Here is a 121,896-nt window from a genome sequence, read left to right on the forward strand (position 1 = left end):
TCTACAATGTGATTTCTTTGTAGCTGAACTCTCTACATGGCGGTTTCTTTGTAGCTGAACTCTCTACAAGGTAACTTCTTCTAGCTGATCCCTCTACAGGGCAATTTGTTTGTACGTAGCTGAATTCTCTACACGGTGATTTGTTTGAGGCTGAACTCTCTACATGGCCGTTTTTTTTGTAGCTGCACTCTCTACAAGGTGACCTCTTCTAGCTGAACTCTCTACAGGGTGATTTGTTTCTAGCTGAACTCTCTACAGGTTATTTTTTTGTAGCTAATCTCTCTACATGGTGGTTTCTTTGTAGCTGAACTCTCTACATGATGGTTTCTTTGTAGCTGAACTCTCTACAATGTGATTTGTTTGCAGCTGAACTCTCTACATGATGGTTTCTTTGTAGCTGGACTCTCTACAAGGTAACCTCTTCTAGCTGATCTCTCTACCAGGGTGATCTTTTTATAGCTGAACGCTCTACAGGGTGATTTGTTTGCAACTGAACTCTCTACATGATGGTTTCTTTGTAGCTGAACCATAGATCAAGACACACGGTAGTGTGTCGTGCGGCCCAAGAAGCCGGCGCGTAACACCCGTGAGTATATTGACAGGAAGAAAGAAAACGCAATTTTCGCACCTCCGTAGCTCTGTGCTTCCTTGATGAAACAAGACGATTTTTGCTGTGGACATTTCTTCCAACTGCAGCACTCCACATTCCAAATTTGAGCGAAATCGCTTTGCGCGTTCCCGAGATATGCGACTTCAAAAATTGGCTCAGTTTCTTCGTTTTTTCTTCTTCTTCTTATTTTTCTTTTTCTTGTCGCACACTTACAAAAACTGCTATAAAACTCGAACGCCATATCCGATTGCCTTGGAACTTGGCACACAGAAGGAGGGTATAAAGGCGCATCTCGGTACCAACTTTGGCTGGAATACGATAAACAGGCAAAGAGTTATGAGCGATTATTCACGAAAAATAACACCAATATGTTGTCACGCCTACAGGGTAAACTGCGTATGGAAAGAAGCTGAAAATCGGTGGGTGAATAGGTTAACTATTGAACCTCAAACCTTTTGTGGTTTGAAAGAAATCGAGCTAAAAACCAGGAAGATACAACGAAAAAACCAACAGTGTGTAACAATTACGCAATCGAGATCAGCTAATAAAAAAAACGACTGCTTGCCACGCCTACCAGATAAACTGCTTGGGGTAATGCTTTGAAAATCGTTGTACAGATGGAGTAATCATCTTAGAAAGGCTCATCAATGGTGTAGAAGAATCAGACTTAAAGCCACGGAGTTATAACACGAAATCCAACTTGGTGCAGCAAGTGCGAGATCGAGATACTCTAATAGAGCAGTCATCCTAATAGAGCAGTCACTCTGAAGAGAATTCAAGAGATCAGCTAGAAACAAGAAACCTGTATAGAGATCAGCTACACACAAGTCACCCTGTAGAGAGATCAGCTAGAAGAAGTTACCTTGTAGGGAGTTCATGCAACTATGGAAAGGGATAGTTCAGCTAGAAAAAATCACCTTGTAGAATTCAGCTACAAAGAAACCACCATGTAGAGAGTTCAGCTACAACCAAATCGCCCTGTGGAGAGATCAATAGAAGAAGTTACCTTGCAGAGAGTTCAGCTACAAAGAAACCATCATGTAGAGAGTTCAGCTACAAACAAATCTCCCTGTAGAGAGATTAGCTAGAAGAAGTTACCTTGCAGAGAGTTCAGCTACAAAGAAACCATCATGTATAGAGAGTTCAGCTACAAACAAATCTCCCTGTAGAGAGATTAGCTAGAAGAAGTTACCTTGTAGAGAGTTCAGCTACAAAGAAACCATCATGTAGAGAGTTCAGCTACAAACAAATCTCCCTGTAGAGAGATCAGCTAGAAGAAGTTACCTTGTAGAGAGTTCAGCTTCAAACAAATCACCCTGTAGAAAGATCAGCTAGAAGAAGTCACCTTGTACAGAGTTCAGTTACAAAGAAACCACCATGTAGAGAGCTCAGCTAAAAATTAGTGACTTTGTAGAGACATCTGCTAGAAGAAGTTACCTTGTAGAGAGTTCAGCTACAAAGAAACCATTCTTTAAAGAGCTCAGCTGCAAACAAATCACCTGTACAGAATTCAGCTACAAATAAATCACTCTGTAGAAAGATTAGCTAGAAAAAGTTACCTTGTAGAGAGTTCAGTTACAAAGAAACCACCATGTAGAGAATTCAGCTACAAACTAGTGACCCTGTAAAGACATCAGCTAGAAGAAGTTACCTTGAGAGAGTTCAGCTACAAAGAAACCATTATTTAAAGAGCTCAGCTGCAAACAAATCACCTGTACAGAATTCAGCTACAAACATATCACCTGTAGAGAGTTCAGCTACAAACAAATCTCCCTGTAGAGAGATCAGCTAGAAGAAGTTACCTTGTAGAGAGTGAAGCTACAAACAAATCACCCTATTGAAAGATCAGCTAGAAGAAGTCACCTTGTAGAAAGTTCAGTTACAAAGAAACCACCATGTAGAGAGTTCAGCTACAAACTAGCCACCTTGTAGAGACATCAGCTAGAAAAGTTACCTTGTAGAGAGTTCAGCTACAAAGAAACCATTCTGTAAAGAGCTCAGCTGCAAACAAATCACCTGTACAGAATTCAGCTAAAAACAAATCACCCTGTAGAGAGATCAGCTAGAAGAAATTACCTTGTAGATAGTTCAGCTACAAACAAATCACCCTGTAGAAAGATCAGTTAGAAGAAGTTACTTTGTAGAGAGTTCAGCTACAAAGAAACCATTTTGTAAAGAGCACAGCTGCAAACAAATCACCTGTTACACAGTAGCTAAACTCTTGATCTACAAGGTGACTTGTTTGTAGCTAGAACTCTCTACATGTTGGTTCCTTTGTAGCTGAACTCTCTACAAGGTAACTAACTTCTTCTAGCTGATCTTTCTACAGGGCGATTTGTTTGTAGCTGAATTCTCTACAGGGTAATTTGTTTGCAGCTGAACTCTCTACTTGGTGATTTCTTTGTAGCTGAACTCTCTACAAGGTGACTTCTTCTAGCTGAACTCTCTACAGGGTGATTTTTTCGTAGCTGAACTCTCTTCAAGGTAATTTGTTTGCTGCTGAACTCTCTATATTATGATTTCTTTGTAGCCTAACTCTCTGCAGGGTGATTTGGTTGTAGCTGAACTCTCTACAGGGTGATTTGTTTGTAGATGAATTCTCTACAGGATGGTTTCTTTGTAGCTGAACTCTCTGCAAGGTGATTTCTTCTAGCTGATCTCTCTACAATGTGACTTCTTCTAGCTGTTCTCTCTACTGGTTGACTTGTGTCCAGCTGAACTCCTTACAGGGTGATTTGTTTGTAGTTCAATTCTCTGCAAGGTGACTTGTTTCTAACTGAACTCTCTACAGGGTGCATGACTTGTTGATAGCTGAACTCTCTTCAGTGTGACTTGTAATAATTATACAATGATATATTTAAGCTGAACTCTCTACAGGGTGACTTGCTTGTAGCTGAACTGTCTACAATATTAACTGGTTGCTGCTGAACTCCCTACAGCATAACTTGCAATATCTATATATAATGGAGTAAGTCATGAACTAGCTGAATGCTCTATTAGGGTGACTGTTCTATTAGAGTATCTCGATCTCGCATTTGCTACACGGAGTTGGCTTTGGAATCATAACTCAATGGTTTGTGATCCGATTGTTCTGTACTACTGCAAGGACTTTCTACGATGAGTATTCCAGCTACATACCCATTTTCAGCTCACTGCTCTAAGCGGTTTGCCTGGTAGGCGTGAAAATTATTGGTATTTTTATTCACGAATCTTGATCGCGCAATTGTTACACACCTCCGGTTTCGTGTCATATCTCCATGATCTTTATTTCGATTGCTTTCAAACACCAAAAGGCACTCCTACAGTGGTTGATCTATCCACAAACCGATTTTCAACTCATTCCATGAAGCGGTTTACCCTGTAGGCGTGACAACAAATCGATCTTGTTTTACGCGAATAATCGGTCATATATCCTTGACCGTTAATCGGATTTTATTTATTTATTTATTTAAAACTTTACAGTGTAAACAACAATGATGTACAGAGGAATTGACATGTTGACATAGATAACTTAAGAGTTGTTACACTGATGGAATACTGGCATCCTGTGCACCACATTTGATACTATGATTCGCCTTAGGACTCTCTTTTTGTGTGCCAAATTTCAAGGCGATCGGAGCACGGTTTTGCGTTTTATACCGGGAATTTCAGTTCCGTTTGAAAATTATACTGTTTGCGTGATGACGTCAACCGGTTCAAAACAACGTGATTACATCATCACGCAAAACGCCTGTTTTCAAACGGAACTGAAATCCCCGGTAGCTAGCAATTTTTGCAAGTGTGCGAAAACACGAAGAAAAAACCGAAACTTTGGCTGCTCGTAGCTAACTCGGAAATGGCTTGAGCGATTTCCTTCAAATTGGGAATGTGGACTCCCCTATAGCTGGTGGGCAACTCTGCAGCAAGTTCGGTTCCAATCGGATAAGGTATCACCGAGATACAAAGGTATGAAAATGACGTTTTCTTTCTTCCTGTCAATATACCCACGGTGTGGCGCGCCGGATTCTTGGGCCGCACGACACACTATCGTGTGTCTTGATAATAGAAATTCATTATTATTATTGTTATTATTATTATTGTTTACTGAGCAGTCAGCCCTGCTGGTGTGCTCAGGAATCACATAACATTAGGTATAATAATATGATTGGAGTCTAATCATAAATAGATCAGTATCTGCAATTTCAATTGTATCAGTTGGTAGTATGTTCCAGTCGTTTATTGTTCTTGAGAAATAGCTGTTTTGGTATGCCGTGTTGGATGAGGTAGGTAAGATATAGTAAAGATGGTGGTATTGTCTTGTTGGTCGTGTTTTTGGTAAGTAATAATGAGGAATTTGGAGTGATAACTGTATCTTATGCAATATTTGTAACCTAGATAATTTCCGATGAACTTGTAATGTAGGCCATTTTAGCTGATCCAACATTAGAGAAGCTGAATTGAATCTGCCATAGTCATTCAACAACCAGCATGCTGCTCTTCGTTATACTTTCTCCTACTCTGAAATATCTCCAATGTGGTAGGGATCCCAGACAGCAGATGCATACTCTAGTTGCGGTCTCACCATTGTTAAGTAAGCTGATTCTTTAACTTGCCTTGAACATTTGTTTAGATTGCGCTTTAAGAAATTGAGTGTTCTAGATGCTTTATTGACAACATTTGATATGTGAGGTGACCAAGACAGTGATTTATGAATTAAGACTCCTAGGTACATATGTTGATCAGATATATCTAGGATGTGACTGTGAAGTGTGTAGTCATGAGTGAGTGGTGATAAGGATCTTGTGCAACATATATTACTGTACATTTACTAACATTGAACTTAAGTTGCCAAGTATCGGCCCATTCTGACAGTTTATTTAAATCTTCTTGAAGTCTGTTGATGTCTTCTACACTTATTGATAACTCTATAAAGCAAGCAATCATCAGCGAACAGGCGGAGTGTGAGTTGATGTCTTTAGTTATGTCATTTATATACAATAGGAAGATTAGAGGTCCAAGAACTGTGCCTTGTGGTACCCCAGACATTACCAAGACTGGACTAGAGGATTCACTATTCACACTGAGTACGTTGGGTAAGCCAGGTTTGGATCCAGTTATAAGTACTGCCATTAATTCCATAATATCTTAGTTTGGTCAATAAGCGTTGGTGTGGTACTGTATCGAATGCTTTAGAAAAATCCAATAGGATGATATCTATCTGTTTCTGATGGTCTAGAGCAAAGGATATGTCTTCTGTAAGAGCAATTAGTTGAGTTATGCAGGAATGATTAGATCTGAACCCATGTTGATTTTCAATTAATATGTTGTTTTCGTTTAGATGGTTGATGATGGAATGATATATAATGTGTTCCATAACTTTTGCACAAATGGAGGTCAAAGATATGGGACGATAATTACTAACACTACTGTGGTTACCTTTCTTGAATACTGGACATATATTGGCTTTTAACCAATCAGATGGCAATGAGTTAGTTGACAGAGAATGATTGAAAATTACGTGTAATATTGGTGTTATTTCATCTGCGCAATGCTTCAAGATGTAAAGGGATATACTGTCTGGACCACTAGCTTTATTTGTATCAAGTGTTACAAGTAACTTATGTATTCCAGATTGTGAGATAGATATATTAGGCATGTTGGGTACTTCAATATTACTATCCATAGTAGGCATTGTTAACAAGTTTTCCTTTGTAAACACAGATTTAAAGTGATTATTCAAAGCATTTGCTTTGTCTTTTGCATGATGGATTGTTTGGTCACCTATAAGTAATGTCGGAATATCATGTTTATCTTGTTTTTGGCTCTGATGTACTTCCAAAATTGTCGGCGATTTCCACTGAAGGAGTTATTTAATAATCTGCTGTAATAGCTATTGTGTGCTGCTCTCACTTTCAAATTTATAGAATTCTTTAATTTACGATAAGCATCCCAGTAAAGCGGTTCTTTTAGCTTTGTTGTACAAACATTTTCGAACTTTCATATCCTTTTTCATTTGTCTATTTATCCATGGTAGTCTATTACTTGATTTATTTACATTGTGTGGAACATGATCAAGAACAGCCTTGTGAACTGTTTGCTTAAACTCTTGCCATAGCTGATCAACAGATCTAGACTGAGGATTACTGAGCAGGAAAGCATTTCTAAAGGTTATGAGATCATCTTTTATTGATTGAATATCTCCTTTATGATATAAAGCAACTTTGTGTTGGTTTCTACTTGATGAATTATGTCACAATTAAATATTATAGCATCATGATCAGAAATACCAGGTACAATGTCAAGATCAGAAATTCTTGGGTGAGAAGAAAATACTAAGTCCAATACACTATTTTGACGTGTTGGAAACCGTACAAACTGCTCAAGACCAGTGTCATTAATTACATCTATGAACAAGTTATTCAGTCCACTTCCATAAGTTGGTACACTAATTTGGCCATAACCCCAGCACTCCAGGAAATACCTGGAAAATTAAAATCTCCTATTAGTAGGATGTTGAGTGGAGAGTTTGATCGGTTCAGTAAGTTGGTTATAGATAAACAGAGTTGTTCTATGGGATATGAATCAGTAGTTGGTGGGCGATAGAATATACATACATGAATAGGACATCGGTTCAACAGTGTAATTTTGACCCAAATTAGTTCAGCTTCTACATCCAGTGATGGTTCTTCTACAACATTTAAACATTTCTTTATACACAAAAAGACACCACCACCACCCATAGTACGATCTTTCCTAAACACATTATAATAATGAAATATCTCAGGTGTGAAAAAAGATTGATCAAGATGAGATTCACTTCCTCCTAATACATCTGGATTATGTTCATCCACTAATGCCAAGAACATTACCTTTTTGGTGTCACTTCTCAAACTGCAACAATTAAGACTTAAAGGTTTTAGCTGGAATCACTTGTTCGAGTAGTATGGACATCTGGGGTAGTTAAAGTGTCAGTATTTTCACAAGAATGATGATCTTATCTTTACCATCAGGAACTCTGTAATGCTTCCGTAGAGGGAGCATTTACTTGCAGCACCTTGGCTATTGGTACAATTTCACCATTTAATATCATCAGACCCTTCTCACCATTTCCTCTCCTTTGTTTTAGTTCTTGTACCAATTTCCTATGTTTGTCTCGTTGGTATTTAGTCATGTCTGTGGTGATATAAACATCCTTATACTCAGAGTGACGTCGAAGGTAATGATTATGATTATGATTATGATGTGATTTAGGTTGAGGCTTAGAAGCCTGTACACCCATTCAATTACATACATATACATACATAAATTAGATGCAATAAACAAAAATTAACTATGAATATAATTATTACATTAACATAAATCTATAGTCATAAAAGTAATTATCTATAGCTGATTTAGAATTATTTAATGAAGAATTACCTACAATATCACTTGTAAGATTGTTCCAGTCATTAATTACCCTAGTACCAAAATAGTTGACCAGACATGAATGGTGGGCAGGGGGCTTAAGTAATTTATATACATGACCTCTAGTTTGTGTATTGTGGGAGAAAGTAAAAAAGTTGGAGTGATCCAGATTGAAGCAATCATTCAACATCTTGAAAAGAAATATTAAGTCACCACGTCTGTGCCTGTACAAAAGAGATGGTAAATTCATTGATGTCAGTCGATCTATGTAAGACTTGTCTCTTAAAGATGGTACTAGTTTTGTAGCACGCCGTTGCACACCCTCAAGTTTACGTTGATCTAATACATAATGGGGTCCCCAAATTACATTTCCGTATTCTAATATTGGTCGAACCATTGATTTGTACAATCGTGATAGTACAAATTCATTCAAATCGATAAAGCTTCTTTTCATACAAGCCAATACCCTGTTCGCTTTCATAGCTACTTCAGAAGCGTGTTGGTGGAACTTTAAATTCGCATCAAATATTATAATACCCAAGTCCTTATGACAATTAACTGAGTCCAATGAGACACCATTTAGATAGTAGCCTCCAAAGCTGTGTGTGGCTCGACCAAAGTGAATCACTTTACATTTAGTAACATTGAACTTCAGTTGCCACACATCACACCATTTGGCTAGATTATCTAAATCAGTTTGGAGTTGTACATGGTCTGCCAATGTAGAAATGGTTCGTATAAGCTTGGTATCATCTGCAAATAAAAACACATGACTTGAGATGGATTTTGGCATATCATTAGCATAAATAAGGAAGAGAAGAGGTCCTAGAATTGATCCTTGTGGAACACCACTCTTCACATCTTGCCAACATGATTTTTCCCCATTTAAAAGAACACGCTGTCTCCTATTGGATAGAAATCCATCAATACATCTAAGAAGGTTGCCTGTAATTCCATAGTGTTCAATCTTATACAATAAACGTTTATGTGGCACACTATCAAAAGCTTTCTGCAGATCCATGTAAATAACATCAACAGGTACTCCTCGATCAAGTGTTTTTGTTACAATATCCATAACATGGAGTAATTGGGTATCCATAACATGAAGTAATAGGGTAATTGGGTAACAAAAGCAATTTTCCATTCCGATGGCAGAACACCAGACTGGAAAGACTTATTAAATAAAATGGACAGTGGAACTGATAGTTGGTCAGAAAATTCTTTGAATATATGTGGAGGCCAACCCTCTGGACCTGGAGATTTATCTGTTTTTAGCCTATTCAATTCATCAAATACTAATGAAGCAGTTATTGTTATGTTTTCCAACTTTGGTACCGAAGCCCCTGGATCTAGGGCTGGAAAATTGGTTAAATTTTCATTAGTGAAAACACTTGCAAAATATGAATTCAATAATTCAGCCTTCTCTGGATCAGAAGTAGATGCAGAACCATCAGGACGTTGGATACTATCAATACCAGATCTTGTTTTCATATTAGAGTTTACATAACGTCAAAAACTTTTAGGGCTTCCTCCAATGTTAGAGACTAGATGTTGTTCGTGATTAATCCTTAAACTTCTTGTTAGACATCGAAGCTTATTTCTAGTTTCCTTAAAAGCTTTGTAGTCATGGTCAGCTTTAGACAAGGTATAAAGCTGACCATGACTACAAAGAATGAGACACTAAGAATTCTTTATGTGACAAATCCTCAACTACAACAACGAGTAGTGGCCTAGCCCTGTTTTCAACATGTTTACCCAATCGTAGAATTTTGGTAACATTAGCATTGATGTCAAAGATCCTTTTACAGAGGTCGATAAACCATGTCTTGTCTCGTGAAGGATCAGTTTCTGGTAAATTGTAGATGATAACATTATTCTTTCTACGTTCTCTGTCATCTAATTAATTCTTCAGCAACAGTTAGGAATGTTGAAGCAGGTAATTAAGCACCTTGCATGTATAGAACTGTACTGTGAACTTGATATCAAGGATATTTTCGTTGTTGCACTGCATTTTTAGCTCATACATCAAAGAAGTGAAAAAATGATGTAAGGAGAATCAACCTCCTGACCATCCCTATTATGTAGTCTGGCGGCGCCCGCCCCTTCGCATAGAGTAAGGGTCTGGTATGTTTAGTATAGTGGAGTTGTACCGGATTACCAAAAACTGGTGCAACCAATCAGAATGCTCCACGTTTAATCAGCGCATTTTTGTTTATGTTACGTCAGAAGAATAAATCAAATGCCCTAACAGTGCTGAAAGAAACAAAAGGAGTTAGCTATAAATAAAGAACAAAGAGAACACGAGAAAGTGTTATTTCGGGAAGGGCTTTTCGCCTTGTTTGATACGCGAAAAACTCGAGTTACGCTCTGATTTCCTAGGTAGGGAGACATGTCAAAGTAGACCAATCCACTTTCGCCTGTGTAAAGACGAAGGAAGATCACTGCCACAACTTTGAGTGAGGCACTTCCGTTTCCGATAAGACCATTTTCGTTACGTCATTACATTCAAATTAAATTCCTCCAGAACAACTCTATGATACTAAGCAAACCAGACCCTTACTCCATGCGAAGGGGCGGGCGCCGCCAGACTACCCTATATGTTAGTCTAGGTGGCCCAGTACAAATATCATCATAAAAAATGAGGGGCTTTCCTTTTTCTACCTTATATGGGCACATAGAGATGCAAAATTTTGCTACTTTATGCACCCATATAAGGTAAATAAAGCAACACCCTTTAAATTTTATGGTTGTATTTGTGGTGGGCCACCTATACTAACATATAGGGATGGTCAGGAGGTTGGTTCTCCTCACTTCATTTTTTCACTTTTTTGCATCTCCTTCATGTAGGAGCTAAAAATGCATTGCAACAACGAAAATATCCTTGATATCAAGTTCACAATTACCACCACCAGACTTTTTCTAATGTCTTCGTACAAATCGGGCATACAGCCTCGCATACGGCACATTAGCTAAGTACAAAATTAGTAATCTTGACCTTTCGCGCACGTGATACCACGTGCGTGCGTGCTCCACCCATTTTGAAAGTCGTTGAATCTCTCCGAGAAATGGCCATAAGGAAAATTTCTACAAATGAATACGAGTTTCTTGATGGTGCTTCTAAAGATTTCACCTGTCTGGTATGTTTTGATATTTTCAAGATTCCTTTTCTGACAGCTTGTTGTGGTAACCATTTTTGCTTGTCTTGTGTCAAAACGACAAAAGAAAACAAAGACCAGTGTCCCCTTTGTCAAACCAGTCCTATTAATGGTATCAAGAGTTAATAATAGTGTGTAGGGTTTTATTAACTCTTGATGGTATTATAGACAAGAGTCTACAAAGGAAAATTAATGAACTGAAAATTTACTGCAAGCACAGGAAGGAAGGCTGCCAGTGGATTGGAGAAATAAATGAACTAAACAAACACTTGGATACTGATAACATTGAAGGTGATTGTGCAAGTATATCTTAGTTTCCTGTCCTTACTCATGTGGGGAGCAAGCTTCTCGTCTAACACTACAACAACATATGGATAAGAAATGTCAGTTACGTCCATACACTTGCATGTTCTGTGACTATTCATCAACATACAGAGCTGTTACCAGTGCAAAGTTTTCTGCAAATGAGGTATCATGTCCTAACTCTTGTACATGTGGTGAAGAATTTATTAAAAATTGCAACTTAGAACAACATCTTCAGATGTGTCCATGTGAAGTGGTGTCTTGTACTTTTGCTGATGTTGGCTGCAAGGAAAAAGTGAAGCGTCAACATTTACAACTCCACATTGAGACTAGTGTATTGGAGCACCAAATGATGATGTGTGCCACTTTTGAAGAGGTCAAGAGGGAAAATGAAAAACTGAAACAGGCACAAAAAAGTGCAGATTATTGGAGTGATGGTTTCAAAATAATGGCTCAAGAAATAAAAAAAACAAATTGGACATTGTATCTTTCGTCTTTAGCTGTTACAGTAGTTGCTACTAGCATTCCAGTACCTTTGTCACCTGTTGTTTTAGAGTTTAACAACTATAGCACAAAATTAGAGGGAGCAAAAACTACATGTAACAATAGACATTACTTTGGTAGACCATTCTACACACATGCTGGAGGATACAAAATGCAGTTGTGCATTTATCCTGATGGGACAGAAATGGAAAGAGTTCACATATCTCTGCCTTTATCTATATCATGAAAGGAGAAAATGATGACCATTTGACCTGGCCTTTTACCGGATATGTCAAGATCACCCTTCTTAACCAGAAAAAAGATGATGAACACTTTCAAAAGCCTGGCATTGTAGCCACAATGCACCAAATAAGATCTTAGGAAGACCATCATTAGATAAGATAAGAAATGATTTAGGCTGGGGACTAGACAGATTCATTTCTCACATTGAATTCAACAGCCACACTGAGCATCGACAGTTTCTCATTAATGATACTAAAAGTATTTGTTGCCATGGAAGATGGTGATGACTTATTTTCATAGCTGACAATGAGTATATGCACAGCAAAAAGCTATGCTAAACATTTTTTTATAGACACCTATTCTGTCAGTATGGATCCTTTCAAGTACATATGTGGCTGTTGCTTTTTAAGCATTTTCAAACAATCAGTTGTAACCATAAATCATTTTAAAAGCTCTGTTTTTTATTGTACTATAGGTGGACACATTAAATGTTGCAAATGTTAAGTATAATGTTAAGCATTGCTGCGAGTGCTATACGAAAAATAAAGCATGATATGCTAATAAAGCACTTGGCAAAGCCGAGTGCTTTATTTTTCATATAGCATGAGCAAGGCAATGCTTTTATGGAACTTTCTAGTGGTAGCTTGCAGCCATACATTAGGACTCATAATTAACAAGCATTGCACAAATTATTAGCATCCTGAATGCACACAAACTAGTTTAACAAAGTAGCTCATGCATAGTTCACCATAGTTTGGCATGGTAGACGTTCATTGCATATTTTGGCAGGTTTTGGTCACAACCCACAATCGATTCTATTGTGACATATGGTAAAATATTTCGATAATATCTCCAGGACTTGTCTGTTTACATTCACAAATGTAACAGCAATGTTACCTCCTCCCACTCATTATCGAAGTATTTAGATATGACTATAAAAGCAATCCAGCAGTAGAACTCGTGTTGGCTGGGGTGATTTACAACTCAGCATGGTGTGGGCTATCAGCCTGCACCAGCTTGGGTGATTAGTCGTACTGGCATGAGTGCCACAGGCTATTAGCCTGCACTAGAGTAAGTGCACGACTGCATGTAGACTGTGCTTTATTGGCCACAAAGAGTGCTTTATTCCACCGCAAGAGTGCTTTAATCGTACAATAAAGTACTCTTTGGGCAATAAAGCACTGTTTGCCCTAAAGTGTGCTTGATGAAATTTAAAGTACACTTTTCCTTTTGATCTCACCCACACAAAGTTCTAGCTATAATACAGTTTGATGTGTTTTGTGTTAAAGCAATAGGACAGTCATCATATTTATATAACTGAAATTTAGTATCAAATTACTACACGAACATTTTGTAATAATATAGCACTTTCATCACTGAGTTACAGGATTTTAAAAACTGGGAGTGGATTTTTGATGTTTATACCTTGGTGCACTATACATTGCTAACAAGGGTATCGGAATAAAAGAGAAAGTGGTAAGGCTCAGTCCATATGAACTGCCAAAGGCAGCTAATCTAGGGATTTGAGGCCATGGGGACACGTTTCTCCAGAAATTTCACATTTTGAGATACTATTTGAAGGCAATATTACTAGGGACCCGCCGATTATGCTGGCATCATAATAGGTACCTGAAAGCATTGAGCATAAAGCTAGCATAATAGGCAGAAAAGTTGTGTAATACTATAAATTTTTGCTTATCAAAATACATATCCCACAAAAAGATTGATATACTCTAATAGAACAGTCAGTAACTCCAATAAAATTATCAGGTAGCTGACTGTTCTATTAGAGTATATAGATCTTTTCTGTGACATGCATTTTGACAAGCAAGGATTTACAGTCTGTGCTTCAACCACTTACTGCTTTCCCATAAAGTGCAAAGTTATTAGAAAAACATGGGAACTGAGGTAAACATATTGAGCATAATTTGAGCATAATAGGTAAATATTGAGCATTAATTTAAGCATAATAGGTAAATTTTTGGGCAGTGCAGCATAGCATAATAGGTAAATTAATGAGCATAATCGGCGGGTCCCTAAATATTACTTTATGCAAGGTGCTAGTTAGCTAGCTGGCTACCTGGAAAGTGTTCAATATGGGATAAAACTGGACACTGGCCAATAAGCACTGTGTGACTCTTAAACCTCACCATAAGAGCTTATTAATTAAGATAATTATAAACTGTAAGGAATGTTTCCAGAGTAAGAAACAAAGCCAGATGTACGGTATTTATTTACGTTTAACACAGTTGAAGTGGACACTCAATTGAACATGTATTGAGTGAAAGACCAGTTAGAAAAGTGCTAAATTGTTGCCATTAATCAAGTACACTGTTAAAATGAAGAGTAACCACAACTCTCAAGGAGTTCCCAGTGTAGGGAGGATTTAACACCCCTGGAGAGTAACCATTACTCTAAAGGAGTAACTGGGGAGTAACACATGCTCTGAAGGTGGTGTCGTTTACTCTTCAGAGTAATGGTTATTCTCTTCAGAGTGTTGGTTACTCTCCATGGGGTGTTAAATCCTCCCTACACTGGGAACTCTCAGAGTGGTGGTTACTCTTTATTTTTAACAGTGTACATGCTATAAGTATTACATGCTCACTACTTTTAAATTTTTGCTTCATCAAGTTTAAAATTCTGCCAAAAAGTGGTAAGGCCAAGGGCGAGGCTCTAGCTGGCCTCACTGGTCACACCTACTCTGACACCCTTGATTGTTAAAGATATGCATGCATGTCTTGACTCTCATATCTGTTTAACTGATAAAAGAATGCCATTTTGGTTTAGACTTTAGGTTGCGAATATTATTTGCATTGTGATGAATTAGTGCTGTAAATATGGGGGTTTCAGATTTGCAGTACCAAACGTTACAAAATAGCGGCCGGGCCGCAGGGCCGGAGCCCACGATCCGGCCGGTCGGGCATTAATTTTCCCAGGTAAAAAAAACTTGCAAGAATCTTGCTAATTAACCTACGTAGCTTGCATAAAATTCTTGCACAAATCTTGCAGCACACTTGCAAGATTCTTTCCCAATCTTGCAAGATTTTTGACAAGAGTACTGTGTCCTTGCAAGATCTTGTACGGGCTTGTTAAATCTTGCAAGTTTTTTTTACCTGGGTTGGCCGGACCACTTTTCAGCTACTTGAATTGTAAAAAAGATGGACGTACTCTAATAGAGTATAGTCATCATGACATACTCTAATAGAACAGTCATCGCAACACTCTAATATATAGCATTTGGTATACAATATAGCCACTGTTCTACTTAGTCTAAGCCATTATACATGTATGTTAATTGTCTTAAAATCACTCAAAAGTTCCAGTGAGTCATCTACATGGCATTGCATTGGGCTAATTGCATGCATGCATTAGCAATTACAATCTCAATGGCTTTTATATCTCAAAGAACTAACTTAAGCTTTCACTAAAATTGTGAAAGTAAAAGTTTAGATATGAAATTGAATTAATTGGTATTGTAGCACAAAATTACCAGGATATATCCTTGATGTTAACAAAAAGGAGAAAGAGGCCTTGCAAGTAAATAGCTTCTAGATGCCATTTCAGATCATCTATTTCAAAATTTTCCCTGGGGGAGCATACCCCCAGACTCCCTAGCTTGGCATGCTGTGTGTACTTATCACATGCACATGCAGTTAAATTGAGTATCACATGAAAAGCAGATAATCTAAAAATCACATCCGACCAATAATGTCCATGGATGGCCGGACCACTCAAAATCCCTGGGCTCCGGCCCTGATGGAGCTCACAGTGAACACATAATTACTTTACTGCTATCTATTTAGTCAAAGTTAATCATATACATGTAAGGCATGTTGGTCTGTTTATAATTGGCCAGAATGTGCCAATTAGTTATTAATTTACTATAGAAGCAGATCATTGCAAATTAGATCATGAGGTAGTAAGTTCCATCATTAGCATACACTTAGGAAGAAGCTAATACTTGCAATAATTCAGTATACATAAATGTATACAGTATACAGTATGTAGCTTTTTGCATGGTAAGCAATCATGAACTCTACATAATATGCAGATAGATACACCATAATGACATAAATGTTTATGGGTATAAATTATTGCTACATATAGCTACACTTGCTATACTTTAAACAAATATCAGATGCTTATACATGCTTACTGTATAATACAATGCCAACATTCTGTATTGTTGTACTGTAACTATGAAAATAGCATTCAACATCAGGAATGGTTTAAGAAAAGTGAATCATTTATGAAACATCTGGCCTTTGCTTTCTTTTAGACCTTGTAGTGTATGGTAAATAAACTGATCTATTCCCTACCCCATGCAACTTGTTCCTATCTTTACTTAAGGATGGATGTATCCATTTACTGGATTACTGAACTAGACTACTGCATTCACATGAAGTTTGCTCAAGCACTTTTTTCAACCACTGAAAGTAACTATATAGCTATATGATCATTACTTTACATACTGTACTACACACTCATGATCAGGATTCATTATATTGAATATCTTGTATTTTAGAGGCACATACAGCTAACTGTAGTCTCGTTTTGTGATCTATTTAATGGTATGATATTAAGTTCATAGTTTGAATTCTTCTTGTGTATACACTAAATGTAGTTTTTCACAAAGATGCAGCCTTATCTACTTGTTAGATAGTGAGTGCATTGGAATGCATTATATTTCTCTCGCTAACAGAACCATAGATAACACCTACTGTGTCTATTGGTGTATTATCTATGACTGAATACTGTGCACAAGTTGTTGCATTATAAACCAAGGAGTTGGTAAATCTAGAGTGAATAGCTATATTATGCAAACTACTTGATGCTATATCATTTCAATATAATTGCATGGTGGAATTTTATGTCAATGTTTGCTCTTTTGCAAAAGAAGGCTAGAAAGGATGGATAAATGCATTAGCAGTGTTTACAGTGCACATGTACGGTGCTTGTACCATTGTTAGTGGTAGGCGAATTATTTTTGATAACAAACTACTGTAACACAAACTACAATGAGGTTTTAATATAGTTCTTTTGTTAACTCAATGTGCAGGTTTTACATCATATGTCTTGTGTGCAAGTTTTGTCTAGTGGTGAATGGTCACTGTGTAAGTGGTTAAGTCTGGGAAGGCAATTTAAAGTTTTAGTCCCGTAGTCCAGTCCAGTGAATGGATAGACCCCTTAGGGATAGTCTTCCTGAAACATGTACTGTATTCTCTTTGCAGTATTGCGATCAAAATTAATACTATGCACAAGCACCCCCCCCCCCCCCCCCCCCCAAAAAAATACTATGGAAAGCTCAGCACAAGTGCAATTGCATCTTAAACATGCATGGACAATGAAAAGATGGAACGAGCAAGAAGGGAAGAGCTAATCTCTTCTAGGAATGAACAAGAGGGAATATTTTAAGCGTTAGCTAATTAGCTAAAGGCTGCTAAAATTAACAGTCAAGTGAGTCAACCATTTTGAGAACGACCATCAGTGCACAGGCTGAACAGTTACAGCGCTATAGCTATCTTTCGAATTGGCTCTCAATCAGTGAACTCATGATTAACGCTGATCATGATGCAGAATGCGGTTGCATCATATCCTGAGCTGAGTGCTGCCTACTTAGTATTAAATATTAAATAAATAAATAAATCTGCAAGATCAGGGCGTGGCATGCAATTCCCGTAACCATCACGTGACATCGAGAGTATGGCATCTTCTAGGTCTACTCCTTATGGTGAACATGAATTTGTCGAGCCAATTCCTAAAGAATTTATATGTCCGGTATGTTATGAGGTGTTTGCGACGCCTTTCCTTACTTCATGTTGTGGCAATCACTTTTGTGAAGCTTGTGTTAGGAGGACGAAGACAAACAAAGATCAATGTCCACTTTGTCAGACAAAACCTATTGCTGGAATTATTGACAAACACTTTCAACGTAGAATTAACGAACGAAATGTTTTTTGTATCAGGAAAGCAGAAGGTTGCGCGTGGATTGGACCATTCTGCGAAGTCGACAAACACTGCAATGAAACCACTGGCAGCTGCAACTATGCCTTGGTACCCTGTCCATTTTCATGCCAGGAAAAGGTTACAAAACTTTCACTAGATCGACATGTAAATGAAGAATGTCTACTGCGGCCATACGCTTGTATGTATAAATGTGGCTATGTGTCTACCTATATTAGTGTGTCCACATCACACCACCCAAAGTGTCCTGATTGTTTGTTACCATGTCCTAATTCTTGTAGTGATGAACTGATTAAGCGGTCACACTTGGAGCAGCATCTTCTGAACTGTCCTTGTGCTACTGTAGCATGCTGTTACAGTGAAATTGGTTGTGAAGTGAGACTAAAAGTCTCTGCCATGCAGAAACATATTGAAACTAACTTGATACAACACCAGTTGATGATGTGTGCTTCGCTATCAGAGTTAAAAAAGGATACTGAAGAATTGAAACATGCAGCGAAACGGCCAAACCACTGGATCAATGGATACAAACTATTAGCAGAAGAGACAATGAGTACTAATTGGAACTCATATTTGTTGTCACTAGCTGTGATTGCTAGCAATACTCCATTGCCAGTGTCCCCAGTGATTTTCAAGATACCAAACTACAATGACAAGATGGAAAGTGGTTTTTACTCAGCACCACTATATTCATATGACGCAGGCTACAAGATGCAGTTATGTATATATCCAAGTGGAATAAGAAAAGGCCTGGGAACACACATGTCCATCATCGTTTGTTTGATAAAAGGAGAAAACGACTATCGTCTTTCATGGCCATTTTGTGGTAGTGTTAATGTCACTATACTAAATCAATTAAACAACTTTGGTCATCACGAAAATGAAATAAGGTCACCAAGTTATGCTGTACTTGCAAGTGATCCATCAGCTTCAAATTATTTTGGACTAGAAAAGTTTATGTCTCATAGTCACCTCAAAATTATTAAAGAAGACTGCCAATATCTAGTGAGCAATACACTTTATGTTAAAATAGTTGTACATGTGACTGCTAGAGAGGAAGAACATGCACTATAGATGCTATATGTAGCCAGTTGTATAGCACATAGATCGCCATATAGAATGATAGTAATGGTACTGTAATGTGCAAAACATTAACAGCTATATCTTTTCATTCCTTATGTATACACTCCATTCATAATAAAGAATACAAATTTAATTTGTAGAACTCTGATATAACTATTAAACTTATACTGATTAAGTGTGTAGCTGATTGTAACTTTTATGAGCAACAACAAAAATATAGGGCATGCATGCAGGTATTCTTTGCCGTCACACATTCCAAAGCAGCAATCACTGGATGGTTTCAACCACTAGTCACATTGATAAGAACACTGCATGTATTTACTTGGTAAAATGGTGCACCCTGAATAGTGAATAACAGCTGCACTGTATCTATTACATAACACCATAAAAATGCTTATTTGAATTTGTACAGAACTAGCATTGTTTTAAGGAGATGGGTATATAGCTACTTACCTTTAGAGAAGTATAGCTTATCCTGTGGTATTATTAAACTGTAAGAAATTTAACTCTCACAAGGCACTTGGACCAGATGGATGGCCAGCAGAGGTTTTCACACAGTGTGCAGGTCAGTTTTGTGTCCCTCTTTATGCTTTTCAACAAATCTTTAGAGAGTGGTATATTGCTGGATGACTGGAAAACAGGTCAAATGTATACAGTACCACATAAACACAAAAACAAAGATATTATTGTTTGGTTTGTCTATTGTCTATTGTTATTATAAGGGATACTTTTTCTAATTGCCTCTCTGACAATAACTTAACCAATATGGGTTTGGTCCTAGAAGATTATGTCGCATTGAAGTACTACACATGCTTTGAATGATTGGGCTCTATTCTTGATGGACATTTCTCTATCAATATAGCTTATTTTGATTTTCAAAAGCATTTGACACACAACAAACTTTTATTGAAACCTCATTTAAACTGGGTAGACATCATTGTGCAAAATTAATGGTGCTCTGCCATCTTGCATGGGAACAGGTTTCCAGTGCATGGAGTCCCCAAGCGGGCCATAAATATGTATTTTCTCTATAATTATATTGATGAACTGCTGTCACTAGTCTCCAGTCATACAGTCACCTATATTTGTAGATGATATTACACTATCCATTCTTCTGAAGACTTGTCCTATAATTAGCTATTACAAAATGACATTAGTTAAAAGGCTTACAGAATTCTGGGTCTCATTTGTAAGTCATTTGAGTGTAAAGATCCTGGTGAAGTTATACAAAACTTTTGTCCGTCCAGTTGTTGAATATAATAATGTCTTGTGGGGACCTTCCTATCAGCATTGAAACCGGGTCACTACTGCTGACCCGGATGACCCACTGACCTGGATAGCAATCCGGGTCAGAGCCGGATTTGACCCGGATGTGACCCGGATTAATTAAATCCGTGGCATGTGATAAGAGCTATGTTTCGGGTAGTCTCGAGCGAGCGAGACTTGTCATGCCACAACTGGTCCCCCTGGACCAGTTGCAGCAACCATACTTGGTCCCCCCAGACTACTTGCAGCACTGCAACTTGTCCCCCCGGACTGGCAACTTACACCGCCACAGCTGGTCCCCCACTAGACTCGATCCGGCGTAGATCTTTGAGGACGCATAATAGAGCTAGGCACAAAGTACTCCACTGTGCCGTGGCCGACCTGGCTTCTTTTATGACCTTCCACTGTGGCCTTACTAGTATGGTTACGTGTACATGTTATACAAGATCGAGATACACTAATAGAGCAGTCAGTCAATACTCTAATAGAACAGTCCGGCATCTAACATTTGCAGTTGCATTGGTACATATAGCCTGCTAAGGATATTTTGCAAATGAAATGCATGTGATTTTGTGTATATCATTCTTTAGGTTATAATGATAATTATAACTAAGCTGCTCATGCATGATTGTCACTTTAATGTCCCTATGCAACTCTTGATCAATATGATTTAAACCACTCTGCATGCAACAAATTTTTTAGTCCTATAAAAAGCTTTGGCTTCTGGGGGGGCACTGTAGCTAACTAGTACATACAGTTAAACTAGCAGTGCAGCTTTATGCTGACAAGATAAATTATAAAACTTTAGCTGATACCATGCATTATTAGTAGCTAACTGTTAGTGTTCACAGTTAGCTACTAATAATGATGATAAAAAGTATAATGGCTTAATACATGTCATATAAATGCAATTATAAGAGGTTCTTGGAAAGGCAATCCTATGCTGTTGACATGAACCATGATTAAATTAGGAGCTAGATTTCCCTACAAGTACAGTAACACTTTCACTAATCTCATGCATGCACTACACTATACAGTCCATGATGAGCTGATATTGTGGACATAAAGTTACCAGGAAGGTCAGTACCATCTGAATCAATATGTGGCAGTTAACTGCAAATTAACAATAACAATTTCACCTGCTATATTAAACTCTTTACAGCTATACCAACCATATCCTTCACAGCCAATGCATAAGAAGAGGATGTCATCATTTTCAAGGATTAATGTTTATAAATACTTTCCATGCAGCCACCACTAGATTATGAAACTATTAAATTAGGAAGCATTAAGATTTCAAAACTCTGTTATTATGTGATCAATAAATAACTTATACTTAATAATTACTTACATTACACATATACTCTTTTAGTGTCCTGCAACTTTGAGTGGCCGTTACAATTTTGTGATGAATTGTGTGTCAGTGATTTATGAAGTGTTGTTGTGAACATTTCCTATATAACCACATGACACCCACGACCCTGTGCAAAATGATGAAAATATACAGTAACTTTAATAGCTGCGTGGACATCAAGTGGAGCTATCACATTTGGCAATTATATCTAACTTGATTGGTAATCATCCTAACCTACCGCAACACTAGCCAACATTGAGGGTGGTCTGGTCATAACAATGATGCTTTCACACATTCATGGGTAAAACAGTGGATATTATAGAGAATCCATTAAATTTTGCCAATGCTGATATGAATCTCAACTACATGCAGGATTCAAGAAATGGAAAGCATGAAAGTACGTACAGTAGCACTAACTCATTATCACAATAGTTTGATGAAATAGAAATGAAATATAATTCCAATGTCACCTTTTCGTCCCAAAAACTTTCTTGTCAACTCAATCAGCTTGTCTTTATCAGTGACCTCTACTGGCTCCACACACTCAAGTCTGCTGACAGCTGCTAAGTAAAATGACTGAGTTTATAGCATCTGCTGTATTTGTACCTGATTTCCTACATAAGTAAGTCCTAAAATGTTAATCCTTGCTGGTTGTCATAATCAGTTGTTCCAAGTGACTGAAAAGCACATCAAGTTAAATTAAAGTGAATAACAGATTCTAGAATGGAGAATGCATAATAGCTAACTGTACAAATGATTTCTTATTTTCAACTAGCCAAGTTGTGTTTATATTTACATGCATACTGCTTAGGCTCATTGCCAGAAAGACATTTAGTAACTAATTCCCAATCACTGTCCAAGCCAATATCCGAAGTGAATTAATGGTTGTCACCAGTCCAGGTAGAACAGCTGTCTAACCCCTAGCTACACTGTAAAAAATAAAGTGTGTCTGATACACCAACATACACACCATGTGCAGAAGTGTGTATTTTACAACATTTTTTGATGTGTCAGGCACACTTCGACATACGACATACTTCAAATGTGTGTCTGGCACACTTCTTTTTTTTTTACAGTGTAGCTACTCCAGTCTAAATCATGCCAGCTAGAGCATAGCAAGAACTGAGAAAGCTAGTCAACTGTTTAGTTGGTGTGTTGTGGCCTCTGGTAAGTGGAGATGGTAAATTGAGTATTGCAAGTTACACTGAAGTGATGGAGGTTCCCAGAAACTTTATTTGTAGCCTCTTCCAGAGATGCATCTTAGTGTTATCCTGCATACTGCTGGTAACTGCATGTGGATGAGTACATGACTCTAAGACATGTCATAGTGGTGACTGTTCTGTTTAATGACTGACTGCTCTATTAGAGTATGTTATGCTTGTACTTGAAAGGGGGATCGAAAGGGACACGTGCCCACAACATTCCTACACGGGGAACCACGCGCAAAACAATGCGGCAGTGTTTAGACTATAGCTAGGTCATGCATTAGCTACTCAACTTTCGCTTCAGGACTCGTATTTCGTGAAGGGCAAGTACGTTTTGATCAAGAAGTACGAACTGGGGAAGCTGATAATGGAGATGTCATTGGGGGGACCAGTTGACCATCTGCAGCAACTTTACATGGTCCGGCCGGACTACTTGAGGCACGGTAGTTGGTCCGGCGAACCACTTGCGGCGGGGGACCACCTGCAGCGTGACAGACTACGTTTTGAGCGTTCAATTCGTGTTGAGTAAACGAGTAGTTATGTGATAACTAAGCTGGAAAGTCTATAATTTAAAATCAGTCAGTGGGTTTGGTCCATGCACGTGGCTACTGTGAGTTTACAGACAGCAATTTGGTGTAGCTTCGTGCATACCTAATATTACGATTTCCCGATATATTAAAGTGGGTGTGGTTCACAAATGTACTTATCCTGCTGCAAGACTAGACTATATACAACTCGTACAATAATCGATTAGTGGGCGTGGCTCCATGTAAGCTTGCAGACAGCAACGGACACAGTTTCGTGCTACAGACAGCGCTTACTAATAAATGGGCCTGGCTGAGCGTATGTTTGTAACGCGATAAGTGGGCGTGGCTCACAAAAGAGCTACGTGACTAGCGTTTGTAAGTTTCCATGTAGTCAAACGAACAATTTCGTTTCTCAAGTGATCCAATCCGGGTCCGACCCGGTTTCAACGCTGCTTCCTATACACACTTGATAGTCAAAATCTTGAATGAATTCAACATAAAGCAACCAGAATTATTCCATCCATCAGCCATTTGCATGCCACAACAGATTGAGACATCTAAACCTGTCATCTTTACAGCGCTGTCAACAATGGGGTGATTTGATCTATTTGTATCAAATTCTCAAGGGCAACTATGGTATAGAGAATCATTTATATATATTACCTCATCCATTCAACTGCAACAACAAAGAAATTATCATGCACAAGATCTAATTTTTATAGTAACAGAATAATCGATGACTATACTTGTTAATAAATGTAGCTAAATCGCTTATTGATGTATGGGCACAAGCCCATGTCCTTATAATCATAATACAGTGGAACCTCAGTTATCTGGACCCCATGCACTTATCCAGATTTTCGGTTAACCGAACTACAGAAATGACTGCTCTATTAGAGCAGTGTCTGTTACATTAGGGTAGTTGATAACACTTAGGTTGTTTATACACAGTTCAAAGATTGACTTTTCAGACTTACAGGTATATGGACCACCCCTGGTCCCAAGGGTTTTGGATAACTGATCACGAGGTTCCACTGTACTATTTCACGATGTATATAGCTATACAGCAAGTAATTGTCCGTGAAATGTAATGAAGATACATACATAGTGATTCATCAGTGATGGTGGTTTTTTTTTGCTCAGCCACATAGCTAAAGTGATGTAAATTTCTGTAACAGTAATTCTTGTAGAGTGAAATTATTTATCCAGATGCGGTGAGAAAGCTATAATTACCCGCAGTATATGTACCACACGCAGAAATTTTTAATTGGATGCTACTAATGGCTTTTGTTGCCATTTGAAACGCAAATGAACAAAGGCAAATACCACTGATTGCTGGCTGCTTGGAAATTTTGGAGGTGTCATGCTGTAGTAGTACATATATCTGATCTGCACAGTAGGTCACGTCAGTGGTGAGCATGGCAAGGAAAATAAAGTTAACAACAAAACTAATTGCAACTACAAAAACTAATGTGAACTACTGTAAAAAAATATTTGTATACAGCCTGTTAAATATGTAGTGTGTGACTATGTCTAGATAGTATCTCAGTGTTTTGTATCATACTGTAAGGCTGAAGATTGAGGTATTATGTCATAGGTGTAAATTTTTGTCAGTGGTATAATTTTATTATTATATTACTAACCAAACAGATTTCCATCCCATTTGATGTGGGAACATGGAGTTGTATAATGTATGCAGCAAACTTGTATACATTTAGTCTTCCAGTTTTGTAAAATGACTTTCCAAACCTGTCTAAGTTCTTCTGTTAACATATAGAGATGGCTGCATCGAGTTATTAAGCACGGCTTAATGCCATAATGTATTTCCTAGAACTGGCTGTCATACGTACATACGCACATATAATAACATAGTTGTTTTGATCCAGATTACCTATATTCTGTTACTCTGGGACCAATTTGCTGGTATGTATCACACAGTAATAATATACACTCCAGTGTCAGAGGTGTACACACTAATATGATTTGGTCTTATAAGGAAATCATTATAAGCAGCGATCTATTGTACAACATATTATGCATACATGATTTTGGAAGATTTTTATATCACTGACTGCTTAGGAATTAAGTATGCTCAAATAAAAACTCTACCTCTAAAAGTGGTCTTATAAGCCCTTCTGTGTATGTCAATGAGTGCAAGGATTTTGTGTGTGTTTTTTTATGAATTTTGATGATATTTTAATTCTGAGGATAATTCTTTTTGTATGCATCCAATTCATGTGAAATTTGTGAAGAAATGTGCATACCTAATGGTACCATAAGTAATGAAAGTTTGCACTAGAGTTTGGCAAATCAGTTTATCAATATGAAAGTTTGTCATGCAGCTTAATATGGAACAATCGCGCGCTGGAACAATATACAAAGCTACTAGTTAAAGAAGCTTACATTTATCTTTATGGTCACTTTAGGCCCAGCTGACATGTGTTACCATAAACACATATTTCATCCTACAAATATATAGCTGCGGCTGTCACTTTACATGCCTCAGGTTAGCTTGATAGAAACTCCACCACTACAAGATAAGAATGACTATAATATAGCTATCACCTTGATAAAGATTTCTTCATGCTATCCTATCCTTGACAAGGCCACCCATCCCTTAACCAAGATGATACAACTCAGTATATGAATGTATACAAATTATACACTGTAGAAAATTAGTAATAAATATCACTATTTCTGCCACAATATCCACTATTAATTTTAGTGTAGTGACGTTCACTACTTTTGTTGTGATGTTTACTACTTTTTGTGACTTAAAAACTTGAATAGCAGCATGATAATGTCGACACTTTGTTAGTGTAAAGCATAATCTGGAGGTAATAGATGATGGAATTATCTTAACGAACTTGGAATGCACTCTTTCAGTCATATACTGGTCAATTTAGCCGTAGTAGGACAACAAACATCATCACAATAATCAAGCAAAGGCATCACAAAAGTAGCATAAAGTACACAGAGTATCACTGGTGGCAGTGACCCATTGCAAAGAATGGAGGCAATTCGAGATTTTACTCTAGAAACCATGTTAGAGATGTGTGAGGTCCAGCTGCAGGACAGTGTAGGTTGGTCAATTATAACTCCTGGTATCAAAACAGAGTCCACTTGAGCAAGCGAAGTACCTCCAACTGAAACATTTATATTAGTGATTCATTTGCAATTTTCTGTCAGCTTCCTATGAGCATTGAACAACATTTAGTCTAATAAACTCATTTGAGAACTGCACAACCAACAAGCCACAGCATCACAATAATATCTCTGCTATGCTCAAATTCGAATGGCTATAGCTACAGTGCAATTCAGCATCATCAGCATACAAATCCAAAAGTGATCACGAGTGTTGGATGACAGTCGGCAGCTCATTAGCAAAAAGCAAGAGGACTAAAATAGATCCTCAGGGGCGGATCCAGGAGCTGGAAATGGGAGGAGCACAGACAGGTTAAGTTGTAAGTGGTTGGGAAGAGCCAGATTCTCTAGTTCAGTACTGCATTTTTGAGTAGCAAATAATCACCTCTTAGTGGTCTCTCACTGTTTGATTTTAGCCATTTTGGTCTTTTCAGATGGTTGTGAAGTCTTAAAAGCTGTTTAAAAGGCTCTGAATTCCTTAAACAATAGCAACACGATAACTATTTTAAGAGGCGCTTAGTACGCACGAAGGGTCTGGGCATAGATAATATATATACCCCCCTGGATATGAAACTAATAAGCGCCACCTGTCCCACCCTAGTTTCGCGCCCCTTCGTAAAATGGCAGCTGACGTCCCAGTGCATAATGTCAATTGGTACGCACAAACACGCTGCAGCAAAGATTTGGGTTTCATAACACACTTCATAATGTAAGGATTAAATGATAAAAAATTCAAAGCTCAGGGTTGAATACACACTGAAAAAACGCGTACATAAACATCATTGTGTCCGAGGGGCCCGATTGTGTCGAACTGTAAAAAACCGGCTTTAAACGTTCAAACCTACTTCGTGACACGCAACTCCATACAGAAACACCATTTTACATGGCAGTAGTGCGGTACTATGAATGGTTAGGCTGAAAACGCGTACACAATTATATAGACCAAGAAGTAAACTCAGTAACCAATCTGTCAACCGAGGGTTCCGGTAGCGCATAATTCACTGAATGGCTTCTACTAATAAACCGCAACACTTAAAAGAGTTCACCACTGTAAACTAGCTCCTACTACCTGTCGCATTTTTAGACACGCGAAACTAGGGTGGAACCACAAACATTCTATTGTACCCATGCGCGCACGTGATTAGTTTCATATCCAGGGGGAGTGTATTATCTATGGTCTGGGTGAGAATTTCAGCTAGTTTGACTTCGGTTCGCTTTGGTTTTAAGTGAATTTGTAATAAATACTAGTAAAATGTACATATTTTCATGAGTTTCTTGGCCTGACAAAGTTTAGTAGCTATTTTATTCAGAAGTACATATGGCCAGTGTTGGGCAAGTTACTTTTTAAAAGTAACTAGTTACATATTACATATTACTTGCAGCTGAACTATTTAGTTACAGTTACATATTACCCATAAAATAAAGTAACTGTAATAATATTACATATTATATTACTTTGTGTCCATAGCCTTGAGCTGTCACGTGTGAAACTACCACCTTATCACGTGACATGATTGCGTTGTTGGACAATGTGCAAGTCTTGATATAAGTAAGTAGCTGGTGAATAAGCTTCACTTAGTAGGCTTCATTACTTCGTTGTGGCTAGGTGTTACTCAGTGGGTTACTAACGAGATAAGTAACTTCGTTACTTTTAGTAATAATATTACGTAATATTAGATTCGTTACAGTAACTATATTACTTAGGTAACGCGTTACATTTGCAAGTAAAGTAACTTGAGTTATATTACCTGTTTTTATAGCGTTTTTCGTTATATTACTTTGTTACCACAAAAGTAATAATATTACGTAACGCGTTACATAAGTAGCGCGTTACTCCCAACACTGCATATGGCTGGCTCCTCCACAAGTGAGAGGGGGGACATTTGCCCCAAATGCCCCATCCTGGATTCGCCATTGATCCTTGGGGCACACCAATTGACACCTGACCCGAGATTTAGCTACAGCAGTACTAGTAAAGATTTGCTGTTCTTCGTGCAGATGGGGGGCACTACGCCCCCGTTAACATTAGTCTCGCGTGGCCAGACCGCTTTTTTCCGTATACTGGGTGGGGAAAAAAGGGTCTGGTGCAACTCCAATAGCTGTTTACTTTTTTCCCCACCCAATATACGGAAAAAAGCGGTCTGGCCACGCTAGACCACGTTAACATACGTAGTGAGGTGTACAAATTGACCCGGCTTTTTCCACACGTGATATCCAGTGTGTGCCCCACCCATTTAGAGAAGAAATTACGTCGCAGCAAGCGTTGAGACTGATATGGCAGTAAGGAAAAGTTCTACAAATGAGTACGAGTTTCTTGAGGGTGCTTCGAAAGATTTCACCTGTCCAGTATGTTTCGATATTTTCAAGACTCCTTTTCTGACAGCTTGTTGTGGTAATCACTTTTGTTTGTCTTGTGTTGAGTCGACAAAAGAGAACAAAGATCAGTGTCCTCTTTGTCAAACTAGTCCTATTAATGGAATTGCAGACAAGAACTTACAAAGGAGAATCAATGAACTGAAAATTTACTGCAAGTATAAGAAGGAAGGTTGCCAGTGGACCGGAGAAATAGGAGAACTAAACAAGCATTTGAATCTTGATAACATTGAAGGTGATTGCAAGTACATCTTAGTTTCCTGTCCTTACTCATGTAGGATGAGTATTTCTCGCCTTACACTACAACAACACATAGATAAGAAATGTATGCTACGTCCATACACTTGCATGTTCTGTGACTATTCATCAACATACAAAGATGTTGTTTGTGAGCATTATGAAAAGTGTCCTGCAAATGAGGTGCCATGTCCTAACTCTTGTAGTGAAGAATTCATTAAAAATTGCAACTTAGAACAGCATCTTCAGGTGTGTCCATGTGAAGTGGTGTCTTGTACTTTTGCTGATGTTGGCTGCAAGGAAAAAATAAAACGTCAACATTTACAACTCCATATTGAGGCTAGTGTATTAGAGCACCAAATGATGATGTGTGCTGCTTTGAAAGAAGCTAAGAAAGAAAATGAGAAATTGAAGCAGGCACAGAAAAGTGTGGAGTACTGGGTTAATGGCTATAAAGTAATGGCTGGAGAAGTAAAGAGTACTAATTGGCCATTATATCTTTCATCTCTAGCTGTGGTTGCCACTAGCATACCGGTGCCTTTGTCACCTGTTGTTTTTGAGTTTAACAACTATAGCGCAAAATTAAAGGAAGCAAAAACTAAACATAATAATATGCGGTACTTTCTTACCCCTTTCTATACACATGCTGGAGGATACAAGATGCAGCTGTGCATTTATCCTAATGGGACATTAGATGGTAAAGGCACACACATCTCAGTTTCTCTCTATTTCATGAAGGGAGAAAATGACAACTGTTTGACCTGGCCCTTTGCTGGAAGTGTCAAGGTTATCATTCTTAACCAGAAAAAAGATGATGGCCACTTTCACAGGACGTGGACATGTGGCTACAATGCACCAGATAGAAGTTTAGGAAGGCCATCATCAGATAAAACAAGAAATGACAAGGGCTGGGGGATAGATACATTCATTTCTCACACTTTAGTCAATAGCCACAGAGAGCATCAACAATTTCTTGCTAATGATGTATTATTTCTAAAGGCGTTTGTATCCATTGAAGAAGATGATGACCTGTTTTCATAGTTAATAAGTAAACCCTCAATGTATGCCCCTGTAGCTAACAATTTAACACATGTAAAATCACAAATGGTGGAATGTATATGTATGTATTGAAATGTATTGTGTATGATGCAGTTCCTCCTGCATACAGTAAACTTTCATAGGGATATGCATGCTTGCTTGAAATGGGATGAATACTAATCTATAATAGTTAAAACCTGAAGTTATGGTATAATGGCTTGTGATTAGTTAATGCAAGCAACTCACAGGTTTCGGTTCAGAGAAGGTCTGAGGTGCTAAAATACAGCAAACTGTGCTATACTGTTTGAATTCATTTAAGATATTAAAAAATAGACATTGGCCGGTAAACGTTTGCATTGGGGGGAGACATAATATATAGCCTGCAGCTGATCGTATAGTGGCAACAGATGAATTGCAGTGCTAGTGTAGCTTGCCTTTTCAAAGCGTGACACCATGCATATAATATGGTGGCTGGCCTTGAAAGTAAACTCTCTTACAGTAAGTTACATAAATTTTGAAGATAGCTATTTAATAGTAAGTGAAATACTGTATTATAGCTAGCTTTAAGGTAATGTTTCTCCCCGTGACGCATGTGATTTGTGGGAGATGATATATGTAGCTAGTTCACAGTTATAGCAAGCCTAAACCATCATCTCCTACATATCACACATACAGAAGAGGAGAATTTGTAGTATTATATGTGCACAAGTTTTACAGGTATGTATACTAAGTTTGCTTTCACCTGAGCCCCTGCCAAATATAGAAATATCAAAGCCGAGGTAAACATGTGTTCACTTCCATTGGTTATGTACTGGAACAAGCATGTTGTAAACATGTTTGCATGCCTGAATTGTCTATCAACACTAAATGTATGGCGTATTTTAAAGTCTCATAACTCGCTTGTTCTTAAGCACTTTTTGATAAACAGTTCTGGAATTTAAAGGACTTCACAGCACTATTAAAGGTTTGGGCAGCTGGCACATGTAACAAGAATTATTAACAAAAATGAGGGCTCAGGTGAACGTGAACCGACTATATTGGTGTTAACTCATGGTCACCCTGAACTGGGATTACATCATATTACTCATATTAGCTATGTATGCTTCACTTGTATGCTGATGATGACATTGTCAGCTAGCTCTTTCCCCAATATAAATACGTTTGCTAGCTAAGACTACACTTGAAAACTGGGGCCAACCACTGCACTTCCCTTTGATTTATTTCTGAATCAGTGCTGAGTTGGTGTCTGCCTATAGTTGAAATACATGCAGGTGCAGTACTGCTGGAGAAATGAGGTACTTTGGTGGTGGCTTATGGTGACCACAAGCCAAACCCTAAACTACAAACAGTGGCAGTTGAAGCCCTAAATAGCCCACTTTTCTGCTTAGCAGCTTCACTTTATGGTAGGTCTACAACCTCACAGCATTACCTTTACAAGAATTACTTAATGGACAAGTATACATATAATGCCACTGTGACAACCGTAACGGTAGTGGTGAAGTATACTGTAATTTATCAATAACTAAACATATCAGAAGCTACAACTCTACTGCTTATTTTGCAATTCCTGTTAACCATTTGAAGTATATATAGCTTCAGTGGAAAGTACTTCAAAGAAATGTGCCTTGCATTATAATTCTGTGCTTCATTTCATACATGTATCAGTGCTACTTCATGTATAGGTATGATGTGCAATTTAATCAGGCACAAGCTATATGGAACTAGAAAATCGTAACAAGAAATTTTAGGTTGGTAATTAAAATAAATGTCATTGTACTATATTTAAGCAGAGTCAGTACAGTCTTGCACATTTATTAAAGAATCATAAGGCGTACTCCTTTTTGAAAATCCAGTCACACACAAAGAAATATACGTACCTTTGCAATATGCCACTACAAGTATGTTACTAATTTTATACTTGTACAGAGGAAGTTTGGATTTATATGAATCATGATCAACATACTGAAACACATAAAAACATAACTACAGTAGCTAACCATATACACTCCAGTTGGATTAGCTAACCTACAGAAACAAGTCACTACCATCTTCAACATTGGTAATAACTCGTAGAAAAATTGTGTTGTTCATAATATATTGTTTATGTGCAGTGCACATTTTGATTTCTGTACGAGAAATGAATGTTGATAATTCCCAGCCAGAATCATTTCTGATTTTATCTGTAGATGGTTTGGCTAAACTACTTCCTGGTATACTGGGATTGGCAGTGCAACATGTTTTCTGAAAGTGTTCGGCATCTATTGATTGGTTAAGAACAAAAATTTTGACACTCCCAGCAAAAGGCCAATCCAAACGTTCATCATTTTCACCTTTCATAATATAGATCGACAAAGAAAGGTGTGTACTGTTCCTAGCTGTTGTCCCATTAGGATAAATACCCAACTGCATCTTGTATCCTCCAGAATGTGTGTAGAATGGTACGCTAAAATACTGCAATCCTCTAGTTTTGGTTGCAATGCTGTTATAGTTTGTAATCTCAAGTACAACAGGTGACAATGGCACAGGGATACTGGTCGACACTACGGCTAGTGATGACAAGTATAGTCTCCAATTATTTCTTTTCACTTCTTCGGCCATTATTCTATATCCATTAATCCAGTAATCTGCACTTTTCTGTACCTGCTTTAATCTTTCATTCTGTTCCTTTATTTTTATAAAAGCATCATGCATCAATTCCTGATGTTCTAATATGCTAGTCTCAATGTGTAGCTGTAAATGTTGACGTTTCAATCTTTCCTTGCATCCAACGTTAGCAAAAGAACACGATACCAATTCACATGGACATATTGAAAGATGTCGTTCTAAGTTACAAAACTGGATTAGTTCTTCACCACAAGAGTTAGGACATGGGACCATATTGCCAGAACACTTTGTGTAATGTTCACTGGTAACATCTTTGTATGTTGAGGAATAGTCACAGAACTTACAACTGTATGGACGTAACTGACATATTTTATCCATGTGCTGTTGTAGCATAATACGAGAAACTTGCTCCTCGCATGAATAAGGACAAGAAACTAAGACGTACTTGCAGTCAGCTTCAAGATCCAAATGTTTGCTAAGTTCACTTATTTCTCCAGTCCATTGGCAACCTTCCTTCCTGTACCTGCAGTATATTTTTAACTCATTAATTCTTCTTTGTAAATTCTTGTCTATAATTCCATTAATAGGACTGGTTTGACAAAGGGGACACTGGTCTTTGTTCTCCTTTGTTGATTCAACACAGGACAAGCAGAAATGATTACCACAACAAGCTGTGAGAAAAGGAGTCTTGAAAATCTCAAAACATACCGGACACCGGCTGACATCTTTTGAACTTGGTTCAAGAAACTCGTACTCGCTTGCTGCAGATACTTCCCTCACTGCCATTTCTATATACAGCGCATTGAGCAAGCCCTAAGTTTAAGGGCGTGGCATACTTATCACGTGTGCAGTGCATGTTTGTTTGAGAATGGCTTCTAACGATCTTTCCGTTGGTATTGAGTTTGTCGAGTCTGTCTCAAATGAATTCGTGTGTCCAGTATGTTGTGAGATTTTAAAATCTCCCTTTCTTACATCGTGCTGTGGTAAGCATTTCTGCAAAGCTTGTGTTGAAAGGACGAAGTTGAACAAAGATCAATGCCCACTTTGTCAAACAAAACCCATTGCTGGAATTATTGACAAGCATTGTCAACGTAGAATCAATGAAGTGAAAGTCCATTGTATCCGGAAAAAGGAAGGGTGCACGTGGATTGGTCCACTGAGTGCACTTGATAAGCACTGCAATGAAACAACTGGTGATTGTGAGTATGTCGTGATATCCTGTCCTTTTTCATGTGGGAACGTATTATAAAAGTTGTAATAAACTGTCACGTAAATGAAAAATGTAAATTTCGACCATATGCTTGCACATACAAATGTGGCTATGTGTCTACATACAATGATGTGGTCACTCTGCACAACCTGCAGTGTCCCAAACATGTATTACCTTGCCCTAATTCTTGTAGTGATGAGCTGTTTCAGTGTTCACAGTTAGATGAACATCTTCTTACTTGTCCATGTGCAGTCGTTCCATGTCCTTTCAGTGAAATGGGTTGTAAAGTGAAAATGAAGTATCCCCTCATATGGAAACACCTTGAAACTGACTTAATAAAACACCAGTTGATGATGTGCTCAATAATAGAAGATTTGCAAATAGGAACGGAAGAAATAGTGCAAATTTCAAAGCAATCAGAACATTGGATTAACAGGTATAAGCTAATGGCAGAGGAAGTTGCAAAATCTAATTGGACTTTATACTTGTCGTCATTAGCTGTAGTTGCTACAAACACACCAATATCAGTGTCCCCAGTGATTCTCAAACTACCAGACTATAACAATAAGTTGAAAGTATGTAAAGGGTTTCATTTTCTGTCTATGCCATTTTACTCACATGACAAAGGCTACAAAATGCAGTTATGCATATATCCAAATGGAATGGGAGATGGTAAAGAAACTGATGATCACATGTCCATTACAATTAGTTTATTGCAAGGAAAATATGATTATCGCTTGAGATGGCCATGTTATAGCAGTGTTAAAGTTACTGTTCTTAACCAGGTGCGTGACTGATCATTATGAAAAGGAGATATGGACCTCACACTATGCCATACCTGTAAGTGGCTATGGGGCACCCATGATAAGAGGTCGAGGATTAGCTAACTTCATTTCCCATAATGACATCAATGCTTCTACAGCTGATCTTCAGTATCTTGTAAATGATACACTTTATATGAAAGTAGTTGTAAATGTGACTGTCAATGAAGATGAACACTCGTTGTAAAATGTTGGCTTTGTATTGTAATCATTGTAATCTGCAGACAAAATGCCTAAATGTCACCATGTCAGAGGCTTTTATATAAGAATATGATACATCACATTGTAGGTAAACACTTTGTGACGATGTTTACCAAGTGGTTTTTCTGATGTAAATACAAACATATTGTATAACTTTAGTAGTGCATATATTCATTCTGTTAGAGAACTTGACTGCTTGTCTAATTTTCCAGTATTTTGATTGCTAATGAAATCCTATTTTAGTTCCATGCAACGAAGTGAAGATCCCTAACTAGGGAACTAGTCATGCTGATTAATGTTACAATCAGTCAGTGTATGTAAATACAACTTCTTTGTGTAGCAATGTGTGCACATGCAGATCTTGTGTTATACCGGGAATGGAGAATGTGCTACATGCTATGTTATGAGCAGCCATAGCAAGTGCTATATATAGCTTAAAAGTGGGAGCCTACAATATGCCCCAAATTGCTCCATGTCACTTCTGCTTGTGATATAATATTCCTTACTAGCTAACTGACCTGAAAGTTGGAAGTACATGCATCTTTATTTTAAAGTGAAAAATCTTTTCTTTTTTTTTGCAAACTGTAAAATTGAAGAGATGCTATATTATGTGAACGAAAACGTATCTAGCTGTGGTGTTGTGGTCAATAAGTCATCTTTACTATTGTAACATTCTTTTATGCTGCATGCGCATGGTGTATTATACATAGTATATCACAGTGGATTAATTAGCTGTTTGCACAAAACAAAGACTCATTTAATTTAATCATAACTTTATGGTGAAAACACCAATGACCTGTTGGCAACACTCGCCAACAGCCAAAAAGCGCATTTAATTTACAATATTATTTACTATAACTAACTACACTATACATACGTACTTACTTAATTACATACATTTGTTACAAGTGAAACAGGATTACAGGTCTCTCAGGACTGAAGTATGATATTTACATACATACATATGTTAGTCACAAGAGATGTAAGTTAGAGGTAGGTGGCTTGGGCTGATGACACCTTGGGTAGGGACAAAGGGTAATGTAGTGAACAGTTTGTGTTGTAGTCAAAAAATGGTTCCATAGATATTTTTAAGTTCATACTGCAACAAGGTATTGTGACTTCAGTGTAAAGGTAGCCACATTGCACACAATTGTAAGATGCTTGTAACTAGCTACAGCCCTTTACCAGTAGAACCCCAAAATTAATATTTGATATGGTGTATATAGGTAATGGAAGGCTTTGCATATAGTGATGTATAACCTCTAACCATGCTTACACACTAGAGAGCAACATAGAAAATATTTGTATGGGTATTTATGTCATGATATAGTTATATCGTATGTCAAGGGTGGTATCAAACTCCAGAAATACATAATTATATAATTATACTGTGTATTTACGATAAAATTAATAACATATTCACTTAATTTATTATTATTTCACACATTATTATCATGTGTTTTATTTTATAAAATTTTTAGGTATTTAATTCTGTAACATTGTGATGACACAGCTAGCCATATGAACAAATAGACGAATGAATAAGTGAATGAAATTATTACCACATCTAGAAAGCAGGCGGATTAGATAGAAAATGGCAGTAAAAACATTGATTGATATTCTATGCAATTGCCAAAATGTATTTGCAACACTGTCGTAATTATTTTCACTGCAATGATGCATGCATCAACGGATTAATCTAATAAAACAGTCAAATGGTTGAGGACTGGAGATACTAGTTCATTCATTAAATAGCAGGTAATAACATGCTTGCAAAATAAAATAACTATATAATAGCTAGCTTGATGCATGGTTAATGTGGAAAATTTTTAAAAAGTGCAAGAAGAAAGTACACATAGTCAGTGTGATGTCCTTGGGTCATTTAGATAAAAACCATGATTTAGTTGTAATGCAAACAACCATTCAAACCCAATGAATGAATGTCTCTCAACCATTCTCCAGTCCTCTTTGTTCCTACTTTTCATTCCACTGATGAGAAAGTTACTGGAACGAGTATGCTGCTGAAAATCTGGCAGGAAAATTGATAGGCAGCTGAATGAATTTAAAAGAAGGAAAATACTATAAATATACGTAGGACTTTAACAGTGAAAGCTTATAGTGATAATAGCCTTAGCATAATTATAGAACATAAATGCTTCAATATGCATTGCATGCAATGTCTGATAACTGTCCTATGTGCAAACATGTAGGGTTCTTGTAGTATTTAACATGCAAAACTCTACTGTCAGGATTGCATTGTTGTACGTACTGTACATGCAGTCTTACCTTTCAGCTACCCATGCCAAGATAATTACAGTATCCATCTGTCTGGTATAAAGCCCTAAAGAGATAATCAGGGTCATGCTACGTATGTGAACACCTGGTAAGATTTTCCTTCCTATATAATAAAGAGTCCTTCTATATACAGGAACATAAAAATTGAGTGCGCCGAACTTGTATGATCCAGAATTTGTGAATTGTATCTGATAAGAATGTTGATGACTACATATTGTAAGTCTCCAGAATGTTTAAAAAGATATTCACAAGGATTTGAATTAAGAGGGTCTGTTAGCATCACAGACTTCCCCTACACTATAAAGCAGATAAACAGATCTGCTCAATGACAGTAATGTTTTACTTTCTTGTCAATTATGCCAGAATTGGGCATTATGCTGGCATTTCAAAGCAATTATGAAGCTTTAACATTATAGGAAAATCTGCAATTTGTCTTTAAAAGGTCTTAGAATAATAGAGCAGTCACGTACAGTAGTTTCATTTCTCTAATAAAGCATTCACATAAAACGTAAATATTTAATATAGCAACCAGCTAAAAAGAATACATCTATTTAAAGTTAAACAATCAATGTAGTAGGTTTGATGCAGCATTATTGGCCAAAGATGGTGGCATAATTTTGGAAATTAATTGCGTTTCTCAAAAGCATACTTAATAGATGATTTTTTTACACTGCACTGCTCAAAAGCATAGTGCTCAACTTTATATGGGTAAAACAGCCTTGTCCCTTCTTCTCAATTCCTAGTATATATTCTAACATCTATCACTGCTATATCTTTCCAAAGTCTGTTATGACCATAGCTAGGACAGTTGGGTTTTACTCAACTCATCCAAAAGTATGATTAGTATCCGATTGTGCCAAATGTCCTAGCCACCTACATATCAGCAATGCTCTCATTTGTTCCATATCAGTAAGACAGTTTCCTAGGTGTTATCTGCTCCTTCCATTGTCTAGGCTTTATAGGTTCACACACTATTGTGCTAAACAAGTTTTACCACCATGGATGTTTCTGATCCATACTAACAGTGCAATGTAGACATTACCACAGCGTGACTTCTTAATCTGTATGCTATGTACTAAGTAGTCATAATTACATCACCCCATTGACATCATCTTAGTCTCTTGCTAATAGTGAGTCACAATGATCACAACTATATATATACTCTCCATCACTTGTCTAGATATACAATGTTCCATTGTCAGCAATACAAGCTTTAACTTTGTAATCTCTTTTCCTCAAATCTTGTGTAAACATTAGTGGCCTGCACTTCAAACTTACCATAAAGCAGTGACTACTCAAAGTTTTCTTAACACTTTGAATTCAGCAGATGTAGTTTCTTTACGCTTGGCCCAATCAACACCACCAGAGCTATGTAGTGTAACTGTCCTAGCTACCAGAAATTTGATTAAGCTTTGCTTAGTTGGATCTCTACCAGGTATTGTATGGTAGTGGCTATACAGTGTATAAAAATGTACTTACACATTTCTGTAACTAGTTTTAATGACAGACCTTTAGGAATGGGAGAGGATAGATACACTTACTCATTTCAGGGATAAATAATGATCGTAAAACTTGCTATATGCACATTAAGAGTAATGTATTTGTATTTTAGCTACGTAAAATTGTATGCCTAAAATATGTAATTACAAATATAAAACAAAGAAAATAGACTCATAATTATTCATTTTATTTTGATATATTTTTCATCCCTGAAATTAAATGACATCCAATGAAAAGAAATCTACAGCAGTAGCGGGTATGTGCTGTAGGTTGGCACATGATGTATGGTTATTTATAGTGCGAATGTGTGAACATGTGTTCATTCTAGGTTGTCAGGTACAAATGTGACAGCTGACCCACCCACCCACCCACCCACAGTTGTTGACCCTTAACTTGGTTGTCTATCTAAGGTGAAAATGCTGTTGCAAGAAAAGAGACAATATCCACACATTGAACATTTTTGTTTGGCAAGGTGATTGGCACATGTTCTTTTTCCAGGCAGGTAAAAGAAGAAATAGTTTAGAAAGCCTGTTTGGTTTTTTCCCTTGAGCTCACTTGGGTACAGTGGGTGATGCTGCTGCACAAAATATACTATACACTGTTGGATGTCTATAAAGTGTCAATAATACATCCAAAAATTTGTAACAAACAGTTTGTCTTAGACAGTTTCATCTTGGGAAACAGCAGTTTTGGGACAGGTTGGATTACAAGGAAAAGCACAGTCCACCACTTTAGACTTATAAACAGCATCATTTCCTGTCATCCAAGCATAAAACGTATCCCCAACAGTTTGATTGTCCACTTTGAACTTTGTCCAACTAGCAGTGCTAAGTGACTGACAGTGTATCAGACAAGAATCAATGAATGCTCCATTAGTTGGTGACTGGATAGCAGGACTAACTGCTGCCATAAATTCCTGTAAAATATAGTTAATGCCTTTAAAACATTTTTCACATGTGTGCACCAATACCTGGCCATAATGTTCCAGCTGTTTCATTTGCTCTTCAGAACATTTAGGTGGTAAACATCCCAGTTCTAGAATATTAGCAAGTTGCCAAGTATCAAAAGCTGAGTTGTAGGTGAATATGGGTGACTTGATATACTGGTAGCTGAACTGAAAGAGAACTACTGTAAATTTAATTGCAGCAATCACATATACCAGATTTAATTAAACTAACCTGAACTGAACCACATTTCCATTCTTCATTTGTTTTGGAATTGGCAGCAATACAATCCTGATTCATTCCACCAGAAGCATTTTGCATTTTAAATACTAAATACATCAATCAAGCACTGCACTGAGCTTCAAATGATACTCACTATATTTCCCATGGTCTTGTGACACATGCTGTCCATGTGTATTAGGAACATCAATGAAGTACCTACAAATTTTGATTCAAGTATGTATTTCCTAGCAGGTAAGACTATTTCTTAACAAATGAATAACAAATACTATCCATTTCAGCCTTTAATTCACTTTTTGAAATGTTAGCTATTCTATGAATAAAAATTTTGAGTCAGAATTATAGATGTGCAATTAATGACGAATCATTATGAGGATGTACTGTATTATGGAGACAGGAGCAAGATAATTAAATGTCATGTACTGTATGCAAAGCATCGATTTTGGGTTTGCTTAAACATTCATAATTATATTCATGCACTACTGTAATTAATTGAAGCATGCATGAGTTTTGCGTCACTTCAAAGTAATGTTTGGGCTCGACTGTACCCAACCAATGCTGCAAAGTAATTATGAAAGAACAAAGAAGCTAGCTTCTAGTTGACAACATTTTTTTTCATCCCCACCTACGTCGTTATTTTCACATCAATGAATTTGTACCATTAATTTAGCTAGTGGCTTAATGCAGCATTTAGGTTAGAACCTGAATAGAGCGTGCAAAAACTTAAAGGTTGTATTTGAGCTATCCCATTCTGCTACCTATACAGTCAATCTGTAGCATTAAAATAATAAGCTATTAAGTTATGTCATACACTCAGTATCTCGCTATGCCATGCTTGTGTACAAATACAGTTATTCTCACTCACCCTGCATCAGCTATTGCATGCATTGGAATGTTGCTGGGAATCATTTTGCGAACACGATCAGCATGTAGGTATGTACTAAGACCACCGGCTATAATAAAAAACAACGCTCTTAAAAGATGAGCTTTAATCACTCACTCACCAGAGCATCCAGTTAGTATCACATGTTCTGCATTACTCACTCCTACTGTAAGAAGAGCACTAATAACAGTATCAAGAATTCTAATCCCTCTGAAGTAGATTGTGTGAATACCAACTTTCACTGGATGTATTCTGTTACAACACAATAGCCACAAAGACTATGCATAAACTTACTGGCTTGCATGTACACTTACATATTGCCAGAATATATTCCTCCGTCACAGTATGGGATGAATGCTACTGTCCAACCACAAAAGTGAGGATTTTCACTGCAGTCATCTGATAGAAACCCTGCCACACCAATGGTTTGTATCCATTTCTTTGAAGATCCCAGGTCAGTAAAGCTCCTTTTCACACAGTCATTCTCATCACTACAATAACCTCCTCCCTCCATGTGAATAATCCATTTGTTAGGGTCAGTGGATCCTGTATGGTATAATAGACAATCACACAGATTCAAAAAGATAACCACTTGAGGGCTGTTTTACTGGATATAATTACACTACAACACTATTAAGTGTACAGCCTGCATACAATTCACTAATGATGACCTGCTGTTTTGAGACAACACTATTACCTAGGACTGGTGATGTGGACTTCATTGTGGCTATGGCTTATATAAACTGAGGTATTCATCTCCCTTATTACTCAATTTTGTGCTCTTTCCTTCTTCATGCTACCATATACATTAATTTCTAAATCACCATATGTGACCGGGCCTGTGAAAACAGGGCATGTGGGCACATATAATTTGCCTAACTTTTCAAGCTTTCGTGGCTCATAACTTTTGATACCATTAAGCTATAACAATGAAAATTTCAGCACATAAATTAGTAATTTAATAGGCTTTATAATGTAAGTTAAGATATGACTTGTGTGACAGGATGTATTTTGTGCCCACATGCCCTATTATTGCAGGCCCGGTCACATATCAGGTTGTATTATTGTTTAATTGTACTACTCCATACACAGTACAACTACATTTGTGGTGAAAATTTAGTGGCATGGTGCTAACCATATTAAAAATTATACTATAATTACAGGTTATCTATATAATTATGCCAAAAATGCACAATATAAGGGCATGGCCTTCAAAACAGCTGGCTATAGGGTATTTGTCACTGAATGCATAATAGAGTGAAAGGATGCAAAATCTAAAGTAAGAATGTGACATTGTTGCCACTCACAATAATTTGTGACCGGATTTGCGAAAAGGGGTCTTCCACACACATACAATTCTATGAGGTTAAAAGACCATAACTTAGTGTTCAAGAACGATACAAACCTGAAATTTTCACCATCCATTAACTGATGTTGGTGCTTAGTGCTGACCAAATTTCCAGTCAATATCTTTTTCTAATTCCAAGTTATGAAATTTTGAAAGTTCGTAAATTGGATGTGTGTGGAAGACTGCTTTTCGCAAATTTGGTCACAATTATTTTCACACTTTGTTGTATATACAGTACACCTATAAGAGATATCAATTATTCTGCTTGTATTTGCTATTCCTTAACGTGAGTCAAGAAAAACTGTTTTAATAAAATTAATTGTATAATTATGTTGAAATTATTTGTATGTTAACTGTATTGTTAGTATTTGTTGGAGTGGTCGCATTAGCTCTACCCGGTTATATTCCCAGGTGTCTAATGACATCTTGGGAGAGCGACCATGGAGATTTTGCTGTTTGTTTTAGTTTAATTAGTGTCTCTGTGATCGGCTCCGTGGACACATCTAGGAGGCTAGAGGCATCCATGTCTTCTGTAGGAGAGATAAAAATAGATATCAGCTTGGACTTATATTATGAATTTGTATTGTATGTATGTTGTTACTGAATGGAGAGAGAGTAAAGAAAGAGGAAACTCTGAACTTCAAAGTTCCAGTAGACTCTGACAATGATATTATCAATAGTCAGGTAACTAAGAACTTCATTAGCAGCCACTGTGTTAAATGTATACAACTTCTATCATTCACTAAAGGTTTTGTTACAATGTGGTTAAATTGACTGCATGTTTGCTAAAAATTGACATTCTCTTTCACACTTTGGACTGCATGGATGGCAGCATACAGTATAACAGTGTTGAATAATTAATAAACTTTGTCACTGTTTATCGGCTTTAGATAATAGTATACAAAATCAAAATTACCACTGGAAAACATTTGCATTGTACTCCATAGCTGACAAGTAGAAGTAGGCTGGTGTTCAACCTCAAAGCTTGCCCAGGGTATAAGTAGTGGTTGCCATAAACATTAATGCTGCATGCTCTCTAGCAGTATAGTGCAGTGTTCTGAGTTTCCCAAACACAATATTCAGACAACAAATGTGAAATATTTACCAGAACTTGTCCAGTGTCTGTGAATGATATTTCAAGCCCTGTTTATGCATTTCCACACCTTTTTTCATACCATAATTCATTTTATTTTCGTGCAAAAAGTTTTTATGATTAAATTTTCATGCAAAAATATTTTCATATGATTTACGTGAATGACTGCTCTATTACAATAGTTCAATCTTGTGTAAACATTTTTATGTAAGACACAAGTTTTGCATCCAAATAAAAATAAAAATTACAGTATACAGCCATTGCAGTGCCTTTAAAATATTGTGGAAAGCTACAGAAGATACGTAAGTTAGTCCATTTATGTAGTGAAAACATTTATTACTCCTACATTTTTGAGAGTGAAAAAATTTCATTGATTCCTCATAGGTTTGTGTGCTGATAACAAAATTTTTCATGAAATTGGTACAGCATTTACTGTGTGAAATTGGATGTGTTTGCAAATCCATGAAATATGCTACATTGAAAATCTCAAATTATTAGTATGAACAATAACAGTTATGTCTGTAGTCAAAGTGCCACTTAAATAACATAGAGCTGTGTGAATTTCATACATTACTTTGATGGAATATGCTATATAGCCAGCTGCAAGTTTGCTTGCATTTATACAACCATATAGGGTGCTTAATAAATTGTGCATAGTTAGTAGCCTAACACTGTGAAGTTTACTCATGCCAAAAGCATATGTATGCTATATTAGAGGCATCTGGGGTCATATTTAGACTGCAAAAGCATCGGTTAGCCAATCATAACAGTGGTGGATATAGGAATTTTCAGAGGGGGCTTCAGGTTCAGGAAGTTTTCAATAACGCAGTGGATATTCGTCCGGCAGCCGGACACTATTTCTGTTTGATATCTGTCCGGCAGTGTCACCCATAACTTGAGTATCAAACACACTAGTTGTATGAAGGTAAGTTTTTTGGTGAGTTCGAGGCGAGCTAGGGTTGGAGCAAGTGAAGGGAGCAGACAGTGAAAGTCATCATTGTACTTAACAGGCAAGCGTCAGGTTAGCGTTATGGTTAGGGTCGGGTTGAGCTTTGGTTTCTTCTTCAATGGGTATTTTTCTTATATAGGTTTCTTCTTGAATGACATAAGGTAGAAACTAAGGGAGTTGGGTAGCTGGGAGCCACGTAGTACAGTGGTTACCACACTGGAGGTACCGGGTTTGATTCCCGGTCAAGATTTTGGCTTTTTTTAATTTGGGACTCTTTTTGTCCAAGTCTTTTTTATTCAAGTGACTGCCGGACGGATATCCACTACCTTTCAATAACTGTGATCCATATCCATAATCCAGCTGGGGTTGTTAACTCAGTCTTACAGCTCAGTGGCCTATAGCTACATAGATCTATAGTGAATCATAAAAATCACTCCAAAACATTGTTTCATAGTTGATCCAGGCCTTCGCAGAAAGTTTTGAAGCAAAACAGCACTAAAATGATAATTATTTTTAGAGGAGCTTAACACGCTTCAATGCTTTAATGTCATTTTTAGTGATTTCAAAGGCAAAAGTATGAAGTTGGCCAGTAGAAATGGTGCCAATGTGATACACTATGCATAACTGTTAATGATTTTATCACTCACACAAATCGTACATAATTTAGGGGCGCGCACACTTTTTAGAGGGGGCTTCAGCTGAAACCATTGCAACCCCCCTGTATCCGCCACTGCATAATAATATATAGCTAAGCATGTTTTAGAATAATTATGCACGGGAACGGGTGACTTGTCCAGTATACATATAGTTTCACATAATTATTATGTATATTCAGCCATTAACTTGTATAGCTAGCTACGTTTTCATCCTTGAGAATATTTTTGTTAGGCTCACACTGAATACAAAAAGCCTAGCTGTATTTGTAACTGAAAAAGCTAGTTATAGTAGATGAATAATAAGATAATGATTAGTCTAACTGAAAAGGTGAACTTACTTCATTATTAGCTTTTTTTCTACCGAATGATTGAGTGCACTAAACTAGCCTGCTCCCATTTCCTGGGGACCCTAAAGGCAGTGGCAATTCTAGACCTGACCTACAGGAAGGGCCAAGTCTATAGTCTGTTCGCATTCACCTGAGCCTTCATTTCTTGTTAATAACTCTTGTTACATGAGTCAGCTGCCCAAACATTTAGTAGCGCTGTGAAACCCTTTAAACGGGCAAGAACAAGTGAGTTATGAGGCTTTAAAAATATCCCATACATTTAGTATGGACAATTCAGGTAGGCAAACATGTTTATAACATGAAAACATGCTATTTCCTCTACAAAACTATTGAAAGTGAACACATGTTCACCTCTTTGATATTACTATATTTGGCGGGGGCTCAGGTGAAAGCGTACTGACTATAGGGAACAACATATTGTTGTATGGTTGTAATATAAAGTAGAATTTCAGGGGGGTCTGGGGTTGCACCCCCAGAAGCTGCAAGATTTTGCAATTTGAAGGCTTGAAAACAGCTTAAAATTTAAAATAATATTATGCTAAAAAACATGGAAAATGCTAAATCAATTGATGTTACAACTACAAGATTTCAGTTTAACAAGTTATTTTTCAGCAGTTGGGGGGGGGGGGGGGGGGGGGGGGCATGACCCCCCCGTATAATCGCTTATGCCTAAAGGTCTATTATTATTGTAACTAGCTATATGGGTAGAAATACATACATTTATAGCCACTACCTTTCAGTACCTTTTCTAAGATAATATCCTGGTGGAGATCCATCTAGGCAAACCGCGCCCTGCAAATTAGGACAGTTAACTGGCCTAGTTATATAGTCTTAATAGTACCTCGTCTAGAGCATCAGTGACCAGTGTCAGTGATAGGTCTACAGCTAATCCACAAGTAAACAATAATAAAAAGAAAACAACTCGCAGTATCACGGTCATCTTCGCCACACTGTGACACAGTAAGGTCACGCAGGAGTTACGTAATGAGTTTAGATCACGTGGCGCCGCCCGCCACTTTAGGCGGCAGATTTTCAGAACGTAGCGTGACCTCTTACTAAAAAACAAACAAGCCAGTCTACAGGTTATGGTTTAGTAGATGTAATATAGTGTATCATGCTTCACTAAACAGGTTTAGCTATATCAGTAATGAACCATGCAATGCCTAGCTAGGCTAAGCTAGCCACTATACCGAATTTATGATTACTAGCATTTACATTTGGAGTGTATAACTAAACTTGAGAACAGCAGATGGAACAATTTAAACACTATCACCAGGTCACCAGGTGAATGAATGCATGACAGATCTGAGGGATCAAAAACAGGAATCATGCATTTACACAGAAGTACGTACAGAAAGCCAATGTAACACCACAGCAACAGTGTACCCCACCATAACAACCAGGTCTGATGTAAGTGTGAGCAATGTACCAGTCCTATTTGCAAGGACTGATACCTACAAGTACTCCTTTGGACTGAACACCTGTAACATCTGGAGCGACCACTAAACCACACAGCTGTATCAAAGAAACTTCTATCAACCAATTCAAGAACCTACTCATTTACAATCAATGAACTTGTATTGCAAAGTTGAACAGTAATAATAAATTTTTAAAATGGGCAATTAGAGGGCAACAGTCATAAATGCATTTTACAGGTACAATCTGTACACTGTGAAGAAAGTGGGCCAAATAAGTTTGAATTGTTTTGCAAAGATTAAGATACTCTTACAAAGCAGTCACTACTCTAATAGAACAGTCACAATTCTAATGTAATCAATTTTGATAAATTTTGCAAATTATAATGATACTACCTTTTGATTTAGTACACTTTTCTATCAAATAATTTAGTACACTTTCTATCAAACAGCTAACAACGTTTGCAATGCAACTATCAAAAATACCCCCCAAATTCAAACCTAGGAGGTTTAATATTAACTTTTTCCAACAGTTATCCAACAGAATGTATAATAATATCCTTCATTCATCCAGCTACATCAATCAAACTTCTACTGTACATCTTCTTCTCTTAGTGAAATAAACACTATGTTATCCTAACACTTCTTGCCCCCCCAATAGTGTCTCCTTACTCTCCTAGGTTCGCCTACGGTGTGTGTACATACATACATCTACACTGTATATGTAGTATGCATGTGCAACATATTGTAAGAGTAATCTACTTTTAAAGTATTTGTTATAGGAAGAGCTAAAATTTGGTTTCTATGCATCTGCAGAAAGGGCTCTTATAGTCTTTCCAAATTGCAAGTACTACACTGTTAAAATGAAGAGTAACCACAATTCTCAAGGAGTTCTCAGTGCAGGGAGGATTTAACACCCCTGGAGAGTAACCATTACTCTAAAGGAGTAACTGGGGAGTAACACATGCTCTGAAGGTGGTGTCACTTACTCTTCAGAGTAATGGTTATTCTCTTCAGAGTGTTGGTTACTCTCCATGGGGTGTTAAATCCTCCCTACACTGGGAACTCTTCAGAGTGGTGGTTACTTTTTATTTTTAACAGTGTAATCCACTGCTTGAAGGTTCTTAGTTTACTAATTTGTTAAGATGCTTTACTGTAGTTATACTGATAGTAAAGTGTCAGTAAACTTAAGTATATGGAACATAATTATTTTACTAAGTTTTAAACTCTCAGTAAAACATCAGTGAATGCGGGTTTACTGAAAAACTACTAAAATAACAAACAATTAACTGTTCCATATACTGGGGATATACCACTGTAGTAAACTAAGATACTTCAAGCAGTGATCATAGCTTTTAGCCTATCACCCTAAAATAATTATACAACAAGTTATCACAGCAAAAATAGTGTTCCAATACTACCTATTCTAACCCCGTCTTTATTCAGTATTGGAACAACTATTTTAAATAACTCCCTATAATGAGACAAAACGAACCTCAAATCTATAAATGACTCTAATGTCATTCTCTATTGAGGGCTGTGGTCTATTTTTGTTTGAGTCAAGGTAAAATGTTTGGACTACTGGTTCCAACACCTAAACATAGACGGAATAAATACAGTCAGTATTTGTGTATGAATTATGCTGTGTATGTTTGGGGCATAATGTGACCAAATTTCAAGTTGGTGCCTTATTCATAAGTTAAGTTATGGGTTGGCAGGTAGTCCAGGTACATGCAATTGGAAAGGCTATAAGAAGATCCAGTCACATAATAGAGTCACAGTGCAGTAGTGTAGGGACACAGACTCCAGCTGCTTACAAATTTTGAACATTACTTGTACAGATGACAGTATTTCAATAAATATTTGGGCTCCCTTATTGTTAGCTATATATAGTTTTGGCTTATAGGTTGATAATTATGTGTAACTCCACTGAAGTCATCATGTGTTATACCACAAATATAATCCACCTACAGCCTGTACGTTGTGGTGGAGAAAGAAATGGGACACAAAGATATGTCCACGATGCATGCAAATACGTAAGCTTGTTGAAAAGGAAAGCTGCAGGTATTTTTGGGCTTGAATACACCCAACTAATACTGCCAAGCTGTCATGAAGAGAAAATGAGGCTGGTGATATTTTTGGCTGAATATGAAAAGCCCAAACCTTAATGATCCCTACTAGGTGTACTACCATACTATATATGATGTACTATTGTTGCAGTACACATCAATAGAATTAGTTATACGTGTATATTGACTACTATATTTGGTGAAACCATATACCATTGGCACACAGCTGATATGTGTGCCTTCAGACCACATTACAGATATTAACTGTACCAATACACCCTGTAATACAGTAGTAAAGAGCATAATACATTTAACGAAGAAACATCATAGCAGACCCAACTTGCATGCATAATATTGCCATCATGCAGTATGAACATAATGTGCCATCCAATAACAAGGACCCTCTGCATGCCTTACAATGTTACTTGTACACAATCCATAAATGTGACTGGATCTGCAAAAAGGGATCTTAAACATAGCCTTTCCAAATTGCCATGTTTGACAAGTCATAACTCATCATGTGTTTAACCCATTGGCTTATTATTACATCCAGGTATAGTGCTATGTTAGGAGTGTAAGGTGACCAAATTGCAGGCTGGTAACGTACACACAAGTCAAGTTATGGATTTCCAAGTACATGCAATTGGAAAGGCTATAAGACTCCTTTTCGCAGATCCGGTCACAAATTTTGAGTCACAAAACAAATCATTCTGATAATGATTAATACGCACATCCATATAAATTTGTAACAAACAGTTCAGACTTAAACAGTTTCATCTGGGGAAGCAGCAGTTTTGGGACAAGTTGGATTACAAGGATAAGCACAGTCCACCACTTTAGACTTATAAACAGTAGTATTTCCTGTCATCCAAGCATAAAATGTATCCCCAACTGTTTGATTGTCCACTTTGAACTGTGTCCAACTAGTTCTACCTAGTGACTGACAGTGTATTAAACAGGAATCAATGAATGCTCCATTAGTTGGTGACTGGATAACAGGACTAACTGCTGCCATAAATTCCTGTAAAATATAGCTAATGCCTTAAAATATTTTTCACACGTGTACACCAATACCTGGCCATAATGTTCCAGTTGTTTCATTTGCTCTTCAGAACATTTAGGTGGTAAACATCCCAGTTGTAGAATATTAGCAAGTTGCCAAGTATCAAAAGCTGAGTTGTAGGTGAATATGGGTGACTTGATGTACTGATAGGTGTACTACAGTAACACAGAGAGATTCAATAGTAACACAGAGAGATTCAATAGTAACATTAAATGTGACCAGACCTGCGAAAACAGGGCATGTGGGCACAACTACAACCCATCACTCTACAGGTCAGTACTGGAACAGAATATTTGTATTCTGCTATAACTTGCATCATAAAGTCAATTAAATGCTTACTATGTGCTGAAAACTGTAATGCCATAGTGTAATGGTACAAAACGTTATGAGTAATGAAAGCTTGAAAAAGTAGGCAAAAACATGTGCCCACATGCCCTATTTTCACAGGCCCAGTCACAAATACTATAATCTAAACTAACCTGAACCAAACCACATTTCCATAGATCATTTGTATTGGAGTAAGCAGCAATGCAATCCTGATTCATTCCACTAGAACCATTTTGCATATTAAATACTAAAATATATAAGGATTTCCATTGAGTTTCAACTGCAAATAACCCTCACTATATTTCCCTTGATCACGTGACACATACTGTCCATGTATATTGGGAGCATCAATGAAGTACCTACAAAATGTTCTCGCTATGCTACATGTGATGACAGTATTATTACGTGTAACCAGGTGTAGCATTATTTGTGCATAAAATCATCTCAAGTAATTTTGTGCATTTGAAGGATACCACGTACAAACACAGTATCCTTGAACGTGGCATCCTTACTCTATAAATATAAGCCTAATGTATAATATGGACTGTACTTACAGACTGGACTCACGATTATCGAGCTACAACTGCAACTAAAGAGGAAGAGCAGTACCAGCAGTTGTAGCTTGATAATGGTATGTCCAGCATTACAAGAGATAAATAATTCATGGATTATTGTTAAGAAGCTGTTTCCAGCTCAGTATGTGAGTCCAGTCCGTGAGTCCGGTCCATGAGTCCAGACTGCGAAATAGATTTTAAAAAGAAAAGGCTATTGTTTTGAGCAGTGAGCACCAACACAGCTCAATAGATGTAAAATTTCAGGTTCGTATGTTTCTTGAAAACTAAGTTATGATCTCCAAGTTCATAGAATCAGATGCAAGTGGAAGGCCCCCTTTTGCAAATACAGTCAAAACTATGAAATACACAATGGCCATACAAGGCATTGATGGGGATATATATGATTGTGGAGACAGAAGTAAAGCAAAATTCATGCATTCAGAGGCCTGATAGAAGACAAGGTATGGATATGTTGTTTTGAAGGGTTTGACTGTAACAATTAATATATTGCCAAAGTAAAATTGAAAAAAACAGAGGTTGATTTCTGGTGGATTTTAGCCAGAGAATATAAACATTTATGATCTCCACTGTCCACTATTGTTACCATATATTGTACTTGATAGTTGTAAGTTTTCCAGTCCTCCATGATAATAACAGCCTTCCTTACTGTATAACACACTATAATGCAGACCCAGTAATGATCATCAATACGGGAATCAGCAGCATATCCATGCAACATTTCTATACGCATTTCTGAATGTAGATCCATAGGCCCTGTATGGTTTCTTGTGCACTTTCCTAGACTACAAATTGTCTGTAGATCAAGTCACCATCTCAGTTGGGAATCTTTTCTGCATTCAACAGTGTTTTAATAACAAGGTTCTGATTTGCTGTTACACAGACTTTCACTATAACCTTCTTTGCATGTCCTAGTGACTAATAAAAAGTGTAGGGTGACCTTGTACTTGTTCATTACCATGATCCTTACTTGAATTTAAAATTGTATTTGTTTGTACACTCTTTGGAACATAAGTATGACTGGTGAGTCTGTACATACTGTGACACAGGAAAGAATAGTGCCAGACACACCATAAAACTAACTTCACATCTAAATGCACATGTCTGACTATCAAATTACTAGAAAGTGGAGTGGCCATTTCAAAGTTCAGCTATATTCTGCTTGACATGCAGCGTTGTAAGCAAAAAGCAGGACAAGAAACACCTCTGCAATCAATCCAGTCACTAGAGAAATTACTGAGAATTTCCGTATATGGTAAATGTGATAGTAAGCAAAGAAAACATTAGCATGCTCTTGTGAAGTGACATTTGCATGGTATATATTGGAGAAGTAAACATGAATGTACAAAGGCAAAAGTAAGCCCATGATGCATGTATTATAGCTGAAGCAGTTAGTGAAAAGGCCAAAGTGACATCATTGGACAGTGAAGAAATCAAGCCTGTAGCACTTACCTTAGTTCAGTTATGCTTAGCTGGAGGCATCAGTCAGTCAGTTAGTTATTTAGTCAGTAAGTAAACAATTCAAGGTTAATAATTTAGTCCACAGAAACGTGTTGAAAGCATTTTCACTCTGGAGGCCTGTTTAGATTTGCCTAACCAATACTACCAAGCTGTTGTAAAAGCAAATTGAGGCTGACTTTTTGACAGGAACCCCAAAATCTTCATGATCCCTAGCATACAGCACTGCCATACTTTATGAATGTGTACGTCATACAAGCAATTCTGCATTTGCACCACACCACATGCTTATATTATGCATGTGCAATTCAACACACTCACCCAGCATCAGCTATTGCATGCATTGGAACATTGCTAGGGATCATTTTACGAACACGATCAACATGTAAGTAAGTACTAAGACCACCAGCTGTACAAAAGAAACGTATATGAGTATTGTGAGCTTTGCATGCTCACTCACCAGAACATCCAGTTAATATAACATGTTCAGCATTATTCACTCCTGCTGTAAGAAGTGCACCAATGACAGCATCAAGTACTCTAATCCCTCTGAAGTAGATTGTATTGGTTCCAACCTTCACGGGATGTACTCTGTTACAACGCATAACCACAAAGACTACATGAAACTTGCTTGCATGTACACTTACACATTGCCAGAATATACTCCCCCATCACAGTATGGGATGTACGCTACTGTCCATCCACAAAAGTGAGGATTTTCAAAGCAGTTGTCTGACAAAAGCCCTTCCACACTAATGACCTGCTTCCATTTCTTTGAAGACCCCAGATCAGTAAAACTCCTTTTTACGCAGTCTGTTTCATTAGCACAATATCCTCCACCCTCCATGTGAATAATCCATTTGTTAGGCTGAGTGAATCCTGTACATCAAAACAGTGACATAACAATAAGATATAAAGAATATTATGTAGCAAATTGAATAGCCAATCACACAAACCTTTTACTCCTGATAAGGACTGTATTATGCTTGGAATTTATTAACATAACACATGCAACTCTAAGTGTTTTTAGTGACTGCTCTATTAGGGTAAATACATTTATTACTTGCTCTATTAGAGTATCTCAGTCTCCAAAATATTCTGCAGGAAGCATGGAATTACACATATCTTGGCTCAGTCACAATTTGGTGTGTTTATGATAGCGCTGTGTGATAACATTTATTGTGATACTGTTTCCTGTATGACTTATTGTATAAAGATAATTATTTTGTAATTGTCGAGATATCAAGATAGTAGTAAACCACCATTAACTGCTGAACATTAATGGCAGTCATACAGTACACTTTGTAAGAATGTTCTCTCCAATCTCTTTATTTCCTTTCCTTCCTTTCCTTTCTTAGCAGTTCAAGTATGTCACTATACTATCCCTACAAAACATCTAGAAGCCATCAAGAGATCAAACGTATAGCAAAGTAAAAGACCTAGAACTAGCTATAGTTGGGAGCTGGTTGTTCCGCTATTAATTTATTACTGTAGAACTGTTAAATGAGTATTGCGGCATTGCATGTTTAAATATCAAGTGATTTAGTGATGTGAGCATTTTACAAAAAAAGTTGTAACTCCTACATTACATACACATTCTGACATACTGAAATTTTGCATGGATGTCAGTTAGGTACTCATGATTGTGTCACATTTTGATGGCTTTAAGAGTAACATTTTCATCAGTCATTAGGTATTGTTTTGGTAATTGAGGCATGCAAGCATACGTGAGTTCCGGTAATTGCATTCTGGTAACTGATTACTTCAATTCTGCACCAGCTGTTATTGCTCAGGGGAGGCAGCTAACTTGGCATGGGGCATAGGAAGATGATATCATGGGGAATATCTCCTTGAAAATGTTTGAAGGCAAAGGTAGCTATGTTCCATGGAAATAAGGGTGTCAATTACACTATATAACATAGTGGATACAAACTTGTATAGTTCAGTCATAGGACACGACACTACAGCATTGTGGTCACAGATAAGTATACCTAGAGAGGAACCATTATTGATAACTGATGCAGAAAGTGTGCAAATAAACAAAACAAAACAAAAGCAGGGGGTTCCCTTTTAGAAGAGCCTTAATTTAGCTAGATGAGCTGTTGGAAAATTTTTCCTCAAATTCAGTATACATCACAATGATCTGATCAGTCAAAGAAATACCTATTGCAAACACTTTTATGTATAAAGACAAAAATACTCATTTACCTCTCTTTACTGCAAAATCACTCAAAACTGCTACCCCAGCCTTTGCAATAAGCGCCTCTAAAATCATTATTGTTTTATTATGGTTTAAAGCTACCTCTAAAGAATTCAGTTGCATTTCTAAATGCCTAAATGGTAAGATTTAACAGTGAAACATTGCTGGGGAGTAATTGTTTGCTATGAAATATTATTATTGGGTGGGTAGCAAGGGCATAGCCGGGGGTTCAGACAAACCCCCTTTTCAGAAACAGATTTTTTTTAAATTAAAAATCACACCAAAACTTACAGCCCTGAGCTCTCCAGTAGCTACTTGCATACTGGTGCAGCTCTGTACTACTTTTGAGGGTGACATCCCATTATTTTAAATGCTGAAACATCGATGAATTAAGCACTGCATCACATGATCAATTGTGCATGTGATTCGTGATGAAAATAGCGAAGGACTGTTGGTTCAATTGGTTGAGACATATTGCAAGGAAGCAGCTGCGATGTTGTACCTGTGTCAAGTTAGCACAAATCATGAATAGTTGGTGTATATTTACATGATGAATGTTTTGTTTATTTGTCACATGTTGTGGGCACGTGATGTGTCAAACATAGAGGAGTACAAGCCAAGTATAGTAACAGGAGGACTGAACGAGAATAATGTATACCCGGAAGAAAGTATTGCCAACTATAAGGAATTCAAATGTGGAAGGCTCCTGTCTGCTAAGAAGTTCAATGAAGTTGGCTGTCAGTCAGTGTCCAGAAATAAAGATTAGCTAGTATTACATTAAGTTTTTTTCCCCAGGGTATCCAGCACCCCTTGCACTAGATGTTGAAGTGCTAACCAAAAGGTTTACAATAGGTTTGTAGCGGCGGTTGTAATACTATAGCAGTATCGTACCTGTGGTCACAGCACCAAAAATGATGCGTGATTCTGCATAGTAAGACCAGGTTCTCCTTAGGATCAGCGAGTAGGAGAGGGATTCGACTAAATACGCACACACTTAGAACCCACTATCGAAACTCTATAGACACGTGATCATGCGTGCAATATTACAACTATTATGCTATATAGTACAGGTTCATTGCTCCGGCGTCGCAACATCCTCCCAGCAGGCAGAAAGGACTCTTGCCCACTCTTTCATCTTCACTGTGGCTCTTTGGGCTGATGATCGTTGTGGTCGGGCACTTGTTAATGACGTAGGAGTAGGACTTGCTGATGACTCTGTACTTGTACTATCAACTTCTTCCTGGTGGCTCTGTATTTTCTCAGTCTTCAGTTGTGCTGTGACATTGAGTTCCAAGGGATACAGCCTTGTAACTGGTCGATTAGTAAGTCCAGTAGCAGTACGTAGTTTTACAGCTCGTACTATTCCATCTCATCCTGTAATCAGATCTTCAATAACTCCCATCTTCCAAGTGGTACGGGGTGTGTCATCATGGATAAGTACTACATCTCCTGTCTTGACTGATGTACTGTTGTTGCCAGTAGCTCTATGAACTTCCCTTAAGGATGTTAGATACTCATGACGCCATCGTTTCTGGAAACTCTGTAGAATGTTAGCAAGTACCTTGGCATTACCACAAACTTCACCATAGGTAGGATCAATCAGGTCATCATCATCTGCTGTTTCATGAGGGAGGTATGTTATCCGTCTTCCATGTAGCAGGTGGGCGGGTGTCAATGGCTCTAATTCTCCTTGTTCAGACGACACAAGTGTCAACGGTTGGTCATTGAGTGCTGCTTTTATTTCCACAATGACGGTCTCTAACGTGATCAGTGACACGACACGTCTCCCAAGCACCTTTGCTGACTTTGTAAGTCCCACCATCCGTTCCCAGAAACCACCCCACCATGGGGCTCTCTTGGGGATAAACTTCCAGCTAACACCTCACTTACCCAACTCTCTCTTCACTTCTGGTGACAGCATCAGGGAATGTAGGTCATCTGTAGCTGACAGGTAAGTGGAAGCATTGTCCAAGACCATTGTAGTTGGAAATGTTCATCTTGCTGCAAATTTACGAAATGCCAATAGAAAGGTCTCTGTACTGAGATCTTGGGCAATCTCTAAATGGAGCGCATAAGTAGTCGCACATGTAAACAAACACAAATAGACCTTAATTTCCTCTCCTCCATGTCGTACATACAATGCTCCAATGAAGTCCACTCCTGTGTACGTAAATGGATGAACATTCTGTGTCCGTATAAATGGTGGTGGTGCAGAATCTGGTGCAGAATATGGATTACGGCAGATGACTCAGTTGCGCAGCAGAGACTTAATGAATTGTCTAGCAACTGGAATCCAATAGGATTGTCGTAAGGCTGTCAGGGTTGCACCTGTGCCTGAGTGGCATAATGTCACATGTATGTCCAGAACAATCAGTGAGGATAGAGGGTGTTTGGATGGTAAAAGATAGGGGAACTTGGTTAGTTCACTAAGTGGAGCATTGTGGATGCGTCCACCACATCTTAGATATCCTTTAGAGTTCTGGAATAGTCGAAGTTGCCTGACAAGCATGATGCGGCTAGCATTGGGCTGCTTTGTGATCTGAACTAGGTTAGCAATTTCTCTCCAGTACACTGTTTGTTGAGTATCTTTGATCCATAACAATCTTGCTGAGACAAGTTCTTCAGCACCAACAGGTCCAGTCTGGCGTTGCTCTGGAGAGGTTTTCAAATTTCCTACAAAGCGAAGAACATGTGCAGTTGCAGTAAGTAATTTACTAAGTGTGCTGTATCGGTTTATTGAGATGACACAATGAAGTCCAACATCAGGCTGGTCTGGAACTGACGGAAAAAACTCTGTAGCAGTTTCTGCTGCTACAAGTAGTGGAGATAAACATGGCTGTTCACAGGATGGCCATAATGATGGTGTGGTGAGCCAGTCTGGTCCATGCTGCCACAGCTTTGAAGACATCAATACTTGGGTAGTTGTGCCCCTAGACAGGAGATCTGCAGGATTTGCAAGTGTGGGACAATATCTCCAATTGGCATTCGGCAGGCTTGTCTGAATATCAGTGACACGATTACGTACAAATGTTGGAAGTTGTTTTGTACTGTTGACCCAGTGCAGTACTATCTGGCTGTCAGACCAGATAAATATTGGTGGGTCTTGCAATGGAAGGTGTGTCACTACATAACATTTTAACCTTGTGGCAATCAGTGCAGCCATCAATTCCAGACGTGGCAAGGTGAGTTGCTTCAGGGGTGTAACACGAGTCTTCGCTAAGACAAATGAGACTTGGTCTTCATCAGTAATAAAGATGATAGCTCTGTAAGTCTTCTGACTTACACATCGGCAAAGCAGTGGATAGTAGGGTGGGTGGGGGGAGGAGCTGGAAAGTAGCACCTCTTGACAGAAAATTCTGAACATTCCTTCAAATCACTAGCAATTTCTGTCCACTCCTTACATAGGTCGTCAGTCAGTGGCTCATCCCAGCCAACCTTGTGTTGCCACAATGCTTGTAAAAAAATCTTGGCTCGAACTACTACTGGTGAGATGAATCCCAAAGGGTCAAATATCTTAGCTGTAGTTTGTAGGACTTCTCTCTTAGTAACCAAGTGGTTGTAGGTGAGGATAAAGGGTTTTGCCACTAGGGAAAGTAAATCAGTGGTTGGGTTCCACCGCAGGCCCAAGATGTTGACAGTGATGTGATCATCCGCGGTGCTGTCTTGAACAGCACTGGCCTTGAACGCATTACTGTTAGAGGACCAGCTGCGGAGGTTAAACTGTGCACTAGACATAATGGCTCTTGCTTCCTTGTAACAGTCTATAGCTGCACCCTCTGTGTCACAACCAGTAATGAAATTGTCAACATAAAGATTACTTTGCATATCTCGAGATACAGGTGTGTTCTGTTGGTTGAGATGATGTTGCAGCACTACATTAAGCATGAAGGGAGAACTAGTCGCTCCAAAGGTCACAACTTTAAATGATAAACATGAAACTGGCTGGAGGGATTTGCAGGGTCCGATAGCCAGAAAAAACCAGTGTAGTCTCGGTCATCTGGGTATAAGCGAATGTTCAAAAAGGCTTTCTCGATGTCAGCTGAGATCCCTAATTGATGAAGTCTGAAACGAATAAAGATTGAGCATAATTCATTAGAGCATGGTACACCAATCTCTAGACAATCATTTAGTGAGGGGTGGCTGGATGATTGACGACAACTACAGTCAAAAACGATACGGATGGGTGTGGTTGACGAGTCCTTCTCTACTGCATGGTGAGGAATATAATGAGTGTCACTATGTCCACATGATGTGTCTATCTGTTCAATAAAACCCCTGGCTTCTTGGTCGGCAATGATTTGATTGTAGAGTTGCAGCAGCTTGGGCTTAGTGGCCAGTTTCCTTACTAGTTGACATGTTATATGTTCTGCCATGGCATAATTGGTAGGAAGTGGAGAGTGATGCATTCTCCAAGGAAATCTGGCTATGTATGCTCCATCAACAGCTCGTGAGACACAGGAGGTGAGGTAATTCTCTGTCATGTCAATCTCAGCTGTGTCATCACCTTGTGAAACTCCAATTGATTCTAGGGTCCAGAAGCATTCTAAATCAAAGCGACTTTGGGTTGGGGTGACAATTACTGAGACATTGGTTGCCATGGAGTGAAGATACTTCTGTTGGGAGGGACCTGAAAGGAGGTAACCTAGCTTCGATTCAACTGCAGTTGGTCCTCTGCCATGCACAACTTTGTCTCCGACTATGTCCCAGTAGTAATCTGCTCCTCCTAGAAGTGAGATTGTGAACTTTCTGTCTGAGGTAAATGGATGAGCCAATTGAAGGCCTTGGAGGTGTGGAAGCTGTGAGAAGTCAAGACTGATACAATTTTGTAGTGGTGTTACAATGAATGGCACTACAAGTACATGTACAAATATTTGCATTTCTTCTCCACTCCTGGTGAGAAATGTAATCATGCTAACATTGAGGTGACGACTTGTTGGGTGCTTCGTACCAAATGGTGAGATAGTGATAAGTTCCTTTGGGTAGGAGTGGAGCTCTAGAATGCTGGCTAGTTCTTCGGTGACAAAGGGCCTTTGGGACCCTTCATCCAGTAATATATTGGCTTCGGCATATCTGTTTCGGTTTGTGACTCTTGCTATAGCTGTTTTAAGAAGGCAGACATTGTTATGCTGGGGAGGGAGGGTCACGGAATATGCTCCAGTAGGTTGAGTGGCTGGCTAAAGCTGAGGAGCAGCTTGATGTTGAACAGCAGGTTGGTGTTGAACAGCAGATGTAGGGTGTACTCCAGTTGATTGAGGTTGAGCAGAGGTCACAGAGTGTACACCAGCAGGTTGCAGTTGAGCAGGGGTTGTCAAATTTTGCTGCTGATTCGGTTGTTGCAGACTGGTTGGTTGATTAACTGAGTCACTATCCTGGTGTCCAAGTGAACAAAGACTTGTGTGGTGTTTACAGCGACAGTGATGACAGCGATGTTTAGAGTTGCAAGCAGAGATCTTGTGGTGTCCTAGACAGTTGAAGCACAATCTCTCTTGGCGTATGATATCACTGTGTTATTTCGGGTCTGTGACGGTGTTGCACAATGAGGGAGAGTGAGTGCCTTTACAGAAAAGGCATTGTGGTTTCAAGTTTACAACGGGCTTGCTAGTCCCAGTGACAAACGCTGCAGTTGGTGGCAGTGGAGGCTCTACTTGAGATCCCATCTCAATAATAAACAGTTCATTAAGAATGGCAGATTGTAATTCACTGACAGTCCACTCTTGCTTACCATGTGCCCATGTTAAGTTTTGCTTGATCTTTCCAGGGAGCTTTTCAAGGATAATTGACACAAGCAAGCTTCCATAGGAGTCCTCTTTCTTCCCGAGTGACGCAAGACTGCGAATGTGACTCTTGATGGTATCATGGAACTTGTGCAAACTGGAGTGTGGCTGATTGGGAATGGGAAGGTTGATAAGAGCTTGCATATGTGCATCAATTTGCTTATGTGGCTGCCCAAAGCGTTCTTGCAACAAAGTTACTGAGTGCGTGTAGTTAGTATTTGTCAGCTGAAATCCAGCAATGACCTTGGATGCTTCCCCCTTGAGTTGTGCACGCAGATAACTTAATTTCTGGACTCCAGTTAAAGATGTGTTGTTGTCAACAGCTGCCTCGAAGCAGTCCCAAAATGCTTGCCAATAGAGTGGGTTGCCAGAGAACTGTGGCAAGTCCAATTGTGGGAAATAAGTAAGTGAGACTGATTCTCTGATGTGGTGCTCTTCAGAAACAGGTGGTGGGTGGGCTGTGGAAGATGGATCTTCACATCTAGTGTCACTTGCTTGAGGAACAGTGGAAGTAAGGCTGTGATTAATCTTGGCTTTAGCAGTGGATATCGATGAGGTGATCTCTTCTGTTTGCAATACTTCAGCCACTATCTCGTCATCATTGTCTAATGCTTCGAGAATCTTAGTGTCCAACGTTGTTATCAGATTCTCTTTACGTTGAAGCTGCTTGTGGAGGTCCCTCAGGGTAGCTATTTGATCTGCAGCGATGGGAGGGGAAGTAACCAGACACTCATCGACACTCTGTAGCAGTTTCTTGAGGTGTGCGTGATAACCTCGTCGAGAACTAATGGCTTGCTTGACTTCTGCCATGATCCTTTGTTGATAGCTCACAGCACCAAAAATGTAGCGGCGGTTGTAATACTATAGCAGTATTGTACCTGTGGTCACAGCACCAAAAATGATGCGTGATTCTACGTAGTAAGACCAGGTTCTCCTTAGGATCAGTGAGCAGGAGAAGGATTCGACTAGACACGCGCACACTTAGAACCCACTATTGAAACTCTATAGACATGTGATCATGTTTGCAATATTACAACTATTATACTATATAGTACAGGTTCATTGCTCCGGCATCACGACAAGGTTTACAATAACAATAGGCTTACAATAGCATGTATTACAATAGGTTTATAGTTTCTATAAGTTGCATAAACAGCAGTGTACAGATTTTAGCTAGTTCGATGCACGAACAGCACCTCTTAATGTCAATGCCCAAGGGCACATTTTGTGGGTTTGTATGCATCATTTTTGTTCAAATGTGGTTAAGCAGAAGTACCCAGGCTTTCCCCCAAAGACATTAATTGTGCACTTCAAATCCGAACCCCCTTCCAGATTTTCCTGGCTATGCACCTGGATAGAACGAAGCTGCAGCAATAATCATGGAACCTCCCTTTTTAAAAGCCGTCTGGATCCGCCCGTTTTAAAATAATTTTAAAAGACTGCTATACTTAGCCACTAGCTTACTACAGTACCTTTTCTAAGATAATATCCTGGTGGAGACCCATCTAAGCAAACCGCACCCTGCAAAAAATAGTTACAGTATATGATACGCCACAATTTTGTGTCAGTGTCTCCCCACCGTATCTGGTGCATCTGACACTAGTGTTAGTGACAGATCTCTAGCCAATCCACATGTAAACAATAATACTAGGAAGAGGGCAACGCGAAGTGCGACAGTCATTCTTGTGAGTAGTTCCAAAGGTAAGGTCATACGAGGGACACTAGCGTAGTCACGAGTTACATGTTATTACTATAGTGGCGCCGCCCGTCTCTTAGTCATAATGCCGTATAGAGGAAACTTTGGCGGGGGGAAACTTTGGCGAATTTGGCGATTCATTTATTATTTTTATTAGACAATTATCCCTCTAGGGACCTGGCAGGGAGGCTAACAGTAAGCCTGTGAAGCAGGGAGTCAGAAACCTGTAACTGAAAACTATGCCGCTGAATGCAGAAAAAATCCCAGGCCAGGCGCTGACTTGATCCACAGACAGCTCAAGGGGTAGTCACTTCCGTACCGCCAATTGATGCGCTCGCGACCGGGATCAAAAAGTTTGATCGCCAAAATATTGCCATGATCACTTGATTTCATCTATTTAAGAGCCTAGATTCTCGTAAAAGCTTAGTAAATTCTCGTGTTTCCCAAAGTTAACTTTGTTAAGGCCCCTGTCCGGGGGTTTTGCTGTGTGTATGCTGGCGGTCCATGCGGTGTTTTTGTAGGCCTGTGTAGGCTCTGTAGGTTTAGCTGCTTTTTCTTTTTTCTGCTTTTTGTCATTTATAAATTAAATTAGGTTTAAAAAAAAAAAAATTTAGCTTAACGCTTTCCAAAGGTGCTTGATCGCCACTTTTGCGAACGCCTTGATCGCTTGATTCAGTGCAAAAATACCACTTGATCGCTTGATTAAATCTTGATCCCGGTCGCAGGCTCATCAATTGGTGGTATGGAGGTGACTACCCCTTGCAGCTTGCAGTCTAGGCAAGTGCCTGAGGAGCCACACAACCTGGGAACCTGGACTTCCTCTGCATTCAGCCAGTACTTAAATATCTTGACTTCTCGTTTTTTCATTAAGGGTTATTTATTAGACAACTATCCCTCTAGGATTCACTACAAATTCGCCAAAGTTTACCTCTATACGGTACACTGACATTCCTAATGATATTAGTGATATTGTTCTATACCATATGCGTATTTTGTACCGTACGCGTATGGTATGTACCATACGCGTATGGTACATACCATACGCGTACGGTACGATTTTCCGTACCATACGCGTACGGTATAGACGTACGCGTATGGTACGTACCATATGCGTATTATGCCTTTTCTCAGTATCTTCTAGCCTTGCCATCACCTAGCTACAATGGGCTGTCTTTACAAGCATTTCTAGCTGAGCAAACTTAGAACACAACACAATAATCTGCTTACTATACTGAGCTGTAACGTAGCTAACTATAAATTTATTCATCAGCACACTGCATGCATTTTATCCTTGCCATGCATGCCCATGCATTTCCCACTATAATCCTATACTAATGTACCTAAATCTTATGTACATGATCTCACTTTGTCTGCAGAACTTTACATAAATGGTACTGTGCATGTATGCTACTTTATACAGTAGCTATCAGAAGCATGCAGATGGTCTTATATATATATACTCAATTATAAGTGTGGATAACTGACAATTTACAACAGAATTGGGTAAATAAGCAAGGAGAGCAATTACAACATGCATGGTAGCTAGTAAGTTCTAACTGAATTATACACATATGCATATACTGCTTGTGCAAAGCTAATAACTGGAAAAATGAACTTCGTAAGTGTCATCAGTTGTGCAGCATGGCTCCTCACTGTATTTGCATTTTTATATACTATGTACACTCTTCTTCTTTTGAAGATCCAATGTCTTGTTTACGTACTTTTCTTGTTTATACATACTGTAAATAGTATATTCATCACACTGGACCTACAAGCGCAAATTAATGTGGATGTTGTTAACTTTAAAGAGTACATTCAGATAAGAGTAGCTAAACACATTGTCTTCCCTTCCACAAGCATGACAGTAAGTAGCAAGTAGCTATACAACGCACTTAACAATAATAAAACAATGCTACTTAATATACATTCATTACTGAACTATACAGTAGAACTCATAAACTCACCATAAAATCTCTGCCATGTTATGTTTTCCTACTTCATCTCAGCAGGCAATGTACATGCCTCATTCAATAGCAAAGATTCAGCGAACTACAGTTTTAAAAAATTTATTGCACAATTAATTACTATGCACATCAGTCTTAGAGTATAGCATGTCTAATATTGCTATAAGCTACAGCCATGCAGATTTACATTAATTTGCAAACTAAAAACATTACTTTCTCTACAGTTATATCTCTTTGCTATATACCTCCCTCAATGTTATTGTATCAGCATTCTCCAGGTCTTCCTCTGTTTGAGCAATCATTATACATTGTACTTCTCGAGCTCATCTGATTAAAATTGTCTGTTCAACACACCTTTAGTGCCACCAGGCATAAATATCCATTTTTAAGTGGAAGCTAGTGTACTAACAAATTAAAGGTAAACAATAGATTATATGTAGCAACAATAGAATAAAATATTTAATGAAATAATATATATATGCCTGAAAAAATTGGCCAATGGATGCAAATTATTTAATATGGTTGCTATGTTGTAACCAATCAGACAGCAGTATATGGATAATTATATCAAAATCTTATGTTTATATTTAGCTACAATGCTACCTCTACTGGCTTAGCATTTATATCACTATGCATTCCAGTTATATTCATTGAAAAATCGTGAATATCAATATGCTGGCACAATTCTACAGCCTAAAAGAAATGAATGTCTTTTGTCCTAAATAATGCTTTAGAAGATCAAACTTCAAATTTCAGTTTCTGAGTAAGGCAAGGAGCATACTGCTCTTGTTTTATGTTGAAGGGATAATTGGGCACCTTTAAACCCAAACACATTTTTACAAAGTTCGTATATACAAGTATATAGAGAAACCCCTAGTAGAGTTTTGGGTAATATCGCTCTATATAGCTTTTAATTATTGTACTAATCTTTGACTATCTTCAGGAGTATTTGTAAACACATAAATATTATGTGTGGGTATTGTTCTAATTGTAGGGAAGTCCATTTATAGGCAAAACAGACTACTGTATATAATATTATTAATCAATAACTGAAAGTACACAATAACAACTAACTGTTACAACTACAGTACACAATATTAATGTTACAGGTATGCATAAATTACATTATATTACATCATGTCACATCATTACATTACATCATTAACTCTATTATAGATATGAAGGAGGAGTAGCACTTGTAATAATGGCCTAGTTTTTGAATTTTCATTGTATCAACAATGGATCATGAATCCAATAAGAAGCAATATATGTGTAGCAATTGCAGCCACAATGTACTGTGTGGAAGAAGAAACAAAAATTAAAATTTACCACACGTTGTCAGTGTGTGCAGTTGCTATGCAACAGCTAGATAATTTGTGCCTGCATGCAATTATCCATGAGTGTACAGTAGCTAGTATCTATCTGCATTTTGATACTAAGAGCAAGTTTATCAGTGTAAGGAGTCAAGTGTTACATCATTTTGTTTGCTGGTATGTAAAACGTGTGGAAAAGGTACCTTTTCACAAATCTGGTCATTTTAACTCAACTATTCTAAAGAACGCATACAGTATACCAGCTTGTGTACTTTCAAATCAATTACACTGTGGATAAATGAAGTCATTTATTATAAAAATGCAAGATGGAAATCCATGACAAATAAGGCAGTAGACAGCAGGATGAGGCAATAAATCAATATGTACAAAAGTCAGAAGACATCAAGAAAATAATCCACAGGTGCTTACATAAACCATCATAATTATATGGGTGATGGCTCTATTGCATGTATTTTGTGGAACTGTCAGATACTTTGATGAAATGTCAGATACTTTGATGAAATGAAATGAACAGAAAGACTAGCCCCTCCCCCCTCCCTCTTCCCCGAACAGAAATGAAAGCAGAGTGTCATCAGGCGTAGTCAATAGGTACGGCAGTGCAAAAACCTTCTGCTTGATATTATACGCATACCAGGTTAGCTATACTCAGATGGTACGATTTTCCGTACCATACGCGTATGGTTGTACCATACGCGTATACGCATATGGTATGTACCATACGCGTATGGTACAAAATACGCATATGGTATAGAACAATATTTATTTATTTTTATTTATTTATTGATTAGCAAACACCCAACAGGGTTTTTACGCTAATGTACAAGGTACGTACACATAAGTGCCTAGTTTAAGTTACAATAACATAAGTGCCTATAATTTAGGTTACAATAATGATTAGTACTAAGTTACAATAAGTGCTAAGTTACAATAGGTGCTAGGTTACAACTAGTGCTAAATTTCAGTAAGTGGTAAGTTACAATAAGTGCTAGAATTACAATGAATACTAAATTACAGTGAGGGCTAAGTTACAATAAATACAATAAGTGCTAAGTTACAGTTACAAAGTAGGAGTAGTTGATTGTTTAAATGTTTCAAGATCAATGGTAGATAGATTAGGGATACATAGATATCAATGTTCTCTCGTTCATTTCAAGACAATTAAGTCAATTCTCTAGATGTTATCTGTTCCCCCATTGCCTAGTGCTTGACACATTCCTAAATACAGCTATTATGAAAATCTTCTCAAAGTAAATATATGTTAGCTAACTACACTAGCTAAGCACCCGATGGCATGTCTTTGATTTATAAAACGAATAGACATTGCCACTGCATGATCCCTTAATCTGTACGTTATGTAAATATTTCATCTTTCAAATGTATTAGTAGTACTTGTTTTCAGGCACTAACTCTATGTAGTATTTTTATTGTTACTATCTGCTTTACCAGATAGGAACTGGAGGATGAATAACAAGTCCCTATGTGATGCTGTTGTCACAATACTCTATACTGTGTACAATTTTGTATTGTGTATATATTGTCAGCAAACTTTGACTTTGCAATCACCTCTTTCTTCAATAAGTTTTGCTATCTCCCACCAGATCTCTCCCTTGATCCTATAGCCTCAGGAATCAGGACATTGATTGACACCCTGACATCATCATTTGAAATGGGCTGAAACAAGGATGTACCATGGCACCAAGGGGCGGATCCAGACTTATGGAAAGGGGGGGTCAAAAATGAACTGAGGCACTACATTGTCTCTGGTTTGATAGGGTGAGACCAAAAAAAAAAAAAAAAAAAAGATCACAGCCAGCTGACAATAGCTGCCCACCTCACCAACCATGCATTTATAGCTAATAAAGTACATAAAAATTCTTAAATACACTGTTCTAATACTCTGACTGCTTTATTAGAGTGACTGCTCTATTAGAGTATTTCGATCTTGGTATACTAAAAATTTTTGGAGGGGGGGTCAAGAGCCCCCCCCCCCCCCTGTATCCGCTCCTGGGAACCAGTCTGACAATCAGTTCCTTGTAGCAACAGAGGGCCTCATTAATGTCACTATAATCCTCATCACAGCAATCATGCTATAATGATAATTAAGATCTGTTGTTGACAACATCACTGAAAGAAAATTATGCTCCTTCAATGCTGCCACAAGATTTCTCTAGATACTAAGTTATGTGCCTTGCAGAGGTCAACAAATGTTGAAAACAGATACTACATGTTCTCAAACATCTGATCAGCTGTACACATAACCTTTCTCCTTGCGGAAGTGCTTGTCTCTAATTGAATGTAGCAAACATATATCCCTACATTGGATCTTTTCTATTTTTCTTTAAAGAATACCCCACACCACATTGCAATATTCAAGTGCAGGGTGTACCAAAAGTGTAAATAATTTAATCAACATAATCAGAATCTAGATGATCGGAAGATCTCCTGATCAATGGTTAACAGCATAGCTTTACCACATGTAAACATTCAAAAAGTGGCATGTGACCAAAGATCCCACATTAGCTGTTATAATAATATTGGATGTGCTCAATCTCACAAGGACCTATAGGTATCGTCTTAGACCATCAACTAAAGTTCTATTCACACACCACAGAGGTTGCTTCAAAAGCCAGCACTGATCAGGAGATCTTTAGATCCGGCATCTAGATTCTGATTATGTTCAATATGTTGATTAAATTATTTACAGCTTTGGTACGCCCTACTGTATGCTTGAATAATATATTGTAATGCATTCACTAGGGGGCCATTCTTTATAGAAAAGATCCAACATAGGGCTACATGCTTACTACCTTCAATTAGAGATAAGCCCTATGAGGAGAGACTTTCAATACTCCAGTTACCATCTCTGGCCATTGAGGTGACATGGTACTACTGTACCGGGCAGTATTCTTAATAGCTCAGATTTTTCTACACTACATACCTTTACCAATACCACCATCACCAGGGGACACCAGTTCAAACTGTTAAAATATCATTCAAGATTAAACTGTAGTTCACAATATTTCTTTAATAGGTTACGTAATGATTATAGAGCACTTTTCCTGCATTTGTAGTTAACGCTATTCTGTAAATTCTTATTAGATAATTACTTGATTGTTAATTTTGTACTGGTATGTGCTGATCTGGTATAATGGCTGTGCCTTTACTGGTACTTTTATAATCATAAGCATAATGACCATATTTTGGAAAACCATGCATTTGGGCAACATGCAAAATATTATTTATGGGAAAACTCAATTGAAATTTTCAGTGATTTTTTTAAATTAATTTTTTTTGCATATTCTGTTATATAAAGCAACTATTTAACCTTCTTGCTATGAAGTTTCACACCTACAGTATAGCTACTTTTTTCAAAGAGATATACTCAATTATATCAGACCATGTAGTAGTTTCACAGTGCGTGGGACAGCAATTAATTTACAAATTAGGTGATTTGTTCATCCCTAAAACCAAACATTCCCTTGTCTTTAGACCATAAATTGATTAAACTCTCCAGGATCTCTTTTTATCCACTGTAGATTGTAGGAATGGAAATCTTTGTAAACAAAGTGATTTGTCATTATTTGTTACACCTAATCACTATACAGTAGTGTCGATATAAGCTGATATTGAAAAGTTAGTTTGTTTATGTACTAAGACAGTAAATCAGCCATATCTTTGGAATGCTTCATTGTATCATGACCAAATTTTAACACAAGGTAGATAAGTACTCAATGAGTCATTGTAGCAATAATAAAGAAATTCGACCAATGTGCCCAAATGTATGGTTTTCCAAAATAGGGTCACATTTTAAGACTATTGGCAAGATTGGATAATAGTACAGGGAATTGATTAAACCCCATTGTCCTATGCAAGGTCCTAAAAGACATTGAGAGATATAGTGCCACCTACAGCAGTGATATAGGTAAGGAATCACTCAGTCAAATTTATGATATAAATATATAGCCCATTCCCAGCATGGCTAATTATAAAGTAGGAATTAACCAATACAGTAATGGATGACTGTTGATGAACAGATCTGTTCATCTGCTGTAAATGTTGTAAGGGAGGTCTAAGCTGTTAACAGATCCTCCCTCATTCAAACCTATATTTGTGCATACCTGTAGATGTCCTTAATGCATCGTGGAGGTTACATAATACGCACGTCAACATTATTAAATATCTTATACAGTTCATGAGATCTAAAGATCTACGTAGATTAATTGTAGAAGTCTGGAGCACTCCACTTGCTACTGTCCTTGTAGAAGGACTATTAAATAATAATATAGGAAGGGAGATCTTGCCAGGTATTCACACAACATAACCCTGACCACCTAGAGGTAGGCATTTATCAGAGCAACAATACCGTGATCACCCCAGCATGGGCAGCTGAAGAGTATATAGATATATACCACCCATAAGTTATCCGATACCTTATTTATCTGTACTGACTAAATGAATAAGCAATAAATAAATAACAGAAGACAAAGCACATGTATATCGATGCCTAAAGACATCCACAAATTTGCAGTAAACAGTTCCATATTAAACAACTTCATCTGGGGAAATCGCAGGTTTGGAACAAGTTGGATTACAAGGATAAGCACAGTCAACCACTTTAGATTTATAAACAGCAGTATTTCCTGTCATCCAAGCATAAAATGTATCCTCAATAGTTTGATTGTCCACTTTAAACTGTTTCCAACTATTTGAGCTTGTGGACTGAGTGTGTACTACACAAGAATCAATGAATACTCCATTGGTTGCAGACTGGATAGCTGGTCTAACTGCTGCCATAAATTCCTACAAAGCACAACAATGCCTTTAAAATAGCTAACACACATTATACTGTACCTTGCCATAATTTTCAAACTGTTTCATTTGCTCTGCAGAACACTGAGGTGGTAAACATCCTAATTGTAGCGTGTTATGAAGTTGCCACGTATCATAGGCTGAGTTTAATGTAAACATCGGTGACTTGATGTATTGATAACTATACTACAAAAAAATTTAAATTGCAGCTTTTCTATACCAGAAACTAAACTAACATCAGCTAAACCACACTTCCATGTTTCATTCATTTTGGTATAGGCAGCTACACAATCCTGATTCATTCCACCAGTAGAGTTTTGCATGTTAAACGCTAAATAATTAATCAAGTATAAATATGTGACCATACAGATCTGCCAGAACCCAACATGTTTGTCAATGAGAAGTTGTCAGGTATTATTATGTGACTGGATCTTCAAAAATGGGTCTTCTACACACATGCTATTGGAAGATCGTGTAATCTTAGTGTTCTAGAAACACACAAACCTGAAATCTTGTCTATCCATTATGATGTGTTGTTGATCACAGCTGACTACACTCCATATCAATAACTATTTACAATCTGAAGTGATGAATCATCAAAGTTGGTAAGTTGGATGTGCACAGAAGACATCTTTTTGCAAATCTCATCACATATTAAAGTATTAAATACCAAAACAGCCAAGCTGTAAAAAAAAAAACTGCGGCCCTCAGAAAAGCTAAGGTGAAAAAAGATGTGAAATCCAAGGTGGCGGCCAAGAAATGGCTATGATGATAGGTTAATGGTAAAAATTTTAATAATGACAATTCAGGTGAATGTGCCGCTTGGTGCCACTTTGGCTGTTTTGGGCTCAACTTGAGAAAGCCATTGTCACTAAACAACACTTCAGTAAGAAAGAATGAACAATAATGAACCATTGTATGTCAATTTGTCGATATAAGCATTGTGGGACTCTTCTATCACACTTTTCAGAAGTGTCAAAATCCTTGTGCCCACACATTTTTTGCCAATTATCAACCATAACTTTCCCAGCATGGATCAAACTAACCTGCACTACTAATAAATATCTGTTATACTACTCTCTTCCTTCTTCATGACAACATGGTTTCATTAAGACAGTCTCAACAAACCTCAGGCAAAGTAAACCGTGCCCCAATGGCATGCATACATTTTCTGCCCCGCGGAAGTGATTATGTAACGATTGTGACATCAGGTGTTACCGCTCTATTGACGAGAAATTAATAGCTATCAGAAATGGAAGAGCAACATGCTGGAAGGTATGCATGGAGATGCTGATGGTTGAAATACTTCGTGCACTGGTTACCCAATTCCGAAGAAGGTTTTGTGCCATTTCTACCTGCTCACACGAACACTATAGTCCAGAGCCATGGGAACACCTCAAATTATTATCTACCTCATACAAAAGCAGCCTTGGATAGCAGACAAATTAAAGCCAGTGTGGATAAAACTAGTTTTGGTGTGATAACATGTTGGGTTTTGGCAGACCCATGCAGTCACATATATCACTGAATTTGAACTTCATGGGATACTCAATGACTTACCATACTTTGCATGTTCTTGTATCACGTACTCTCCATTTACATTAGGAGCATCAATAAAGTACCTGCAAAATATACCCACCCATCCATGCTATACATGCAGTGACTAGAATTTGAGTAACTTACACCATAAAAATTGTAATAAAAGCATACAGTATAAGTAAAGAAACAAGGGAGGTCATCTATACCTGCAGCTATATGCTAGTGGAAATTTAATCCCTACTTCGGTCATGGGTATATTTGTATATATAGCTACTCTGTATATGACTGAGGTAGGAATTAAATGTCTACTAGACTAGTAGACATTTAATTCCTACCTCAGTCATATACAGAGTTGCTAATAAGTATAGCTAGATGACCTCTCTTGTTTCTTTGTTGTTTTTTTCCATGATCCCCACTCAAATTAATTTCTAATTTTTGTCTTAAACAACCACCTATAACTTGTGTGCCTTTCATTGTATGAACACAAAACAAAACTTTTCTCACTCTCCATGGACAGCCAAATGTGATGGTAAATAGAGATTTGCTTCAATGTGTACCAAATTAAGCAATCAAAATGTGCATAAATTTTTATGTAGACTGCATATTTTTTTTACCCAGTCTGTTATGCAGAATTTTGCAAAAACAACCAGCAGCCAATCACTTATCATAATAGTGTGTTGTCATTGTAAAGGACTGGCAAGTTTGAATGGACTAGTACTGTACTTCTGGGTATCAATTAGTTACAGTGAGCACATGAAGTATTTATGAATGCACAGGTAACACCTGCTTCCACCATAATATCATGCATGCATGCCCGAATGCACACTTACAATTCTTCATATCTACTTACCCAGCATCAGCCAATGAATGCATTGGAATGTTACTGGGAATCATCTTACGAACACGATCAGCATGCAAGTAAGTACTAAGACCACCAGCTAAAGAATAGTATTTTTCTTAAACTATGATCATCATTGCTATGTATATCACTCACTCACCAGAGCTTCCAGTTAGTACCACATGTTCAGCATTACTCACTCCTGCTGTAAGAAGAGTGCCAACGACAGTATCAAGAACTCTAATCCCTCTGAAGTAGATTGTATCAGTTCCAACCTTAACTGGATGTAATCTATATAGCCACAAAGACTACATGAAACTTGTCTGTACGTACATGCACTTACACATTGCCAGAATATATCCCCCCATCACAGTATGGGATCCACGCTAGTGACCATCCACAAAAGTGAGGATTTTCAGTGCAGTCATCTGATAAAAACCCTGACACTGATAAGGTGCTTGGCCATTTCTTTGAAGATCCCAAGTCGGTGAAACTCCTTTTTACACATTCCATTTCATCAGCACAATATCCTCCACCCTTCATGTAAATAATCCATTTGTTAGGCTGAGTGGAACCTGTAAGACACCGTACACAGTCAACATCAAGTAGTGGTACTTGTACGATATGTGCTGTAGTGTGGCCAATGATCACACTGATCCACATACAAACAATTATGCACCATGGCTGTAACTATAATATTATTATGGCCAGATTTTTGCGTCACAACTAACTGTGGATATATTGTGTATGCGTAATTATTTTACTATAGATTTGCATATGCAAAAGATAATTTTAATGTTTACATGCTTGCTTGTTTATAGCTACTCCTTCTGTATAGATCATGTGCAATCTCAGGTGTGGTCTTGTACAACAGCATTGAATCGAACTTCACTATGCTTTATGGTAAAAGTGAAGGCAAAAGTATAGAGAGCTCCTGTACAATAGCCTATAACAAAAACCGTCCTTAAGCAAAATATCTAGCCACAGCAAAATTATTCTTGTGTACCGTATACTGTTACCTATAACAGTACTAGTACTCCGGCTATTATTTAGTATGTCAATTTTTCCAATATATACAATCTTTTTACGTTGGTATTTTAAACATTTTCCTAGCATTGAGTGCATGTGTTTTTCCCTCAAAATGGTATTTTATTATGTGTACGTAACTTTATAGAGAACAACACCCTAGATTGTACGTGGTCTATAGCTCGTGGTACAGTATCTCTGGCAATACTACTGAAGCCTACCAATTCTAATCCTATGAGACTCATTACTTAAAAGGGTAGGTTGAATTCTTTCTTAGGCCATCATTATTAATATTATATTGCTTGTTTCCAGCCACCTATACACCATTAAAACTGTAGAGGTGCTTTTTAGATGTGTTATTTTTTAATGCATGGAGCAGTCAAAATTTAGCACTTTAGGTGCTGCCATAGCATTATAGGGTGTTACCATAGCACATCAGTTGTAACAGTGCAGTGCAGAGGCTGCCACGAAACTCAGAGATGTCCTGAAACAAATTAGCAGGAAGAGAATTCCACCATGAAGATGTCCGATGTCAAAAGTGCCTCTGACTGAATGTTCTGTTTATATAATCAAATAATAATAAATTAGTAGCTAATTATAGGGTCCTCAATCCAAAAAATCAACTTTTACAAAATCGATCCCCTTACCAATGTAGAATGTTCATTGTAGTATCCCATTGCTAGATCCATCATGAAACCGGAGGCACAATTGTTGTCCTCACAGATGATTTTAGTATTATGCAAGATGCAAAATTTATTTTTTAAATTTCATGCTCCACACAAAGGACCGGATGAAACTTGCTACTTAGCCAGATCCTATCCAGAGTTGTTGTAGTTAAAAAGTACGCACAGTAATATACAAATGATTCACTGGGTTCCAGGCACATGGTTTCTTTTTTTCAAAAATCGAATCATGCAGGCTATTTTATAGATATACCATGTGCAATCTCTTTCATGGTCTTGTATAAAGTTGCTATACAACCTTGAATTTCACAATATTTTACAGGAAAAGTGAGGGCAAAATTATTGAGCATTATAGACTGTGATTTCATCCTTGAGAATGTCTATAGCCAAAGCACAAGTATGTTGTAGAGAGTGCACTATATACAGTGTTGGGAGTAACGCGTTATATATAAGTAACGCATTATGTAATAATTATTACTTTTGTGGTAACAAAGTAATATAACCCCTCAAACTGAAAGATGGCATCCTATTGTGCATCTCCTAGAATGCTGAAATGGTCTGTATAAGCCTTCCAATCCTAGACTCATTAATTAAAGTGGCTGTTGACAGTGTTGGGTTAGTACTTTAAAAAGTAATATATTTCTTATTACTCGTTACTGCCACCACGATGAAACGCATTGCAGTTATATTACTTCAGTTCAGAAGTAACTAGTTATACACAATGTACAAGGGTACTTCATTAGGTAATAATATTATAGTAATGCGCTAGTTAAGTAACACATTAGTACTTTAATATTACAATAACATGCTAGTTGTGTAACGCGTTAGTGCTTCGTTAGGTAATAATATTACAGTAAGGCCAGGCAAACTTGATTACTTGTTTCTCATCCAAAAAAATTCAGATTTCCATACGGGCGGGAGGTGATTTTATTATTATTCATTATTACATAAAATACTATGCACCCTGTTAAACAAGAGTGGAGGGACTCAAACCCCTCGGAGTTGTCCTTCTGCTATGTTTAGATGCACACCTTTTCCTTAAAAGTGAAATAATTCATTCAGGTGATCTAGGCAATAGCTGCAGTAGCTATTTAAAGTAAAAGTTTATGCGGCTGCCCAAAATTAATATTGATGCTGGCGGTGACGCCTTATAACCCGTTATAGCTTGCAATATCACGAGTTTACATGCATGCTGGTCACTGTAAAGTGTTATTAATAACAATAACAATTACCTTTTCTATGATAATATCCTGGTGGAGATCCATCTAAACAAACCGCACCCTGCAAAGAACATTTCAGTTAATTTATTTAGCGATCTTCTGTTATCTCCAACTGTGTCCTACCTTATCTGGAGCGTCTGTGAGCAGTGTCAGTGATAGATCTACAGCTAATCCATATGCTAATAGTACAAAGAAGGCAAGAACGGGAAGCCACACAATGCCCATTAATGTAATTTTATTGTCCACTTAGATCTGCACATAAATATAGACACACCCTGCACTGTTTCCTCAATACTTATGTGTTTACACAAAAGCAAACAATTAGTGGTCGGGGAAGTCACAAGGCGGTCACGAGCTAGTTGAAAAACAATAAACTTGGCGCCGCCCGCCACAGTAGCATAGGCAAGGCTTGTTTTATATTGGTGAAACACCACCATGCCATTTTTACCCGAGCTAGATGGAATGTGTGCGCAAAAGGCTGGTACAGTGTGCTGGACAAAATGACTGAAAGGTGTGTTGCAAATTAAGGAAGGGGTGGTTCACACTTGAGTTTAGGGGGTCTGGGGGCATGCCCCCCTGAAAATTATGTAACTTTGTAGGTCTGAGATTGAATCAGGTAACAATTTTTACAAAAATCTTTAAAGCTTAGGAATTGATTACTATAGCTTCTATGGGCACAGTAGCTATCAGGAGCAGGAGGCATATATCAGGTGGCAGTATCATCAGCTACCCGTTTATATACAGTATATTGTTAATGTACAAACCCAATCATGAGTATAATCGCGTACACATTTACACTGCTTGAAGGTTCTTAGTTTATCACCTTGTTAAGCTGCTTTACTGTAGTTGTACCCAGTTATACTGATAGGAAAATGTCAGTAACTTGACTTAAGTAGATGGAACATAATTGTTTTACTAAGTTTTAAACTCTCAGAAAACATCAGTGAATGCGGGTTTACTGAAAAACTACTAAAATAACAAACAATTAACTGTTCCATACACTGGGGATATGCCACTCTAGTAAACTAAGAAACTTCAAGCGGAGTTAGCTACTTAGTTACAAACTTGATTTAGCTATATTATACCCCAAAGAAAGATGGACCGCACATACATGCATTATGTCATATTTTGTTCTATTCTAATGATTAATAATTTTTGCTTTCTTTAAGGCCAAACCGACTTAACTAACCCCTGCTTCAAACATTTTCAGTTCTAAACTGATGTGGAACCGGTGATTCTTATTTTTACCTATGGCTGAAAACATTTTACACTATTTTATTTATTTATTTATTAAAGCTTTACAGCACAAGTGCTGAAGGTCTGTAGGATACCTGGTCCTACAGCCTGTTTAAAGTTGTTACAGAAAGTGTGTTTGAAAAGGTGGAGAAAGGAGAAAAAATCCATGACTGGACCTAGGCAGCCTCAAACCTGCAGCCATCCGATTAATGCGCGAACGCTTACAGGAGTCTGCCACTAAAGTGAACACTAATGTAAGAGTGAAATTTTTACCAAAGATTTGCAATCAGTGCATTAGAAATAGCCATATTTGCATTAAAGCATGTGCCATGAATGTGGATAGCTAGTTTGTTTGGAATTGCATTTTATAGTTACACTGTAGCTATAATAAAGTTTTGGTCAACAGCTTATATATACTATGTAAGCACTTGCAAAAGTTGGCTTTTTAGGATGATATGTTTTCTCAATACCATGCACTCATGCACTTTTTGGGTTAATTTGTTGTATCAACTGTCAATGTGACACCTTCCTTATGGATATCTTTCAAGTTGCTTGCTCCCAATAAAGCCCTCCCAGGTAAAAAAAAGCTTGCAAGAATTTTTTTTTGCATTAAATTCTTGTCCTTTACTTGCACAAATCTTGCAAGATCTTGGACGATCTTATTCCGCAATCTTGCAAGTTTTTAACCTGGGCTAGCTGCTGTATGAGAACTTCTCATACAGCAGCTAGATTGAGAACAGTAACTGTGTTTACGTATATAGAAGTGTTTTAACATTTGTCACTCATTATCATTAAAACCCTATAACAGGTAGCTAGCTGAAGACATATACTCTCAGCTTAAAGAATTGCAAGCTGACGTAGCTACCAAGAGTTAGATGGTTACATAATGTAATTTCGCTATTGTTTACCTTTAAAATGTACAGTATGAGCTACATCAAAGAAATATTCTGTCATTAGTAGCAAGTAGCTAATTCCAATAATACTGTAGATTGCAACAGAGCTATTTCTAAAATTTTTCTTGTAATTCAAGGTATCTATGGTTTATTCTACTCTTTATGAGTAGGAATTAAACTTATAATGCTGGGTTTCAGAGCTAAATATTTAATGTGTCGAATGCACCCATAAGGGTGATTTTCCAAAATTCATAATCAGTCAAATATATCATTACAAGTTTGTGTGCCAAAGGTTGTGCTCATCATGTGGCTACACCAAGGCTTTTATAAAAGTGTCTTAAGTCAGGGGAGTTCTCTGGGAGTAGCTATATAGCCAGCTGCAGGATTTTCGAGGGGGCCTGGAGGGGGTTTCTAACAGCAACAGTAAGTTTGTAGCATTGGGGGATTTGGCTGCACTGTCCCCAGTCACTGAGATATTTAATGAAGGTTACCAGGGTCCTGTTTGTTTGCGTCAAAAACGTCACCTGATCACCCTTTGATTTGTTGAGAAGTTGAAGTTTTGTGTTTGACTGTAAAATGTTACTGCTTGTTGTTTTGTCACTTCTCAACATTATAGAGTAGCAATTGCTTCTGTGTATTGCTCATCCTATACAAACCCACAATTAGCCTTAAATGAATCATAGGCGGTGGGGGCGGGGGGCCATCCCCCCCCCCACACACACACACTTTTATGGGACACTGTTTGCAAGAAAAGATCGAGATACTCTAATACAACAGTCAGGAATCCGGATACTCTAATAGAGCAGTCACAGTGTTCAGAGAAGCAGTGTAGCAAGCTACTTAGCTACGTATGTGTAGGTGTAGTTATATAAGTGGAGAGCAGCTATTGTCAGCAGGCTGTAACCTTTTTTTTTTTGGTCTTCAACTTACAGCTGGCCTGGCCCCCTCACTCTTTGGCCTGCTCCACCGCCCCTGAAATGAATTGTGTACTGTTATTGATAAGTTGTCATCTTGTGTGAAGTACAAGATTATAGATGGGGATATTAACATTAATCTCAATGGTTGTTCTTCTGTTGTTTCTCAGTATGCAGATTTTGCTGGCTGATTTTGGATTACTACAACATATTTCTCAGCCTACGCGTGTGTTCTCATCATCGTCAACTCCTATTGTTCATGTGATTTCGAGTAGTAATCAAATGTTTATCAGGCTGTGGGTTTAAGTGATCACAGAGTTCAGTTTGTGGAGTTTGCAGTTCCAATATAATTGCAATGTCCTATAGAATCATGATGGTAAGGTCTTTTTGAAAGTGTAAATGGAATAAGCCAAGAGCAGTATTGTCATCTGCCCCTGGGCATTTAATGCAGCTATTTGATGAGATTGATGATCGTTGGAAATTCTTTTTTTGTTTACTACAGGAATGCCTAGATTTTTTTTGTTCCAGCTAAAGAAGTTTGCTCAAAAAGGTCTAAAAGGCCAACCCCATGGTTTACTGATTTTGTAGGGGATACGTTCGAGGCTTCCCAGGTCTAGTCATGGATTCTTTCTCCTTTCTCCACCTTTTCAAACACACTCTATGTAACGACTTTAAACAGGCTGTAGGATTAGGTGTCCTACAGACCTTCAGCAAAGCCTTAATAAATTTTAAAAATAAAAGATTAAAGAGAACAATTGCAACTGTGCCAAGCGTGTAGCTGAGCGTACTGGCAATGCTACTGATTGGCTTATATATATTATAGAACCCTGAAGAATAAATTGAAGGTGATTATTCGTAAGGCCAAGATGGATTTTCTGCAGTCTGCTTTCTTGCAAAGTAAACAGGATCGTAGGAAAACTGGACATCTGTGAATGATATTATTGGTTGTGATAAATGTTACAAGGAGGTTGGAATTGATGTTTCTTTGGATGCAATTAATGACTACTCTAATACTGTTGCTGTAACTAATGATCATGATGATTCTGAATCCTTTGTTTTCCTCCCAGGTGAAAGGAACAATGAATTTATGTTTACTGAGGTGGATGTCTCTACTGTTGTTGCTCATCTCTGTGCACTTGACATAAAGAAATCAACAGTCCAAATGGGGCTATCTGCTCGATTTTTGAAGGAGATAACTAATGAAATATCAGAGACTTTAACAGCTTTGTTTAATTATTCCTTGCAATATGGTGTGATTCCATCTGCTTGGAAACAGTCCAATATTACCCCTGTACATAAGGGAGGAGCCAAAGATGATCAATGATCCATCTAATTATAGACCAATAGCTGTAGTCCCCATTCTTGCCAAAATTTTGGAGAAGATAGTTGCAACCCAATTGTCTAGATAATACCTTGAGACCAACCAGTTAGTCCATCCTCATCAAGGAGCTTACAGACATGGGAAGTCAACTGAAGATTATACCTAGGCAGGCTGTTGATTATATTGTAGGTTGTTTGGATAAGTCACATGTAGTGGGCTCTATTTTCCTTGATTTCAGTTACGCAAAGCATTTGACTCTTTAGATCATCATGCAAATTCTTTTACAAAGGATTCATAACTTAGGTGCTGGTCATGGTGGTTTCAGAATTATCTATGCAACTAGAGTTTTAAAAGGTGAAACATATTCTGGTTGGCAAGTGATGAAGGGTGGTATACTCCAGGGCAGTGCCCTGGGGCCTCTTTTATTTTTGATATAATTATATGAATGATCTTCCATCTCATATCACTAATGGCCTGTTGCTTCAGTATGCAAATGATACTACTCTTATTTGTAGTGGTTCTACAGTTGATGAGGTTGCTGCCACATTAAATACTCAATTATGCCATATTTAAAGTTGGGTTACAGCTAGTAAAATGAAACTAAATTTGAAGAAGTCTATATGTGACCGGATTTGCGAAAAGGGGTCTTCCACACACATCCAATTTACCAACTTTGATAATCTATAACTTCGGATTGGAAAAAGCTAACTACTTGAAATTTGGTCAGCAGTGAGTACAAACATAGCTGAATGAATGGAGAAAAATTCTGGTTTATGTGTTACTTGAATACTAAGTTATGGTCTTCCAAGTTCATAGAATTGGATGTGTGTGGAAGACCCCTTTTCGCAAATCCGGTCACATATACAGTTATGTGGTTCTCTATAAAGGTTTCTAAAAGACACCAATACCCCTCTATTGTTGTGGGAGATTCTCCTCTTCGTGTTGTTGATGAACAGAAGTACTTGGGACTGGTTTTCGATAATCATCTCACTTGGACTTCTCATGTATCACAGGTGTGTAAGAAAATGGCATACTATCTCCATTTATTGAATCGTCATAAACATGTGATTAATGCTGCCGTTATGAAAATGCTAATAAATTGTTTGGTGCTGTCACACCTCCACTATGCTCTCACAGTGTGGGGACCATTGTTGAATGTACAGCTACAGTCTTGTTTGCAAAGCATGCTCAATAGATCAGTGCATCTTGCTCTTTCTCTCCGTAAATATGACTACATATCAAATCATTTTAAGCATCTTGGATGGCTGCCCTTGCAGGAACTTATTCAGTTTCACTGTTTGTGTTCTATGTTTGCTCAGTGCCATCAGCACCGCTGTATCCCACTTGATCCACCAATTGTATTTGGACATCAACATGTATATGATACTAGAAGACCTGATATTTTTGCAAGTGTTTCACTTTGTCATCTTTCATTAACTCGATGATTTTTCCGTTATAAATCTACTCAGTGGTGGAACTCTGTGTCCATGGAAGTAAGGGAAGCATCATACCGTACGCAAGGAAATTTTGACGTAAGAAAAATTTGACAAATTCACACTTCAACAGATTTGACGAATAAATGTTAACGAATATCAAGAAATGGTAGACAAAACCTGTACTTTTAAAGCGCTTATAAACAACTGACGAATTTAAATTTGACAAATTAGATTGATTTGTCAAATTTTTCTGACGTCAAAATTTGTCTCCTATATTAGATCATATTTTTTTATTTATTGTGAATGTTTTTGTTCATGTTGCTGTAGTTGTTCTCTATTGTAAGTGTATGCTTATTAATTGTATGTTGTTCTTTTTTTCTGTGTTGATGTTATGTGTTTTTGCTTTGTTTTTGTATATTGTGGATTGTAAATGTGTATGTATTTATACCTCTGGCAGGGAAGAATGGCTATTGCCGACTGTTTGGAGTTTAAAATCAAATCAAATAATACTCAAAAAACTCAACATAATATGTTGTTGAGGCCCAAGTAGACCAGACACTAGGTCTGAAATATAGACCTAAAGAAAGAGATGTAACATAATTGTGTAAATTAACCTTGCAGTACTATGTATGTTGTTAGTATATAGGGTTGGGCAATATAGCATATCATGATAACTGTATCGAGGCTATTTTTACACATTGTAATATATCAAGTTCATGATTTACCATGATAACTGTATTGCTTACAAAATGAAATACCATTAATGTATACCGTCTTACAAACACAGCAAATTACATTTGTATGTAATTTTTATAGCTTAAGGGTTGTTTTTGAAATGGATACAACAATACAAGTCACCGCAGAAAAACTTGTATTTATTAATATTACATGGTTTTTCTAATTTGCATGTAATATCGTGATAATATCAAATATCATGATATATCATGATGCACGTTTTTCAATGATCGCCCAACCCTGCATAGCAGGGTAAATTACAGGCCCGTAGCCAGGGGGGGTTCGGGGGGTTCTGAAGAACCGCCCTCTTGGAAAAAAGGTCCACAATTTCAGTAAAAGGTCCACAATTTTAACATAAAGGTCCATAATTTAACCAAAAAGATCCACAATTTTCGTATACAAGTCCAAATTTTCAGGAGCAAAAGTCCATTAGCTACAGTTTACTAGATAGCACTAATAAGAAGCTAAATTAAGTGCTCCAAGTAACTTATTCAGTGCTTGTATTATATGCAATGCAAGATCGAGATACTCTAATAGAGCAGTCAACCACTCTAATAGAACAACCACTCTAATAGAACAGTCACGATTACATTTTCTTTTAAAAGCTACTTAATTTACATGTAGATTGTCTAAACCGAGCTTTCATTAAAATATAAGATTTTGGTAGAAAAGCCTCTCCATACAGAACCCACGAATAGCACCCATACTTCAACTCCATGCAATGTGTAAATTTCATTGTTTAAGACACCCTTTGTTCTGCTCCACTGCCCCTGTTGATCATGGCAGAGTGCTCAATCTTTCCCATTCTTATTCACTGTGACATTCCAATATAGATACATGCATGTGCAGATGGTATACAGTAGCAGTATAGAGATATTTTTCCAGATATCATCCATACAGCTGGTCTTCAGCTTACCTAAAAAAATGTTATTTATTGACTGAAATGCCACTAAATTCAACCTTTTAGTACCTATTTTCAAAAAATTTCCTGGGGAGGCATGCTCCCAGACCCCCTAGTTTCAGCATGCTGGGTGCGCACACCATAATATAATCTGAAACATGTCATATAAAAAGGTCTACTTTTCTTCTAAAAGAGCTTACCCAGATAAAAGTCTGGCTACGGCCCTGCTATTTATTATTTCTATGAAATTTGAAGCACGTATTGTGGCTATAACTACTCCTTTATGACTATATATTGTAATATAGTTAGCCATATGCAGTATAAGTTATATATAGAAAATAGTCAGAAAATGCCACCAGTTTCAATCTCCAGATTCCAATTTTCAAAAATTTTCTGGGGGGGCATGCCCCCAGACCCCCCTAGATTGGGTGTGCTTTGCACACCCAGTCTCAGTACCTTTATTAATCATCATGCAAGTAAAGGTCCACTTTTGGTCAAAAAGAACCCCCCTTTCAAAATCCCTGGCTACGGGCCTGAATTAATTGTGAGTATTGCTTTCCAGTGATCAGGGCCGCCCACAGGGGGGGCAACTGGGGCATTTTGCCCCGGGCCCCAGCCTGAAAGGGGCCCCAGGAGGCCCCATGAAGGGCCCCCTGAATACCTGTTTAAAAGATCGATATACTCTAATAGAGCAGTCACAGTATTCTTCAGAGGAGCAGTGTAGCAAACTTATAGATAAGGAGATATGGTTGGTGATGGGTAGTTATTGTCATTGCCAGCAGGTTGTGACCTTTCTTTTTTTTTTTTTTTTGGTCTTCACCTTACAACTTGGGTGAAGGGCCCCACTTTAACTCTTTGCCCTGGGCCCCTTAATTTCTCTGGGCGGCCCTGCCAGTGATGTACTAGTTATAACATGGCATGAGTGATTTGCCTGATATATATGCACAAGCCGCAGGCCTGAGTGCAAGAACATAAATTTTAATTGAAGGGGTCAACGGCAAAAGGGAACAAGTGCCATTTGAAAAATAAGGTGACCGTGTGGTGGGCATTAAATAGCATTTGTGCAATAATTGAGTTGTTGCAATTTTTCAAGGACTATAAATTTGAGACTGCCTTGAACTTTTAAATCCTGTTGTTTACTAAGTATCAACATTATTCACATGTTTTAAACGATCTATTTCATTTTTTAAGAGATGAAAAATCTAAAATGGCACATGTCCCCTTTTTCTGCTGATCCCTTCAATTCTGAATCATAGATAGTACATAGAGAGGCTACGTAGAGAGGCATGCTCTCTACTATCTATATGGTCACATATATCAGACAAATTACAAGTGCTTATGTAACTAATATGTTCCACATGGGTGGCTCACCTGCAAGTGCAGACATGCTTTCCAAGTGTGTTGGGCCATGTGAATTTTGATCGTGGGTAACCTACGTAAGAATAATGAGAAGGTGTTGCTGAGGCCAAGCATAAGCGTATCAACACAAGAACCATACAGAAAATTTTAATTGCGGGTGCAAGCTCATAAGGCCATGACAAATCAATTTGTGACTGGATTTGCGAAAAGGTACCTTTCCACACATTTGACATACCAGCAAACAAAATGATGTAACACTGGACTCCTTATACTAATTGGTCTTGGATTTTTTCTGCATTCTTCAACGTTTCCCTGTATTCACAGGCTTTTATAGCCTTCTCACAGGTCCCTAGTGGGATAGCATTTAATAATAATTAACTTGCTCTTAGTATCACAATATAGCCAGATACTGTAGCTACATTCAATGAAAATTTCAAGCAATTATATGCCATTATCAAAAAGTTATGAAGCTTTAAAGTTCAAAAAATGGGTCAAATTTTGTGTGTGAAAAAGTACCTTTTCACAAATTCGGTCACATTTTATGTTTCATAGAAAGAAGTGGGTACGTGGGTCTGTGTTTTCAAAACTAGAAAATAAATATAAATCATGTAACCCAGTGCTAAGATAGCTATAGACTCATGAATATTGTACAAGCAGTCATAGAATAGCAGCAAAGTGAAGGGAATTAGTTTCTCCAGAAGCTCCTGATTTTGTAAATTAAAGATCGAGATGCTCTAATAGAGCAGTCTCAACAAAGCAGTCAGCTGTAGCTGAAACAGATTCCAGAACATTTATATTATATATATAAATTTATTATTTTTTGGCCTGCTGGGTCACTACTAGAGGGTAATTAAAATCAATAATCTGTGAGACATTTATGATTGAATGGCATAGCCTAATGATGATTTGAGTGCACCAAGGTACTTAGCCATGCATGAGTATACTAAATTCGTGAATATATTCACAATACTAATGACTAATTCATTAAGTATCACATCCTATGCTATATGTGCTATTGTGCCAGGTGTCTATTATTAATCAAAACAGTAATATAAAGTTAATCTGCAACTTTCTTCATTCAACAAAACAAAAACTATGTTTCACAATTTAACTCTGGCTCAATTTTAGCTACTTATTCACAAAACTGAAGTCCATGATCAATGCTATAAAGCATCCCCATATTATAGCAGAGGAGATAGCAAAGTTTTATCAAAGATATTTGATGGTTTCTGAGAATGCTTGGAATGCATTAATGAGAGATGGAGGCATATCAAAATTATAATCTCTCCCTCCTATAGAGGGCATAATATTATGTACCTCTGTTTCTCCATCGATTATATAAAGGGCACTCTATAATCTATGGTTTCTCATTAATGCATTCTTGAGTAATGATAGCAGTGGTATATGGGATTCTCTTCCCTTTGAAGTAAGGTGTGAAAATGGTGCATTTGGGTTCCACTATAGCTATTAAACCGATTGTGCTGCTTGTAAAAACAAATAATGTACAGCTATATATATTTTTCTTCATCTCCTGATCCCCACAGCCAGATTAATCAACAACAGTACATGCTTCACCTCAGGTTCTTGATATTAGCTTAACTCAGGAAATTGTAACTTGCCAAGATTTGGTACCTGCCAGCAAACCATGTATAATACCCATTATTGTACTTAATATTTTAACATCACTTGAGATTATCTATGTGTTGGTTGCAACTTTTTGAACTGATCATCTATTGAGAATTCAAGTATTTTGTGTAGAACTACTAACTGAATATGTGCTTATGCATTAAGTATATACATTTAAGTTACTTTTGAAGTATCATGTTGCGCTCCAAATACCTATTATATCAAGAGTTAGTATTGGCTGTTCTATTAGAGTATTTATACTGTCCCACAATGTGGGAACCTGTTGAATACTGAATCAATGTTCTGTTGAACACAGAAGAAATTCCAGAACATGTATAGTGACTTGAGAAAGCAACAAACAAGCCACAATAACAGGCCAGGGATCTTGATTTTCTTCTGCAGTTATCTAAACTAAACAACAAATAATACTTCGGAATGTTGCTTGGATTTCCAGATGGTTAGATTGAATAAAGATGGTTCAGATTCTGACTGAGTGGTATGGCTTTTTGGCATCCATATTGTTGAAGTATCATGTCACTGCTAATTAAATTGTAGAATTCAACAGATCAGGATCATAGTTTAGATAGTCTGCCTGTAACAATACTTCTCACAAGAACTGGCATAGCACATTATGTCTACTGGTGTAGTTGCCTGCATAGTAACTACCGACTATAATATGCTGCATGATGGCATTATATTCAACATATTGCAATGCCAATCTATTATGCTATATAATCATGCCCATGCAATGATTCGTTCTTATTGTCACTGGCGGCTCACAGCGTTGCCAGCAGTTTAAAGTCATGCTATACAGAAGTTTGAGGTGAATTTCTTGTTGACCAGCATCTAAGCTATAAAGCACCAAACTTCTTATGGGATTATGTGCTTTTGAGGTATGTATTAATGGAAAATGGCACAGTATGAACTAAGCTAAGCCTGAGTCAAATATGTAATTATATGTTCAAAATTTTGCCCAAAATGCTTTTAAGAATTTCCCAAATTTTTCACCTATTATGCTGTTCAGTGTTCCCATTATTCTTACATTATGCTCCTACATTTCTCACCTTATAACCTTGGATAATTTTTTTTCTAACCATATAACCATTTCTCACCACATAACCCTGCTCTATTATAAGGAGTATCAACCATGATCTATTTTCAAGGAATTAACTCCATAGTTTAAATTATTCACCTAATATGCTAGCATTATATGTTGGCATAGTACTCCAGCCTATTACACTTTTTATTATGCTGGCATATTTAATTTGACGAAGCAGGGGATTTGGCAAAGGGGTATGCCAGGATAGTAGGTCGCAGAAGCTACAGGTACTTTAATTATATAATATTTCAGGACTGAAAATTTTCAGTTTATGCATAAGTAATAATATGTGACCGGATCTGGTCTTAGACTTTCTAATTGCATGTACTTGGCAATACATAACTTGACATGTGTGTATGGTAACAGCCTGAAATTTGGTCACCTTACACTCCTAACATAGCACTATTCCTGGATGTAATTTTTAGGCAATAGGTTAAACACATGATGAGTTATGACTTGTCAAACTTTGAAATTTGGAAAGGCTATAAGACCCCTTTTTGGAGATCTGGTCACATATGCTTTCTATATAAGTGGTCTGCAATGATCAAAAGTTGTAGGTATCAGTGACAGTCATAGCTAAGCAGTTCAGTTATGAGGCAATTGTCAAGAATGGCATACAAAGGGACCATTACAAAATTCCAAGCAAATTAAATGTGCCGAGAACTGATACTGGTACTGCAGAGCTACCAGTTCTCATTATACCCAGCAATTGTGGAGGATTCTTATAGCAATAGGATTCTTAATAGTGTTACATGCAGTGACTGTTGTTAGCATTTGACTGACTGCTCTATTAAAGTATCTTGATCTTGTTATTTTTATTTGTTTAACCACAAGATAGGGTTTAAAGTTTTGCTTGGGGGGGGACATGCTCCCCTTGGATCCGCCACTACACAGGGCTAGTATGAACTCAGTATGGTACAGTCCATAAGCATAAGAAACTCTTGATGTTAAGCACCATTTTGTAAATCCAGGCCTGCAAAAATGTTACAGTTGGTAGCCTTCACATGGACCAGGTATATCGGTATGGTTTTTCTTGGACTTTTGTGATAAACATATCAAAGTAATACTCTCTATTAGTACTACAAAACTCTCTATTAGAGCATTCTTTTACAAATATAGAAGAGAGTTCTAATAGAATTCAGTTATATATAGTACTATGATAAGCCATATGACAGGTTTCTATGGTCACTGCTATTACTACATAGTAACTACAAAATGGTTTAGTTTTTCTATATATTCAAGGAATAAATGCTTTTTTTGCTGATTCATTCCCTGAGGCAACACTATATACCTTTAGTGGAGTGAGGAACAGAAGACATAAAAGATCTGTAGATTAAGTGATTCACTGGTATTAGCAGTAGAATAGTCAACTAAATACACACATACCAACAAACTTGGGAAGATCTTGCATTCGTCATATGACTGTTATCTACCCCAAACATTATTTATACCATACTTGATCTTTACTATTTCGTTTACAGTGACCAGCACTGAAAGTCTGACAACATGCCTTTGGATTACCTAACCTAATAAACAGAGTAGGAGACTTTTAAGTACAAATTGTAAGTTCTCTGTTGAATTTCATGCCAATGGCCCATGGCAATATTCCATGTCTGTAGCAGTTACTTTGTAAAGTGTATTCATCTTGTTAGCAGTGAGGTCTCCTCTCTGTGGGCTGTGGACCACAAAGATCTTACAGGACCAAATATGGTGTCTAGTACATGCTCTCCTCTGTGTGGGTATGTTGAACAGCTCGACTCAGCACATTGCACATAACAAAACTAAAAATAGTAAGGTCAAATGTACTGCTGGTGGCCCACTAAAGAACTACATTTAACTCAATGATTTCTTGATCTGCATTAAATTATTTTCCACCCACCCCTTGGTACACTTGCAACAAACCATAGTTGAAGAATCCATTTACTAGTGGTGTCAGCTGATAACACCATCTGAAACTCCTTGATCTATTCTGCATTTGAATTTTGTTATATTTCTTGGCATGTACGAAGCTATCATGTATATATATATATATATATATAACATTCAACAGTCAAACGATGGTGTTCGATAGATGAGACAATTACATAGAATTTCTTGATCCAGCAGAGTATTCAGGATGACCAAGTTTCTCAAACATTCTTATTGCACTCTTTCCATATCCTCCTCGTCCTTCATCATAGTCAGCTCGATATTCATCTCTCACCTTAACAGAAGGACAGTTAATAAGATACACATACAGACATACACACACAAATGCACTACATACTAAACACAGTGTCTTATGCCTGGAGGCATAATATCTAGAACAGAAACCTGTGGTAAGGTTACTAGTCAGCAGTCTTCTCACTGTGATACTTTACTGTATGAACCTGACAATACCAAAAACAAAAATAGTCTACAACTGCTATCTTAATTTGGATACAAATCAGGCATCATTTGCATTGTAGGATGGATGGGAGTATTAATGTAAGGCTATCACTGAGTAGTGCTCAATGCTAGCACCCCTTTTCAGCTTTTTTGCTTTATATCAACCAGATTTCTAGGTAATTTAGAGTCCCTCTGAAGATGTCATGATTAGTTACCAGTCTCTTAGTAATTAATTTGTAAGCACAGCCATTGCTACATTAAATCACGTAGAAATCTAGTTGGCATATTCTAACTATAACAAATTGTATAGTTGACGTGCATATCACTGTTGTATACTCAAGTCAGTAGCACACACATAAACACATGCTATACACATGTTATACTTTAACACACTCCATACTATCTACACTGTATACATACCGTACTGACACATGTATGCACATTACAACACATGCACGCCCACACATACACTGTGCATGCATACATACGTACTGTATACACACACCAAACTCAAATGATGTTCACATTACTCTAAACAACATAACAAAGTGGCAAGCAAACAAACACAAACTACACACTAAATGAGAGTACACATGTGTACATATACACACAAGACAAACACATTTAACAACCACTGACAGACATACACCCTTTTCATATGGTCACTTTAAACCAGTTGAACCATTGAACCTGAAGTAATGCATTTATATGAGCTCGCTGAACCTTGAAAAATGCAGACCTGAGTGGGTTGAACCCTACTGCCTTATAGGGTTGAACTCGCTTATGATATTTTATGACTTTGAGGTTCAACCCAGGTTAAGAAGCTCATATGTAACCAAGGTGGAATGTGGGTTCAACCTGTGACCATATGAAAAGGGTGAAAAAGTCACAAAATGTCATAAGCAGGCTCAACTCTACAAAGCAGTATGGTTAAACCCAGGTTGACCTCAGGTTCGCAAAAGCGTGGTTTTTGTTGAATACATGATTACTCAATGAATACGATCATCTGATGATAGCTTGTGAACAGAACGTGGGTTATTCTTGAGCCCACTTTTGTGAAAACAGTGATACACACACTTATGCAACAAAAAACAAAAGCAAAGCATTGGCTACCATGTATAGCATTCCCGCCTACCCAGTTTCTAGTACTGGACACCTGTGCACTACTTGGTGGTATGCAGGAGGCCACACGCGCACACACACATACGCACGCACACACTGAACACACACACACACTGAACACACACACACACTGAACACACACACACACACACACACACACACACACACACACACACACACACACACACACACACACACATACACACACACACACAACACATTGAACACACACTCACACACATGAAAGAAAAGCAAAACCTTCAGCAGCTGTGTAAAACACAGCTATTGCACCCCAGCAAACCAGTACTACTGTGCACTGCTCAGGCACTCAGGCAAACCTTCCTAGGGCAGGACTAGTAACCCGCAGGAGGACTGTCCAAGTCTCACAGGAAGAGGATGTGGAACCCAAAGTTCTACACCAACCCCAACACTAAACAACACAAAAACAGCCAGTTGAAACCAAGCCAACAGGTCCCCATTCAACAGCTACGTTGACTTGAGCTACATGTGCGAAGTCTCTAACTCGAGGAAACAACAACAACATCAACTGGTCATAATCAAGCATCAAACCTGGAACCTTTCGATTACCAGGCCAGTGCTCTAACCACTTTGCTACGCTACCTCACAACACATATGCACGCACACACGTACAAACATACACACACCTGCCCACCAGTTCTTCCTCTACCAAACTGTCTTCCCTCAACAAAGCCAGCATCCCAGTCAGTCCTGATAATCCGGTCATCCAGTTTAGTACGATTTATGTAACACATAGCTTTCTGAGCATCAGCCCGCTTGTAATACCTGTAGGGTGTGAAGTAGACACTAACATCTAGTAATGGTGACACAGCTGCAGACACAGTAACTACTTTATCAACAGCTTCACAAAACAAACTATTTCAAGGAAATACAGTAAGTGCAATAATTTATAGTTGTAACATGGGCATGAGTGATCTGCCAGAAATGTATGCCCAAAGCCCGAGGGCGCAGCCCAAGGACTGCAGGCATACATTTCCGGCAAATCACGAGTACCCATGTTACAGCTAATATGTAACACTTCCATTAAGGCTGATAGCCTTAATGCCAATATGAGTGGAATCACTGGATTTGTTATATATGCATGCCTGAAAGATTCGATTATGGTTAGGCAGCAAGTAACATTGTAGGTACGATTGTTACAATAAACACACGAGTCCTACGGATATCGCAGAAAGTCGAGTAGGGCAAATTTCGGGGAAGTTACAAGTGTTTTAATGCTTTCGCGTTGCTAAAGACTAATCACAACGTATATTTACTAAAGACCTACAGGGTTAAGCTTCAGTATAGAGTGGTTAACTCGTGTCGTCCATAATGTGGGCGTGTCCAAATTCAAATACGTGCTGAAACACTTGGGAATGCACTGTAAGACTAGTTCTCACCTTTAAGTAACATTTCCAACTTGTAGAATGGCAAGGATACCAAAACACCTTCATTTGACTGCTGCTTCTGGCAACACTTCAATTTGTGGTTAATCATCACGTGAGCATTGATTTATTCCCACAATCGATTTCAGTATAAAACAAACAGAGGGTGATACCGCTACCTCATCCACATCAAGGCCATACTTGCTTTGATGAAAGTGGCTTGCTCTTTTAGAAGTGCAACCACTTTCCTGGGATACATTTCAATGTACACCAGTGTACATTTAGATGTCTCCCTGTGTTGAGGTATACATGACAAATGTATTCTCTGGAATTCCTTTGGTCTGAGATGTGAAAGTGTTACATTATGTAATGTACGTACCATGAAGCCACCTAATTTCAAAGGCAAATTTCAGTACATATCTTATAAATCTTGGCCGGTCATGGTACATTTTGGCTAGCTATGGTACATGTAAATGTACCATACCGCCAATTTTTTCATATAAAAACTCAAGTCAAAATCAATTGTGGGAATTATTATTGGTCACATGATGAAAACCATGCATCCAATTGTGCATTCTGCAGCACTCAGATGGAAGTGATTTGTCACTCTTGCCATCCTATGAGTTGAGAAACGTTGGTTTAAGGTGAGAACTAGTGCTATAACATACTCACACCCAAGTGGTTCGCAGCATTTTGAATACGGACCATGCCCACTTTTCGAGTAACACGAGATAAATACTCTACAGTGAAGCTTACCCATATAGATGCTTAGTAAATGTTATAAACAGTCTGTAAAATGATGGAACGGCTTTAAAATACTTGTAAAATCGCTTAATTGAACCGTTTCATGATACCCTTAGGACTTTCCCGTTCATGTTAATCAACGTAGTCACAACATTAGTTGCTGTTGTCCCATAATCGAATTTCCCAAGTTGGTCTATATAATAAATGCAGTGGTCGGTCTCATATTGGTTTGGGTAATTAATTGCCTGCGGGAACTTAGCTTGCAATTGGCATGGTACATATTAGTTGTATCACGTGCCCTCGTGATTTGCCTGATATTTGATCATCTCACAAGGGTCCAGAGGACCTGATGCGAGATTATAATTCTATTAGTGACCAAGTAAGTACAAGACAGTATATTTGGCCCCAAATACCATTCAATACTCAGCAAATTTTCAAGTGCCTCATCACAAAGACAAGCCGAAAGTTCACTGTAACAGCTGTGATTATTATTGTCAGGACCAAAGAATTGTACAGAGAGACAACTTTTATAGGGTACATCACGTGAGCTTTATTATATTACATCATTACATTTATAATTAGCTGATACAATAAAATAATCAAATAGTTAAGTCCAGCTTAGTGCAGAATCTTGATGACACCTCTATTAATAATCAAGCTCACATGATAATAGTTGGCCTCTAATGTGAGGCAAGGATGTGTTCCTATTGGGTGAGCATTTGCGAGCCCAAAATATACAATAATTGTGGAATAATTTGTTATTTTTTGTGGTTTGCAATATAATAAAAGAAGCGTGCAGTAGAATGCACACAGGCTTGCCATACGATGCTGATAGCATCTGTTTTCATCATAATCTTAAGCTAGATTAGCTCATGAGATCCACACTAATCAATATGCAGCATCAAGTAGCAACTCTTGATCCTTTACATTGCTAGTCTAGCAGTAAACATTAGTACCATATGAGCTGAATTATCCAGCTGGATTAAGTTTCAGGCTGTAAGATTACCTGGAACAATGAGTAATGCTGTTGGAAAAAAATTAAAGGAGAGCTAATAGTACATGACAGTGTAGCTGGGAGGGTATTATTTCTAGGGAGGGAAATACACTGTAATGTACTTACCTGGCCACTAATAGAATTACAATCTCACATCAAGTCCTCTGGACCCTTGTGAGATTATCAATTCTATGTTGTGACGAGGTTGCGTACATGACAGTGTATAAGTTCAAGGCCTCCTGAGAGCATTCATTCTCTTTAGTCCATATTTAATAAACATGTCAACAAATCTTGAATGTGCCTTAAGTTTCTCAGGGATGTCATTGGGACATATTGAAGTGCATGCAAAGTGCAGAATAGGTATTCCTTATTTTCATTGCACAAACATTTTTTCATTCTGATGCTGCAACATCATCACCATAGCACCACAAACCAAGCCCTTATTTGGGAGTATTGTTGAGTTTATATTTATTTATTTTTTAAACATTCAGTACCACTGGTGCTGTGGTGCTAAGAAAACCTTGGCCAGAAGGTAACTGGCTTAGTCAAAATAGATATCTGACTGCACTAATCAAAACCGACTGAGTGGCGGCCTGAATCAATTGTCAGGCGAACTGAGTGGCGGACTTACAGTCCAACCAACTCGGCTAAGTGTCAGGTAGATGGTGATCCCTACTCTTAGCTCACTCACACTGGGTTCCTTAAATTTAAATCTCCATGCTATCATCGATGGGTGTATCACAATTAGAGCTGTCAGTACGTCCTTTCTCAATGACCATGGGGAAAAGGCGGGATTTTGAGATAATCGACAAAATCTGAGCTCCTTGATGGTTAAGCTCTCTCGATGATTGATAGTGGTAGATGAAGCACTGGTAATGCCATAGGAGTAATGTTATGGCTGAAATACACATTTAAAATAATGGAGCCAAAAAGCACAACCACCTCTGTCAAGCAAAATAAGAGGCCAACTGTTTTCACGTGAGCTTGATTATCAATAGAGGCACTTTAAAATTTGCTGAGTATTGAATGATATTTGGGGCCAAATACACTGTCATATATGCAACCTCGTCACGACAAAGAAGTACACCCATGCTCCTGGCCATCAAGCTTGGGTGTACATATCAGGTAAATCATTGGGCCCATGATACAACTATTACATACATCTATATTTATTATTTCAACATATCAGTTCAGCAGACATGGGGCCAAGTACATGAGTACTTATACTTAAGTACACTTAAGTACAAATTTGAAAGTACTTGTACTTTACTTAAATACTTTCTTAATTTCCCCAATGTACTTGTACTTATACTCGTATAAGTACTTGTAAGTACTGCAAACATTGTACGTAGTTTGTACACAGTGGGTATACAATGAGAATAACAAAATTGTATGAAGGTGCAATTTACAACTACTTGCGATTCTTCTACTGCCTTCCCCAACCATACTATGTATCATGTTGCCAGATTAATGATGTCACAGCTTTCTAACAAACAAAAACAATGCTGCTGTTCAAGGCAGTGCATTTTAAGAGTTTAAGAGAGAGAATGGTTGACGAAAACCTGAAAGTATCAACCCCTCTAGGCACACTTACATACTACAATACACTAATACAGTGTACATTTTACTACAGCAAAATGTATTTGTACTTTACTTAAGTACTACAGTACTATCTTGATTGGTGCAGGAGTACTTGTACTTGGAAAATTCAACAGTACTTGTACTTTACTTAAGTACTTTTAAATGTACTTGGCCCCATGTCTGATCAGTTGCGAGAAACACATTTATACTACAATTTCACAACAGCAAAGAAAATGTTGACCAATGTCATCGCGTGATCAAGCTAGTGGGAGGCTGGGGACAAGACTTGTGAGATGGATAATTGAGGGACCACTGTATCAGCAATTAGTCAGTATATATTTTGGCTATTAGTTCCATCAAGCAATTTAGCAGGTACAATTTTTGGGAAAATTTACTATACTACAACTAATTCAATTGAAAATACTATTAGTATGGATGATGATTTGATGTGGGCTTTGCTTTAGTAAAGCCTGTACCACACAGTAATAATGATGATGCTTACTGTTTAATCGTCACCTCTTGCAAAATCTTGTGTAGTCAAATTATCACTCCGATTATAAAAAGGTGTAGGCATTTCACCAGACCCTTTTGGAGAGGGTGCTTATAATCTCTAATTAATAACCACCACCTGGGTCTGTGAGGACATGACCAATTGTTTATGGCAAATGCGTACACTCAATCCACAGGAACATTTTTTTGAAAAATGATGTTATTTAAATTGTCGCACATTTCCAACATATGTGGTAGAGATATCAAAAACCTGTAAAAATTATGGGATTATTTCTCCTCTAAATCTCATTAAAACGTGGCACAGTGGGTTGTAGGCATTAGATTTGTTAGTTTCATACTGTTTACCTTACACTTTCAAGAAAAAGTGCTGAAGCATACACTTTGCACGAGGAAGCTCACCAGACAAGACTTAGAAATGAAATGAAAATGAATGGAAACATGCCAGGTTTGTCATGCGCCACATAGAAGAGTGTTCTAACTCATCAAAAAGGCAGTTTTCAGTCACTGCTAGTTGCAATTTGAACACCTGTATTAGTTTTTGGATAATACAAAGTGATGTAATCACCAATACATGTTTAGTACCATGGTTACCAATGATGTTCAATAGAGATGTCTGGAGAACTATCCATTTGTTTATCAAACCAGCATTTTTCGAGCTCTACAAGAAGCTAAACGTGAGTTAGACTTTTAAAAATGTGTTTGACACCCCTAAACATAGGTAAATTCAGTACATTTTCGTGTACTGAACAGGCAAAATCCTCTTTCAATAGACCCTCAACAGGCTACTATTAATTCATTCTTTGTGAACACACCCTTCATTTGGAATGCCATTCCGTATTGTACACTAGAGCCTTACTAAAATTGCTGTCTTTCGTAAGGCTCTACGATTTCACTTGACTTACACAATTGACCTGTTTTGTTTTGTATTGTAACTGATTTTATCATTGCTTTTGTTGTCTGTAAACTTACTCGACAAAGCAAAATCCACAAGGAGTATGATTATGTCGATCTAGTCCCATAATGACACGCTTAACATCTCCGCACATCATAAATAACTCATAAATCTGCTCTTCCTTTGTGTAAAACGATAAGTTCCCTATGTACAATGTAGCGGAGCAACCCAACAGTTCTTCTTGCTCTTCAATTGACCGCTGTGACGAGAAATAACGTTTATTTTCAAACTCTATCTCAACGAAAAATCAAACCTTTTGATCTCTGTAGGCGCTCAGCGAATCCATGTTTATTACCAGTAAACCCACAATTGATTGCTACCAAATAATACGAATGCACTAAAGGCACATGCGCTAATTCATTGACAGACTCGTGACCTTTGTTGCAGACGAGACCGTCTTGGAGGCAATGACAGTGTTACTTGAGCTCGCCATTTGCTTTATAGTGATCACGAGTGGATTTGCTGCAGATTTGTCACTAATACTGATCAAAGATGCTCAAGATACGGTACTATTAAAAGCTTGTGTGGGATCGTGATTTTGGTGATTATATATTATAAAATGAATCCTTGGTGCTTTTAGGGTGCCGTTTGCTTAGATGGATCACCACCAGGAGTCTACTACAGAATAGGTACTGTGAACTCTAAGATTGCATTAATGGGCGTGGCTGCACTGAAGGTATACAGTCTATACCTCAGCTGTATTTAATGCTTCAGTTTATTTCTTTTAATTTACCACAAGGAAGGAACAGTACAAAAAGCACAAGCCTGCACGAGGCACTGTCCAAATATCAGTGATTGACCAAGTATTCTCCTCTTTGATAAAAATGTTCCAAAGCTCCTATAATTATGTAGGCCGGGCCGGCTACAATTAGCATTCTTGTTCAGCAGTAAATCACCACAGAATATAACAATTATATTCTCCCAGATAGGTCTTGTTTTCAAATTTTTGTAGTTATCCCTGACAAAGCAGTGGCGGATCTCAGAGGGGGTTTCAGATTCCACTCAAGCTGTAAAAAAAAAAAAAAAAAAGGTCACAACTTGCTCTTGAACACTGTAATTGCGATTTCAAAGACAAAAGTTAAAGTTTCACCAGTAGAAAATCCTACTATAACACACTACATATAACTCGTGGTGATTTTATCATCCACATGACGAGTTGTCAATAAATTTGGGGCTCGCGCTATTCTCAGAGGGGGTTTCAGCTGAAACCATTGCAACCCCCCTGTATCCGCCACTGCAAAGCCTGTTCACTTGTGTACTGTATACAATCACACTTTCATGACATCTTACCACAATGCATAGTACGATTATTAACAAGCTTTCTGGACTATTCACTTGTTCATTACTATTCCAGGGTCCACTGACCCTAACAAATGGATAATTCACATGGAGGGAGGCGGATACTGTACCGATGAGGAAGACTGTGTAAAAAGGAGCTTCACTGACCTGGGGTCTTCAAAGAAATGGCCAAGTACTATCACAATTGATGGACTTCTATCAGATGATTGCACTGAAAATCCTCACTTTTGTGGATGGTCAGTTGTATTCATCCCATACTGCGATGGAGGAGTATTTTCTGGCAATGTGTTAGCTAACATATATACATTTCAAATAGTGTTTTACTCTATAATACTATAGAATACATCCTGTACGGGTTGGGCTACGCAGAATCTACTTCAGAGGGATTAGAGTTCTTGACACTGTCATTGGTGCTCTTCTTATGGCAGGATTGAGTAATGCCGAACATGTGATACTAACTGGATGTTCAGGTGAGTAATTATAAGTGATATAGCATTAAAACTCACAATTTAAGCGAATATTTTTGCTATACAGCTGGTGGTGTTAGTACCTACCTACATGTTGATCATGTTCGTAAAATGATTCCCAGTGATATTCCAATGCATGCAATAGCTGATGCTGGGTGAGTGTGTAACAGTTTTATTGAGTGTGTACTGTAAAGGTTATATATATTTTAAACAACACTATGCACACTTATAGTTTGTTTCATATATTGAGTTGCCTTGTGTTAATCAGTATGTACGGTTGCCACACACATACAGCTATGTTATTGATGCTCCAAATACTAAGGGAGACTATGTGTTTCAAGACAGCATCAAATATGGTAATTTGATACATAGTTTAAAATTAAAATTTAAGCTTTATGCAGCTTTTAACATGCAAAATATGTCGGGTGGTGTAAATCAGGAATGTGCAGCTGTTTATGCCAAGACAAATGAAGTTTGGAAATGTATCTTTTCCCAGGTTAGTTTATTGGATGCGAAACAATATGCTTCAACATAAGGTTTTATGTATTTAGTATACTTACCAGCACATCAAGTCACCAATATTTGCCTACAACTCAGCTTATGATACATGGCAAGTTGAAAACATTCTTCAACTGGGATGTTTACCACCCAACTGCTCTGAAAATCAGATGGAGCAATTTAAAAACTATAGCCAGGTAAATTTCTGTGTGCATATTATGTTTAGTGTGCACTAAATATACCCAACAAAGACAAACAATATGTCATAGAGGTACATAGATGCTATAAGACACAGTCATTATAGTATATACCTAGGACTGTTCTATCCCACTGAAGCCTTACATCAAACTAACTAGGAGCCATATGGTAGAAATTCCTGGAATATAAGTTAACCCCAGTAGGTAAGTATCATAAATAGCAAAGACAAGTTGATTTACACATTCAATATGAAGCCATAGCTAGTATATTCTAAAACTGTAAAGCACAGCACAAATTATAACCAACTTGAAGGCATGTTATAATAAGTATGATGTCACTGTAATTAACACCTCTATTTCAGTAATTGTCACATTGTTTGTGAGTCATATGCTTTAAAGTGCGGAATAGAAGCCAATTAAACCACACCTGTACTCGTAGGATGCCTTTGTTATCCACACCTCGGCTTCTCAGGTTGATAGCAATATCCTACTCGTGGTGGGGTTTAACTATAACTTAACTCTGCATAGTACAGTAGTAGGGTCTCAAATATCTGGAAATTGACTGTTCAATTAGTGCAACTGTAAGTGTGTGTTCTATTAGAGTATTTGGATGAAACATGAATGGGCTTCAATTATCACTTTTCTGAGAACATTTATGGGACCATTGGGATTCGGTTATAGCTGAGGGTTCTGTAAATAGTTATGAAAGTAATTGCGCTTTTCTGAAAGATTTCACTAAAGTTAATGTTATTCTGGTAGCTAGCCAGGGATATTATTCCAGTAAATTACCAAACACACTAATTGTATGAAGAGTGAGTTCAAGGGTTCGAGTTTTTCATTCATTTGACTTGTAGAAAATATACAACCTAAACAGATAGTTAGCAAGATTGCAACAACTTTAGATTATAACTATATTCTGTATATAATAAAGCACGATCAAAAGGTAATCTTGGATATTTCTGTCAAGCACACATCTGTGTACATTTCTGTATTTTCTTCAGCCTACAAATAAGCTCATTAGCTTCACATTTTGATTAAAATCCTCTACATTGCATGGCATGTAACTATACATTGATATAATATAATTTATAGGAATTTATGGCAGCAGCTAGTCCAGCACTCCAGTCACCAACTAATGGAGCATTCATTGATTCTTGTGTGATACACTGTCAGTCACTGAGCACAACTAGTTGGACACAGTTCAAAGTGGACAATCAAACTGTTGGGGATACGTTTTATGCTTGGATGACAGGAAATACTGCTGTTTATAAGTCTAAAGTGGTGGACTGTGCTTATCCATGTAATCCAACTTGTTCCAAAACTGCTGTTTGAACCATAGCAAGTATTTGTTCTGTACATACTGTGCATGTTATTGCTGTGTATATAGGAATTACTGTAGTCTATGTGGCAAGTTAAGATCTAGAGCAGTCAATAACAATTTTACTAGTGTGACAATGTATAATGTTTTAGTTACGTGTTTCTGACTCCTTGTAATCACAGGCTTTAAGCCTTCTCACAGGTCCCTAGTGGGATAGCATTTACAGAATACAGAATAATGATTCTGTATATTGATGATCCCATAATTCACTGTGTATGGAATGTGGTAACTGAATGATGCAGTTACACATGATTGACAGACCATTAAATTGGCATAGGAGAGTCAAAACCAGTTGCTGTTCTATTTTTTTTCAAAATATAATACACTTGGAGAATTCACTGATCACTTGCTTCTTATAGACTTTATTTAGTGGTTTTGGTCTTCCCTGTAAACTATATAGTTCCCAGTGTGCATGCATGCTTGTTGTATCTACCAGTAGCTATCTAGTAGTACGTAATTTAAATGACTACAAAAGCTGGTGTATACATGGAGGACTTTACCAGAAGACTACCAACTACCTCTTTAATTAACTTCACCCTACAATACAGGTTACAGTGATTCACAATATTAACATATTGAATAGTTGGGTTTAATGTCATGTAACTAATTTAAAAGCAGCTTATTAAAGAGGGGTATAAGGGATATGTGCACAGAAGTCAAGATACTTTAATAAAACAGTCACCGCTGAACACACAGTAGATAGTAGAGTGACAAGACTTCCTTGAGTGCAGCTACATACTTTGTCTTCTGTTTCATCATAGAGAGAATCGTCATCATTAAATGAGATAAGTAAGTACACACGGTATAATCCTTGGTCTAATGTGACCACAGTAGGGAGAGGGCATGGTAAAGTGCATGTAAGCTTTAAAAACAATCAATACATATATACATACGTACATACAAATAGGCCTTCTGTTGTCCATTTGCTACAGTGCAAAGCCAAGAAAATCTTTTGTGAACATGCCATACATGTCTGAGGTACACTGTCAAGGATCTGTCTGATGGAAGATTTGGTGGTTACAAAGGTTATAAAAACTTTTGATGCTCTCAGGTAGTTAGGTATTGACCCAGCACACTAATCTCAGTTGTTTTGTAATATATACATGCAGTATAGTTAAAAATCTGCAAACAGTCAAATTCTGCAAGCGGGTGATTATATTCAATCTTGTTTTGCTTTCTAGATCTAGCAGATTGAAGGTTACTATCTGAGTCTAAAGGACACTTGAGAATGTATCCAGGTTATATACAACTTAAAATGTAGCCTAAATATTTGGGAGAAAATTTTTGCTGACTTCGAGGTTTTGGGGGTTAAGCTAACAGGGAAAATTTTAACCTTGAAAAATTTAGACCTCTAATACATTTTGGAATTGTTTGCAAATCCGTGAAAACCTTGAGTTTAGCTACATCTCAACTTCGAAAATATTTCCCCTTGAAATATTTAGGCTATACATTAATAACAACTCTGCCCACTAAAAACTTTTAACCATCCTAGGAGATTCCCTAGTTAAGCTATGTGATTCCAATTTGGTGAGTAATTGAGTGTAAGGAACCGAAGGGTAACACAATTATATCTATCAGCAGTGAAGCCATATTGGTGGGAACAGTGGAAATTTGCTGATCGATGAAAAGTCCATGAAGTTGGTTTCATATTTTCATTGAGTTTCATAGGTTTTCCCTAAGGTTTCCCTTATGAAATTGTGTTAATGAAAATGTATTGTTTCATTTGTGTGGTTTGAAGGATACCTAATGAACTCTTGATTTTTCACAGTAGGGCAGGTACTTTTTTCATTGGTTTTCATAGAAACTTTCTCAGTAGTGTAAATATGTACAAGCTAGGGTACTACCTTTGACGAAACCATAATGGAGAAATGGTGTCAAGTTCTCAGTGGTGTGCTTCAAGGTTCTGTGCTTGATCTGTTGTTGCTTAATTTTTATGTCAACAACATGCCTATACAAGTCATATATTGTTCTGTATTACAATTTGCTGATCACTTTAAAAGATCGTTCATGTGATTCATAATCCTCAGGATTATCAACAGTTACAAAATGACTTGGCTTAGGTCAATAAGTAGTAATTAAGGTTCAAATTTTATATGTGACTGAATTTGACAAAACAAGGCTTCCACACACATCTACTTCTATAACTTTGAAGTACCATAACTGTATGCCATTAGTTTCAAATTTTGACCTGGTATTTTACCATGTGTTATGGAAGAATCGTGTGAAAAGTTTAGGTCAATAGCTTGCTGACTAGTCAAGTTACAGTTGGTTAAAGTCAGAAAATTGGATGTGTGTGGAAGCCTTGTTTTGTCAAATTCGGTCACATATAATCACTTGGTCTGATGAGTACAATATAGGGTACAATGATATCCTCCAATGACACAACCAAAGACCTTGGTGTACGTATTGACGACAACCTTAAATTTCATACTCATACTGTATCTGTAATCTCCAAAGCTATTTATCTGCAAGAGCTTTCATTTCACAGACAATCACATGTTTGTTGCTCTTTACAAGTCTTTGGTTAGACCAGTAATTAATTGAGTATGGTAATACTATCTAGCTATATTTTTGACCAACAAAACGTGCATTTTGTCATTTGTCTGCAAAAAATGCTAGGTCCAGTCTTTACTTTACTGCAGATGACATTAGTGAATATTTTATCAGTACCTTACAGTACTATTCAGTCTGTCTCATTAACTTCACTTCAGTGTCTCCACTTTCAGACCAAACTTCAGATATCTGCTGTTGATGTAGATGACATCATTTTTATTCTAGACTCTGCTAAAGCTACTGGTTGTGATGGGATTTTTAATGGTGCATGTATTGCAGTCCACTGGGTTACTGACTATAGGATAATCAACCAAAGTACTCCTTGGAAATGTGCTGTTGTTACACCAGTCCAGAAGACAAGGAATAGTTCAGCCCAATTTCAGCTTCAGTTTTTCAAAGACTGATTTTAGAATGTGTTGTACACAATATAAATTAGTTTCTCATTTTAAAGTATGACTTGTTTTCGCCCTATTAATCTGGCTTTTGACCATCTCATTTTACTCAAGATGTATTTTTATATGTTGGCGTAAAACCTAAAAGTTTGTTGTTGCTGGCTTTTGGACTTGGAAAAGCATTTGACTGTGTGAATCATATTTTGTTAGACAAGTTGGCCCACTCACTATGGTGTGGTGGGTGATGTTCATGAGTGTTTTAAAGTTATCTACAAGTTTGGCAGTTTCCTATCAAACTGGGGTTCTGTTTGCATTGGTGCGTCACAAAGTTCAATATTATATTAGGCCCTTTATTGTTTCTATCTTATTTGTGAATGACTTACCAACAATTGTGGATTATGCTGAAATTTATATGTATATGCTAAAGATACTAAGTTGTATTGTTGCATATGAGTTTTGAGTTGCACATGAGTTGCACTGCAGCTATGTGATGAAGAGGAATGGATGTAAGATGTATATGTCTATATTATTTGATTTTTGCAATGCCATATTGAGCAGCTGTATACTTCACTGTCCAAATCATTGAAACATTTACATTCTTGATTTTTTTACAATGCATTTTTGTGTGTGCCTCTTTTATTAAGGGATGGAATGGCAGCATTTCCACAGTGTTGTCTAGATATTTAAAACTGGTTCTTCACAAATGAGATTGGTTCATCTATGCAGAAGTGTACAATGGACGTAACAAAGTTAACATTGTTTGCTTATCCACAGTTCTATTGGGAAAAATACTTGTGGAGCAGTAATCCAGAACCATTAATTTTCCTCCTACATAAGTTGATCATTTTTCACTTTTAAATCTGCTTTTAAGCAGTTGTATTGTTAATTTCTATTTATTTTATTATTCTATATCCTTGGCTTATGCTTTTTGTTGCTGGTATGGCTACCTGTGTTGTTTTGTTGTTGTATATAACTAGCTACTATTGTTTGTTCTGGATTGTAAGGCACCACTGAAAAACCGTGAAAAACAGTTCATAGAACTGCCCCACTAATCATTAAATCATTAATATCAAAAAGATCCAGTGAAGAGCTATGTACTAGCACACTCTATACTCAGATATATTGGGCTTACGCTTACATTATTATACAAGACCGTTGAGTCCTGTAGACCTTCAGCCTTTATGCTGTAAAGTTTCAATAAATAAAAATAACAAAAATATCATCAACTAAGAGGTGATATTATGTTATCGTCACTGCCTTGTTGAGTATTGGCATTGATTTTATGTACCATCTCCTCGGTCACTTCTACTAGAGGTCACATATACAGCTATATAAGCCTCGTGCTAAGATGCAATTTCTTTTCAATTAGAGTTGTGAATTGTTGGAACAGTCTACCACATTTTGTAGCTAGTCACAGCACAGTCCTTAATGTTAGCCAAGGATCATTTCCTTTCAGAACAAATGATTTTTTGATTTTATCTTAGGTTATCATATTGATAAGGTATTACAGGCTTTTGCTTTCTTTTCCTGACTTAGTCACTATATACAAGATATCAATACTGCAGTCATTTTCTACCCAGGGCGCGCGTTAATAGCGCGGCATGCTCTAATTACCACAAAGACTCGTGACACCCCGCAACAAAGATCCAAAGCGGAGATGGATGTGTTATTTAGTACCACCTTCTGCTTGCTGATAATTACAGGTGGATTTGCCGCTGATATGTCACTAACACTGGTCAGAAATGCTCAGGATACGGTGAGACTGACGTCATGGTTCTTATTCATTTTGCGTGAATGAATTTCACTCTGTTGTCTAGGGTGCTGTTTGCTTGGATGGATCACCACCAGGATATTACTATAGAAAAGGTGCCTAAATGTAAACTCCAGCTTTATTTACATGGGCGTGGCTGCAAGTTATGCCGAAATGCCCATGTTCTTAGTCTTACCGCTAGAATTTACGGATAGCTAGCTAACTGCACGTAAAATTGACGTTGTTATCAAATCAAATATGAGAGGGTCGAAATTGCTTTCCATCTCTGCTTTACAATTTGACTTAGCATGAAATGTTATCTATAGTTGTAAATTTTCATATAACTTCTCTTTAACTAGTTTTCATACTCCATGTAAGGGAGTGGGCTGGGTAAGCCAGTTTGGTTTGCGGTAGCATGAAAAGTCACAGCATTGTGGAGACATTGTCTGTCTTTTCAATCAGTATGTTGCCTCAGTTTTGTTCACCACTTGCTGGTACATGTAAGCAGTGTTGGGGCAATTACTTTTTAAAAGTAACTCGTTATAGCAGTTTCAGGAGCTGGCAAGGGGAGGGGCACAAACAGGCTATGGTTTAGGTGGTTGGGGAGAGCCAGATTCTCTTGTTAGCAGTGTTGGGAGTAACGCGTTACTTATGTAATGCGTTACGTAATATTATTACTTTTGTGGTAACAAAGTAATATAACGAAATACGCTATGAAAACAGGTAATATAATGCAAGATACTTTACTTACAAACGTAATACGTTACCTAAGTAATATAATTACTGTAACGAGTCTAATATGACATAATATTATTACTAAAAGTAACGAAGTTACTGATCTCGTTAGTAATCCTCTGAGTAACGCCTAACCACAACGAAGTAACAAGGCCTACTGAATGAAACTTATTCACTAGCTTCTTACTTATAACCAAGATTTGCACATTGTCAAACAACGCAATCATGTCACGTGATAAGGTGGTAGTTTCACACGTGACAGCTTACAGCTGTGGACACAAAGTAATATAATTTGTAATATTATTACAGTTACTTTATTTTATGGGTAATATGTAACTGTAACTAAATAGTTCTGTTGCAAGTAATATGTAATATGTAACTAGTTACTTTTACAAAGTAACTTGCCCAACACTGCTTGTTAGTTGCTGCATTTTTGAAGCAGCAAATAATCACCTCTTAGTTGTGTCTCACTGTTGATTTTTGCCATTTTGGCCTTTGCAGATGGTTGTGAAGTCTTAAAAGCTGTGTAAACATCAGCAACACGATAATTATCTTTAGAGGTACTTAGTACGCACGAAGGTGTTGGGTGACAATTTCACAGCTAGTTTGGCTTTGGTTCACTTTGGTTTCAGGTGAATTTGTAATTGTGCTAGTAAATTGTGCATATTTTCATGTGTTTTATAAATTGATCTTGGCCTGACATAAAGTTTAGTATTTTGATCAGAAGTATGGTTGGCTCTTCCACAAGGTGAGGGGGGGGGGGGGGGGCATTTTCCTCAAATGCCCCATCCTGGATCTGCCATTGTTATATATTACATATTACTTGCAACTGAACTATTTAGTTACAGTTACATACTACCGATATAATAAAGTAACTATAATAATATTACGTATTATAATACTTTGTGTCCACATACAGCCTTAAGCTGTCACGTGTGAAATGAACACCTTATCAGGTGACATGATTGTGTTGTTGGACAATGTGCAAATCTTGGTTATAAGTAAGAAGCTGGTAAAAAGCTTCATTCAGTAGGTTCGTTACTTCGTTGTGGTTAGGCGTTACTCAGTGGATTACAAACGAGATTAGTAACTTTGTTACTTGTAGTAATAATATGTAATATTAGACTCGTTACAGTAACTATATTACTTAGGTAATGCGTTACATTTGTAAGTAAAGTAACTTGAGTTATATTACCAGTTTTTTAACGTACAGTATTTCGTTATATTATTACTTTGTTACTACAAAAGTAATAATCACTGCGTAACTTGTTACATAAGTAACACACTACCCCCAACACTGCATGTAAGCTTACAATGGAACCTCAGTTAGCTATCCGAACTATCAGGCAAGCTTTCAGTAGGGCTGAAGCGATTATGAAATTTTGCTACTTTCATGATTGTAGGCCATGCAACATAATTATCATGATTATGATAACTATCATGATGTTATAACTTTACATGCATCAGTAGCATCATTTATGCACTACTTTGTATATTGTAACAAAACAAGGTGACATTGTGTAGTTATAAAAATACAATTAAGGCCATAGCGCAGTTAGTTTAATACAAACAGTATAATGGGTAATGTAGTATCCTTAGGTTTTTAGCAGCTAATATTGAACTGTATCCGGGCAGAGGTATAAGCTTATTTTCCAGATCAAGTTCTTCAACAATAGCATGTGCCACCATTTTGAATTTACAGTACACATTTGCATGTGATGATCACAACTTCACAATGTTCAGAAACAATCACAATTAACCCATATAATCTCCCAGCCCTAACTTTCAGTTAGCTAAACTCCAAATGATTGTTTTAATTTATTACAGTAGTCAAAAATTTTATGAAATCGTTTTTATTGCATTGTTTTAACATGGGTTTGAAGTTCCACTGTATTTTATTACACCATTCCTGGAGCTTGAGGCAATCACACTAACTTTATCTTAATTGTCTTTGCATATGATCAGGAATATACAGTTTTTATTCGAAATAATATAAGGTCACGTGGCTAACACATTGTACATAAACAGCTTGAAAACATGCCACCAATATTTCATTGAATTACTGCAACAGTTACTAATGTTTACATTTAGGTATACTATCTTTGCAAGTATGCAATTTTGCACAGGAATTTTGTTCTAGTTTCAGATCCTTGCTGTAAAATGAAGCAGAAGCAATGGCTGTTTTTCTAGTTAGCTATGATCAATTTGCTATCTAGATATCAATGGAGTGCGTATTATAGGCTGTGAAAACATTCGTGTATATTTAACAAATCCAAATAGCGTCTATGCTATAGCCATGTGTATTAATCAACCATGCAGAGTTAGCTACAGGTTTGTGTAGTAGGGTTGAAACAGACTATCCATATTATCAAGATATCCGGATAATAATGTATTATCCGGATAGTAATTTGGGATAGTTTCTAATGATTTAAAGCAAGTTTATAGTTTATTATCCTTGGTGCATAGCTTCCATAATTAACATTACAGTGCAACCTCTCTTATCCGGGCAGTCTGATACATACTACCATCCGTATCTCAGAAATGTCCATAACTAAGAATTGCATGCTAATATATGACCCAGTCTGAGAAAACCGGTCTTTTTTCCCATGTCAGCAGATTTGATTTTTCAACCAGGACACAAAGCTACATGAATAAAGTATCTAATTCCACAATCAAAATCAGCTAGACTTGAGTGGTCTGGTTTTGCTGGCTGCTTTTCCCAAGCCCAGTGGTGATCTGTACGTGTGGTGTGGGGCCTCAATGGAGCTCTGGTCAGCTTGGGGATGATTGTATGTGGCTGTACAGCTCTGTGGTGTTGAATAAGTACCTCTGCTGTGAATTTCCTTTCATTTTAGCCAGTTTTGAGACCTCAATGGCCCAAAACGTGGCCTAAATCATTCCTTGGCCTTCCTTTTCAATCTTGAACACCATCTTGCTCGCCTTCCAGGGCCCCGCCTCCCACCCAATTTGCAGCTCGCTTGATACAGTCAACCTCAGTTTAAAAACTATCTAAAATGGTGGGAAACTTAGTTGTTGGCTACTTGCACAGTGGATGCTCCGGAAGGTAAGGAATTGGTGTAAAACGTGTGAAAATTTGGTACACATAGTTTCAACCATTGGCGAGCTACAACACAATAAATATTTAAAACCGGCACACCAGTTTCTCAATACTTTTAAATAGGCGATAAGCCCGGTTTTCCCAGACTGGGTCACATATGTAATAGTAACTGACTTTAATACAAGTAATGGTTGTTATTATATCAGCTAACACAATGCAGTTTAGTAGGCAGAGGGGGAAGTCACTACAGAGCATTCATGGTCACTCCCCAGGGCTATAAAAATTCATTTTCACCAAGTATTATTAGTAGAATAAATAAGCCACCAAATAAGTAAACAGCAACCTTTTGGCTCCCTTTCATGTAAACCAAACTTCTATAACTACAGGCCACATGACTAATTTGGGCTGTTCAGACAATAGAAGTGCCCAGATAATAGAGATCCAGATAACAGAGGTTCCAACTAAACTTAATATTCAATTGAATAATGTTTGTTTCTACTAGCATGTTCGCAATATAAAATATACGGTAAGTGATGATGTCACTAACAATAGGATATCCAGAAAAAATTGTTCAGGATATCTGGATAGTAAAATTGCTACCCTAATGTATATAACTATGAGTATATACAACACAAGTTCAGCAGCTCAACTATTTTACAGGATCCACTGACCCTAACAAATGGATCATTCACATGGAGGGAGGGGGATATTGTAATGATGAAAAAGATTGTGTAAAGAGGAGTTTTACTGACCTGGGTTCTTCAAAGAAATGGTCAAGTACCAAAGAATTGTCAGGGTTTTTATCAGATGACTGCACCGAAAATCCTCACTTTTGTGGTTGGTCAGTAGCATTCATCCCGTACTGTGATGGAGGAATATATTCTGGCAATGTGTAAGTGTACAAAGTGCAGAGTCCTTATTGCTCTATTGTAACTACAGATTACATCCAGTGAAGGTTGATATTATTTATACAATCTACTTCAGAGGAATTAGAATTCTTGATACTGTCATTGGTGCTCTTCTTACAGCAGGAGTGAATAATGCTGAACATGTGATACTAACTGGATGTTCTGGTTGGGAAATAGCACTGATATTGACCAGCTAGCTATGCACTTTATGTTTTTTACAGCTGGTGGCCTTAGTACATATTTGCATGTTGATCGTATCCGAGGATTACTTCCTAATAACATCCCAATGCATGCATTAGCAGATGCTGGGTAAGTGCAGATGTGTTTTTAAGATATTATAGATAAAAACACCATGCTATATATATATAGATAGATATAGATATATGTATATATATCTATATATGAAATTCTGTCAAATTCACAAGCAAATCATATAGTGTGTCTGTGTCAAACCCACATGTGCATGTCTGCGAATAGGTCAACACATAGTCAACACATTGATATTTTCTGTTTGTTGTCAATCAATCTAGGTATTTCCTTGATGCCCCAAATGTACAAGGAGATTATGCAATACGAGAAGCAGGACAATATGGTGAATGTACTGTAACCATGATTGCATTTTACTGAAGCTCTTGCTGTAGTTTTTAAGATGCAAAATGTTTCAGGTGGTTTAAATCAGGCATGTGTAACTGCATACTCCAAGACAAATGAGGATTGGAAATGTATCTTTCCCCAGGTTAGTGTTATAACAATACTGTTTGTCATGTGCAATAACTACAGCTAGAGACAAAATATTGAATTTGCTTGTGCTAAATTCACAATTAACATTCTAGCAAAATAACAGGCTCAGTACTTCCAATGCTGTATTGAATCCTCATTAATTTTGTTAAAACTTATACTGTGATGATTTTTACTTCAAGAGTCCATAACTTGAATGTGAAGTAATATTTTTGTTATACATAATGCTCATTATATCAATGCAATACAATACAACTAAATGATGAAACATAATAACCACCAGAATATAGTTTTACGTATTGTAGGGATTTAGCAGTAACAAAACCCATACACGATACAGCACTACATATAATACTGCTAGCCATGAGCAACTTTAACTTTTAATTGTGACTGACGTGTATTGGAACGTCACCAGTATGGCACACTGTTGATACTACGCCTGCGTAGAATAAGCCAGCGTTATAAAAGAATAATAGGTTGGAGTGCTATTCCAGCATAGTGCAAGGTTATTTCAAACTATGGAGCATAAATCCATGAAAATAGATTGATACTCCCTAATAGAGCAGTCAGTAGAAAGTCAATTGTAGCTCTTTACATCAATACTCCTTTAACAGAACAATAACATTCACTGATTAAAATGTTGCAAGATAATTGCAAGAAATATTGCTAACCTAGGCATAATGCAGGAACACTGAAGAGCATAATAGGTGAAGATATTGGGGAATTCCTGAAAGCATTTTGGGAATAATATTGAGCATACAGTATTTGACTCAGGCCTATAGTTGATTCACAGAAAACGTATTTAAGCTTTGTAACTCACCAGTCCTGACAGATGCGCATACAAAATTTCATCAAGTTTGAAGTAATTCATGACCTTTGCTAGTATCCGGTGGTCAAGGTAATCCTTGTAGAGTTTTCATTAAGCTTTTGAGTATTTGCATACTGAGTCCTCACAAAGGGGTAAAGTGGGACTAGGGGTCTGGGAATTATGCCTGCATTATTTTGAGCATAATAATGAGGTAAAAGAATAGAGACTATTCTGAAATTTGAAGTGATTTAAGAGCACAATTGGCATAATATGCAATTTCACGTAGGTTGAGATCGAGATACTCTAATAGAGCAGTCACCTACTCTAATAGAACAGTCGGGGGATGTAATCTTTACCGTATTGCAACAGTGACTAAGTATCTTAGCAGCTAAAAGCTAACTTTCCTGTCTAATAGAACAACATAATCACTGTACCAAAATCCCGCTAAACATTATAAATTGCAACAGTTGAACATTTTAAAAATAAAAATTGGGAATAATTTTGAGAATAATGAATACATTTTGGGAATAATAAGAGCATAATGATGACTTTTTTGGAGAAATTCGAATAGAACGATGACTAAAATTTGGAACATAATTCCCTGAGGCCTAAGTGGGACAGATAGACTTCAAAATGGGCAGAGATTGTAATAAAAGGATCCAGATCTGTCAGAGGGAGTTCGTAGGCCGAAATCCCACAAAACAAACATATGTTGTAAAATATATTCGAAACCCTACTTGTCTGTTCAGAGTGCATCTATCTTCACTCGTTCATTGTATAGACATGGCTGACATGTTTACATATACAGGTCACCAGAGAAACATCTGTCAATAGCAGGTACAAATTGAAAACGAGTTTGTGGAAATTATTATCCCAAATAGTGCAGCAACTCTGTGCTGGTATAATCTCATTTTAGTCATTTACACCCATATATGGTTGATCCCAAAATCCAGTCACAATTGTAGAGTGTATATATATATACAGTGAAACCTGTATGGACACCTTGGGACTGACCAAAGTGTCTTGTTATAATATTAAGGTGTTTCCAGGTTAGTTTGCATGCTAAGGGGTACTATGAGACCATTACCAAGTCTCTACATTATGCCGGTGTCCTCATTTTCAAACAGGTTCCACTGTTTTTGGTTATTTATAACTTGGGCCTATTTTCACAGTACAGCTACCAGTACATCAAGTCACCCATATTTAGCTTCAACTCAGCTTATGATACTTGGCAACTTGCTAACATTCTACAATTGGGTTGTTTACCACCAAAATGTTCTGAAGAGCAAATGAAACAATTCGAAAATTATGGCCAGGTAATTTGTATATAAAGTATACTCAACAAGTTACATGTAACATATCTAGGAATTTAAGGCAGCAGTTAGTCCAGTTATCCAGTCACCAACTAATGGAGCATTCATCGATTCTTGTGTGATACACTGTCAGTCACTGAGTACAACTAGTTGGACACAGTTCAAAGTGGACAATCAAACAGTTGGGGATACATTTTATGCTTGGATGACAGGCAATACTGCTATGTATAAGTCTAAAGTAGTGGACTGTGCTTATCCGTGTAACCCAACTTGCTCAAAAACTGCAATTTCCCCAGATGAAGTTGTTTAATATGGAACTGTTTACTGCAAATTTGTGGATGCCATTAGGCATCGATATACTGTAGATGTGCTTTGTTGTCTTCTGTTATTTATTTATTGTCAGTACAGGTCTACCTACTATAAGAAAAAATGTGATACCGTATGGAGGGAATCTTTGGCGCCATTAAAATTTGGCGAATTAGGCGAATGACCAAGAATTTTCCAAATTTTCCCCATCCAAATATTTTGCTAGTGAAGAAAACAGCAAACCAAGCCTCGAACTAAACAATTTTCTACTCAACTAAGGGCTACTGGCCGGGCCAGGCACATGGAAAATTGGCACTCCAGATCCTTGCTTCAGGCACAGCCAAGCGATTAGTAATCTAATTAATTAAATAGGGCATGCACTTTGCTAACAATTTGCCAAATTTTTTTCGCCAACAGTGATATTTTGCTTGATTCGCCAAATATTTCCTCCAAAGTTTCCCTCTGTACAGTAATATATTTGGCACACCTTGAATTAAATCAAGAAAATTTGCAATTATGCCATAGTTTTTTTTCCTTCTCTGGCCCTAGTGGCACTCCCTTCCACCCACACGTCTCTATGGAAAACAAGCTAGAAGAAAAACATGGAATGATTAGCTATTTGGATATTCAGCTATTCAGTCAGCATGACATTATTTGAGTAGTTAACACATAACATACTATTCAAATATTCTTTATCACTGTATTAAACTGTGATCAGATGGATGAAGCCAACCTAGAAGCTTGAGATTGTGAACAAAGTAGCATATACTCATACTGAAAAAACACCATGCATTTTAGAAAAGATAGAAACACTGCCCAACAAAGATTTCAGTGCTTATTCATGCTTAAAGAATAACAATTGAATAATCCGTTGTTATGCTCACAACTAAAAAATAATCAAATAGTAAAAATTGTTATCATTTCAGTGTCATATTAGAGCACTGGCATGTGCATATCTGATCATTGCATGGTTCCTTTTACAATTCTGCATGAAACAGCAACATATTTCATGAACAAAATCTAGTAGTGAGTGTTTGCAACATTACTATATATTATGCCTCAAGGGATTAAATTTTAAAAGTTTTCCTACACAGTTCTTATATCATGCAAGTGTTGCAATACAATAACTTTCCAATTACTGTAACTTGAGTAGCACATAAAACATGCATCTTTTGTCTCTGCTGATTTCTGGTGTTGAGAAGTTTCAACAACAGTAACACCTGGAAATAAAAAAGAATATTCATACTGTTATAGAGGACACAATTGTAACATCTGGAAAATGCATGTAATGTATTTCAGTATCTTAACTGCTATAAGAGTATTCATGCTGCCAGAAAGGTGGTCTTCTTGTTTGTTTGATGTGGATCCCAAAGCTATTTCAAGAACCAAACATGGAAACCCAATGCTTACTCCCTGTGTGGGTATGTTGAACAACTTGACTCAGCACATTGCAAAGAAAATACAGCAGTAACTTAAAATTAGCATTACATAAGCAGTTCACCATAATTATATGGGTACATACAAATGTGTATATGTGACTAATCCTACTCCAGGAATAACTGTCTGTATTTACTCTACAATTTAATATCACTCAGGCACAAGCATGCTTGCTCTTTAAGACGGCCCTATTTCTAACAACAGTGAACTCTGGTTCATCATTTGATTGATCGCAGACCAGCTTGACATCAAATCCAGAGTGGTGAAGAACGATATTTCCATCATCCTCAGTCACTTCCACCTCCTTACTACCAATACCAGTATATGTTGGTGGGGATGTGGACATGTCTTGCTTACACACGGCAACATCTTTGCACTTCTCATCAAGGTTTCCCAGCTCCAATCCATTACAAGGATTATAGTAGTAGGTTGTGTGTTCATCAGTAGCAACTTTCACAGGCGTGGCTAGTTCTTGTAAATTCACCACCTTGCCAGATCTCATTTGCCTGTACAAACACTTATCCTCCTGTATCCACTTGTCTGGTACTAAAGTCTTGTTAGGACACTTTCCAGGACAGGCACACATACTGGTGAAATTGAACTGGTAGTAAAGCGACTTGGGCTCATCAACATAAACAAATTTTCCATGTGTTTCGTTCTCATCACAAATAAGCCGCACCTCCGATGTCCTATTGATTGAAATTTTGGAATAGTAATAAGCAGTTAATATGTTATTCACATAAGCAAACTCAACAGAAGCGGAAGCTCCTAAAGCATAAGTCCAGTTGTACTTGAATAAATCTTGGCAAATCAGTTGGTTTGTGCAGTGATCCATAGTTGCAGAGGTCATGTTGAAGCCCATGCAAGGGTTGTAATAGTACGTATAGGTGTCTTTCGTTTGTTTAGAAGTTCCATTTACCATGTACGCGGGCTTAGCACCATTGCTACTCACGAGCGGAAGAAAGTTGATCACTCCGGTTTGGTTGGTATCCGTCGGCGTGCAGGCACAATCATTGATTTTCTTGCAAGTTGGATCAGCGGCTAGGACAATCCCAGCAAACAGTAGAATAGCAAGACACGTCTTCCACCAGTTCATTGCGAGGCACTTTGTCAACACTCGAGCAAGAGGTCAAACGAATCAGCCATATACGGAATGAATATAGCTAAGAGCTATGCGCATGCGCATGATTTTTTTATTACTGCTGAAAAAATAGCGTGAGCGTACTTATATTTAGATTTTAAAATATTTCGTTTCACGGAACAGGTTGCTGATGTCGGGGACTAAGATTCCAACGTATTTTTACTAAGCAACGCATGCACAAATTTGAATTGGACAACAGACTTGGAAACCAGTGTAGACTCTACAATGGCTATAGCTGTTGCAATAAATACGTATGCACTAACTAAAATTTTTTCAAATTACAAGCTGTATGTGCGTGCATTAAATAACCAAAAAAGAAAAGTCGGTCACACTTATGTAGGTTCTACTGAGAGCAGGCAACCTTAGCCTTCAGGATCATATTCTTATCATCAGCAGAAGTTAGTATTGGATCATCAGCTGACTGATCACAGATCAACTTTACATCAAAACATTTTCCACCGTCAGTGGTTGCAGGATAGTGAAGAACAATATCTCCATCATCCTCAGTCACCTCCACCTTCTCACTACCAATACCAGTATATGTTGGTGGGGATGTGGACATGTCTTGTTTACACACAGCTGCATCTTTGCACTTCTCATCAAGACTTCCCAGCTCCAATCCATTACAAGGACTGTAGTAGTATGTTGTGTGTTCATTAGTAGCAACTTTCAGGGGTGTGGCTAGTCCTTGTAAATTCACCAGTTTTCCAGATGTCATTTGCCTGTACAAACACCTATTTGTCTCTATCCACTTGTCTGGTACTAAAGTCTTGTTAGGACATTTTCCAGGACAGGCACACATACTGGTGAAGTTGAATTGGTAGTAAAGCGACTTGGGCTCATCAACGTAAACAAATTTTCCATGGGTTTCATTCTCGTCACAGATCAGCCGCACCTCTGATGTCCTGTTATTTGTTGACTTGGAATAGTAATAAGCAATCAACATGTTATTGACATAAGCGAAACTGACAGAGGTATGTGCTCCTAAAGCATAGGTCCACTTGCTCGGCATCAGTTCTTGGCAAATCAACTGGTTTGTACATTGGTCAGGAGTAGAAGAGGTCATGTTAAAGCTCATACAAGGGTTGTAATAAAAAGTGTACGCGTTTTTGGTTTGTTTGGATGTTCCGTTCACCATGTACGCGGGTTTTGCACCATTACTACTCACCATAGGGAAGAAATTGATCACTCCGGTTTGGTTGGCATCTGTGGGCGTGCAGGCACAATCGTTGATCTTCTTGCAAGTTGGAGCAGCAGCTAGGACGGTTCCAGCAAGCAGGAGGACGGAGAAACATTCTAGCCAAGAGGTCATTGCTACACCTGTGCGAGTCGTTGAACAACTACGCTAATCATATACGGAAATGTCCGGTAGGTCAGTGTTGTACTGAATGTGAATATATATTTATTAATTATTATTATTATTATTATTATTATTTATTACAGGTAATTTATAAGGCTAAACAGCCTGTTACACCTGATCAACAGGTTAAAAAGTACAAGTAGACTAATTACATACATTTATACATAGTGTTAGATGAATATTGGTCAATCAATTTCTTAAAATCATCAACTGATGCTGCACATACTACTTCTTGGGGTAAATTATTCCATGGTTCAACAACCCTTCTTGTAAAAAAAATATTTCCTGGCATCTGTTCTTGAAAAATATTTAAATAGCTTAAATGTATGACCTCTGGTATGGGTAATGGGTGAAAAAGTAAAAAAAATCGGAATGGTCTATATCATACTTATCATGTAGCATATTGTAGACAGTAATCATGTCACCTCTATAACGTCTATAATGTAATGATGGCAAGTTAAGTACTTTCAATCGTTCCTCGTAGTCAAGATTTCTTATAGATTTGATCATTCTAGTTGGTCATTATAGTTGATCGTTGTACTGAATGTGAATATATATTTATTAATTGATTATAATTATGCACAGAACTTCATAACTGAGTGTGTGTGCATCATAGGCGGCGGAAAGGGGAGGGGGGCTAGGGGGCTCAGAATGATATCACGCCGAAATTATCCTGGGCTCAGGGGCGGATCTAGGATTTATAAAAGGGGGGGGAGGCTAACTCAAGGTACTAATCTCTTGGGTAGAGTGAAGCATGCTGGAACTAGGGGGGCCTGGGGGAATGCCCCTCCCCCTAGGAAATTTTTGAAAAATAGATGCTAAAATACTGCAATTTGGAGACATTTCCACATAAAATTCATAATATTTTCTGCCTGTAGATATTTTATATACTGCCTTTAGATTATAGGTATGGCTCTTTGAAGCATTTTGTTAATGGAAACGTTTGGGTAGGTACAGACAACCAAGTACATGATGCACCCCTCTCACAATTGCACAACACTGAATAGGTGCATGTTAGAATAATAATGTATTGCCAAACATATTAACTACACAAGTAGATGAATGAAGCCCTTTAAACAGACCAATGCACTTCATTGTATGTATAGGTGCAGGCAGATTTGGAAAAATTCCATACTTCATGCTTCCAGTGAATGTTCTATTAGAGTAGTTAGGTGCATGACTGCTCTATTAGAGTATCTCGATCTTGTACACCTCCAGTGCTGATCCGGGTTCTTGTTGCATAAACTTTAGCATAAATCCACTGATAATACCTTGGAAAGATGTTTATAAGGTGGTTATATGGGTATTTGTATTATTAGTGATCATATAATTATGCTAAGACAAAATTTCATTATAATACTCAGCATATTGATCAAGTAAAGCCTAAAAGTGAAGGGGGCTTCAGCCCCAAACCCCCCCTCCCCCCTGGATCTGCCCCTGGGGCTGAAAACTGTGATAAAGATCGAAATACTCTAATAGAACAGTCACTCTAATAAAGCAGTCACAGTATTAGAGCAGTGTATAGCGAGCTATGTAAGGATTTTTATGTAGTTTATCAACTATAAATGGGTAGCTGGTGAGGTGGGCAACTATTGTCAGCTGGCTGTGACCTTTTTTTTGGTCTCACTTCACCAAACCAGAGACAATGTATAGTGCTTCATTTCCATAAGTCTGGGTCAGCCCAGCCCCCCCTCATATCAACTACTTCCTCCGCCCCTGGTGTGCATGTACAAATTATTCAGTTTGTCAGTAAATTTATCTAAACTAGAAGAGGTAGCTAGCTAACTACATCATTCAGCTGGCAGACTGAGAATTCCAATCACAGATTGCAATTGTGGTTGGCAAAAATGAGTGTTGAAACAAATTAATTCTTGTTTGCAGTTGTCTAAACTCTAATTGATGGCCTCTAGTCGGTGTTTCAGAAGGGAACAAATGAGAGTTGAAGTAAACTTACACTAGGATTTTGTAGAACATGATCAATCTATAGCTGGACTGAATTCTTCTGTCTTGTAGTGAGTTCCATTTCAGTTCCTGAAGCATGGCTGTCACATTTGAATAAGATGAGAATTCATTAAAGTTGGGCTGCCTTTTCGCTGTACCATTTCTAAAGTATTTATATCAGATCTAGAGTTTGTATGTGGGGATTATGTAATATTGTGCATTTGCATGCAATCTTATCTAGCTAAAGCACGCAGCAAGGCATGCACAAACATTAATTTATCTACGTAGTCCATTTTTACTATAAATAAATACCTACTGCATTAATTACATAACTACACACGTGCAAATGGTGTAAGCATTTTCCTCAGTACTTTGAGCCTATTAGCTAATAATAAAAATCCACAAATACCTATATAGACACACAAGTGCAGAATTATATTCGTTGACAACTACAGAGGACAGGCCTCCTTAGCTTTCAGGATCATCTTGCTGTTACCAGCATAAACAAACATTGGCTCATCAGCTGACTGATCACAGATCAACTTCACATTGAAATCAGTAGCAGGATAGTGAAGTACAATATCTCCATCATCCTCAGTCACCTTCACTTCTTTACTAGCGACGTACGTTGGGAGGAACGTAGATAAGTCCATCTTACACACAGCCACATCTTTGCACTTCTCATCAAGGTTTCCCAGCTCCAATCCATTACAAGGATTATAGTAGTAGGTTGTGTGTTCACCAGTGGCAACTTTCAGGGGAGTGTCTAGTCCTTGTAAATTAATCACCTTGCCAGATATAGAATTTCTGTATGAACACTTATCTGTCTGTATCCACTCATCTGATACTAAAGTCTTGTTGGGACACTTTCCAGGACAGGCACACATACTGGAAAAGTTGAACTGGTAGTACAGTTCCTTTGACTCATTAACAAACACCAATTTCCCATGTGGTTCATTCTGATCGCAGAGAAGCATGATATCTGCTGTCCTTTTGTCCGTTCCTTTAGAGTCATAATGAGCAACCAGGATGTTGCCAACATAATGAAATGTAACAGATCCTGCTACTCCAAGGTTGTAGGTTTGGTTGTAATGCCACTCGTGCTGACAAAGTAGGTCTCCTTTACACGGGTCGTCGCCATTAGTGCTAGCCATGGTAAAGCCGCCACAGGGATTATAGTAGAACGTGTAGCTATCCTTTACCCATTGAGATGTGCCATTCACCATCCACATTGGCTTAGTAGTGGTTTTATTCACGAGCGGATATAAGTTGACGAGTCCAGCTGGTGTGGTACCAGTAGCATTGCACGCACAATCGTTCATCCTTGTACATGCTGGAGCAGCTAGGGCAGTCCCAACAAGCAGGAGAGTCAAGCAGTACACAGACACAAAGGTCATCTTCCCCGGCTTCAGAGATTTCAAGCCAACGCTAAATAGCTAACTATATAGTCAAGTGACGTGACACTTTAAAGTGCTATAGCTAACCAGTTGGGCAACCACTAATTGAGTTACTGGATTCCAATTGCGTTTTTGGCTACATCAAAGCGATAATGGAAGGCCATGAATGGTGTCAAGACCTTGCCATAGTATACGTTAGCTAACTCAGTTCTGTACTCACCATTAGTATGTAGCTAAAGCACTTAAATGTTCCTAATACATTAAAGTATAAGACAATGGATAGTTTCAAGATGCAGTTTTTAACAAGACAATAGCGTGCAAAATTACATGTATTGTGGTAAGAAGGCATTAGAAGTTGTTAAACACTCTTGTACAACATCATAAAGTACCAAGTACGTAGTATACCACAAGAATCACTACTGAACAGCTACATAATATCTGAAATTTATAGGTAGTATATTTAATGCTTAACTAAACAGCATTGCACTGAAGATAGTCTAATAATGGGTCATTAAAATAAAATAATGGAGACATGTGCAATAGGTATCTTAAAAACTAACTATATAGCTACACAGTATCTGGGTGGCCCAACCCCCTCCTCCACCTTCAGTGTTTTATAGATCTGATATGTACCATAATTGGCACTGGGCGAAAAGTTCCATGTCCGCTTGTAGGTAATGAGTATAAAATGGCCATGAAATTTGTCATTTCAGCCACATTTCATACTTAGAACATTAGTAGATTTCAGTAAAGTTTCATACAGAGGATAGAGAAAGATTTACTGCATCTAGAATGGTGCTGGAAATGAGGCAGTGAAGAAATGTACATTTTAACACTGTGAAATGCATACAGGATGTAAAAAATCCTGTAGCTGAAATCAACATTTTCTATATTGTGCATCTGCTTTATACTACGCTAGTAATATAGCTAGCAATGTCTCGCTCCTGTGTTGTATTTACTACCCACAATACGTATTTCATTAATAAGTAAAAAAGCACATCATTTGTATAGCAACTATAATTTTCAGTTCACAAATTGAAGTTCTTGACACCTTCAGGATTCTTTTTTTCTGAGGGATGTTACATCACTAAAATTAATGTAGATTTGCTGTCCGTTGAGTGCAGCTTTCTTCTCCTAATCTGTTTCATCACTAGTTATATATAGTTCTATAGGTAGCATCTGTAAAAATGTGGTTACAATAAAAATATTGCTATGGCAATTTTTTTCTGTGACAAACCTTGAATTAATGTATACTATTCCTTGTACAGTGTCATTCATAGCTTTCCCAAGATCCAGCCATGATCACAGGTTTCTCCACTGTCTAACTTCAATAGACCACAAATTACTCATTTCCAAGAACTATAGCAAAACTTACTATGTGATTTCATCTACAGTATTACCACAAGACATCATCAGCAGTCGAAGTTTTAAAAGCATCAGTAACTACTTTTGTAACTTCCTTTGACAACTTTACGTAGCTAGGTGATGTTGATGGTGGATCCCACTGCCATGCAATGATAGATAACAAATTAATAATGAACCATGAATTAGCCACATCTTCTTACCTCACAATTGCTA

The 121,896-nt window shown here is 37.6% G+C and overlaps 11 protein-coding genes and 1 long non-coding RNA gene across 13 annotated transcripts; 5 read left to right on the top strand and 7 right to left on the bottom strand.

Moving 5' to 3' along the window:
• The first annotated feature begins 11,521 nt into the window (after positions 1-11,521).
• LOC136239811 (TNF receptor-associated factor 4-like) lies at positions 11,522-12,184 on the top strand. The gene has a single exon (XM_066030563.1). The coding sequence runs from the start codon at positions 11,522-11,524 to the stop codon at positions 12,182-12,184; it is 663 nt and encodes a 220-aa protein (XP_065886635.1).
• Positions 12,185-17,869: 5,685 nt separating this feature from the next.
• On the top strand, positions 17,870-19,342 carry LOC136240781 (TNF receptor-associated factor 4-like). Its single transcript, XM_066031818.1, has one exon. The coding sequence runs from the start codon at positions 17,884-17,886 to the stop codon at positions 19,216-19,218; it is 1,335 nt and encodes a 444-aa protein (XP_065887890.1). The 5' UTR covers positions 17,870-17,883; the 3' UTR covers positions 19,219-19,342.
• Positions 19,343-28,898: 9,556 nt separating this feature from the next.
• LOC136240858 (TNF receptor-associated factor 4-like) lies at positions 28,899-30,534 on the top strand. Its single transcript, XM_066031919.1, has one exon. It carries the CDS (start codon positions 28,998-29,000, stop codon positions 30,372-30,374), a length of 1,377 nt encoding a protein of 458 aa, XP_065887991.1. The 5' UTR covers positions 28,899-28,997; the 3' UTR covers positions 30,375-30,534.
• A 1,769-nt stretch (positions 30,535-32,303) lies between these two features.
• LOC136240686 (TNF receptor-associated factor 4-like) lies at positions 32,304-33,793 on the bottom strand. The gene has a single exon (XM_066031707.1). It carries the CDS (start codon positions 33,759-33,761, stop codon positions 32,397-32,399), a length of 1,365 nt encoding a protein of 454 aa, XP_065887779.1. The 5' UTR covers positions 33,762-33,793; the 3' UTR covers positions 32,304-32,396.
• Positions 33,794-39,565: 5,772 nt separating this feature from the next.
• Positions 39,566-46,438, bottom strand: LOC136241047 (uncharacterized). The gene is made up of 9 exons (XM_066032229.1): positions 46,304-46,438; positions 46,206-46,254; positions 41,384-41,615; positions 41,191-41,321; positions 41,052-41,139; positions 40,323-40,384; positions 40,181-40,275; positions 39,973-40,116; positions 39,566-39,918 (listed from the first exon to the last, which is right to left on the bottom strand). The coding sequence occupies exons 1-9, from the start codon at positions 46,400-46,402 to the stop codon at positions 39,661-39,663; spliced, it is 1,158 nt and encodes a 385-aa protein (XP_065888301.1). The 5' UTR covers positions 46,403-46,438; the 3' UTR covers positions 39,566-39,660.
• Positions 46,439-49,646: 3,208 nt separating this feature from the next.
• On the bottom strand, positions 49,647-62,085 carry LOC136241367 (uncharacterized). The gene is made up of 9 exons (XM_066032562.1): positions 61,920-62,085; positions 61,813-61,861; positions 53,014-53,245; positions 52,827-52,957; positions 52,688-52,775; positions 50,634-50,695; positions 50,489-50,583; positions 50,021-50,164; positions 49,647-49,967 (listed from the first exon to the last, which is right to left on the bottom strand). The coding sequence occupies exons 1-9, from the start codon at positions 62,049-62,051 to the stop codon at positions 49,710-49,712; spliced, it is 1,191 nt and encodes a 396-aa protein (XP_065888634.1). The 5' UTR covers positions 62,052-62,085; the 3' UTR covers positions 49,647-49,709.
• Positions 62,086-63,501: 1,416 nt separating this feature from the next.
• LOC136241265 (uncharacterized) lies at positions 63,502-64,490 on the bottom strand. Its single transcript, XR_010694228.1, has 3 exons — positions 64,246-64,490; positions 64,001-64,085; positions 63,502-63,804 (listed from the first exon to the last, which is right to left on the bottom strand). It is a non-coding gene; the product is annotated as an uncharacterized lncRNA (long non-coding RNA).
• A 5,293-nt stretch (positions 64,491-69,783) lies between these two features.
• On the bottom strand, positions 69,784-75,734 carry LOC136240802 (uncharacterized). Its single transcript, XM_066031862.1, has 9 exons — positions 75,573-75,734; positions 75,462-75,510; positions 72,864-73,095; positions 72,681-72,811; positions 72,533-72,620; positions 71,704-71,765; positions 70,380-70,474; positions 70,186-70,329; positions 69,784-70,134 (listed from the first exon to the last, which is right to left on the bottom strand). Exons 1-9 carry the CDS (start codon positions 75,672-75,674, stop codon positions 69,877-69,879), a joined length of 1,161 nt encoding a protein of 386 aa, XP_065887934.1. The 5' UTR covers positions 75,675-75,734; the 3' UTR covers positions 69,784-69,876.
• A 13,245-nt stretch (positions 75,735-88,979) lies between these two features.
• LOC136240905 (nuclear cap-binding protein subunit 2-like) lies at positions 88,980-96,972 on the bottom strand. Its single transcript, XM_066031970.1, has 4 exons — positions 96,896-96,972; positions 96,660-96,841; positions 91,124-91,262; positions 88,980-89,172 (listed from the first exon to the last, which is right to left on the bottom strand). Exons 1-4 carry the CDS (start codon positions 96,926-96,928, stop codon positions 89,050-89,052), a joined length of 477 nt encoding a protein of 158 aa, XP_065888042.1. The 5' UTR covers positions 96,929-96,972; the 3' UTR covers positions 88,980-89,049.
• A 25-nt stretch (positions 96,973-96,997) lies between these two features.
• LOC136240899 (uncharacterized) lies at positions 96,998-100,589 on the top strand. Of its 2 annotated transcripts, XM_066031964.1 has the most exons (9): positions 96,998-97,148; positions 97,223-97,271; positions 97,997-98,228; positions 98,281-98,411; positions 98,476-98,563; positions 98,703-98,764; positions 98,810-98,904; positions 98,960-99,103; positions 100,196-100,589. In XM_066031964.1, the coding sequence occupies exons 1-9, from the start codon at positions 97,050-97,052 to the stop codon at positions 100,433-100,435; spliced, it is 1,140 nt and encodes a 379-aa protein (XP_065888036.1). In that variant the 5' UTR covers positions 96,998-97,049; the 3' UTR covers positions 100,436-100,589. The 2 variants fall into 2 exon arrangements, with proteins under 2 accessions (XP_065888036.1, XP_065888037.1); XM_066031965.1 differs by lacking the exon at positions 97,223-97,271 and having other exon boundaries at positions 97,011-97,148.
• A 4,429-nt stretch (positions 100,590-105,018) lies between these two features.
• Positions 105,019-113,141, top strand: LOC136240898 (uncharacterized). Its single transcript, XM_066031963.1, has 9 exons — positions 105,019-105,182; positions 105,244-105,292; positions 109,630-109,861; positions 109,909-110,042; positions 110,099-110,186; positions 110,408-110,469; positions 110,519-110,613; positions 112,596-112,739; positions 112,789-113,141. The coding sequence occupies exons 1-9, from the start codon at positions 105,084-105,086 to the stop codon at positions 113,044-113,046; spliced, it is 1,161 nt and encodes a 386-aa protein (XP_065888035.1). The 5' UTR covers positions 105,019-105,083; the 3' UTR covers positions 113,047-113,141.
• Positions 113,142-115,872: 2,731 nt separating this feature from the next.
• Positions 115,873-116,972, bottom strand: LOC136240900 (uncharacterized). Its single transcript, XM_066031966.1, has one exon. The coding sequence runs from the start codon at positions 116,930-116,932 to the stop codon at positions 115,964-115,966; it is 969 nt and encodes a 322-aa protein (XP_065888038.1). The 5' UTR covers positions 116,933-116,972; the 3' UTR covers positions 115,873-115,963.
• Positions 116,973-121,896: the final 4,924 nt, after the last annotated feature.

Source organism: Dysidea avara, chromosome 12 (genome assembly GCF_963678975.1).
Source record: "Dysidea avara chromosome 12, odDysAvar1.4, whole genome shotgun sequence".
Lineage (NCBI taxonomy): Eukaryota > Metazoa > Porifera > Demospongiae > Dictyoceratida > Dysideidae > Dysidea > Dysidea avara.

Bases quoted from the DNA above. Each gene is read 5' to 3' on its own strand.
- LOC136239811 (XM_066030563.1), top strand. From the start codon at position 11,522: ATGGATAAGAAATGTCAGTTACGTCCATACACTTGCATGTTCTGTGAC.
- LOC136240781 (XM_066031818.1), top strand. From the start codon at position 17,884: ATGGCATCTTCTAGGTCTACTCCTTATGGTGAACATGAATTTGTCGAG.
- LOC136240858 (XM_066031919.1), top strand. From the start codon at position 28,998: ATGGCAGTAAGGAAAAGTTCTACAAATGAGTACGAGTTTCTTGAGGGT.
- LOC136240686 (XM_066031707.1), bottom strand. From the start codon at position 33,761: ATGGCAGTGAGGGAAGTATCTGCAGCAAGCGAGTACGAGTTTCTTGAA.
- LOC136241047 (XM_066032229.1), bottom strand. From the start codon at position 46,402: ATGACCGTGATACTGCGAGTTGTTTTCTTTTTATTATTGTTTACTTGT. The intron at 46,255-46,303 runs GTACTATTAAGA...CCTAATTTGCAG, and splicing joins TCACTGATGCTCTAGACGAG to GGCGCGGTTTGCCTAGATGG. The intron at 40,276-40,322 runs GTGAGTATCATT...TGATGTATTTAG, and splicing joins ACAAGACCATGGGAAATATA to TATTTAAAATGCAAAATGCT.
- LOC136241367 (XM_066032562.1), bottom strand. From the start codon at position 62,051: ATGACCTTACCTTTGGAACTACTCACAAGAATGACTGTCGCACTTCGC. The intron at 53,246-61,812 runs GTACTGTAGTAA...TTTGATGTACAG, and splicing joins AGGATATTATCTTAGAAAAG to GATTCACTCAGCCTAACAAA. The intron at 52,776-52,826 runs GTGAGTGAGCAT...TCTTTTGTACAG, and splicing joins TATATTAACTGGATGTTCTG to CTGGTGGTCTTAGTACTTAC.
- LOC136240802 (XM_066031862.1), bottom strand. From the start codon at position 75,674: ATGGGCATTGTGTGGCTTCCCGTTCTTGCCTTCTTTGTACTATTAGCA. The intron at 75,511-75,572 runs GTAGGACACAGT...TGTTCTTTGCAG, and splicing joins TCACAGACGCTCCAGATAAG to GGTGCGGTTTGTTTAGATGG. The intron at 70,135-70,185 runs GTACAGTATAAT...TGTGCTTTGTAG, and splicing joins AGTTTGAAAATTATGGCAAG to GAATTTATGGCAGCAGTTAG.
- LOC136240905 (XM_066031970.1), bottom strand. From the start codon at position 96,928: ATGGATTCGCTGAGCGCCTACAGAGATCAAAAG. The intron at 91,263-96,659 runs GTAAGTTTACAG...CACACCCTACAG, and splicing joins TGTGGATTTTGCTTTGTCGA to GTATTACAAGCGGGCTGATG. The intron at 89,173-91,123 runs GTGTGTGTATGT...CCTTCTGTTAAG, and splicing joins GAGGAAGAACTGGTGGGCAG to GTGAGAGATGAATATCGAGC.
- LOC136240899 (XM_066031964.1), top strand. From the start codon at position 97,050: ATGACAGTGTTACTTGAGCTCGCCATTTGCTTTATAGTGATCACGAGT. The intron at 98,412-98,475 runs GTGAGTAATTAT...TTTGCTATACAG, and splicing joins GATACTAACTGGATGTTCAG to CTGGTGGTGTTAGTACCTAC. The intron at 98,905-98,959 runs GTTAGTTTATTG...TTATGTATTTAG, and splicing joins GGAAATGTATCTTTTCCCAG to TATACTTACCAGCACATCAA.
- LOC136240898 (XM_066031963.1), top strand. From the start codon at position 105,084: ATGGATGTGTTATTTAGTACCACCTTCTGCTTGCTGATAATTACAGGT. The intron at 105,183-105,243 runs GTGAGACTGACG...TCTGTTGTCTAG, and splicing joins TCAGAAATGCTCAGGATACG to GGTGCTGTTTGCTTGGATGG. The intron at 110,187-110,407 runs GTAAGTGCAGAT...CAATCAATCTAG, and splicing joins CATGCATTAGCAGATGCTGG to GTATTTCCTTGATGCCCCAA.
- LOC136240900 (XM_066031966.1), bottom strand. From the start codon at position 116,932: ATGACCTCTTGGCTAGAATGTTTCTCCGTCCTCCTGCTTGCTGGAACC.